The 136,302-nt window shown below is 46.5% G+C and overlaps 1 protein-coding gene across 2 annotated transcripts; it reads left to right on the top strand.

Annotated features, from left to right (window-relative positions):
• Positions 1-30,728: 30,728 nt before the first annotated feature.
• On the top strand, positions 30,729-112,584 carry STUM (stum, mechanosensory transduction mediator homolog). 2 transcript variants are annotated; one of them, XM_065589370.1, is made up of 3 exons: positions 30,737-31,341; positions 88,910-89,089; positions 97,492-112,584. In XM_065589370.1, the coding sequence occupies exons 1-3, from the start codon at positions 31,149-31,151 to the stop codon at positions 97,515-97,517; spliced, it is 399 nt and encodes a 132-aa protein (XP_065445442.1). In that variant the 5' UTR covers positions 30,737-31,148; the 3' UTR covers positions 97,518-112,584. The 2 variants fall into 2 exon arrangements, with proteins under 2 accessions (XP_065445441.1, XP_065445442.1); XM_065589369.1 differs by lacking the exon at positions 97,492-112,584 and having other exon boundaries at positions 30,729-31,341; positions 88,910-89,157.
• Positions 112,585-136,302: the final 23,718 nt, after the last annotated feature.

Genomic DNA, 136,302 nt, shown 5'->3' with positions numbered 1-136,302 from the left:
CTTTGCTCATGGAAGCAATATAGAGAACCTTTTCTATGACTATTGCCTGCACAATACTCTAACTACTAAAGCTACTGTAATGACTGAGAGCTCACTAGAATTCCTGTAAAGTGCAAGTCAGAAATCTGAGAATATAGAAACAATTTAACTCAAAATACATGCTCCATATGTTTCTTTTAATCATCTCTACTATCTCTGCTACCAACGAAAGATAAGCTATAGGAGAGTAAGGTAGATCCTATTCTCTCTCATGCATTATCAGTAGAATTGTCGCTTAAGCTCTATTTGCAGATTCTCTCTTACAAGTGATGGTGTAAGAGGCAGAACGCGGCTGGATTCTCAGAAAGTGAGTTGAGGCTATGGGCCAAATTCTCTGTTGTGTAAACTGACACAGCCCCATTGACTTCAGGTTGCAGAGGAAGCATTAAAGTGCAGTTATGCTCTGAATCGTGTCTGCAAAACAGGCATTGTGAGGCTCCATATTCCTTCGCTCGCAGCAGTTTTCAGATCAGGTTCTCAATTTATAACATTTTTTAAACTGTCAGAGCTTCAGGCTACTGTCAGAGCCAAATTCTCTGCTGATGTAATTTGGAGCTGCATCAATTTACAACGAGTTAGAAGCATGATTCTTTCCTCCTTGCTGATTTCCCACTCTCGTATCTTGTTCAGCTCAGTGTTTTGTCGTTCAGTATTTAATTAGTATCTCAATCAGTTTGTCTGTTAGTGAAGTAAGCCTTACAGGTGTGTAATTCCCAGGATCACCCCGAGAGCCTTTGAAAGGACAGGTACTACATTTGCTGTTTTTCAGCACAGGTGCTGATTTTAATGACAGGCTGCATATCTTGTTAGCAGTTCAGCCTCTTGCATGAATACTCTTTCGTCCTGGTGACTTGTCACTCTTTAATTTATCATTTTGTTTCTGTGCCTTCTTTTGACACACCAGCCTCTGATAGTTGCTCACCTTTGTTGCCTGAAAAGAATACCTATCTCCCAAACATCCTTTCTTGTGAAGACTGATGCAAAGAAATCCTTTTGCTTCTTTGTAGCGTGCTTATCATTAAGGCTACGATTTTGTCATGGAGGTCGTGGAAGTCATGGAATCTGTGACTTCCAGGAGAACTCTGTGACTTCAACCCTCAGCAGCTGGGAGCTGCAGGGTCCCCCTGCCACCCACTGGAAGCTGCAGGGTACCCCCGATGCAGCAGGGGTCCCCTGAGCTGCCTGGGTGGCGGGGGGAACCTTCAGCTCCCAGCCACCGCAGGCTGTGGGGGAAGGGAGGTACTCTGCAGCTCTTGCCCACTGCAGCCCCCCCCCCCCGAGCTCCCAGCTGCTGCGGGCAGTGCAGGCCCCCGGAGCTCCGAACTGAGGGGGGAACCTGGAGCTCTGAGCTGTGGGCAGCGGTGGCACCCTGGAGCTCCAAGCCACCATGGGTAGTGGGGACACCCAGAGCTCTCAGCCAGGCTCCTCAGCTGCCCAGCCACTACGATCTGTGTGGGGACTCTGCAGCTCCCCATTTTGTCATGGATATATTTAGTAAATATCAGGGACGGGTCACGGGCGTCCGTGAATTTTTCTTTATTGCCCGTGACCTGTCCGTAACTTTTACTAAAGTTATTGGTGACAAAATCTTAGCCTGACTTATCATCACTCCTACTATTACGCAGAGTTCCACAGGCCCTGCTATTCTCAGACAGTGCTGTATGTCACAGGATCAACTGACCAAAGGAAAATTTAAACCTGAAACCTGGTAGTGAGCTCTATTCGACTGGCACAATCAGGGGCGGCTCTAGCTTTTTTGCTGCCCCAAGCACGGCAGGCAGGCTGCCTTCAGCGGCATGTCTGCGGGAGGTCCCCGGTCCCGCGGATTCGGTGGCATGCCTGCGGGAGGTCTGCCAATCCCGCGGCTTTGGCATACCCGCTGCCGAATTGCTGCCGAATGCACGGGATCAGCAGACCTCCTGCAGGCAAGCCGCAGAAGGCTGCCTGACTGCTGCCCTCGCAGGGAGTGGCAGGGCGCCCCCCGCGGCTTGCCGCCCCAGGCACGTGCTTGGAGCATTAGTGCCTGGAGCCGCTGCTGGGCACAATCTACCCAGGGGAGCGGCAAAAGCTTAATCACCTGGAGCATTGAATTATGAACTGGCCAGTGCATTTGGGATTTTATGGCAAGGACTGATCCACCACTGCTCAGGGAGAGCCTGGATTAAAGGACTTAATACAACAGGTCTTGTCCCATCTAATTTAAGTGGACCAAATTCTACCCTCAGTTACACTGAAACAATTCCCATTAAAGTCAGTGATGGTTGCAAACACAGACGGTGAGCAATGGAGAACGTATCCCATAGACACTGATTTGGGAAAGGCTTAGGCTATGGCTACACTACAGAGCTGACACAGCAGGGCGCAGCTGCCCCGATATAGCTGCCCCACTGTAGCGCTGCTAGTGCAGATGCGCTAAGCCAATGGGACAGAGCTCTCCTGTCGACTTAATTACTCCAGCTCCAGCTAATGGTGGTAGCTATGTCGGTGGGAGATGCTCTCCCGCCAACATAGCACCGTCCACACTGGTGTGTAGGTCAGTGTAATTTATGTCGCTTGGGGGGTGGCTTATTCACCCCCCATAGGTGACATAACTTATATTGACTTAAGCTATAGTGTGTACATAGCCTTCACGTACCAAGTCATCTAGCTCATTGTTAAGGGTAAGATTTTGTCATGGTTTTTTTTAATAAAAAGTCACAGACAGGTTGCGGGCGATAAACAAAAATTCACAAAAGCCCGCAACCTGTTTGTGGGGGGGGGAGGGGAGCTGAATGCAGGGGGGAGTCTGAAACCTGAGCCCTGCCGTGGGGGTCGGGGGGGGGAGGGGGAGGACTGACAGCTCCACCCCTGCTGTCCAGGGGCTAACAGCTCCAGCTGAAGAAGTCACGGAGGTTCATTAAAGTCATGGAACCTGTGACAAAATCATATCGTTACTCATCGTCTCCACTGACCAGCGAGAGCAGAATTATTCCCTATAATATAATACTAAGTGCATTATCCAGTCATTGAAAATATGTTTTAGGGATTTTGGGGGGGGGGGGGGAAGGGGGAGGGAGACAGGGCATGGTCATATATTAACTTTGGTCCTAAAAATAAGCATCAGCATATTGAATAAGAAATCTGATGGCAAGAGAGGGAGAGCTCAGATTTAGGAGAAAGTTCAAGGCTCAAGTCTGAATCAAAGCTAAGGTTTGGGTTTGACGGTGCCAAATGATATGAGCAAGAATTGAACCCAACCCTTTGAAATTCAAAAAGGAATCGGCTTCAAGGTTCTGGTTTTGGCTCACATAACACTTTACATACCATTACTCCTAATGGGACAGCCAGTCGCTGAGTCTAGTGCTGTATTAGAAGACAATGAGAATACTTTTTTTCCCTATTCTACATGTTAATGTGGCGGTAGAAGAAAGAGAGCTTTGAAAACATGGGGAGGAATAAGACCTTTCATTATGAAGATGCTTTAATTCATTGTCAGCCTGGCTGTTGTGAAATAGACGCTCCTCAGCCGCAGTGTGCTGCTTTTGTGCCATCATCATTCATAATGTTTCATAATGGCTTAACACAATGCCTTCCCAGCGATAAAGATTCACATGGCACATATCCAGAGGCAAGAACATGCTGATTTATTCCAGTTAGAGGACAGAGGTTAAGCAGAACCTTTTAACTTACATCTCCCATCTATTTTTTTTCTCCTCAATTTACCTTTGAGATTTCTGTGCTTTGTAAACAGGTGAAGGGGAAAAACAAAATCTACTTGTTAGACAGAATGTTTAACTATGTTACAATTTCTTAGAAAACAGATAATAGAAGTTGGTAGTGGCTGAAGGTGCTCTGCAAACACGAGCCTCAGTCCATTTTCTAGCAGCCGTGTTGGCATCACAAAAAAGTCACAACTGTAGTAGGAACACTTCACACTTAGGGTGATGGCTGCTACAGAAACTGAGGCACACAGAGATGAAATTACTGCTCTGGGTCCCACAAGTAACCAGTAAAAAAGCTGTATCAGGGCTCAGTTCATTAGAACATGCTCTAGATCGGCATTATGGCACATTGGCAGGGCAGTATATGGGGGAAGCTTGCACGGCCATTGCCCATCCTGTACCTGTTCTGTGGTTAAACAGGGGTCTTTTATCACTAGGGCTATTAATCTGCCAACTTTCACCAGCACTAAATTCACTAAAAAAAGTTAATTTAACAAACCCAAAGCACACTAATCAGAGTACAGGGTGCATGATCTCAGCTGGGCCAAGCTCTGTGTTTCTGGGGCCACTTAAAGACAGCCGGTGACTGCAGTGGCTTTTATATTAATTAATTATCTCTACCTATGGCGAAAGTCTCAGTTGGAAGCAATAGGAAAGGATGGGAATCTTTCCCATAGAGAGGCAACCAGTATATTGCACACATGTATTTCCTCAAGAAAGCCCATGATTCCTTTTCTAAAATGCATCCCACAGCTACTAAAATAATTTGTCATTGTGGATTAAGAAAAACACCTTTTGTAACTGCCTTCAGACTTTTCCCCTGGGACTCTGTTCCTGAGTTAAAGGTTCATGCATATGTTAACTTTTCCCTTCCCCTTAATCTCTTTCACTCTTCCTTATCTCATAATGAGGAGTTGTACACAGTCAGTAGTTTTATATCCATCTGTCACAGTTGCTGCTAAAACAGAGAAACCCTGTCCATCATGGTTCCTTCTCCCCCTGCCTCCCGCGCCAGCCAAATTCCTGGCAGTTGTACTTCCAGATCTCACTTGGTTGAACAGATCATGCACTTCTGGCACCATCAAATCCAAATTTTAGCTCTGAATCAACCTTAAACTTTATTCAAAATCTAATTCAGATATGGATCCAAGTGCTGCCTTCTTCATTATTCATTCACACTGTTTGTTCATTGCCTCCCATTCCCCCTTCTTATTGTTGTACATTGTTTAGATTTCAGAGTAGCAGCCGTGTTAGTCTGTATCTGCAAAAAGAACAGGAGTTCTTGTGGCACCTTAGAGACTAACACATTTATTTGAGCATAAGCTTTCGTGGGCTACAGCCCACTTCATCGGATGCATAGAATGGAACACACAGAAAAGATATTTCTACATACAGAGAACATGAAAAGGTGGAAGTAGTCATACCAACTGTAAGAGGCCAATCAATTGAGATGAGCTATCATCAGCAGGAGGAAAAAAAACCTTTGAAGTGATAATTGAGATGACCCATAGAAGGTGTGAGGATACTTAACATGGGGAAATAGATTCAATTAGTGTAATGACCCAACCATTCCCAGTCTCTGTTCAAACCTAAGTTAATTGTATCTAATTTGCATATTAATTCAAGTTCAGCAGTCTCTCTTTGGAGCCTGTTTTTGAAGTTTTTTTGTTGCAAAATTGCCACCTTCAAGTCTGTCACTGAGTAGTTAGAGAAGTTGAAGTGTTCTCCCACTGGTTTTTGAACGTTATGATTCCTGATGTCAGATTTGTGTCCATTTATTCTTTTGCATAGAGACTGTCCAGTTTGGCCAATGTATATGGCAGAGGGGCATTGCTGGCACATGATGGCATATATCACATTGGTAGATGTGCAGGTGAACGAGCCCCTGATGGCATGGCTGATGTGATTAGGTCCTATGATGGTGTCACTTGAATAGATATGTGGACAGAGTTGGCATCGGGCTTTGTTGCAAGGATAGGTTCCTGGGTTAGTGTTTATGTTGTATGGTGTGCGGTTGCTGGTGAGTATTTGCTTCAGGTTGGGGGGCTGTCTGTAAGCGAGGACTGGTCTGTCCTGGTAGTAGGTGACTTCTGGGTACTCTTCTGGCTCCGTCAATCTGTTTTTTCACTTCAGCAAGTGGGTATTGTAGTTTTAAGAATGCTTGATAGAGATCTTGTAGGTATAAAATACCTTATCTAAGCTAACAGCCATACCAGGCAGAGCATTGTTTAGATTGTAAATTCTGCAGGGCAGGGCTCTTGTTTTTATTCTTGTCGCTAGAGTGCCTGGCACTGTGGCACTACACAAGTAAATAAATACATAATAATAAAACCCAGGGAGAGACAGGAAGAACCAGTAAATGGTTTTTTTTCAGCATAAGGGTGTGTCTACACTGCAATCAGAGGTGTGATTACAGCTTGTTTAGACATATCTGCGGTAGATTTAATCTAGCTAGCATGGCTACAGATTGCAGTGAAGACACAGTGGCACTGTACAAGCCCACCTAGAACTCTGAGTATGTGCTCATGTTCCTAACGCACCCTCAGGTCTGTGCCCCCACGTCTTGGTTGCTATTTTTAGCAATGCTAGCTTGATTAAAACTAGTGCTGGTATGTCTACCTGAGCTGCAATCACACCTCTGATTGCAATGTAGACAAATCTTAAATATGTTCCCTACCACACCAGGGGATGCATCCCCATGGTTAGGATCATTTAAAAGTGAACTGAACAAATTTCTGTATAGTATACTGTAGGGAACAATCCTGTCTTGGCAAAAGGATGGATAGATGTGACTGTAATGGAACGTTAAGCTGTACTATACCATTCAGCCACTAGGTGGCACTAGGTATAAAATACCTTTTCTAAGCTAACAGCCATACCAGGTAGAGCATTAAAGGATCTTATAGTGAACACATCTGGTGTGTATCTCTCTGAGAAGTATGCTCTGTAGTCAGTCCATATCTGATACAGAAGCTTGACCTGCTAGTAGCAGCCCTGCAACCTACTGTGTACAACATGATAGCGACTTATAAGGTCTTTTCCATCTTCAACTTCAGTGAGTCTGTGATGCTGAGACACAATTGGTTGGAAAAGGGATGAGATGCTGGGCATGCAGACGTAAAAGCCATTTAAAAAAAACCTACCTCTCTTCCCCCATAAAAATGGATGCCTATGAACAAATCGTAGCAAATTATCCCACAGGGATTGGGGAAGGGCTATACTGGTCCTAGATCATTTCAGACACTGAAGAAGGCTTTCCATGCAAGAAACAGAACTGTTCAGAATATTTATGATAAAAGATTTGCTGTTGTTGAAAAATAGGATTTCAGCAAAATGAAAATCAGTTTTTTGTTGAAAACCTCCAACTCCCCCCCCCCACTTATGAAAACCCAAATTGTGTGTGTGTGTGTGTGTGTGTGTGTGTGTGTGTGTGTGTGTGAATCCCTTCCTGACCAGCTCTAATGATAAGACTTGGCATGTGACGAGCACTACAATAGTGGGTATGTCACTAGGGTGACCACTTCTGAATAATTCTCCCTTTTGTGAGAAATCAGTAGAGCCAGAACAGACAAAGGATGTTGGCACAAAACTAGCAGGCCTGGCCTGGGCCAAGTATAACATTCACAAAAGTATACCTGGAAAGCAGAGCCTAGAATCTGTCTGTTAGAAGTCCCCGTGACTTGTAGAGGGGTGGAATAAGTGATCTATTACTGTACTATAGATTTTATTTCAGCCCCATCCCTTTGAATGGATCAACACTTCAGGCCTCATATCTATTCCTTCCCACTTCCCTCACCAATCCCATTACACACAGAGGAGTTTAGTCCCACCAAGACCTTGCTGAAATCTTCACCTAGGCTGGTAGGATATAACCAGCGGGTTGAAACCAGGTGGACAATAAATCTGTAGGGACAGAGAGGACTTTGGCATGATCTCAGGAAGGGCCAAGGATTACAAAAGAGAACAACACAGGGAAAAAGAAATTGCCAGGCCTGAGTATAAGTCCAAGAGAAAAGAGTGAGGCAAATAGCTTCTAGAGCAAGATCGAATGAGCCTAAATGTGCCCAGAGCATTCTGTGAAGTAACAGAAGTTGCATGAAAGCAGATCCTGATGTATTGCAAGTAAGCAGAAGTTAAATAGATTGGAACGCTGATTCTAATAGTAGCTCATCTTAATCCTCAAGAAAGAAAGTGGAGGAATGTGTCAGTGGATGTTATGAGATGCAAATTGCAAAGAAAGAATATTACTGTTTCTGCATAAAAAAAGACCCTGGATATATTTGCAATTCAAACCATGGTTGCATGTGATCTTATTTGTTTTCACAGTTTTATTTTTAAAGAAAAAGATGATTTATTTAATTCACACAATAAGAAAACAGCCTTTAAAACAGGTTTAATAATTAAAAAAACACTTTCATCTGTCAGGCTGCGGTTCATTATGCACAAAATACCACATTTTGGTCATTTGTCACACACTGCTGGCATCATGCACTAGCAAGTTTTTAGGGTCAGAGATATGCCTGAAAGTTAGAGCTGGTCTACACTGAAAACTTATATCAGCATGTCTACGTCTCTCAGGAATGTGAAAAATCCTCACCCCTGATAAACGTAGTTGTGCTAACCTAGCACCCGGTGTAGACAGTGCTCGGTTGATGGATTAACCACAGTGACAGGAGGAACCCCTCCTGTTGCTATGGTGAGTGTCTACACACTTAAAGGTACAGCAGCACAGCTGCTGCAATTAATGTTGTCAACCCACCAGGATTGTCCTGGAGTCTCCAGGAATTAAAGATTAATCTTTAATTAGGGTTTATGTGATGAAACCTCCAGGAATACGTTCAACCAAAATTGGCCACACTATGCACTGTGGCCTAAAACTCTGTGAGTAAAATACAGCACCTATGTTGATGTTGCCTTTCCATGGAGTGGATAAGGGGAACAGACCAAAATGAATTGCTCCACAGATGACAATAATACACTAGAACTGAATCATGGCTGTGCTTTAAAAATGCAGGCCATGTCAGCAATACAACTAGCCCTGCCATGAACTGGCTGAGAGGACAAGCAGCCAGAAGAAGTGGGGAGATAATGTAATGAATGCGCAGGCAACAAATGCTATAAAATAAATACCAGTCTGAGTGAACAGCCCCATCTTACCTTCACAGGGCCTGATCCTAGGAGCTGAGGGAGCTCGGTACCTCATAGGATTCGGCCCACATAGGGCCTTATATCCCAGAGCTCTTCATGGATACGTGCGGCATCACTGAAGTGAAGCCACATCTGTGGTGAAGGGCAGAATCCGAACAGCATATGTCATATGGCACAACAAGGGGGGTGTTGGTGGGGGGAGTGGAGGAAGGAGCATTTTTGGTCACAGACACAGCAGTACTCTTACAGGAGGTAGTTTTAATGTCCCCACAGAACCTCAGGTCTTGAAGTCTCAGTGGACAGACATGAAATTGTCTGAGAATCTTTCCAACCTAGGGCTTGTCTACACTGGCAATTTACAGTGCTGCAACTTTCTTGCTCAGGGGTGTGAAAAAACACACACACACACACCAATCGCAGCAAGTTTCAGCGCTGTAAAGCACCAGTGTAGACAGTGCTCCCAGTGCTGGTAGCTACGCCCCTCGTGGAGGTGGGGTTTTTTTAGAGCGCTGGGAGAGCTCTCTCCCAGTGCTCTGCTGCAACCACTCTGCGCTTTAGTGTTGCCAGTGTAGACTAGCCCCTAAATGTATTAAGGACTAAATCCACCATGCTGAAATTTGTATCACAGGAAGACTAGTTATTGCAAAACTAGAAACCACTAGCCCACCTCTCCACTTTTCATGTGGCAGCAGGTAATCTGGGCCTATGGGAAGTGTCACAGTTCAAGATAAAAAGTCCTGTGGTACCTTATAGACTAACAGACATAGTGGAGCATAAGCTTTCGTGGGTGAATACCCACTTCGTCATGCGTCTGACGAAGTGGGTATTCATCCACGAAAGCTTATGCTCCAATATGTCTGTTAGTCATGAGGTGCCACAGGACTTTTTGTTGCTTTTTACAGATCCCCAGACTAACAAGGCTACCCCTCTGATACAGTTCAAGACAACTGCATTTATTTTCTCCCTCTGTGGGGCATCCACTTTTAGGCTTCTGGCTCAAAGCCATAACCTCTCTTGGCTGACCCACATCTCTCTCCCTCCTGACCCGGGTTTCTCTAGGCTGCCCAGTACATTGTGAGTTCCCCTGTACACCAGACTGCCTAGACAACCAGCACCTACACTTTGCTTTCTCTTCAGAGTCTACAAACAGTGTAATTCCACAGTTAAGTCACCACAGAGCTTTTTCTAAGCATGTTTTCTTAAGGTGAAAGCCTTACAGAGAAAACATATTAAAATCAATAAAATCTACACATATGATAAAAAACTTACCAGAGGTCGTCTCAACTCCAGCCTCAGGCTCTGGTAGGTGTTGGGCTTTCCAACCCTTCCCTAAATATTGGGGCCACTCTGTTGACAGAAGGTTCTGTCTGTTGGCTGGATCAGAAAGAAGGCCTTGAAACTCCAGCTAATTATCCAAAAGTCCTTTTTTTTTTTTTTTTTTTTTTTTGTCAGTTGGTCTCTAGTGAATCCAGCCTGAACCAGTGTATGTGAGCCTCTCCAGATGGGAGTAGTTCTCTGGAGGTGTTACAACCTGAGTGAATTTGCCTAATCACCTCCCACTGTTCTTGGTTCCTGGAGGGCTGTGGACACCATACCCCCATGTAATTACATACTACCCCTGGCCCACAATGATACATAAACTTAACGCAGTAAGAACTCCCAAAGATATCACAGGAAATTGCCATATCTGTCATATGAGGTACTGCAGAAAACGTGAAGGGGAGGAGAGGACTGCAAGAAGGACAAAGAAACTGAAAGTGATTGAAAGGATGATGAGAGAAGCAAGGGTGGAAACTAACCAAAAGAATGTGAAAACAATCTAAATGGAGGAGAAAGGTTCCAGTTACACAGAGAACAAGAGTTCATTTAAGGAGACAGGCCCACAAGAAGGTAAATGGGTCAATTATAATATACAAAGAAGAAGCAGACTACTTAGTAAAAAATCATTTGCCCTGTGATTACAAGGAGGGATGGAGGCCATGCCAAAACAGCCATACTTTTTCTAAGGGAGACAGTAGAAATACTGTCAGTAGTTGAGCTCATGCCAGAAGTAGTGACCAAGAAATTCAGAATGCCACAAAGTTGACACGATATCAGGGCCAGGTGGGATCCATCTCAGAAAATCAAGCAATTAACTAAAAAATTACAGCAGATGGTTAAGCAAAGGAACACAGGAGACCAGAAAGACCAAAGTTCACCCATTCCTAACCCTGGCAATTGCACACCGCACCTGATCAGAGTAATGACCCTGATCAATGTTTCAGTGGAAGGTAAAACTCTTAAAGTTCCTGGCAATATATCTCAGGGAAAAACTCTTGAGTAAGTCTGGCAGTTAGCTGAAACCTGTGCATGTGAGCTAGTCACCATAAAAAAAAAAAAAAGAAGAAGAAGAAGAAAGCATCTAATCTCATGTATGCTCTGTGGGAACACTGGTGTCCGCTGTCCACAATATTGCCTATTACCTCTTGAAGCCTCGTAAGATGGTTTCTGATGTTATCTCAGTGGCAAGAGCAGTTTAAAAACTCCCAAAGGAAACAAGGGAGAAGAGAAGTTAATGGGCTGGAGAGAAGTTAGTGTTATGCGTAGATTTATGAAGGGATCTAAGAAAGAACCAGAAAGCCACAGCTCGACTTCCACAATGAGGGGGTAGATACATAGAAGAGGCAAATAAGCACTCCTCAGGAAGTTATGACTTCATTAAGGATAATGAATAGATGGAGAATTATACCTAACAAATCTGATGACAATGGATTCTCCAATTTAATTGGACTTTAGGGAAGCTTTTTCAAACTCACATAGTCTAATATAAAAGGTTATGCTATAAGATAAGCCTGGCAGGGGGTCTGAGTGTTGCTCAACGGGCTAACGAATGGGTTTGGATACGGGAGAAGAGGAATTGTGAGAATCGTAAGCAACTCCTCCGGATAAACCACCAACGCTTAGGGTGAGATTGAGGCTTTCTGTCTCTGGCGGTCAGTTTGAGCAGGGCAGCATGGCCCTTACAAGCAGGTCATTGGTGGGAGTTGCAGGAAGAATTCCAGCTGGCTTAGGCTGGATGCCTGTGGGGCATTGCAGAAGTGTAAGCTGGAGTGAGCGCTTCCATGGAACCAAGTCCAGCACAGATTCCCTGTGAGGAGTCCAGTTCCACATCCCCTCCCACAGCCCACAGGAGATGCTTTTAGCACAGGAAAAGCCCCTTTGGGCTTGGTTATTTGTTTTTAAAGGGCCAGTGTGCAGTGGTTATAGAGTTCCTGTGCCCCCACAGTTACCAGAGAGGGCCAGGATCTGTTGCAAGCTGGGAGCTTAATAAATGGGGGAACTTCCTGGTTAGGGAGTTCTCTAGTTGCTGCTGAAAGCATGGCCCTTTGTGTTTGTGTTCTCATGCTACACAAGGTCAGAAGTGAGTGACTCCCTCTTCCTAAAGAAGGAGTAAAGGAAAGAAAAGAGACCCCCAGACTACAAGACTGGTGAGTGAATGGACAAAGTGGAAAAACAGGGAGGAGACCTGTGAAAGCAGCAGCAGGAAGGAGACGCACAGCCCTGTCTTAGCGCAGCAATGGAGCCCACAGTGCAAATGGCTCTGTTAGAGAAGTTTGGTTTTGGCAGCTCAGGCAGCTGACCTTGCTGGATCCATAGATTTGAGCGATTCTAGATGGCTTTTGATTTAGCAGAGAATGCGCAAGAATAGCAGATAAATGCCCTGATATTTGCAACTGGTGATGCTGCTGCTGCTGTCATATGTGCCCTACCCCTCACTGATGAGGAAAAGAAAGAATACTCCAAAGTGAAAGAGACTGCTAAGGCCCATTTCATAGGCAGACAGAATATTATACATAAAAGGGCCAAATTGAATAGGAGATTCCAGGAACAAGAGGAAACAGCTGAGACTTTTATTACTGCACTTCATAGTCTTGCTGAACATTGCAAATATGGAATGTTAAAAGAAGAACTACTAAGAGACAGGTTAGTTGTTGGTATAAGAGAATTTATCTGTATAGCTTCAGTTAGACCAGATCTCACCCTAGCAAAAGTAAGAATGCAGGACGCCATAAAGAAACAACTGTGCGACTTGCATGCTTGCAGCATAGGGGAGACCACCTCAAACAATACTGACACAGTAGCTAAGAGAAAAAACACAGTCAGACCAAATTTACAACATAATCACACTGCACAACTAGCGAGTGGGAGACCAAAGAACCTGAATTGGAGAGAAGCTTGGAAAAGCTGTGGAAGATGTGGCAAGACACTAAGACACCAAGACCAGCAAAAGAGGCAGAATGTAGGATATGGCACAATAGGACATTTTGCAATAGCATGCCAGTCACCAAGAGCACTGGAAACACTCCAAGAGGGAGTGTTATCATCAGATGACAATGAGTGCATATTTCTAGGGACTGTATCTTCAATAGACCAGAAGCATGGATCTAAATGATAGGAACCTTAAATTAAAAATTGATACGGGGGCAACAGTGGCTGAAATACCAAAAAAAGATTCTAATGGAGTGTTAGACTTGCTCTAACAGATGTGACCATGTTGCCCTCTACTAACTGGAGGCTGAGCATACACATCTTACTACCACACCCAACTGACATGATCCTTTAGTTCAAGGGGCAAAAGGTTCCTGAGTTTTATCCAGATTGAAAACCATCAGGTCCATTGGGCCACAGCATATGTGGCTGTGAAATCATTCCACGCACTGTGCTATCAGTGACCTGTAGAAACCACCTTTCAGGCAAGAGCCTTCATCCTTCCTTAGTATCTCTACTAAATATGCCCATAGAGGTACCAGTCGAGATGGCTTTATTTGTCATGTGGAGTGCCTGTCCCTAGGAACAGAGATCCAGCAACCTATGTCACCGACATCATTAAACGGCCGTTGGGCTAGATCCCAGTCAGTAATATACAATACAGTGAAAGGCTCCATATCCCAGTATGAATCCCCTGAGACATCCAGCCCCCCCTTGCAGTGTTTAATATTTAGATTTAAGAGTATCCTTGCTGGTAGTACATAATTCTGCAGGATCTACCCTGCTGGTTGGAACACAGTAGAGCATATTTTATCATTATGGATTACAACAGCAAGGACTGAACTGAGATGTTTTAGCTCTTCTGCCTGTGGGTGAAATATGTTTGTGAGTGTTTGCCCATTTTTTTTTTAGATTAGAAAGACATACCAGCAGGTTACCCAAACACATCTATTGCTCCTTACTGATGGGGATGGGATGACTCAGAAGATTGCTAATGCACTACAGGTACTTTTATTTCTAGGTAGCCGGGTGAAATCCAGCCCAGGTTGTTTTTGTCTAAATGTTGTCACCATTTGAGGTCTGATCAGCACCTTGTATAAAACTAGCTGGTAGTCTCAGTCCAACAGGCCTTACAAACCTGTAGGCAGTCTCAGCAGAGAGACGGGATTGATTCCTGGTTACTAAACATCCCCCTCATTCCTTAGACCAGTCCCTCCAGATTAGGGGTGGAGCGGCATAAGGGAAGTGGGTGCTGCGGCAGTTCCTGCGGTAATAAATAGAGGACTTCAGTCCCCCTACCAGGCATTCAGACTGGCAGCTTCCACCAGCATTACACATTCACATCTACAGACAAATCAGCCTCTGACTGAGTTGTGGTTCAAGTTCAAAAGGAGAGCAGCACATTCTTTTTTCAATTTCCCAGCTTTCTGAGAGGTCTGCCATATAAAATATAACATTTAATCTTGTCTGGAACATGGTATATTGAGCAATAAAAAAGTAATTTGTAAGTGGCAAGAAATTTGGACTGAAACAGTTTCATTTAATGAAGGGTATAAGGTGTCTAATAACGTACCTCACAGCTAGACCTCGGTTCTGTTGCTATCAAGCCACCAGGGCTGGATTTAGGAGCAGGCGAACCAGGCGACCACCTTGGGTGCCAGGCTTGGAGGGCGCCGAGTTCAGGGTGCTGTTTTTGTTGTTAGCGGCAAAAGGAAAAATAGAATGTTTGAAGTAAAATGTTTGAGGTATTCTGTATATGGATTCATTTTTCACTAACCTCCTAGAATGTTCTGGACCTTTGTAGACCTTTCCCTGATGCTGTGCTTCAGATCATGAGGGCAAAGGTGAGAAAAGCGACCTTTTGAATTAAAAAACTAGTGTTAATGTTCTAAGGCTGTCACCTACTGTAACACTATTTAATACTGGACCACCCAATGTTGGTGCACAGTTCAATTTCTTGATGTTAGTACATTTCAGTTATTTTTAAATTTAAGAAGTTTCTATAAGCTTAGAGGAAACAATTTTTTTACTGGATTATGTATGGGATGAATCAATACCGATTTACAGATCCTAGCGTGCAAATTTATTGTCTGATATGACAGGAATAAATCATGCATGTAAATCGTGCATCAAAGTCGTGAAATGGACTACAAATGCAATAAAAAATAAGGTATTCAAAAGTTTAACAAATGGACGGGGGACACCAAAGACGCTCCTCGCCTGGGGTGCCATTTGGTCTAGGGCTGGTCCTGCAAGCCACAACCTGTAGCTTGGCTCCTTCAGATGTGATTCTGAGAGAAATGGCACATAGTGTAATTTTGAAAGGTTTCCATCTCACCTCATAGTCACATCTGCAACCAGGTAGCCAGCGGCTCCTAGTACAAAGACCTTCTTCAGTGGATCACCCTAAATCTACAAAACAGTATTAACAAAACACTTAAGAACTAGCTCTTGTGAAGAAGTGGATGGCTGAGGGAATTGGTAATGGGACATACAGCAATTTATCTATAAGACACCTGCTTGATTTCAGCCTAAGGAGGGAGCAATTAATAGTTGTGAACCTGTGATGCCATTTTGGTGTCTGATGTGAAATGAGTTTGGGATGTCAGTTTAGTTTGTAGTGGACAGGTGCTCATGTCACAACTGTCAATAGTTGGTTCTCTCACTGGCAAAGAGGCTAAGAATGTAATGGACAAAAGGACTAAATTCCCTTTTCTCCCCTCCACCGCATGGGTACAATACATTGGAAGGGCAAGACGGGGAAGCCTAAACTGCAGTTGTCTCTGTTGCACCTATTCAGTGGATAAATAGGAGTGTCCAGGGTTTCTTCAACCTCTCCCCTTTCACCAGCATTAAATTCCAACTTTAAAAAACAAAATGATTCTAGAGTCTTGCTACTGCACTGTAGCATCTATTCTGCCCTCCCTGGGCACACACAGTTCCCAGTACAGCTAACAGGGGTTATACATGTTCACTGGGTAAAATTCACCCATGTGCAGAGGACCAGAACAAGGCCTATGCACCACTTAGGTCCCACTTCAGCCTATCAAAAGGGTTTAAGTGCCGAACAGGCCTTGTACTGGCCCTCAGCCCAAGGATGAGTTTCACCCACAGAGAGTACAGAAGAGGCTCAAGACAGAGTAATAAAGCAGCTGTAAAGTGAGAGCATGATCATTTCTAAGGCCTTGTCTTGACTAGGATTTACAACACCCCTTTAATCCTTGTCAAAGCAAGACCCAAAGGGTTTGTATACAGAGATAAGCAGGTGAAGGTTTACTTCTGATACTTGCATAGATACATCCTACCACACATCTCACTTTGTTTTGTAGTGCTGACAGCCTAAAAATACTATTAAAATAAGAATTATGCAATTATTATTATCTGTAGTAGTGCAATAATGGTAGATGGCCCCAACTGAGACTGGGCCCCACTGTGCTAAGCACAATATAAATGCATACTAAGAGATAATCCCTGGCCTACCTAAAGAATTTTCAATCTATGCAGGCAGATGAAAGGTGAGGGGAGAGCAGCAGAACAGAGAAGTTAAGTGACTTGCCCATGGTGTCACAGTCGAACAGTGGCTGAGATGGAGTCCCAGCAGGCCAGCATCCTACCCACAAGATCAATCTGCCTATAGACTATTACTTATAGGCAGAGCTGATAGCACTACCTATTATTAAGGTTGTCTGACACACAGGGGCAGCTCCAGGCACCAGCGCACCAAGTGCGTGCCTGGGGTGGCAAGCCGCGGGGGTCAGCCTGCCGGTCACCGTGAGGGTGGCAGTCAGGCTGCCTTCGGCGGCATGCCTGTGGGAAGTCCGCCAGCCCCACGGTTTCAGCGGCAATTCGGTGGTGGGTACGCCGAAGTCGTGGGACCAGCGGACCTCCCGCAGGCATGCCGCCGAAGGCTGCCTGACTGCCGTGCTTGGGGCAGCAAAATACATAGAGCCGGCCCTGCTGACACATCCCATTATAAGACCTTGTTTTCAGGTGCTTATAACTTTGCCAAACTCTATCAGTTCTGGCTGAAATTTTACATGTCAAGTGTCTTCTTCACACTGAGGTTTTTGGAAAATTTCAGCCAGAACAGATCAGCCTTTCCAAGGACAAGGCTAGGGCAAATGATGTTGTGTTGCCATGTTAAAAAATTCTGGTGACCTATTCTTTAAGACGCTCTAGTGTCCCTTCCATGTTTTGCAATTTTGTGGGGGTGAGGGTGGCCTTTGTGTCAGTGTCATGCCTTTTGCCATCCTTGTGAAAATCTGCCCAAATTTGGCCAAGGTATAAACCTTTGAAAAATTGCAGTACGCACATGCTCAGTAGAGACTAGCTAGCGCTTCACAGCTTAATCCCCTGGAAATTCCATCATCAATGGGCATGCTCCAGCCTGGGTCTGAACAGGACTTTCTTTGTACTTGCAGCTCTGGGCTGCTATGAGCTGTGCCAAGTCCAGGCACCTGAAATGCGAGAAGGGAGACTGTCTCTCATGTGCCCTTAGAGCTCATCCTGCTGGGGGCCAGGCTGTGTGGAGGAGGAAGCTGCCTGAATCAAATGCAGAGGGGACAAGAGCCAGGCATGGGAGGAAATATAGATTGGGACAAGGAGCCAGGGAGGTGGGCCGGAGACTGAACTGGAGGCTGATAGGAAGGAGAGAAGAAAATTGACTGGGGGTTGAGGTTAGGGGAGACTGGGACTGGCTGGAAAGGGAGAGTAGGAACCAAGAGGTGGTGGGAAAGAGGTTGGGAAAGTAGCAAGACAGATTTGATGGGGGCAGCTCCTGTAAGAAACAAACAGTTTAGAGAAAGAGAGTCTCAGGACACTTCCAAATACAACAGCTGCTTTTCCCGAAGAAAAATCCCAACCAAACTATGGTATAAAGAGAACTAAATGATCCAGGAAACAAATAATTAAATCAGATATCCCCTAGTACCCTGTTATTTTCCAAACTTCCAGGCAAATGAATACTTGGGAGGACCTTAGAATAGGATCTGTGATCTCAGAAGGATTCATACTAGCCTTGGCAGAAAGGAAAAGATTGCTTAAAGCAAGTGGCATGAAAAGAGAATACAGGAATGTCAGCTGAGGGACAAAATGGTTTGTGAAGTGCTGTAATAGGAACACTTCCCTGAATAGTGCAGGCAATTAGAGGGGAGAGTAGGTGGTTAGGTGCAGGGAAGAGGGTTAAAGGGCCTTTTCAACACTGTCAAGGAGAATCTCTAAATCACTCCCTCTACATTCCACTGACATCCAAGCATCAGATGGCAAAAGTCCTAATGAGGGATGAAGATGTCCAAGGCTACTGGAAAATAAGCAAGTGGCAATGAGAATGACCCATACCTCAACAGAACCCAGTGATCAGCTGTGCAGACAATCTTTGTGCAAGGCAGTGGCAGCTACATGTGTCACATACAAAAATCTTTAATCCCAGTGATATTTCCCATGAGCTCTTGAAAGAAGCCAGACATTGTGTGTGATATAGTGATAGTTACACAGGAACTGAGAAGAGATCTGGGTCGGGTGAAATTGCGGCCTTTTGTAGCTGGAGTAGAAATGGACCCAAACTGCCGGTCGCTGAACCTGAGCTTGGAGTAGTTTAGAACTGGATCAAGAGCGGCACTGAATTTTTTTGACTCAGGCTCATCTCTAATAGAAAGCTGCCTGAAAAGGGAGAACAAAAGGAGTAGAGAACCAGGGTCTTAATCCTGTGGGCAGAGACCGTGCTGGTGTCAGATGGCTCACACAGACAGCATTGTCACAAACAGCTATAGTAACAATAGCAGTGAAGCCGCAGCTGCACAGATGGTGGTACAGGCTCACCCCAGCCACCCGGGACTCTGGGTACTACTTGAGCAGCTAACCCATGCTGCTGCCTGTGCTACCACAGCTTTGCTGCTATTGTTCCTCTCAAGCTAGCTTTGATTTAGCTAGATCAAAGCAGTTCTGGGTCTATCTACACATGCTGCAATCACATCTCCCAACTGCAGTGTGGACATACACTTAAAGGTGGCTGTTTGGCAAGCAGGAGCGATGAGTAGACAACATAGGTAAAGACAGATATCCAGGGCAGGTTATTCTCTCTATTCTGAGTGATTCTTCTCCCTGACACTTATGTAGGTTTCATTAGCTAACCTCTTTGTTAGTTTGTAACAATGACAGGTAAATTCTAGAGGGGATCTGTTTGAGCATTTGGAGATCAGGCTAAATGCACTAAATCAGTCATTTAGAGTAGCACAGGTTGTCAACAAGTCTCTGTGTATCTCAGTAGCCTGAACTTGTGATTCGTGGGTAAGTCAGTAAAGCTTTTGAACTAGAGACAGCCTGGGATTTAAGCACTTCTGGACTGTGGGTGAGGGAACCGGAATCTGAACCCTGATCTGCACCTGTATGTCACAAAGGGACTCTTAACCTTTGACTAAACCAAAACCCTAGGTCTGAACAGCTCCGGTCTGAAGAGTTTAAAATCTAGAACCTGATCCAAATGCTCTGGCTTGTGCTCATCTCACACCTCAAACTCTGAACCTCTTTGACCGTCAGCTATCATTTTATATGAAGGTGTTCTTCATCCCAAAGAATGCTTGACATGTGTAAAATTCTTATATGAGATGAACTGCCTAGGGCTGGTACTAGAATCTGAACAAAGTGAAGAAAGGCAGGATGGGCCCGGGAAACCATCGCTAGCTCACCTCACATGTTTATAGGATGCAATGTCGTTTGGGCAATTAGGTGGGGAAACAGGGTGGTGGTTACTGGGGTGCTTGTCACTGTGGGTTCATCTTTCAAGGCAAGTGTGGATCACCCCCAATAACTAAAGGGCGTAGCCGCAGAGGTTTGTGCTGGGAGATTGCTGAGCAGTGTGCCTACATATGAACTATTGTCTGCATAGTGCTCTACTGTGACACCTGACCTGCCAGATAGAATAGCATCTCTGATTCTCCATCTGTGGTGCCAAGGTCAGTAGAGACTGAATTACCTAGCTGTCCTCTCCCATTCCCTGCTTGGACAGTTTTGCTTTGTCTCCCTTTTTCTCTGGGCTTTCTGGTCCCCATAGGGGGGCATAAGAGGCCACAGAGGCTGACAAACAGATGAAGAGGAGATTTACCACAGCCAGACGCTGTTGTGGGTAAGAGGGAGCAATGGACACCCAGAGATGGCAGGACCTGTCACAGGTACGGAGGACAGCTAGATGCATTAATTCTGGAGGACCCCATTAAAACTAGTGCCTGGCTTGTGACAACAGCCTAGAACTTCCTTTAACTGCTTGGATATGTACAGAAAGTGAAGGTGAAGTGATGATTCAGAATAGTAGACCTGAGGATTTAACTGGCTGTAGGGTGACCAGACAGCAAGTATGAAAAATCGGGACAGGGGGTGGGGGGTAATAGAAGCCTATATAAGAAAAAGACCCAAAAATTGGGACTGTCCCTATAAAATCGGGACATCTGGTCACCCTAACTGGCTGAGAGCAGACGGGAAATCTGAAGCTTAGTGGCACTTGCACCATTCTCTCTTAGAACAGAGCTGAACACATCTGCAAATGCCACTATTAAATCACATAGGCCAGCTGGAACTGAGGCGGAAACCAGTGTTTTCTGTCATAATGATAGAGACAAACCATATGACACAAGAGTAGGTTACAAATATAGGGCCAAATCCTGGCTCCACTTGAAATCAATGGAGGTTTTGCTGATAACTTTGGGGAGACCAAGATTAGGTCCAAAGGGCCCAGTTCTGCCGGAAGTTTTTTAGGTACAACTCCCATTGATGTTTATAACATGGACTCCACAATGACCAGGATTTGCCCCTGTATTGAAGTCAGTGGGCCAACTCCTGTTCTTGGTTGCACCAATGTGAGCTCACGGACATCTATGGAAAGGCTCTAGTCTTACACTGGGGTGACTGCGTGAGATTCACATCTGTGCAGACAGCTCACATAAGGCCTAGGCGCCATTTAAGTCAAGTTAACATAGAGCTAAAGTGGTGCTTAGGCCTGAGGCTGGTTCTCTGCACAGGAGCGAATTTCACCCCCAGGAGGCAGGTTTTGGCACAAGAAGAGAGTTACACCTGTGTAAATCAGGGCAAATTGGGGGCCCTAATCTTAGTTTCTCTGTTGAACAGCCTAATTATCTAGCAATACTGTAATGTTTGCATACTATGAATATAATCCCCTCCGTTGTAGTAATTAATTGACTTTTTATATTAGACGCAAACTGGATTCCTGGTGCCAAATTCTGCCCTCAGCCACACTGATGTAAATCCAGAGAAACTATTCAAATCCATGGAGTAACTCTGGATTTTTGGCAGTGTAACTGAGGGCGGAATGGGGCTGTGGCTGTTTTCCTGGCCCCAGGGGATTGTTAGTGAGCAGTAACTCTGCTGGGTCCCTTAGTGTCCCTGTTAATAACATTCTTCTTTTGATTTGTCTTTGGGCCTATTTTTGTATCTCTCCCTTAAAATGTTTGTATAATATGTAAGACTGCTGTGGAAAGAATTCAAGCTCCGTGGTGTGGGGGTGTGTATTTTAAAGGGACAGTGCCCTGTTCACTCCAGATTTGCTAAGCAGTTACTGGTATTAGGATTTGAAACTTGCCTTGACTTAGAAGGCGAAGACAAACTGCGCTACTTTCACTATTAATAATAGTATAACATACAGAGCCTTTCATTCTCAAGGATCCCCGAATGCTTCACTGACTGCACAGGTACATCTCAACTAGAGCAATCGCTGAGGTGGAGGGCAGCACAGAACGCACTGCACATGGGTGGAAAGGAAAACATTTGGCCAAAAACAATAGGGCAAACACCTGCACTTCAGCTATTAGATCTTTAAAGTCCATCCTGGGCTGAAAGGACCATTTTTTAAATTGAGGTCTCACTGAAAAGGCCCATGCAGTACATTGTATGGGGTTTGGTTTATCTCTCTTCCTTTCTGAGTCTCAAAAGGATGCGAAAAAGGGAAAAACCCCAGTTGTCAGAGTAGTGCAAAGCCCTGTAGAAATTCTAGACTCATCATCGCTCCTTGAGAGCCAGGTAATGACTGTGACAATGAATGCCTTCTCCTGCCTTCACTTACCTAGGAGACTACAGACTGCAATAATGATCCACATGTCGAACGCCTCACGACATGATTAATGCACATTCCTTGGGTTGTTGATCAAGGTCAACCACAAGCTCCAGCTTGCCACTGAACGAATGGGACTAGCCACAAAAAGCTCATCGCAATGCTCTGTGCCCGGCGCTGCCTCCCTGTCTACCAGCAGGTCCAATTCAAATCTCAATCCTTAAAACACTTAATGGACTCGGACCAAGCTACCTTAGGGATTGTTTCTCCAATCACAGCCCTTTGAGACTGATGTGCTCATCAAGGACACAGAAGCAAAGATATGGCTACAGTTGCAGGTCTCCACATGCTTAAACCCAACATCTCCCAAAACCTGCCCTGCTGCCAACACATACCCATCCACACATAAAGTCCTCGGACATGTTCCTGTACGTCCTCAGAACATGTGCTTGCTGGCTCGTCTGAGTGCAGAGGTACAAGCTTGTGACCCACTGTAGTGCGTGTCTCCACCCGCTCACTTTGCAGTAGGCCCTACCACTACAGAAGTCTTGTCTCTGGCTCCTGTTGGTCTCATCTTGGGCACAGCACTACTACCAACCGGGCCTAGTGCCTTTAACAACTGTCTGCTCACGCAAGCAGAAGGCAAGAAGAACATGGAGAACAGGTATCTGAAGACTGATGCTTAGACTGCTAAGCCATGTCCTCTAGTATAGGTACAATTCTGGCCTTCATTTTTGATTGTTTGCCTTCTACAGCACTGCTGCCATAAAGTCTGGGGAGGGTTTAGGGAAGATGGAGTCAGAGTCAGGGACAGATTAAAAGATCTACACTGATACAGGGATGTTTGTGCTGCAATGCACAATGGGATTAATGCTGTAATCTGGGGGCCCCTTTGAAACACGGGCCTGTTTCCACCTCCAGTCTGTTTGTGATTACAGTGCAATGGTTTTGTGTGTAACTAAACCAAATCTGAATGCTGTTTCCATGCTGAGAAGATGGAGACGTTTATTTATTATTAATTTGAACAAATCTTAGTAAAATGTTTGGTGATTAAAAATCCCACCTTTTGTCTGAGTAAGAATGTTCACCCCATTATCCTGGCTAAATTCCAGCTCCAATAATTACACTCTTCTTAGATTCCTGCTGTAGTTTTTCAACTGAATACTGTGTTCTTCCTCATTTTAAACCCTTGAAGGCAGGGAGCTTTTTTCCTAAACAGCCATAAAGCACCTACACACTGGTGCTACATGAATAAATAATCTATTGTATAGTGTTATTGGGTGCTACTAAATAAATGATTTGTTCCACTTCAGAAGTGGCTGCATTTCAATGTTGGATAAAGTAATCTCTACAGATTCCTTACCCACCTCAAAGGAATATTATGAAATTTAATTAATTTCTGTTTGTAAAGAACTTCAAGACTGTCCAAGGAAATGTTCCATAGAAGCACAAACATATTATTAATATAATATTTTTTAAATTGATCTCTCCTCCTGTTGTTGTATTTTGTTTAGTCTCTTTCATGAAACACAATGGTTTACTATTTGCCTATTTTTAGTCTACATAATGTAAACTCACCCTCCCACAAATACCAGAATTGTTAGCAGTTTATCACCTGGTTGAGAATGTAGAGAATGATACTACAGTATTATTATTAATTATTATTATTATTGATTGAGTTCCAAGAATGCACTTAGCCTAGTATACAACCTAGCTAGACAATCTTCTTGGCCTCAGGATCTTACAGCGAAAATGTAATCTTATTGCCCAGACATTGGAGAGATTGATAGATCCAAAAATCATTTCCATTAGATCCTTCTAAAAACAGGTGCATACCTGAGATAGCCTTCTAATCTATAGCATTTAAAGTCCTGTGGGGTGTCAAGCTCTACTGTGATATGAATAAATTATGTCACCATAAGTATTCTAGATGCCTAAAGAATGTCAATTACTGTAGTCCAGAAAAATGTCCAGATTAGCTACTTAATCAAATAAATTAGAGAAATTTGTAGATAAGATACACTTCCCAAAGCAAGAGCTAACAAACGTGGTTACAATTTCAGAGTTTACACTGGATGTCTACATTTTGGGGGATTGTTGCCCATGTATTTGAAAAATAACACCCAGACTTGAAATATACACAGTTCCTAGAATTTACACTGTAGGGAACAAACCTGCCCTGGCAATGGGATTACTTAGATTACCTAACAGTCTTCTCCATACTCATTTCTGTGATCCTGATCCTATTGTTAAACTGTATGTTTACATTAGATGGGGTTCCGATTACACATAGAAACCACTTAAGCTTTGCTGTCATGGTTAAAATTCTTAACAGCCCTTAAGCCAAATGCAGCTTTGAACTGTATAGTGGCACACAGGTTATTTTCTATTGATCATTGCCATAGAAATATAAAATGCGTGTCACGCTTACTCTTTGTACTGTGATTAATGCCGCTGATATTTCCCATGATTTCTTCACTCAAGACTATCTGCAATGATCAGCATTGTCATCACTTTCAACAACAGATACCTTCAAGTTCTATTACCATTTCATCCATCAGATTGCACACTGCATGGTAATCACCAGTCGTACAAAAGGATGTTACACCTTATGATAATGATACAAACTAAGATATATTTTCACTCTGTTCCAAACCCAGATTAACTTCTAAGGGGCATATATTTGTTTTTTTCTTTACATTTTCAGAACCACTTTTTTTCCCTAAAGCAACATTTTGCGGGTGTATGAGTGGGTTTAACTTTCAACACCACCTGCACCCTCCAGAACAGCTTTTTTCTAATATCAAAAGCTATCCGTTTTTGTTATTTTTGTGGTTTTGTGCTGTTTTGCAATGGGTTTCCCCCTCAAAATGATTAAATCAAATATCTTTCTGCCCTGCCTTTCTCTTATCCTCATTTGCCAGATGTGCAGTGTCTGAGAGACAGTCTCTAAGCGTCTATGTACGTGCAGCATATATTTGAGATTGGGGGAGAGCATGTGTGACAATGGGCCTGCTTTTCTCACCAACAGCCATTTCACACCAGTGTGGCTCTATTGATTTCACTGGAATTACTCTTGGTTTATGCTGGTAGAAGCTCTCTCTCTCTCTCTCTGTGTGAGAGACAGTGAGATGTATAAGTGTAAGGGTATGTCTACACTACAGTCGCATGGTTAGGGTGGTACAGCTGTGGTGTTGTAGCACCATAGCACAGATGCTTCCTGCACTGAAGGGGGGTTTCCACCAATACACCTAATACACCTCTCTGAGAGGTGGTAGCTAGGTTGATGGAAGAATTCTTCTATGGACCTAGCCACATCTGGGGGGGGGGGGGGGTGGTGGTGTAGGTTAGGTTTTCACAGCCCTGAGCAATGTAGCTAGGTGGATCTAATTTTTAAGTGTAGACCAGGCCATAGAGAGCCACATGTAGGTAATGTGTGTACATGACGAGGTGTATGTCAGTATGTGGGATGTCTGTGAGTGTAGCTGGACATGCAGAAGGCTATGGGGGTGGGTTTTAGAGAATGGGTGTGCGAGAGACTGTAAGCATGTGGAGACTAGGAAAAAGGGGCATGTTTTAAAACATTAGTTAACATGCCCATTTGACTCCCATCAGTGTTGACCAGGATCAACTAACCTGTTTTAACGAATATGATTTTAAACAGGACTTTGCACCCAGCCTATAAAGGGCAAGTCATGTCTGAAAATGTGAGCTGGTCCTGCTCAACCTTGGGGTGTGAGCCTAGGCTTGTCTACACAGGCAATACCATATAACTACATCACTTTGGTTTTACCACTCTAAGACCTTGTCTACACTGGCAACTTTCTGCCCTGCAAAGCATCTTTCTGTGGTGTAACTCCTGAGGTGTACACACTGCCAAGCCACTTACTGCACAGAAACTCTGCAGTTGCAGCACTGTAAAAAACCCACCCCAATGAGAGGCGTACAGCTTTCTGCGCTGGGGCTACAGCGCTGCAGTGCCAGTGTAGACACCCTGGTTGATTACAGCGCTACAATTGGCCTTGGGGAGGTTTCCCACAATGCCTGTTCTCGCCTCGCTGGTCATTGGTTTGAACTCTACTGCCCTGCCCTCAGATGACCAACTGTGAGCCCCACCCCTTAAATTCCTTGGGAATTTTGAAAGTCCCCTTCCTGTTTGTTTGGTGACGTGTGCAGTGGTCTCAGCGCATCTTTCTAGATGACCATGCCTGCTCCACGCACCAGGCGATCCCCTGCTTGGAGTAATGCAAAGCTGCTGGACCTCAACAGCATGTGGGGAGAGGAGGCTGTCCAGTCCCAGCTGCGCTCCAGCTGTAGGAATTATTATACCTATGGACAGATTTCATGATGCATGATAGAAAGGGGCCAGGATCAGGACACACTGCAGTGTAGGGTCAAAGTGAAGGAGCCGCGGAACGCCTACCACAAGGCACAGGAGGCAAATCGCTGCTCCGGTGCTGTTCCCATGAGCTGCTGGTTCTATAAAGAGCTGGAAGCAATACTTGGTAGCGACCCCACCTCCACTGCGAAGGCCACTGTGGATACTTCAGTGGCTCGCATGCCAGTCAAGAGTGGACCGAGCCAGGAGGAGGAAATCTTGGACGAGGATGTGGAGAGGGAGGGGGACCCAGAGGCAGAGGACGACTCAGAGGTTAGAGATGCATGCAGCCAGGAGCTCTTTTCCACCCGAGAGGCCAGAGGAGGCTAGCTAGTCACAGCTATTGGAGATTGGCAAAACGCAAACAGGAGAGGAGGCCCCTAGTAAGTGGCTTTGATTTTGGGGATCACTGAAGGAAGTTGTTGGGGGCAGGAGGGTTGCAGAAAGCTGGCTTGTGTCTGTATGATGCATGTACCACCACATGCCTAGTCCGACTGGCAGAACAGGGTGTTGATTGACTCCCTCACTTCCTGGGAATGTGCCTCAGAGATCTCCAGGAAACTCTCATGGAGATATTGGGCAATCCGCTACCACAGGTTCTTCAGCAGAGCTGCTTTGTTTCTTGCCCCATTAAGGGTAACTTTCCCACACACTCTGCTGTAACTGGGGTGGGGGTGAGGGGGACCATTCCTGCACACAGGCCAGCTGCATAAGGGTCAGGGCAGAAGCTGCAGTCTTGGAGAAGACCCTCCCTTGATTCCCTGCTCACCCTCAGCAGCGAGATATCTTCCATAATGAACACAACCTGTGGAAAACATGGGGACAATAATGATTATAAGGCCCCCCCCTACAGTGCTGGGTCTCCCCAAGAGCCACGTGCCCAGTGTACAGTACGATCCTGGAACACTGATTTCCCCTGCCCCTGTGGTTACTCACCCTTTTGGGGGTCTTGTGGCTCATGTGTGCTTGCCTGGGGTCAGCCAGTTAGTGACAGGTGTGTGAATAGTGGCTGTGTTTTAAATCACTGAATCGGTGGTCTCTGTGTTGCAAACAATACTGCTTCTGTAAAATGTTGCATTTTGGCTTCACAGATATGACCTTGGGAGCCCAGCCTCCCTCTTTGTTATCGCCAGCTGAACGGCTGCGCAGAATTAGAAAGCGGCCACGAAAAACTAAAGAGGACTTTCTGCATAATGTCATGATGCACTCTGCTGCCGAGAAACAGGAATTGAAGGAGTGGCAGGACAGCGAGAAGAGGGACCGAAAGGAAAATCCGGTGCACCAGAACGAAGCCACGAGCGGCTCTTAAATGTTATGGAGTGCCAAGCGGACACACTCCAGGCACTACTAGCACTGCAAACTGAGCAGCTACATGCCTGCCCTCCCTTGCAGCCGCTGTCGCAAAACTCTTTCCCATGCGCCCCCCCCAGACACTACCAACATACTGCTATCAACCTCCCGTCTCCAGTCTGTACCCACTGCATTCCACTCCTGCCCTGTCACAGTCCAGCCCTGTGGACTCCCAGTACCCACTGCACTCAACCCCCATCCCTGTGCAGGTTAGTCCTGCTGAAGTACAGTACCCACTGCACTGTACTCCAAAGGACAAAGTTGCATATAATACTTGGACATACACAAATCTTTAACTGTCCTGGGACCCAACCTCCTCCTGTGACCCTCCTTTCCCCGATCCCCCACAGTGCTGATTTGTTTTGTTGTTGTTGTTTTTTTGTCTCTCTCCTCCGGTTGTTGGTTTCTAATAAAAGAATTGTTTTGGTTTGAAAGCAATCTTTATTCTATTAATTGAAATCAAACAGAGCCCTGTACATCAACAGGCAATTTTCTTAAACATTCACAGTGCATCATTTGCACCAATCACAATCACCTCCTAGCATTACAAGCACTGCACTCCTGAGCATTAGCAACAAATATTAGTGGCTTTCAGCTTCAAATTGCTGCCTCAAGGCATCCCTGATCCTAATGGCCCCGCGCTGCGCCCCTGTAATAGCCCTGGTCTCTGGCTGTTCAAATTCAGCCTCCAGGCACTGAGCCTCAGTGGTGCAGCCCCGAGTGAAGCTTTCACCCTTCCCTTCGCAAATATTATGGAGCGTGAAGCATGCGGCTATAAGCATAGGCATATTGTCATCAGCCAGATCCAGCTTCCCATAGAGGCAGCACCAGTGGGCCTTTAAACGGCCAAAAGCACACTCAACAGTCATTCTGCACTTGCTCAGCCTATTGTTGAACTGCTCCTTGCTGCTGTCAAGGTTCCCCGTGTATGGTTTCATAAGCCACAGCATTAAGGAGTAGGCAGGGTCTCCCAGCATCACAATGGGCATTTTGACTTCCCCTACGGTGATCTTCTGGTCCAGGAAGAAAGTCCCAGCTTGTAGCTTCCTGAACAGGCCAGTGTTACGAAAGATGCGTGTGTCATGTACCTTTCCAGACCAGCCTACGTTAATGTCCATGAAACGCCCATGGTGATCCACAAGCGCCTGGAGAACCATAGAGAAATACCCCTTCTGATTAATGTACTCAGTGGCTAGGTGGCCTGGTGCCAGAATTAGAACATGCGTGCCATCTATTGCCCCTTCGCAGTTAGGGAAGCCCATTTGTGCAAAGCCATCCACCATGTCACAGACGTTGCCCAGAGTCACAGTCTTTTGGAGCAGGATGCGATTAATGGCCCTGCACACTTCCATCAACATGAGTCCTACCGTCAACTTTCCGACTCTGAATTGGTTAGAGAGACTGATCCGTAGCAGTCTGGAGTAACCAGCTTCCACAGTGCAATCGCCACACACTTCTCCAATGACAGGGCAGTTCTCATTCTTGTGTCCTTGCACTGTAAGGCTGGGATGAGCTCATCACACAGTCATAGGGGCTGGAGCACCCATGGGGAAAAACTGGCAGCTCCCCACTCTGTCCCCTCACCCCAGCTCACCTCTGCTCCGCCTCCTCCCCTGAGCGCGCCATGTCCCCACTTCTCCCCCAGCTCCCAGTGCTTGCCGCCGTGAAACAGCTGTTTTGCGGGGGCAAGCGCTGGGAGGGAGGGGAGAGGAGGGGGAATGCGGCGTGCTCAGGGAAGAGGTGGGGCCAGGGCGCAGATTTGGGGAAGGAGTCCAATAGGGGCAGGGAGGGGTTGGAGTTGGGGCAGGGACTTTGGGGAAGGGGTTGGAATTTGGGCAAGGAAGGGGTGAGGGGGGTGGGGCAGGGACGGGGACGAGCACCCCCCAGCACCGGGAAAAGTTGATGCCTATGCACACAGTCCCATGAATATGGCTTTCCTCATTAGAAAGTTCTGCATCCATTGCTCGTCATCCCAGACATGCATGACGATGTGATCCCACCACTCAGTGCTTGTTTCCTGAGCCCGAAAGCAGCGTTCCACTGTGGTCAGAAAGTCCGTGAATGCCACAAGCAATCTTGTGTTGTAGCTACTACGCGTGGCGAGATCAATGTCGAACTCCTCTTACCTTTGTAGCTTAAGGAATAACTCCACTGCCACTCGTGATGTGTTAGAGCGAGCAGCATACTGGTCAACAGTTCGGGATCCATTCCCGCAGACCGAAGAGGCAGAGCGCGCAGTACACAAACTGCAGAAAGATGGCGTCAAATGCGGATGGAAGCACAGGGATTGCTGGGATGCGAAGCAATGCATCACGGGTCATTGGGACTGGACCCAGGATGCCCCATGACCCACTCCACCTTCCCACAACTCTTGGCAGCAGAAGAGGAAGAGATGCTCTGTGGGATAGCTGCCCAGAGTGCACTGCTCTGAATACGGCTGCAAGTGCAGCAAGTGTGAACACACTATTGTGTAGGCAGCTCACAGTGTGAATACACAACAGTGGTTGTCCTTCAGCGCTCTCTGAGTGGCACTGTAACTGCTGGCGAGATAACTCTGCCAGTGTAGACATATCCTAAATCCTTATGCAGACCTGTATTTCAGAATCAGAGTGCCCTTTTCCAGTTTAGTTAATACATTTTAAACATGACCATCTATCCTAGTCTAGAGAGAGAGAAACTGAGGAGTGAGATTAGATGTAGCTGTGTGGAGAAGTGTGTGTGTGAGAGAGAGTGTGTGTGAGAGAGAAAGAGAATGTGCATTGGGGAGAGCATGAGGGAGACTGTGTGTGTGTGTGTGTGTTGGGGGAGTGTGTGAGGGAGACTGTGAGAGTGTGTGTGTGTGTTGGGGACAGTGTGTGTGAGCGTGTGTGTGTTGGGGGACTGTATGTGAGAAACTGCGTATGTGAGAGAGAGGGAGTGTGTTGGTGGAGTGTGTGTGTGAGCGACTGTGTATGTGTGTCTGAGAGAGAAGGTGCGTGCGTGAGAGAGAGGGTGTGTGTTGGGGAGTGTGGGGGGAGACTGTGTGTGCCCGAGTGAGTGTGGCAGCGCACTGTCTCTTTAAGCCGAGCACTCAGGAGCCGGAGCGCTTGTTCAGCACAGCAGCAGCGGCAGCTCCCACTCCGGAGCCAGAGACACCAGCACAGACAGGCTCCCTGTGCCCCCAGCCCAGCTCAGCCGAGACCCGCTCCGGCGCGGCCGCCTCTAGCAGCGGGCGAGCTCCGCGCCAGCCATGGATCCGCTTCCCAAAGAAGGGGAGCCTGCCCCGGCGGCGGCCGGGGAGCCCAGCAGGGGCACTGCCTCCTCCAGCGGGGTGGTGGTGCAAGTCCGGGAGAAGAAGGGACCCCTGCGCGCTGCCATCCCCTACATGCCGTTCCCCGTGGCGGTCATCTGCTTGTTCCTCAACACCTTCGTGCCAGGGCTGGGTAAGGAGCCCCCGAGCTGCCCTCCGAGCCCGGTGCCCGGGCAGGGGGGGTCCGGCGGAGGGGGGGGGGTTACTGCAAGGGCGCTTCTGTGCTTGCAAACCAGGGGCGGCGGGGTCACTTATGCTGGGGGCGGGGAGAGACCTCTGGGCTACTGTGTGCACAGGTGGCCCCGTATAGATCTGTCCGGTAGGGAAGTGGGTCTGTACCGGGCACGGAAGGGTTACGGTGTGTAACGGGGGTTACGGTGTGCTGCATGGAGGGGTTCCCTTCCCGGCTCCAAGGGCTCCGGGGCGAGGCCAGGGGATTTGCTGTCATTGTTATTGCTACTGTAGCGAAACACCTTCCCTTCTAAGCAGACAGGAGCCAGGCTCCGTCCTTGATTCGCCCCAAGCTTCGGCTCCAGTTTGCTCCCTGCTGCTTGCAGATTTTGCAAGCGGTTAACTGCACGGTGAGGGCTGAGAGTGGCGTGGTGATGGGGCGATCCCGGCCTCGGGGGGGGGGGGGCGGCTGGAGGGCTGGACTGCACCCCCCTCATCAGCCTAGATGCTGCTTCCGCTACTTTCCTAGGACAATATGGGAGGGGGGAGGCTGCTAACAACTTTTCCTGGCCCGATCTAACAGGGGGAATGAGGAATAGTGCCCTGCCCTCTCTTCTCCTCCTGGGGCAGCCGCTGCCCTCGCTCGGTAACCCCAGGCTGATTTCGCTGAGCTCTGATCAGAGCGGCTGATGCCAGGAGGTGAGGGGCGAGGCCGCCCCTCTTTAGTCACTTCACACGGCTTCCCCTCTCCTGCTGGCCACCTTTTGGCCCGAAGCAGTGCGGGAGATCGCCCCAGGCTGGGCTGGGCGTGGGGCTGCTCCGGGCACTTAGTCTAGTGTGTGTCAATTATACTTTAGTTTTGCAAGGCGGGAAGCCCGTGGTAGGTGGTAGGAGTTGTCTAGACCTCCTGCCTCTTAGGCGGCCGCCTGCCTCTCCCTCTTTCTCGGACCCCGCGAAGATCTGCACCTTCGCTGGCCCTGGTGTGTTTTTCTGCCCAGAGCTAGATTCGGACAGTGCAGCGCTGTAACCCCCTGGGGAGAGAGGCAGGTCTGGGGCTGAACCCCCGCCCGGCCGCTTGGCCACGCAATACCCCCACGCCCCTCCGGGATGTGGCAGACAGGCCCCTGCTGAGCGCAGGGAAGGACCAGCTGGCTCCAGAGGTGCCAGGCGCCCGCCCTCGATTCCACCCATGCACCAGCGTCTGTGCCGTGGCGATGGCACAAGGTGGTGGGTGTTCGCGCTCTTATAAGGTCCTGCCTTACTGCACTCCACCCCCTGCAAAATACCTTTGCAGCGCCGGAGAATCAAGGGGGAGGGAGAAGCCTGCGCTGTGCCCTGGGCTGCTGAGCTCAGAGGGCCTAAATCCCTTCCCCTGGCTTCAAAGGGCGTTGGATCAGGCACCCTGGAGCTTTCACCAACCTGCTGTGCTTTGTAGAGGAAGTGCTTATATAGATCAGGCTCCTGAGGTCACTACTTTTCCTGGCAGAAAGTTCTTCTTAAGGGGGTAGAACTAAATATCACTATTTTGTTCTAGATTGGGGGGTGGGGTGGGGACAGCATCAGGGAACCACCTCCAGCCCCAGCTCTGGCTGAAATCTTGGCTCCACTGAAGTCAGTTGCAAGACTCCCCTTGTCTTCAATGGGGTCAGGATTTCACCTTCTGTTGCCTGTTCCTAGTTAGGTAATGTATGTATCCCCTTCTCCTTTCTCTGTACTCTTGTCTGCTTTGCATTGTTCTAAATAATGACACACACAAGCCTGTGGCTTCCCCCATCCCCTTTAAGAAGTGGCACAAAAATGAACTGTTGCTTTTTTTAATACTCAAAGGAACTGCCTTCTGAAAAATTAGTTTGTTCGAACAAGTGACATTCAACTGTGTCTCACTTCCTGCAGCTCTGAGCACAGACACAGCCTAGACACAGGAACCAGGAGAATGTCATTTTAGTCACAGCAGAATTTTCCACCTGCTAGAATGAAAGCATATTTTTCTTCATCTGTTAAAACAGGAATTAATAGCATCCACTGTATTACATCTTATATTACATTTATTTTTAAAAAGCAATGATGGAAATGCCAAAATATGAATTTTTACAGCAGCCAGGAAATGATGCCAAGACTGAGATGGCATCCTTCTGGCTCCCCCTACCCTGTGCTCACTGTGTGGGTTCACAGCTGAAGTTGTGGCTGCACAGAGACCCAGCAATCTAGTAATTATTCTTATCATAAAGTTCTCAGGAATTTCTACCCCTTTGGACCAGTTAGCGTGCCCTTTAGGCAGGGATTTTCCACAGTGTGTTTGGAAGCTGTGCAGTCTAGTGGTTAGAGCAGAGGACTAGCACTTCGGACTCCTGGGTTCTAATATCCTAGCTCTGATAGTGACTACACTAAGTGACCATGGTCAAGCCACTGAGGTCAACATTTCTGGAAACTTCCATTAATTTTGTTGGCCTCCATTTTTAGGTGCTCCTTTGAGGCGCATTGGTGCTTATTTCACTTCAATCAATGATGTCCATGGAAGCTGTGGATGCGAAGGTCTTTGACTATCAGACGTCTGGTTACTCTAGTAGTAGGACAGTCCCCAACTGAGGCCACTCTTGAAAATGTTAGCTTTAACCCTAGTTTCCTCATTTGTAAAATGGGGATACGTGCCTACTGCAATGCAGAGCCATATGGACCCCTGAGCCTTAGCAGTACAAGGATTCAAGGAATGAAAGGCCAAATTGCAGTTTAACAACAACAACAAAAAACCAAACAAACAAAAATCAGGAACAACCCATACCTCAGAACTCCCATTCTAGGCTGTAGAATCCATACTGCTGTTCCTGCTGGTCTTTCCTTCATCAAAGCCTTCCCTCTGGAGATTATTTTATATCCTAGAAAGATTTCCCACCTTGCCCTGCTCTTAAAGGGATAGCATCTTGCCACACCTATTTTGCAGGTGTGTTTGTATGGTTTAATGCATACATAATGACTGAGTTCCTGTGATAAAAGTAGTTACATAAGTGCAACACCATATACAAACTAATGTCTTTACAATGTACGCAATGTTTTTAAAAACCCAGGGATCTATTTCAAAGGAAAATATTAATTTTTTAAAAAGCTTTGTTATATAATTATGACACTGGAGTACATGCTTCCATATTACACCCTTCAGGTATGTTACGTTAGTGTTCCTTGTACTCAGCCACTTTAGAACATAGATTGATGGACCATGTACGAGTACTCCAGTTGAGTGCCTCAGTATCTTTATCACGTGACCCGTTATCATGTAGCGTTTTCTCCACCTCCCCCCCCAAATATTCTGAAAACCAGTTTTCCTTCTATCTTTCTGAACATATCTTTCTATCACAGGAGAAAATATCCCCTCCCCTCTTTGTAGAATTATAAGACTATTTGGCAATGGAGAGGCTGTCAGTACCCCTTCCCCTATTTATTTGAATACATTATTTGGGGACTACTACAAGTTACTCAGAACTCTAAAAATTGCCTCATCATTTTCCCTGGGCCACCATGGGAGGGCATAGGGGAGCTGTCTTTATGGATCTCTTTCATTCTTTGTATAGGGTTTTCTCCCTGACCAAACCCTGGAGAAAGCCCTCTGTAGTTCATCAGTGCCATTCTTTGCAGAAGGTATTCCCTCCCTTCTAAGGTCTGAGGCTTCTACCTTCACAATACTTCCAGTCTTTGCCAAGCTGGGAGCTTTAGGCTTGGATCTCTGCATCTGTGCATATTGTATTACCATCAGATCACTAGGCCAACCCAAAGTCCTTTTTTCTTAAGATCCCTAGATTATTCAGACCCCTCTTCACATTGATCTGCTGATTTCAATGGTACTTTGTGGCTGGGCTGCTTTCCACTCAGATTTTCAGCTGTAAAAGCAACAGTAAAGAAAAAATACCAGCCTTCTCTGTCTGTGCATGGGCTTCTGAGAAGGGGTTAACTCACCGCTAGTGACTTCTTCTGGCCAGGGTTGGCATAGCAGCTGTCGCCCCATCAGGTATCTTCTGTGGACAGTTGCTCCTGGCCTGTGGTGATCTGTCTCTTCCTGTGAATTGGTCCTTCACCCAGGTCGCTTCAAAGTCTCTCCCCTTCCAGGGTAATCAGTGAACAAAAACAAGGGATTGAGTTCACAGGTAAAAGGGATCGATTCCCTCTCAATGTCCATTAGCATCTGGCCCTCCCTTTTCTGAGGAGGGGACACCAGTGAACTGTCAGCTGGGGAGCACCTGCCTTCAGTCAGCCCTCTCTTCAGTAGCTGAGCATTGAATATTTGCTCTCCTCCTTGGTCTGCCATCAGCTGAGCTGAGGTTTTTCCTCTGAAGTGTCTTCCTCCAGGGCTGTCATTTCTCACAGCTGCAACAGATTGGAACCACCTGAGTCCTCATTAAGCCCAGGTTGTGCTGTGTGGGGTTTGTATAGCCCATCGCAGGTTCCTGTTGACTTTGGTCAGAATAATACATTTGCATCTGAGGCAGATTTTGGCTCTAAATTTGACTTATTTACATACAGTCTGTCCTGTGATGAAGCTGGTAATATCCTACACATTTCAATGGGAATTTACCCCCGGGGGCATAAGGTCACTAAAACAGCCAATGTAAATGTGACTTTTGACTGTCCTGGCCAAATCCTGGTAATATGTCTCAGGCTACACATGATGTGAAGCAGTACATGCCTAAATGTGCTGCAAGGGGCATCCAGTACAAGAGATCTCACCATCTCATCCCAATATAACATCCTAAGCCATCTCTACCTACTGTTGGGTATTTGTTACTGCTTCCTCTTTAAGTGTTTCCTCACTACAGTGTTGCCATTTTGTCTCTTGCCTAGGTACTCATCAGACTTAGGGCCAGCCATGCCCTTTATCCCTCAAGCCATATTTCTTGTGTGCATGGTACATTTCCAGTCATATATGCTTGCTTCACCTCTCATGCCTCATGGTGGGCTCCCATTTGGGATGCTGGCTTATTGAATATGCAATCTTAATATCTTCCCCTTGTTATCCAACAGACCTTGCACTTTGGTCCCATTGATCCACATGGGGACTGTTGTTTTGGGGGTCCTTTTGTCCATCAGGGGGTATTCTCTTCAGATGTGTCCCAGTAGCCCACATGAGGAACCCTGTAGTGCTTTGAGCCTATTGTCTCATCTGGCTGGCTTCACATCAGGCTCGAACTTCTTAGCCCCAGATTGTCCCTTCCCCCTAGTTCAGGGGGTTCCCCTGAGGCTATAAAGTTTTCTCATCAGCTGCACAGCCTCTGATAGAGACCCTGGGTGGCGTCTCAGTATCAACCAGTGGGGGAATATTTGTATGAACTGTTCAACCAGTACTGACTCAGCCACTTGGGCTGCAGTCTGCTTGTCTGGCCATAACCATCATCATCAGCATTCCTTCTGTTTTTGGGCCAACACCCCCCCCCCCTCACACTCACACACACACACACACACACACACACACACGCTGGGCTCCCATTTCCATCCAGAAGTGGCAGCAGTGCATTTCTTTTAAGATAGTGAGAAAGTTCAGGATGGCAGCCTTAACCTGTGTAATCCCACAGGGTCAAACCCTCAGTAGGCTGCCTAGACCGGGCCAATCAGGTAGGGGACCAGCACAAGGGCTCAGTGTTCTGAAGGCCATTGGGAGGCCACTGCCACTCACTCAAAAATGGTCCAGAAAGCCTCAGGGAGTCGCCAGGCCACATCTTAGTCAGCTTCATTGGTACTGATGGGAGCACAGGCCCCAGGCTCTCACCCTGGCTGCCAGACTCCAGCTGCCCTGGCAGGCTGTAGCCCTGTCAGTAGTTGTAGCAAGTTTGGTTGCAGGTTCTTCTGCTGGTTGCCATCGCACCTAGCAGCTGCTGCTGTTGGGTTGTTTGTAGCTGTTGTTGAGTGGCCCACTGTTGTAACAGTTGCTGCAGAAACTGCCATGGCTGCCTGTTGTCGCTGGCTCTCCGTCAGCCATTTGCATCCCTGCTCTGGATCAGTGCTGCTTGGATTTTCTGTCTCTCCTGTGCATGGGTTTCCCAGCTTCTGCTAATTTACTCTTGTGTCAGGGTTGGGAAGCACTCACCTGCATTCACTGTCATTTGTAGCAGGCTATACCCCTCTCTACTGCCCCCTTGGGGAGAGGGTGGGCGCTGCTCCTGTCAGAGTCAGGGCACTGCCCTCTGGCTGTGCTACTTAAAGTATTGACCCTTTTGCGGGGGTTGGGGGGACGAGGGGGAAGAAGTGGGGGAGTTAAAGTTGTCCACACCAAAAGTCAGTGTGATTCCTCAGGCCACAAAAAGCGGAGTCCTAGGCCCGTGGGAAGCCAATGAAAAGAAAAGTATCAGCTCTTCTCCTTTCTGAGAGGGCCGGGGCCGCCCAGGCTCACGAGCTGTTTTGCTGGTCAGCATCCCCTGCTTCCAGGGGCCGTGGAGCTCTGAGTTACAGTCCTGCTCCTCTCAGAGTGTCACACTATGCTGAGATCCTCTCCTTTAAGGACCTGCCCATTTCCAGGCTTGACAAGCCTGCCAGGTGCACTGGGTTGGGGCTGATTACGGGCAGACAGGACCGGCTTTAGGCCGATTCCCCCAATCCCCCCGAATCGGGCCCCGCGCCTAAAAGGGCCCCGCGCCCTAAAGAAGAGCGCCTAACTTAGGCACCTTTTTAATTTTTTTCCTCACCTGGCGGCGGTCCGGGTCTTCGGTGGCACGGTGGCGGCGGCTCCTTCACTCGCTCCGGGTCTTCGGCGGCATTTTGACGGCGGGTCCTTCAGTGCCACAGAAGACCCGGAGCGAGTGAAGGACCCGCCGCCGAAGTGCCGCCGAAGACCCGGACCGCTGCCGGATATTCAAATCAGGCCCCGCACTTCCTAAAGCCAGCCCTGTGGGCAAAGAAGCTCTTTAACCCTTTCCTGACTGGGGTAGGGATGTGCCCCACCACAACCAAACTGATCACCTTAGATTGTGAAATCTGAGAATTTTTAAACATCTAATTTACTTTTCACTGTTAATGTTAATTGCTCCATTTTGGGCCATGAAAATAGGTTAGTCACTTCCACTTGCTTTGCCATAACTTCGGGCCAAATATGACCTGCACGAGTCCCTTTAGATCATCACATTGTATGCTGGCGTGGCAGAACATGGGGTACTTACCTTCCTACACTGCTTGGATTCATCTGCGATATTTAGACATAAAAGCTTGTGGAGCTGCTGGATCCAAATTTTCAATCTGCCTTAGCTGCATCTCTCCTCGCTCTGCCTTTCTGACAATACAAGGCACAGGCAGAGGAATAATGGTGGTGTCACAAGTTCAGGTCAGAAAAGGGGAAGATACAGGCTGAGGGAGAGCCAGAGTCCAGGCACAGGACTGAGCATCAGAAGATCTGGCTTCTGTTCCTGGCTCTGCTTCTGGGTGACCTTGGGCAAGTCACTTCCCATCCCCATGCCTCAGTTTCCCCACCTGCTATGTATAGTGCTTTGAGCTCTACTGATGAAAAACATGATCTAAGAACTAGGCATTATTTCTAGGTCTGTTACAGGCACTTTGAAGTCAATGGGAGCTAGCTATCTCCTGCAGTAAGAACTTCAGGAAGAGAGGCTGTTTTTAAGCCTCAGTAGTAAATCCTTCTCTGGCCAGCCCTGAGAGTGGCAGCCAGAGGAGCCAGAGACACTCCTCAGGTGCATCTTCTGCTCCACAGATCCTGTAGGTGCTGGAACTAGGGATGCGGGGGGTGCTGCTGCACCTCTGGCTTCAAGTGGTTTCCATCATATACATGGTTTACAGTTTGGTTCAATGGCTCTCAGCACCCCCAACTATACAAGCTGTTCCAGCACCCCTGACAGATCCTGCTGGATTTCACAGTGCGAGCCACCAGCTAGCATTGCTGCAGATGGCAGCTGAGATGAGGGCTGGCCATGCCCCTTTGCTGGCAGACTATGTTCCCTTGGAGCTGCCATGTGCCAGCCAGCGTGGGAGTGGATATGGCTCCTCTAGCATTCCCTCTGAGCCAATACACGGAAGTCGTGCCCCTCTCCCTACACATTTCTCCTCCACTAAAGCACGTGATGCTGTGGGGGGCATTGGAGGAAATATGAAAAGTGAGTGGAATGATCTGAAAGTGCGAGATATTCTCCGGTATGAATACCCCTTTTCAGAAGGGGGTGGAGGTTTGGACCACGTCCTGTATTGTTCAGACTTGGTGCTTTTAAAGAGAGCATCTTTGTGCATTAATTGAAAGAAATAGCTTAAAATAATGTGAGGACAAGATGGGGGAGCCACCACCAGGTAACCCCTGAAGGTCCAAGTTGAAGGATGTGTGGTCTATGGCCTCCCACAGATATGCAGAGAGGCAGGGAATGATTCTCATCCCACTGAATGTTTTTCTTTAGTGCTGTGCAATTCTTGTTTATCCTGAATGTTTCCATTCTTGATCACAACTCTTCTCTTCTTCTCCATCTGTTTATTCAGTTTACAGTCTCCTTGTTGAAGTTTAAGGGCCGGATCCTTAGCTGGTATAAATTCGTGTAGTACCATTGACTTTAATGGAGCTACATCCATTTATTCAAATGGACGATCTGCCTAAGGGCTCTAATTACAACTCTGTGACAGAGGGCCTCGTGAGTTCTCTATGAATAAGCTGAATAAGGGCACAAAAAACATCACCTGCAACAGTCAGAAGAATGAAATCTGCATGATGATATCAATATCCTATTTATTTCTGCTGTCATATTAATTAAATGGATGTCTCAAGACAAAGTCTCCTCCCTTTGTTACAATACTAGGGTGACCAGATAGCAAGTATGAAAAATTAGGATCCGGGGCGGGGTAGGGTTACAAGGATCCTATATAAGACAAAGCCCCTAATATTGATACGTCTGGTCACCCCATTACCAACAGCAACTCAGTTTATTAAATCGAAGAATTTTAAAACATTCTCATTGTCACATCTAATATCTGGCAAATAATACAAAAAGAAAAAAGGACTTTCCAACCTCTGTGCACTAACCCAGAAACTCATTGTGGTATTTTTTCCTTTTTGTCCACAAATGTGGAAATGAGTGATTTTGTCTGGTTTGTTTGCAAGCAAGTTGTGGAAAGCAAACACTGTGCACGTTTGGGTTCATGTGAAGGTTCACAGTGGAACTCTCAGTACAGAACTCTGGCTGAATTTGCACTGTCAAAAAAGAAGAAGGCCTGTAATTCATCATGGTGCCCCAATGGTGGAAGTGTAGTATAGCTGGATCTCAGGGTTAGGTAACACAGTGACAGTAGTAAGAACACCTGAGTCTCGTATACACTACAGCTTCCACCATTGCAGGTCCCATTTTTGCCAGTGTAGAGAAGGCCTTTGATTTCTCTCCTGTTTACAAAAGTTTCAGTCAAATCAGAAAGAATACCATGTGTCTAAGGGCTTGTCTACACTTACTGGGGATCGACAAGCAGCAATCGATGCATCGGTGGTCGATTTAGCGGGTCTAGTGAAGACCTGCTAAATCGACCGCAGATCACTCTCCCGGCGACTCCTGTACTCCACTGGATCAAGAAGAGTAAGGGGAATCGACGCGAGAGCATCTTCTGTCGACATTGTGTAGTGTGGACCCCGTGGTAAGTAGATCTAAGCTACATCGACTTGAGTTATGCTATTCACGTAACTCAAATTGCATAGCTTAGATCAACTGTTCCCTGTTGTGTAGACAAGGCCTTAGGACGCTGATTGCAAATAATAACTGATCCAAGATCTGGTCAAATGGGTCTGGAATATGTTTGTAGCATGAAGAGTTTGGACGATGTGGAATAACAAGCAAACTCATAAAGTCAAAGTCTGTTCAGATAATTTGTGTACAGAAGAAAGGGCAACATTCATCCGATAAATGATTTGTTACAGAGTCTCCTGGCTCCAGCCATGTCTCAGGTCAGAAAGGGCTGAGGTTGTGGATGTGCTGTGCGCTAGATGGAATTCACTTCCCATTGATAGCCACCTCCATCCATCTTTCCCCATGTCTAAGAAACATCTCAAAGCTGTTTTCCACCCCATTGTTGTATTTCATTATGGCCACTGCAGCCCAGTACTTATTCCCTTCCTCTTCCCCACTTTTTATGTATTGGGCCCTTTAGTTGGGTTTATCTGTTTGGCTTTAAGAGATTATGAATTTATTGTTACAATACTCCAAGCACTTGAACAAGGACAGGCATGGCTGTGCTTTATAAATACAGTTCTCAGCTCCCTGGGACAGGGACATGGCTGTCTATGTATGGTTCCTAGCTGAGGAGGCCCTGATCCTGATTGGGGGCATATAATGGGGTGAGACTCACCACCCGCAGTGCCTCCTGCTGCCGTGCTGGGAATTAGCTCTTGGTTGCCAGTGCACCTTCCCCTAGTGTCTCACCACCGTCACTTCTGCTACACCTCTAGGACACACATCGCTCCCCGGCATCCTCTTCTGGGCACAGCCCTCCATCTGTGCTCCATTCTCTTCCCCTTCAGGGGAACCAGCTGTCTCTAGTTCGTCCACTTGCACTGTGGCCTACTGCAGCCTTTGGTCTAGCCCCCTCACCTCAAGGGGTAAACTACAGTTTGAATACTGACCATCCCTCTTTGTGGCAAGTGGGGGGAAAAAAAGGGGGGGGCAGGCCAGCCCGCTACTCCAGCCACTGACCCAGGGACCCTATAGCCAGCGGCCACATGCTGCCGCTCCTCCAACTCCCACCGCCTATTTCCCTAGGCCACTTCCCCATAGCCCTAGCATCTTCCAAGCCCTTTGTACAGAGCCTCAGTCTGGCAGTCCTCAAGCTGAGCTCCCTACTACTCCTCTGACCCTGCCTAACACTGCTCTATCTAAGGTACTCCTCTAAGGCAGCCAGTCCTTCTCCTTTGCACTCCAGGGAGAGACTCCCCTTGCTCTGCTGAGCAGCCCTTCTTATATGGCCCTCCCTGGCCCTGATTGCTGCTCCAACAAGCCTTCTTCTGATTGGCTTCTCTACAAGCCCTCCTCCCATTGGTTGGGTTTTGCGCAGCCTCCTCGATGGCTGCTTTAACCTTCCATCTCCCTGTGTGTGGCAGCTGCCCACCACAGGGCACTACCACAATACAAATAATAATATTTTTATTTATGTTGTTTGTGTATTTTTTCACTTCAGTCAGCTTGACCAGCAAAAGTAGTCTGGTTAGTTTTATTCTTGATTATAGTGACTCTCTAGTCAGTTCATTTTCAGGGAGTCATGCACTAGCCCAGTGCCACAGTATTTGGGATATAGCCACTCCAGGCCGGATTTACACCTGGGGCTCCCAAGTGCAGGGGCTCGGACCACCCCCCACACCATCCATGGTGGCTTGGAGCACCCCCTGTCACCTTGCAGTGGCTCGCAGCCCCACCCTCCCCCACTGCCCATGGCAGCCGGAGCTGCGAGGTGCCCCCGCTGCCCACGATGGCTCGGAGCACCCTCCCCACCCCGCCCAGCCCCACTACAACTTCCCAGTGCCTCCCACAGATCTCCCACTGCCCAGAGCCACCCACAAACCCCCCACACTGCCCAGCATCCCCCACCCCCTTACTGCCCAGAGCCACGCCACAAAGCCCTCCAGAGACCCCACTCTCCCAAGCCCTGTCCCCCGGCCACACTCACCAGCCCCACTGGGAAGTAGTGAGGAGCACTCCAGCAGGGCTGTCCACCGGATTGAGTGAGGAGCACTCCAGCAGGGCTGTGTGGGGCTGTCTCCCCCACAGCCGGCCCTGGCCCTGCCCCCTGATGGACCCAGGACTAGCAAAATTTGAATGTTTAGGCACCCCTTGAATGCCAGTGCCCCTAGGCATGTACCTACTGTGCCTAATGGTCAATCCAGCCCTGCAGCCACTGAAGGACCAGGTTAAATCCAAACAACCCCTCCTATTTTCATCAAAATGGAAAAGAAAAAAACAAGTGAATAAAAGCACATCTGTTCTCTGCTGTTGTCTATACAATGTCATAGGTGTACATTGCACTTAACAAACAACCAAGAAGACAGAGTTCGCTGAGCATCTCTTGCAATCCAATTCATTCCCTAATGTAATTTAGACAGACACTTTAGGAAGATTAAAGGTGAAGGTGGGAGCAGACAGCAGGAAGAGGAGATTGGTGATACATGACTACATGAATAAAGTGAATTTAAAGGACGCTATTCCAGTCACAAGGTCTGATATGAAGGAAAGCACAAAGTCAAGTGTGGGAGGAGAAAGGAGCATGCAGGGGAGAGGACTGGACCTGAGGGGGCTTTATACAAGGAAACGAGAGTTGATCCATTTGCCGGGGACAGAGCTGTGCAGAGCCTTGAAGGGCAGAATAAGGAGCTTGAGCTCTGTGCAGAGGGAGCAGGGAACCCAGTGAAAGCATCTGAAGAGGGACGTGACTTGGACAAGGAAGGTACTTTTAGCTGAAGCATTTTGGCTAGACTGGAAGTGGCAGTATTCCTATATCCTCCACCCACAAATCTCAGAGAGCCTGACAGACATTGATAAAGGACCCTTGCGTGAAGCAGGTTAGTATTATCATCTTCATGTTTACAAACGGTGAAACAGAGAGGTTGTGGACTTGCTTGAGAGAGTCAGTGGGTGAGCTGGGAATAGAACCCAAGTTCAGTGGAGGAGAAGCTGGATATGAGTCAGCAGTATGCCCTGTTGCCAAGAAGGCTAATGGCATATTGGGCTGTATTAGTAGGAGCATTGCTTCTCTTCTGCAGACTAAACAATCCCAGTTCCCTCAGCCTCTCCTCATAAGTCATGAGCTCCAGCTCCCTAATCATTTTGTTGCCCTCTGCTGGACTCTCTCCAATCTTTCCACATCCTTCTTGTAGTGGGGGGCCCAAAACTGGACACAATACTCCAGATGAGGCCTCACCAATGTCCAATAGAGGGGAATGATCACGTCCCTCGATCTGCTGGCAATGCCCCTACTTATACAGCCCAATATGCCATTAGCCTTCTTGGCAACAAGGGCACACTGTCGATTCATATCCAGCTTCTCATCACTGTAACCCCTAGGTCCTTTTCTGCAGAAACTGTTGCCTAGCCATTCGGTCCCTAGTCTGTAGCAGTGCATGGGATTCTTCTGTCCTAAGTGCTGTAACGACATAAACAGCTCACTCTCCCAATTCCCTACTGTGGCCCAGTGCTGCCGGCAGCGGGGGGGGGGGGGGGGGGGAGGGGGGGGGGGAGCCGAGAAACAGCCGAGTGCTGCGGGCAGTCAGAAGAGATTATGCACCCTCCTTAGCTATGCATACCTTCAGCCTCTGGTTTTCAGGAGAGGGGGGGAAAAAAACCAGCTGAGAGCAGCTAAGTGCTGCCGGCAGTCAGAGGAGAGGGGAAAAATAAAAAGCCGAGAACAGCCGAGTGCTGCCGGCGTAGAAAAAAAAAAAAAAGGCGGAGTGCAGCATCCCGACCGAAGATCGATCGGGACGCTGGACAAACACCTAAATATCGGGACGTCTGGTCACCCTACCTGTATCCTATCCATACCCTCCAGCGTATCTACCACTCCTTCCAGTTTAGTGTCATCTGCAAACTTACTGAGGGTGCAGTCCACACCATCCTCCAGATCATTAATGAACATATTGAACAAAACCAGCCCCAGGACCAACCCTTGGGGCACTCCGCTTCCAACATTTGTGTCCTGGAACAAACTATTTTTCAAGTATCCAGACTAGTGTGTACTAAAGCATTAGTTAACTAAACTTAATTGGCAATCCATTAGCTCGAGCTAAAAATTCTAGTGCAGACATATTCTAGTCTAGACATATTCGCTGGGTTTTTGCCCCTGTTGTAACCTGAGCCAGTTGTTTGACAATTGACCCAAGTTAGCTTATCTACACACAAAAGGTTGTACTGCTTTACTGAGGCCAGGTTTAAACTGCTCAGTTTTGTTAGTATAGTTATGTCAGTCAGGGTATAAATAAACCAACCCCCCTCGCTGACACAGCTAGGCTGGCAAAATACCCCATGCAGACGCAGCTGTGCCAACAGAAGAGTGCTTTGAATAGCTAATATCATTTGGGAAGGTGCTGTTACTGTGCCAACAAGGAGTTTTTCTTTTGGCATAAGCTGTGTCTACATTAGGGGCTTCTGTGGTATAGCTGTACTGGTATATCTATACCGGCAAAGGGCCTGTAGTATAGGCAAAGCCTGAGATCTGTATAGTTAAAGTGGTACAAACCCCCTATTGGACTAGATATAAGGGTGCTTTTTTACAGCTTTAGCTATTCTTGTACAGGAAGGGAATAAGCTACACCAGTATAAGGAATCTTTACACTGATATAACTGCATCCACACTAGGGGTTATAGCAGTACAACTATTTCAGTAAAAAGAAATCACACCCTTAACTAAAATAGTTATACTAGTACAAAATCTGTATGTAGACCAGGCCAAACACCTATGGAAATGCTAATTTAGACATATCATAAAGATTCATAGAGTTCAAGGCCAGAAGGGACCCTTGTGATCAGCTTGTCTGACCTCCTGTACATCACGGGCCATAGAACTTGCCCAAAAGAATTCCGAGTGCAGAGCTTTTAGAAAAACATCCCATCTTGATTTAAAAATCGCCAGTGATGGAGAGTCCATCATGACCCTTCGGAAGTTGTTCCAATGATTAATTACTCTTACTGTGAAAAATATGCACCTTATTTCCGGTCTGAATTTGTCTAGCTTCATTTTCCAGCTGTTGAATCATGTTATACCTTTCTCTGCTAGATTAAAGAGCCCATTATCAAATATTTGTTCTCCATATAGGTACTTACAGACTGTAATCAAGTCACCCCTTTCTCTTTGTTAAGCTAAATAGATTGAGCTCCTTGAGTCTATCACTATAAGGCATGTTTTCTAATCCTCTAATCAGTCTCATGACATTTCTCTGAACCCTCTCTAATTTATCAATATCCCTCTTGAACTATGGAAATCAGACCTGGACACAATATTCCAGTAGCAGTTGCACCAATGCCAATTACAGAGGTAAAATAACCTCTCTTCTGCTATTCAAGATGCTCCTGTTTATGCATCCAAGGATTGCATTAGCCCTTTTGGCCAAAGTATCACACTGGGAGTTCATATTCAGCTGATTATCCACCACAACCCTCAAATCTTTTTCAGAGTCACTGCTTCCCAGGATAGAGTCCCCCATCCATTAAAGTATGGCCTATGTTCTTTGTTTCTAGATGTGTACATTTATATTTAGCTGTATTAAAATGCATATTGTTTGCTTGCGCTCAGCTTACCAAGCAATCCAAATTGTGCTGTGTCAGTGACCTGTTCTCTTCATTATTTACCACTCCCCCGTATCTTTGTGTTATTTGCAAATTTTATCAGTGATGATTTAATGTTTTCTTCCAGGTCATTGATAAAAATGTTAAATAGCATAAGGCCAAGAACCAATTCCTAAGGGACCCCACTGGAAATACACCTGCTCGATGATGATTTCCCATTTACAATTACATTTTGAGAGCTATCAGTCAGCCAGCTTTTAACCTATTTAATGTGTGCCATGTTAATTGTATATGTTCTAGTTTTTTAATCAAAATGTGCAGTATCAAGTCAAATGCCTTACAGAAGTCTAAGTGTATTACATCAACAGTATTCCTTTATCAACTAAACTTGTAATCTCATCAAAAAAGACATCAAGTTAATTTGACAGGATTTATTTTCTATAAACCCATGTTGATTGGCATTAATTTTATTCCCCTACTTTAATTCTTTATAAATCAAATCTCATATCAACCACTCCATTATCTTGCCTAGGATTAATGTCAGATTGACAGGTCTATAATTACCTCGGCCATCCCATTTACCCTTTTTAAATATTGGCACAACATTCAATTTCTTCCACTCTTATGGAACTTCCCCAGTATTCTAAGATTTATTGAAAATCAACATTAATAGTGCAGCAAGCTCCTCAGACAGCTCTTTTAAAACTCTTGGGTACAAGTTATGTGGACCTGCTGATTTAAAATGTCTGATTTTAGTAGCTTCTGTTTACATACTCCTGAGATACTAATGGGATGGAAGGAATCTTATCATCATTGAATGATATCATCTTTTTCCCCAAATACAGAACAGAGATGTTTATTGAACGTGTCTTCCTTTTCTGCATTATTATTGATAATTCTACCATTTCCATCACGTAATGGACCAATACCATTGCTAGGATTCTTTCTGTTCCTAATATATTTTTAAAAAAGGTTTGTTCAAAGCCACAAATATTTGTTATTTACTCTAGGCTGAGCTTTCAGCAAACCACAAACATTATGCATGTCTATGCTGGAGTTCATAGTCAGGGTAATTAACACAGGTTCATCGGCAAGCAATAAACTTGAGTTACACCATGACCAAAAGTCTAGCAAAGGCAAAGCCTAAATGGCCAAATTGATTTTATTGAAAATTTATACAAGAAAACAATCTAAACAAACCAAGTATTGCTTTGCTGTAACCCTGGAGCCAGGCACATTTTCAGAACAGTGTTATAAACCCCCGAGAAACTGGGTTTTTAAATGGAGACACCAGAATTAAACACTGTTATAAATGTACTAGTTTAAAAAACAGAATAATCTTACTGAGTATGAATCATAATATTATTTGTGTGACAATATTTTACCTGGTGAGAAATTAATAAGCCCTAAAGTGTTCTGAATAATGATCACCCTGAAACTGAGCTCTGCTTTTCTAAATTAAAAAAAAAAACAAAAAACCATCCACCAATATCAGGATGCAAAATCTCCGGTTTAGATGATTTCTTTATTGTGTAGATAGCAAAACATTTTTTAAAGTCTGATTTAAAATGTATTCATAAAAGAATGGATTTTGGATTTCATAAATGGGTTTTGTTAATTTACTATTTTTAAAATACTGGTGAGACCTTTGCTGTTGCCATGACAATTTCATTTCCATAAACATGATTTTGTGTGTGAGTGCATATTCAACATTTCAGTTGGTATGCAGTATTGGGAAAAGTAGGTGGCAACTTGGCACAGGAACATAGGAATTTACCATTCCACATCACTCCAGTGGCCCATCTAGTCCAGTATCTGGTCACTGACAGTTGCCAGAACCAGATGCTTCAGAGTAACATGCAAATAACCCTGTAATGGACAATTATATAGCTTGCCCAATAAGGGAAGTTCTTTCCTATGACCAGGTAGTTAGTGGTTAGTTTGGGTGCTGGAATCATGAGGGTTTAGATCTCCATATCTAATGTAATGGTGGAAATTTACATTATCCATGTAACTGACTAGCTAGCCCTTTTCTGAATCTCAAGCAAAGGCTGAAAAATTGATTCTAAGAATCCTAGGCACAAATTCTGGCTGAAAGCAGAAATGGACCCCAAATTGTTGCTTACCTACAAAGGTTTCAGACAAAGCAGTCACAAGAACTGCACCTGTGAACTACTGAGTACCCTCAGCTCCCATTGCTTTATAATCCTCTCTGTGGCTTCTGTCCTGGCTTTGGGATAGGACGTAGAATCATAGGACTGGAAGAGACCTCAAGAGGTCATTTAGTACAGTCCCCTGCATGGTGGAGCCAGTGGTGTAATGATTATGAGACTCCATTGGTCACATATTCATGTGTCTGTGAGGGAAGCCTATAGTATTCCAAGTTTCCCCATGCCATGCCTGTGTATGTGACAACTCCCTCTGAAGCCCCATGTAGTGCAAGCCCTGATTCTGATCTCATTTACACCAGATTTCTTCTCCAGTTATTCAGTGTGAATGATGGCTCATTGGCTTTGCTGTAGGAAGACTATTCAGTGAAGTAAGAATGTTCAGGATGGGGCTTTACATTAGCTCTCACATTCCAAATAAGTCTGAAAACACCGCCAGCTCCGCCCATATAAATGGCAATGATTGTATATGTTTTTATCATGTGTATTTGGAATAAGAGGAGTGAAGGCGTTTCTGAGCTCTGAGTTTGACAAACAAACTATGATTAATGTCTGAGGAGGTAAAAGGGGATTGAGAGAGAGATATTCAGAGTAACTAATATTTTGGTCTTGGTATTGGAAAGACATCAGGTTTTTTCTCCTGCTGACAGTTCTTTAGGGTTACAGAGGCCATTGCCTGTGTGACCAAAAGGGACAAGGAGCTGCTAGGAGACATTTGTGTCATATAAAAGAGGAAACAGATAGCGGGGTCCATGGATACTGACTGGTGTGGGCACAAACCCTTTTCCTTGTTTTTATTTTAAAACATTAAGTGATAGTGGTCATGTGCTTACCAAATTTGGCTGTCAATTACACCCAGCTGTCCCACTGAAGCCAATGGGATGGCATGGATGTAACTGAGCAGAATGGGTCCCCTTGACTCTTAGGGTATGTCTATCCTACAAGCGCTACAGCGACACAGCTGTAGTTAGACACTCACCACACAGACAGAAGGAGTTTTTCTATCGCTGAAGTAAGTCCACCTGTGACGTTTTGGGATCACCCAGACCAATAAGAGGTTCTGTCACCACCTGCCCTGTGACCTTGGGTTCCTTCATGCTGTGGTTCAGAGCCCTGACACCAGTAGTTTGCCCACAAGCACAAGGTCTCACCCTGGCTTCCACCAACTCAGTTATTCCTTGCAGGGTGACCCCAACAGCCCTTCCAGTCCCAAGTCTCCCCAAATCCATCTACCCTGAGCTCTTAACTACCAGACACTCAGCCTTTTCTCCTCTGGTTCATCCCCCCAAAGATGTAAAACCAGTCACCCAGACACCACTTCCTTTGGCACATGCACGCCACAGTTTGCACAGCAGAGACCTGCTTGGGGTAAAAAAAAAAAAAAACATGTATTTAAATAGAAAAACCACAGATTCAAAGATGAAATAATGGGGCAAAGCAAACATATACAAGCTACACAGAAAATCAACAAAAAGATGCAGTCTGAAGCTTTGCACTTTCAAATTAGATACCTTCCCTTTTCTAATGCAAGTTACCTATTGCCTCGGACCAGTTTCCCAGCATGCCCCCTGCCATAGAGGGGACCTAAAGTTTCACAGACAGCACCCGCCCAGTGACTGTCCCTAAGGGCAAGTCTATACTACACATTTAAGTCGACCTAAGTTACATCTTACAGCTACCACAGTAATTGAGTCATCTTTGCATGTCCAGACTATACTCCTTGTGTCAGTGGTGTGTGTCCTCCCCACAAGTGCTCGCACCGATTAAACTGCCAGTGTGGGGCATTGTGGGACGCCTTCTGAAAGGCAGCAACAGTCAATGTAAGCAACACAGTGTCTATAATGACTCTGCGTTGACCTAACTACATCAACCAAAGTGCTATATCTCTCGTGGAGGTGGAGATATTAAGTCGGTGTAGTGGGCGAGTTACGTCGGTAAGAGCTACATTTTAGTGTAGATGCTTACAGAGTTAGGTCGACATAAGTGTAAGCTGCTTTACGTTGACTTAATTCTATAGCGTAGACCAGGCCTCAGTTTCTAGATGAAGACCTCATTTTCAAGCCTCCTTTTTAAAGGGATTTTTTTCCTCTTCTTCCCCCCCCCCCCCCTTTTCAGACTACAGTGACTCATGGCTATTCAGATTGAGGAAATTCCCAGTAGTCTCAATGTCTTTCCATTAACTTCAGTGGTCCACCATTATTCTTTCTTTGGGCTAGACAGTGGATAATTGCTTGGAGCCGGTTTTGTGTAAACATCTGGTTGGGGGGCATAACTGCTCACTGCCCAGCTGTGAGATGTAGCTGAATGTTGAAGCACAAATTATGAGCACAGTTTTATATATATACAAATACATAAATTCATGACCACAATCTGTCTACATCTCATAATGACCATCAAGTTCAGAATATTACAAGCCTTCATAAAAGACATTACTCATAATACTTTTATAGTACAATAATACTTCCTGCAATCAGTTGGCTTAACTGCTTATTCTGGGGGGAGGTTAAACCTGCTGTTCTCCCCTTGGTGAATCTGGACCCTGTTTGTCACACCACTCTCTGAGAGGCGGTAGCTAGGTCGACAGAAGAATTGTTGTCAACCTAGCTGCATCTACAGTGGGGGTTTAGGTCGGCCTAACTACATCGCACATTTTTCACCGCCCCAAGCAATGTAGCTAGGTCAACCTAAGTTTTGGGTGTAGACCAGGCCTTAGTGAAATGGACATTCAGCTGCGGTGGAACTGATGTTTTAGACAAACTTCAAGTACCCTGAGGTGGCCTCACTCATACACCTCAAGGGCTAGCTCCTCAGTTGGTGCAAATGAGCAGAGCTCCATCGAACGGTGGCATTTTACATCCCCTTTGCACTGCTGTAAGTAGCTGTTCAAGGTGCAGGGCAATGCTGAAGCAAGCCCTTCATGTGATGAGAAGGAAGGGATTCAGTGGGTGTGTCTACACGCAAACAAAACACCCACAGCTGGCCTGCTGCAGTTGGCTTGGGCTCAGGTTGTGGGGCTATGAAATTGCAGTGTAGTCGTTTGGGCTGGGCTGGAGCCTGGGCTCTAGGACCCTGTGAGGGGTGATGGAGAAGAGAATTTGCCCCTTATGGCATGTACATTTAATGGAGGTCTGCTGATTTACACCAGTGGATGACTTGCCCATAAGGTCCACTCACTCACGATACTTTAAATCCACTGAAGACGTTGTCACTGCTCTTTTAATACATTGGCATCCAGATAATCAGGCAGGTGACCAGGCCCATAGAATCCCTTACTTCTAATTGCACTAAGGGCTTAATCCAGCATCCCCTGCACTTGTGCAGTAATTTACACCAGAGTAAAGTGGGTGTAAAATGGCACCTCTCAGAACTGACAGCGTTCTACACCCGGAGAGCACGGCTGTGGCTGTACAAGGTGCAGGGCAATATTGAATCAAGCCCTTAGGATCGGATTCTGCAACTTCTGCTCCCCTTGGGTCTGATTCTCTTCTCACACTGGTGGAAATCAGGGATAGCTTCACTGATATCATTGGAGTTACACCAGTGTAAAAACAGAGAGAGAAAATCAGGCCCACAGAGTTGTACTTACATGAGCAGCCCCATTGAAATAAATGGGTTGGCTCATGTGAGTAAATACTACTCACAGTGAGAAAAGGTTGCAGAATGGGGCCCCTAAGTGGCACGCTAAACAATATAGACCCTGGTTATTTGCACTAATGACTAGGAAATCTATTGAGAATTATTGTGTTTTCCAAATGAGCAAACAACCACGATTAAAAATCCCAGCATAATGCCTCACAAAGTGTACTGTTCTTTGAGAAATGCAGTTTAGTTTTAATTATTTATGGTGCTTCACTGTGTATTAGTTAATGTTTGGTAGTATAGTTTGTAAAAATAATGAAGTCTTAATAAAAGGAGACCTCACTCCAGTGACTATTATGAAATTTTTGCTAAGAAGTGAGCAGAGACTGGCAATTACTGTGTTGGAAGCATAGAGTAGGCAGATTAGCAAGGTTTGGCTGTATTATTATTTTTATTACAGTAGAACTTAAAGGTCCCAACCAAGATCAGGGCCCCATTGTGTCAGGTGCTGTGCAAACACATACTGAAAGACAATCCCTGCATCCAAACTGCTGACAATCTAAATAGACAAGACTGACAAAAGTTGTCTTCCTTGGCATTAATCCCATCAAATGGATCACTTGATGATTACCTGTTCTGTTCATTCCCTCTGGGGCATCTGACATTGGCCATTGTCAGAAGACAGGATACTGGGCTGGATGGATCTTTGTTCTGACCCAGTATGGCCGTTATGTTCTGTGTTATGAGTGCTCTCTCTCCAAAGTGATCAATGCCATTTCCTCTATCACACCACAATCTAGCATATCTTCCTCAGGAGATCCCAACACTTCTTCTTGGGTTGGCCTCTCTTTTTTTCTTTCAGTCTTGATCTTTTTGACTCTTACCCACTTAGTTGTCAAGACTGCACTTTACATGATCTTTTTACAGGCTTTACATCTGAGCCTGCACTCCCTCATTCTTTCATTTATGGGTGTTATTTTGAGCAGGTCCCTAACATACACATTCCTCACATGTCTTGCTTATGCCACTCGTCCATCTCAACCATCGCATTTCTAAGGAACAGTCATTTGCTCATGTTTCCTCTTTGCTGGTCAACACTCAGCGCCATACATTAAAACTGGATGGACCACCACTTTATAGACTTTCCCTTTTAATCTTACTGGTATTTTCCTGTCACACACTACATCACTTCTCTCTCTCTCTCCATTTGAGCCAGGCATTTATTCTCCTAGCTCTCATTTTGTCCTGCATTTCCCCCGATTCTGGAATCTAGATACTTTACACAAAGCCTTAGTGTGTGCCCATCAGATGCTAGGCACCTACTTGGTGTGGCTAGCCCATCCCATGGCTCATGTAGCTGTGGCTACAGTCTATATTTAGCGCACTGCTGGATGAGAGCTAGCGTGGGTATGTCACTCCTTTGAGCTGGGGATGAGATTCCCAGCTCAAGGTATGTCTACACTGTAGCTGGGAGGGTGATTCCCTGCCTGGGAAGATGTACATGTGCCAGCTCTGCTTGAGTTCATGTGCTCAATATAGCAGCATGGCCACAGTAGCATGGGTGGTGGTTTGGGCTAGTTACCTAAGTACGTACCTAGGATCTCAACGGGATTGTATTCAGGGGGCTAGCGTGAGCTGCCAACCAGGCCACTGTGGCCACACTACTACATTTAGCATGCTAGCTTGAGCAGAGTTAGCACATGTATGTGTATCCAAGCTGGACATCATACCCTTCAGATGTGTCTACACCGGAGTCAGGAGGAGTGATTGCAGCAAGTGTAGACATAGCTGAGCTAGCTTTGATCTAGCTAGATCAAGCCTAGTAAAAAGAAATCTATAATAAAAACACACACAATGCAATTAAGTGAAAAGACAAATATTTTCCTGAGTTGTCTGTTTAAATGCAGAGTTTTAAAGGCACAGTTGGGACTTGTTTCTTAGCAACAGTGCTCATCTAAGCCACGCGAACCCTGTCATGTTGTGAAAAGATGGCCACTAGAAAAAAGCAGTATAAAAGGACTAGAAACAGCCAAATTTGGGCGATGTCTTCCTGAACATGTAGGAGCATTTCATCAACGTTACAAAGCCTTCAGGCAGTGGTCAAGGTCATTCTGATAAAGACTCTGATCACAGCAAATAGATGTGGGAAAGAACTTGCTTTCACCTGACTTGCTTTAAAGGGAAGAATGATGAAAGTATTTTTTAAAAAAAGTGAATAGGTTTTTCAGCTCAGATCCTTTCCTCCCTTCCACAATAAGTTCATATTTTATATCAGAGCTATAAGAGTCACTACACTGGATCAAACCCATGGTCCATCTAGTCCAGTGTCCTATCCAGTGCTAGATGCGTTAGAGGAAGGTACAAGAAACCCCATAATGAACAGTTGTACAATAACCTGCCCATGGTGTAAATTTATTTCTAACAGATAATTATTGGTTCACTTATGCACTGAAACATGAGTTCATATCGCTTATCAATTAGTTCAATGGTGAATGTTCTTATTATTCATACACATTAAGTATTGTGTAATAGGAATATTGCCTTTGATCAACGTTAAATGCATTGCCTGTTCATCTTATTGGTTGCCCTTTTGTTCTTATCATTATGAGAAAGAATAAATTGGACTGACCTTCTCTAGAGTGTTCATTAATTTATATCGATCTAACATCCCATATTATTTATCTCTTCTCTAAACGAAACCATCCTAATCTTTTTAATCATGCCTCACATAAAAGCCTTTCCGTGCCTCTGATGATCATCATTGTCCTTCTCTGGACCTTTTGTGTTTCTGCTACATCCTTTTGGAAATGGGGTGACCATACCAAACAGTATTCAAGAGGAGGGCATGCCATTGATTTCTATAACACATTATAATCTCTTCCCTATTTCTAATGCAGTCTAGATCTTGTTAGCCTTATATGGCGGAAAGGAGCCTGTTTCCCCTCCAAAGCACCTGTTAGCCAAGAGGAAACAAAAACAAGGGAGAAAGAGCCCCCAGGGACACAGCTGGTAGAGAAGGGGAGTCACCAGGGAATGGGAAGGGGCATGTGCCAGCAGGAGCAATAGGGGAGTGGGGAGGGTCAAGAAGCACTTTCAGACTTTTCCCCCTGCTGATGCGTTTTCATGACATTGTGCTTGGCTGGATTACACAAGCAGCAGCAGCTCCATATGTTTCTTCATCTGGAGCAAGGTATATGGCGGCCCTTTAATAACACACATTCCGCATTGTGCATGGTAGATTGGGGATAAGCATCCAAAGACTGCCTGTGTCTGGCTGTATTAGAACAGCTGCACACCTCCAAGATACGATGGGGGGAACTTGCATTAAAAGGAGGGTGCCACTGACAGGAGAGGGCTTTGTATGTGTAGACATTTACGTTAGTCTGTTCTTGGAAACTGGTCCCTTCTCAGGAAGGGTTGTCGGGAATGAAAGGTGGCTAATCCTTCAAATAAAGCGCTAAGACAGTGTGGGCTATTTTCATTTTCTTCCTCTGACGTCAAGCCCCAAGGTAGTGTCACCTACCTTGTAATACCATGGCTGTTCTCTTTTGAGTTCAGGATTGAGGTGACCTTTACTAGCTGTAGAGAGCGTAGTCTAGCAGAAAAATGAGGGGATTGAGAGGCAGAACTTGTATGTTCTAGTCTCACCTCTGCTCTTGACTTGTTGTGCAACCTTGGCCAAGTCACTTAACCGCTGTAAACTTTCTGTGAGTTTACCCATCTGTATGAGGATAACAATCCTATGCTACCTCAAATGGGATTATGAGGCTCAACTGTTTAACACTTACCAGGTGCTTAGAGGTCCTTGGATGAAAGTGCAAAGCATCATTGCTGTGAAGTATTAGAAGCATCTTTCTGCTTAATTCAGTAGAATAAGAGGAGCCTTCTACAACCAAAAGGGGCTTTCCCAGGAATGGCTTACACCTTGTGTGATTGACAGTTCATCGCAAACATGCCCTAGAGCTCACATGGTGGAGAATGGCAGACATCAATAGTTACCTGCTGAGGACAGGTTTCTGATTTGGTAACCGATCTTGGCATACTTGGCAGATCACGTAAGTAACACCACAAAGCAGTTTGTAAAGCTTAAGGAATTTCCCCTCTAGTGTTAAGGATAGAGCAACAAGTTACAATTAATTTAGTCCTATAAACAGAGCTGGTCAGAAATGTAGTTTCATCGGGAAATGCAAATTCATTGGCCCAAAATGCTTAGCTGAATCTATTGCAGATTTGACAAAACTTTTGCCAATCCACAGCTCTGTGGCCGGGGATATGTCAGTCCCTGGAGCCCTGGCTAGAGCCAGGTCTCTCAGGGCTGGTAGGGTCCTTACTCTAAACTCCAGAGCAGATCCTCCAGGCAGATTACCCCAGCCATGGGGACCCCAGTGCTTCTGGTGCAATGCAGCCCCTGAACCAACCCCCCTGCCCAAAACACACCAATTATTTGCTCAGCTGTACCTACAAACCCTCATCCTGATTGTTATGAAGAGTTAAAGAATTCCTGGAACTGACAAGGCAGATGAGGTAATATCTTTTATTGGACCACCCATCTTGTCTCTCTAATATCCTTGGACCACCCATCTTGTCTCTCTGATATCCTGGGACCAACATGGCTACCACACTTGAAGTAACAAGACTGATGGTTAACTTCACCTTGCTCTCACTATTTGAGTTGCATCCCATCCGTCATCTGTACAGTGTCTATTTAGTTCGCAAACTTTTTGGGCCAAGGATCTGTTTGCTTGCTTGCCTTGAGGCTTGACTGTAAAGGGTCTAGCATAATTGCTGGTGCAAAGAAGATCTAATACTAATTGTAACAGTTTAGGTCACAGTGACCTGCTGGGCAAATGTGGCTTTCAGAGTTCTACAATTTGTAGATCTTTAATAGAGAGGAGACTACTGGCGCCAGCTTGTACGCTCCATTTTCATCACAGCAGAAGGCCTTGAGGAGGAGGGTGGTTTAAGCCAGGAACTCCTGAATTTCAGTCTAGCTCTGACATTGGCTCCCAGTGGGGCCTTTGGCAAATCACTTAATCTCTCTGCCTCAGTTTCCCCAGAGGTAAAACAAAGGATAATGTAGACCTACCTGTGAAGTGTGTACGAAATACCAAAGATGAAAAGTGCCACTTTCAATCAGACTGCTTAGCTGAGTTAGGAGAGAAGCAGCAATGTGTTCAAATCAGAACAAAACAGGAGGATATGCGCAGAGTTATTTGCATATGTTTAAAAAAATGCATGAATTATAAATAGTTCTGAGCCAGACATTTGAGAAATATGAGAGCTGTGTTGGTAGTGTCTCCTTGGGAAGGAATTTGGCTTGGTTGCTAATATTCTGCAATAACTGGAAAATAAAAGACACTTTGGAAAAAGGAGTTTAGTATGGGGGGATGGAATCCGAAATTTTGTGGGTACATTTGGATCACGATTGTGATATGGGGTTGTGCCCATCTAACACTGTTTGTCCTGCAGCTAACAATGCTGATACTTAGCATCTAAATAGTACTGTACAGACATTATGGACGCTGTCACTTCTCTCCTAACTCTCCTACATATTTGTACAGCCAGAGATGTATTAGGGCACAGAGGGTGTAAGCAGCGCTGGGACTTGTTAGGGAAGGAAAGGAAGTTCAGGTAGTGATGGCTGGGGTGTTATGTCTGCATTATGCAGGAATCATGCCTACAAGGCACTAGAGAAAGCATACACAAAAATGCCAACTTTAAACGTGCTAGCAGTGCCCTTGCAATGCTCCAACTCACCCGCTGATAGTCTTTGGAGAGTGGAGTGCCATCAGCCGTCCCTGGAGGAATTGCTTACATGGAAAGTAACATTAAGAAATTATTTCTATCTTCATTGATCTGTCTTAGTGCAATATATGTTCTGGCCATTGTGAAAAGTGTTGCTCATGCTGCCTGTTGTTTCTCTCCATTTCTTCTCCCCATCCCCATTCTTCTCTCTGTCAGGAGACCAATAAAGGCAGTCAGGGCCAAGGGTCAGAGCAGGGGAAAACCTGAGGCTAGGAGTAGCCAAGCAGTTCGTAGTCATGTCCAGGCCAGGGTCAATACCTAGGGTCAGAGTCCAAGTCACACCATGAATTCAAGAGCAAGGAACAGTCATGGCAGCTACAGAAGATCCACACCATTGCCTGGACACTTCCTCGAATGCCCCTTGGGTTTATATAGGGCAGGGAGCCAGTCAAGAGCCATGGGGCTACTGTCTGTCAACCACTTGAGGCGGAACTTCCCATCGTCTGTGTTCACAGTGGGTCAAGGGAAGTGGAGCATAAGGTTATAACTGCTGCTGGGTGGCAGGATGGAGCTGTCAGCTACCTAGACACTCTACTGGCCTGGGTTCTAGACCCATGGGGCCTTATATGCTTAGCTGAATACACAGAAGAGAGTTTGTTCCATGTTACTAGTCAGCTCTGTGTGGCCTTCTAGCAAGTCATCAACAAATCAGTTGAGAAACTTCTGCTGTAGACCTTGAGGGCTTGTTACTGTCTTTGTATCAACCATGTTTCAAAAGTCTCTGCATTGTTCTGGTTCCAAAAATGCAGCCAAAAGATCAAATGGCATCTATGGAGTCCCGTACAGCACCTCATATCTGCTTGCTTGTCAAGGGGACCTTAAACAAATGGCAATTTTTGGTCATCTATCACAATGGTTCTCAACTTTTCCAGATGACTATACCCCTTTCAGGAGTATGATTTGTCTTGAGTACTCCCAGTATCACCTCACTAGAAAACTACTTGCAAGCAAAATCAGACATAAATACAAAAGTCTTACAGCACACTATTACTGAAACATTGCTCACTTTCTCATTTTTACCATATAATTATCAAATAAATCCATTGGAATATAAGTATTGTACTTACATTTCCCTGTGATACTGAGCCTGTTTTTCACTTGTGAGCCTTGTCTGAAGCCCAAGCCCTGTTGCCTGTGGCTGAAGCATGTAACTTAGCTTTGTGGGGGGCCCTTATGGCATGGGGCTCCGGGCAATTGCCCTGCTTGCCACCTCCTAATGCCAGCCCTGCATTTGCGACCTCCCTAAGCCTGTCCCATGACCATCCTTGGGGCTGCAAGCCCCAGATAGAGAAACACTGATCTAGATGAGTTGAGTACCTCCTGGAAGACCTCTGAGTACTCCCAGGGGTCCACGTACCCCTGGTTGAGAACCACTGATCTATCAAACAAGATACAAACAACAGCAGCTGTCATAGTTGTAGCAGCTGGTAGAATGCTCTAAACCTTGAGCTCGACACATCCAGACCTAGGTCCTCCACTGTGGCTGAAGAAAGCATAGTGTAATTTAGAAAGGAGGACACAAAGGTGGCTTTAAGTCACATTTCTGCTCCCCTGAACCTGAATTTAATTCGTGCTGCCGCAGTTCCAGTTGGGCTCTCCTTGCCAGCAACCCACCAGATTTCCACTCACTCTAGCTCCCCCTTCCCTTGGGAGATGTAGGCAGCATTCCCTCTCCTCTCCCCCGCCCACCTCATCCAGCTCCTGCAGCAGCTTCTCTCGTCTTAAGCTCGTAAAAATTGCCAAAGAGAGAGAGCAAGAAAAGGAGCTTCTGCCCTTTATAATCTTCTCGTCCCTCCATCAGAGTCCTACCAGGTGATTTCGTTGTTGGTGACCTTCCACTGCTAAAACTAGTTCTCCTAGTCGGCAGCGAGTCTCTTGTTAAGAGTGATTACATTTCAGTGGGAGAGCCCTTAAGTCAACTACCCTCTTTTGTTAGCCCTTTGCCACCCAACCTTGGAATTCCAGTCTAACGTGGAGGCAAATGGACAATGGAGAAGGTAAAGTGCTGCATATTGAAAATGGAGCGTGCCACTTGGTAAAGATACATACAGAGAGTTCAGAATCTCACATGGAATTCATGAATTGTACAGACCGATTCCCCAAATCATCCCAGGGCCACACTGGAGGTGGCTGGAGCACCTTAAGACTTCAAGTAGATCCAAAGTTTCTAGCCATGCCTAAGTTCTGACAGCCCCCACCCCCCAGACCCTTTTGCCAGTTACAGGCAGAGTGGTGGAATAAGAGCTGCTATGGGATCTGTGCATCCTCACAATCAGCCTGCTCTGGGGTGATCTTTCATTAACCAATTACTCTAGGTTTAGGGCTGCTTTTCACCACCACTGCTCCAAAAAGCAACCGCCTAGCCCATGATTCAAAACTTCCTAGTGTCAGTGCAGCTCTTCATTCGTCCAAGGCAGAGATACTGCATAGGTTATTGTGCAAGGGTAGTTTGGATGAGATTGGTTGCATGTGGTCATTAAAGTTCCTATGGTGCTTTTCATAAGAGCAAGTGTTTGCTCCATCGTTCTTGGCCCTAAAGTTCCCATCCCTCACTACTGAGATATGTGCCAATTTGCTGCTGTCTACCCCAGCAGAAAGCGGTGCATTTCAGGGTAGTATATGTACAGTACTGTATATGGCTATACAGTGGCTATGACATTCTCTCCTGTTGCGGGTCTTACACTGTGCTCATTACTGTGATGGTCAGTGCAAGTTATGTATGATTTTTCCAATGTGGCCATGCACGTCTCAGTGTCTGGTTGATCCTGTTCTAACTGGTCTCAGAGGAAAACCACCAGTATGTGGCATGGCCCTGGTACTCTGGTATCTCTGGATTTCACTTGGTACCAGCAAACTTTATCTGTAGAACATTATGATCATAAAAATGAAGGTAATTTTTTTATGACTGCATCTTGTTAAGCAAATGTTCTTTTGAAGACAAGCTTCTGCAATCAGACTGTTCTGGGTAGCACCGTCAGCTAAAAATACTTGCTTATTTTTTCATAGCATGCACAATAAAAAAGGGCAAAATGGCTCCATCTAATGTGGCAGAGAGAGCTGTTTTCGAATGATATTGAACTTAGAAAATTCTTTTTTTGTAAAAGCCGAATGGAAGAAAAATTCCTACCTTTAAAGAGAAAGAAAAAGGAATTGTTTTAGCTAGAAATGTGGGGCTATTTAATGCTTATATGTAGGCTATAATGACTACATAATTATGCCATCGACACCTATATGAGTTAAAATAGCAGAGTTAGGGATCCTGCATAGGAAGATAATATTGATATGCTGCAACATACCAATGGTCTGTCTAGCTCCGTAGTCTGCCTTGGAGAGCACACTTTGCCTGATACTTCAGAAGAAAGTGTAAATTCTCCACAGTTTGTGTCACTGGTTAATAGTACTGTACAACTGTGGAGGGAAATTTCTTCCTGACGTTAGTTCATGCCTGAGGCATGAGAATGTCGAGCCTTTGTCATTTTATTTCAGCTTGTTAGAACTGCAGGTGCTTTTCTTATGCATACAGATTTCTAACCCATTGCTTGGTCTTACATTTCCGTGACAGCAAGTTGCCTGTCACCACCTATCTGTTGGCTACTCAAACAATCTCTTCAGGGCTCTGCCAGATCTTTTTTGCCCTGCAGGCTAAGAGCAGATGCACCCAGCCCCCGAGCCTTTCTGGAAGCACCCCCCTGTAATATCCAGCCCCTCTCATTGACATTCACAGAAATTACCAGGATTGCTGGCTGTCCCGCAGGGAACAGCGCGCACGCAGCTTGGTAGTCCAACTCAGGATCAGGTTCTTTATAAGATCACAGCACTGAGATTTAGCTGTATTGGAAATAAGCATAAGCGTATCAAAGATAAAGGTTTAAGAGATTGCGAGTAAGGATAATAAGTGGAAACGAAACGGTTGCATGTAAAACAAAAGTGTAACACACTTCTGATAGACTAAATTTCACTTCAACGGGCTAACCATCTGTCTGGCAGCAGTCTGATCTCACCCAGAGCTTTCTTGCAGCATTTCCAACCAGGACAAGTTGGGATTCCGTTTTCACAGATGTAATCACTGATTGCTTCTTCAGGTGCAGGATAACAGGCTGCTGTCCCTGTCCCCCAGTTACAGTCCAGCCAACCTTTGAAGTGCACCCTCAAGATAAAGCTCCCCCGCCCCTTGCTATTCTTCTCTTCCTGTTAAAGCTCATCTGCATTTAGCTCAGACTAGTGATTGTGAAGGAGACACTAACTGACATTTCATGGCTAAACATCTCTGGTCTGGCAGAAGACCAGTTTTTCACCTCTGCTGTGGAGTAACACCTTGACACACACTATGAGGCCCTATTTTCACCACATATAGACACAACTCCTCAAATATCATCTGTATGAAGCCACACCCACTCACAGCGATGATCAGAATCAGTATGACATAAGCTTTTATTGGATGCCTTACATTATATTCTTGATGGATAAATAGTATGAAAGTGGTGAGTTAGGTGTAGTGAGTTTGTCAGGCCTGTTAGGAGTTACTGACCCCGAGTAGTGAACCCTTTGCCAGCTGGCACTGATGGGCTTCTGGGTCATAGCATGGGCTAAAGGAGAGGAAGGCTTAACAAAATTAATTCCCCCAATTGTGGGCCTGGGTGATGGGAAAAATGGTGGTGTTGTCACCAGTAAGGGAAAACGGGGGAAGTGGCTTGGAAGGGAAGATAAGGAGTTTGATTTTGGCCCCGTTCAGTTTTACACAAGAAGAGGACATCCAAGAGGAGGTGGCAGAGAGACAGTGTGAGATGTGGGGCTGGCAGAAGGAGACAAGCCAGGGATAAAGAAGTAGATTTGCGAGTCAACAGCACAGAGACAGCAGTTGAAACTTTGAGTGGCTAAGAGTGGCCAGCGATAGGGTGTAAAGTGAGAAGAGAATGGGGCCATAGACACATCCCTGTGGTACCCCCTCCCCCGCCACAGGGTACATCTACAATTCAAGCTGGAGGTGTAATTTCCAGTTTGAGGAGACATACCCATGCCAGTTCTGATTGAGCTAGTGCGCTAAAAATAGAAGTGTAGCCGTGAGAGGCAGGAGGGGCCAGTTGCCCTGGATACAATCCCTTCTGAGACACTGGGTATGTACTCGAGGCAGCTAGCCCCTCCTGCCACTTGCGCCGACACAGCTCGGTCAGAGTTAGCATGGGTATGTCTCCTTGACTGTCCCCAGCTCCAATATACCTGCAGTGAGAGAGGAGAGGATGACAACCCACTGAAAGAGATACTGAAAAGACTGGAAGAGAAACAGGAGAGGACAATATTCCCACAGCCCGCTTATGGAGAGAGAGAGAGGATGACTGACAGTGTCAAAAGCAGCTGAGAGGTCCAGGAGGCTGAAGATGGAGTAGAGGCCCTGAGATGTGGCCAGGAAAGGGCTTTAGAGATGTTACCAAGAGCAGTTTCAGCAGAGTACAGAGGGCAGAAGCCAGATTTGAAGAGAACTAAGGTGGAGTTGGAGGAAGTTGAAGCAATGACTGTGGTCAGCGCACTCAATGAGTTTAGAGATGAGGGGGAGGAGGTAGATTGGGAGGTGGGCTGGAGAAGCAGGTAAAGTTAGAGGACTCTGTTCAAGTCAGTAGATTTACACCAGGGAATATATATATATAGGTGTGAGTGTGTGCAAATTCTGTCCTGCGTTCCACCTGTGCAACCCCAATGGACTGTAGGTGGGTGCAGCTTCTCTGAAGCCATGTCAGAATTTGGCCCCTGGATTCCAGTGCAGCTGCAACATTTGGTAACTGTGAGCCCATTATTTTCTTAGCACTACAGCAGTGCTACAGAAGTCAGCACAAATATATGTCATCCAAATTGCCACAGCCTTTCTGCACAGATTGGTCCTGGAGGGCTGCAGAATCGCCAAGGCCCGTGGTTCCGATTGTTACAGCGTGAAAATGACACCAGCCAGTATACTGAGCTGAATCCACCCCTGATGTAATGTCTCAGAAATCAATGATGTTACGCCGAAGTTACTTTAGGCCCCTTATGAATTTGTGGTTATGAATCCTCTTTAAGAGCTAGCTAATCCTAACTAAACCTCACAGACACATACTCATGTCAGCCCTGCTCAGGCTTATGTTTGTATTTGATTTGTCAGCCACACGCTGAGAAGTAGAACTCCAATCTGACATTGTTTGTTGTGGTCTGCGAACATAGTTCCTTTGACTCATCTTCCTGGTGTTTGCACTGCTGAATTGCTGCCAAGGGCCTCCGGTGGGCCAAATTCATCCTTAGTGTAACTCCACTGCAGTCAGTGGATTTATGTCAGGGATGAATGTGGGTCCAGTATCATTTTTTTGGCAGTAGAAATAGAACAACAATAGAAAAAACGCATAAAGGACACCCCCGGAGCTGAAAACTTGCCCTTTCAGCTAGAGTGGTCCCTATACGTCAGGCCATAAAGATGTTGCAGTTGGCTAGGAGAGACTCCACCCGGCCTCACACTGTCCCCCTCACAGAGATTTTGGACTATGCCATAGCCTGCAGCAACCCCTAAGTGGTCCTTGTGAGGCACAGCAGAGACTGTCCCCACGATAGTTTAAAGGGACGCTGTCAGAGATGGTGGGCCCAAAATGTGGGTGCTGAAAAAATGACCAACTCCAATATTAATATAAGCTCTTTGGGGCAGGGACAGTCGTTTTGTTCTGTGTTGGTACAGTGCCTAACACAATGGGGTCCTGTTCCAGGACTGGGGCTCCTAGGTGCTGCTACAAAACAAACAATCACAAAATAATAATGAACTAAATCTAATCAAAACACTGGCTTTTTAGTTTGTTTTCCTTTGTAGCAGTGGTTCTCAACCAGGGGTACATGCACTGCTGGGGGTACGCAGAGGTCTTCTAGGGAGCACATCAACCCATCTAGATAGTTGCCTAGTTTTACAGCAGGCTACATAAAAAGCACTAGCAAAGTCAATACAAACTAAAATTACATACAGACAATGACTTGTTTATACTGATCTATATACTGTACACTGAAATGTACGTACGATATTTATATTTCAATTGATTTATCTTAGAATTATATGGTAAAAATGAGAAAGTAAGCAATGTTTCAGTAATAGTGCGCTGTGACACTTTTGTATTTTTATGTCCGATTTTGTAAGCGAGTCGTTTTTAAGTGAGGTGAAACTTGGGGTACACAAGACAAAGCAAACTCCTCAAAGGGTTACAGTAGACTGGAAAGGTTGAGAACCACTGCTTTGTAGTGTTGGAAACCCAAACACAACAGCACTTTCCAAGACTATAGAACCAGAAAGAGAAACTGACTAGGTACAGACTATAAACCAATCCTCTTTCCCAAGCTAAGGCAACTGCAAAAAAATAAACACAATCTATCCTTTTCTGCTTAGGTGGTTGCAATCTGCCTGTCACTGTGGTATCTGCCATCCCAGTGTCAACGCTGATTTTCAGAATCTTTTCTTTTAATAATCTAAGGTGATCTTATACTCAGGAGAGGAAATTTATACAAATGTGAGACTTTTATTGTCCCTTTAATATTAAGGCCAGTATTTCCAGTACTCTTCCAGGAGAGATTTAAACTATTTCAATCCATCCCAAAAGCCCAATTTATCCTTTTATAATTCTCAGATAAAATAAAGAATCACAGATAGTATGAAATCCTGATAACTTCTGGTTTACCTTTTGATAGCACTTTCCCCAGTACTTCACAATCCTGCGTGTATCTCTGCTTTAATCTTTAAAGCAAGGCATTCTTGAATCTTTGCAAATAGAGTTGTTATTCTTCTTGCTACACGCACAATGTACATTATGCTAGGAATACAGTTAGATATGTATATACACATATGCATATACATTTACACCTACAAAGACACACACAAATATATAAATATGTATTTAAATGCATGTGAGTGTATAATATATCTATCAATAGATGGTCAAAATATGTGACACCCAAAACAAGGGTAGATTTCCTGTAAATTGGAAACCCAAGAATTCCCAGAGGCAGTGGTGGGTGTGGGACATTCAGATGAACGATTCTGGTTTGGCCCATCTCTAGTACATGCAACAGATACATCTCACATGCACATACCCTTCACAGTTCTGCCCCGATCAGGTCTCAGTGCAAATACAGCTGTATGAAAGAGTAGAAAGGGATGAGATGATGCGTAAAGAATCTTAACAGGATTCAAACGACCCATATGCTGAATGTGGGGCAATGCAGAGCTATTTCTCTGACTCACCTTTGCAGCTATACAAGGTGGGTTCCTTCAGCCTCCAGTTGGAGATATAAAAGGCTGAGTGGCTCTCTGGGGAAGAGAATTTTGATGGAGATAAGCTTTTTTTACATGTGAAAGCACAGTCCTGCTTTAGGGCTTTGCTACTAAAGGCAAACCCCAGAAAGTGGGGAGAGTGCTTGGACAACAGTGTGTGTGTGCCGTAGTAGTGGTGAGGAATGTTGTGGGACTCTGCCTTTACACGGTTACATTTCACACGTTATTGGGCATGTGGTTCCTTGTGAAAGTATTTCCCATTCAGACATTAATTCCTAGGAGAGTAACTGGACCCATATGTTCAGGTATCAGACAGCTGAATATGGCTTGGCTCCACATCCATGAGTGTCTTGTGTTCGAGGGCGGTCCATGACACGGTGGCACGAGAATGTTGCACAGTAAAAAGAAGCTGAATTTTGATGCCGATCATGCCAGACAGAGCATATTTTACTTTGATTTTTATACACAGGGACGAGGGAATAAGGGAGGGGAAGGCAAACTCCCCATAGAGATTACACAGGCTGGTCTTTATCAGCAGTTTGTTTTTCAGTATGTAAAACACAGACGCTTCAAAAGGTTTGGGAGTCCCTATTAGGTTTCCCATTAATCAACCTCTATTTATATCAACTAAAGCCCAGAAGAGACTGGCTGGAATTCCTGAAATATCACAGGATATTTACTAACTGCCTGGTAGTGCTGGTACAGTGCATCAGCCTCCATATTCTCTGCATTTTGTTAGCCCTAATAGGAAACCTTCAGTTCAGAACACTGTGTGCGCTATCTGTAGCTGGGTTTATATTGCCTGGCTTATTCCTAAAATGGACTCTCTTATCTAGTTTGGTACAGTATCTGCTGTGCACATAGATAGTGAAATTCATCTCATCTCCACAAAGCCGGGTGATCAGTGTGTGAAATAATAACAGCCCCTGTCGTTCTACATCCCCTGCGCGCACAGAGTTCCTAGGTTGCAGAATCTGTGCAGCCTGGACCCCCCTGGTCTAGAGTCTCTAGGTATTTATAGTGTCAAGTATCAGGGGGTAGCCGTGTTAGTCTGTATCTACAAAAACAACAAGGAGTCTGGTGGCACCTTAAAGACTAACAGATTTATTTGGGCATAAGCTTTCGTGAGTAAAAACCTCACTTGCCCAAATAAATCTGTTAGTCTTTAAGGTGCCACCAGACTCCTTGTTGTTTTTGTAGGTATTTATAAAGTGCCCATTCAGTGTGGTATCAAGGCACAGGCATCATGGTCCCGCCTTCAGCCTGTCACCACACCTCCCCTGTATGCTGGACTGTTTGGGGCTACCATAAAGCACCTCTCTATTGCATGTAGGGAGGGATGTAGTTATACCTCTGCACTCGTGATCCTCCCACTATCCTTCCCTGAGAAGCTAAATTGCAGGGCATATGTTGTGTGTAGGGCCTTGCATTGAATTTCACCTATCACGATTCTAAAATGGATAGGCTGAAAAAGGATCTAGCCAATCAGACCCATCCTGATTGCAATCTGAATTCATGGGGACTCTTGTCTTCCTCACTCCATGCTATTCCTTTCTAGAAATGATCCTGGTTTGAGAGTCATCATTCAAAGGGAGTTAGTGTTTGCTCTTACTCCTGGGCAGTTATCTAGATGCCTCTGATTAAAGGTAGGACTGGTTATGCCCCAGAAACCTTTCCCTATTTTTCCCCGAACAAGACAATTGGCTTGTTTTCCTTACAGGTTTTAAGTGGCTACTATGTTGAATTCTTGTGCCCGTTCAGCCATCCGAGCCACTAAAGAGCATGATAGCCAGATTTGTGGAGTAAGTCGCCTTATCCTAAACTGAGAATCAACCTGAATATTGTACCTCATCAAAATAAGTGACTTTGCTGATAGCAGCACCAGGTCATCCACAAAAACAAGAACGTGGAGCTTGTGACAGTTCTCTTCTGTATAAAGAGAGTGATGGTCATTATTTGTACTACTGTAGCACCACTGAGATCATTCTCCATTGAGGAATTGTACAGACACATAGTTAAGAGACAGTCCCCTGCCCCAAAGTGTTTAAAAAAAACAAACAAAGGAAGTTTTATTATCCTTGTTCTATTGATGGGGAACTGAGGCACAGAGAGATTAAAATAATCACATCACGACTCTGCAGCAGAGCTGGGAACTGAAGCCAGATTTCCCAAATCACAGTCCAGTGGCTTTATCGCAAGGCCACCCTGCCTTGCCGCACACTGTAATTCTTTAAATGTTGTGCTATGGCTCCTTTTAATTCCATGTTTCAAAAATGTGGGTTTCATATACAAACTTTTATACTGATTTTGTAAAGAATTATTTCTGCCTTCCTAAGAAACTGTTCTTTGCCCACCATCAATGTAGATTACCAATACTCTTGGGAGCTGGTTGCACATGGCTCCAGAACCCAAAAGTGCATGATCAGCTTTGTGTTGTGTTCCTATTGTGCTGGGGCACTTACTCAATTACAGATACACTCAGGTTATTCTGGTCTGTATCCAGTCTAGCTGCCACATGTCCCCATCTAACTTTTTAATACAGTTGATTCTGTCTTGTGTCTCCATAGCCCTGAATTAATGTAATTTGTCTCTGTGGTAAAAGGACTCTAGGGCATCTCAGTAAACCCAGATTCAAACCACCACGCATTGAGGAGTGAATCTGGGAAGTATTTCATCTGTTCCTCCATAAATGAAGAAATGTTATTAGGTAGTTTAAAAGGGCCAGATTAGATTAACAACTCAATTGGAGATAATGGCTGAAGAGACTGAGTGAGAAGCATATAGGATCTGACAGGGTCCTAGTTATAGGCCTTAATCCTTGGCTACTGTTGGACTACACATAGAGCATAGGTGTGGGTGGCTGTAAGAGTTTGCTGACTCACCACCCTGGCACCTCCTGCTGGTTACCTCGGGAATTAGTTCTCCAGCCTCAGAGCACCTCCTACTGGCCAGTGTCTCTCCTGCCTCAGGGCCCATGTTCCTCCTGGACCCCAGTGCCCTTTACCGTGGGGTTTTGCCCACAGCAGTACCTCCAGACTCTGGGTCTCCCCTCCCAAGGGAACCCCCTCCCCCACACCCACTTTGCCTCAGTGGCTACTACCAGTCATCATCTGGGGAAAAGTGCAGTCTGTCATGGCCACTCATCATTGGCAAGGGGGTTGGACCAGCTGCCTCTGCCTATCCCCGAGCTGCACCTCTGCAGCCCCAGTACCTCCTTAAGCCTCAGCCTGGGGAGTTACAAGGTTGGAGCTCCCCAGCTCCTCTTGCCCTTCCTCTGCTCTGCTCTGCTTTGCTTTGCTTCAGGTACCCTGTACTCCCACAGAGCTAGGTCCTTCCCACTCCAACGCTGGAGCGAGACTGACCCAGCTCCCCCCTTAGCCCTTATATCAGGGCCAGCTGTGGCCTGATTGGGTGTGGCCACAGCTGTGGCCTGATTGGGTGTGGCCACAGCTGTGGCCTGATTGGGTGTGGCCACAGCTGTGGCCTGATTGGGTGTGGCCACAGCTGTGGCCTGATTGGGTGTGGCCACAGCTGTGGCCGCTTTCCCAATCAGCCTACCTTTTCCCCCCAGGAGCGGGGTAACTGCCCCACTACAGTGGCTTAAAGGTCAATTTTATACTCCCTTACTCCTGCTGCTGCTGCTGAGTGCAGGTCTGATCTCCTTGTGCTGAATTAGAGCAGCCTGAGGGCTGCTGTAACTTACACCAGCTGCTAATGGTCCCAAAGAGCTGAAACCACAGCTGGGGACCGGTGTGGAACACAGGCATCCTAACCATGCCCCTTTTCCTCTGGCCACACCCTCTTTTCCCTACCATGCTGGCAGCAGATAGAGGGAGTAGTGCAAGAACCTCCAGGCCTGCTTGACACCAGTGGATAAGCCCCTTTTCACTGAGTGGTTCTCTCAGGGCTAGATACTGATTTTAGGGCCAGAATGAGTGGCCAGGGCATTGCAAAGCACCACATTGACTTTTAGGGCTACCTTACACTAGCACATTTTGCTGGTTTAACTATACCAGTATCATTAAACTAGCAAGACCCTTATAGTGTGGATTCATGTAAAAGTGCATATTATACCTGTATAGCTTATGCTAGTTCAGGGACTGGCATAAACTATGTCAGTACAAGGCACAGATAAACCAGTATAACTGCATCCACACAAGGGCTTATACTGGTATAGCTATATTAATTTTAAAGATATCACACACTCCTGACCAACATAGCAAACCTTTTCTCGGCCAGGTCTACACTACAGCCTTCTGCTGACTGGCATTGCTGTGTCAGTCAGGGGTGTGAAGAGGTGTGATCTCTGACAGACAGCTGTGCGGGCAAAAGCCTTCAGGGTAGATGCAGCTATTCCATCAAAGCTGCGCTTTTGCCATTACAGCTCATTTCACATGGGGAAGGGCAGGGCCTGAAATAAACTATTCCAGCAAAAGTGCTGAGTTTTGCTGGTATAAACTGCACCCACACGAGGAGTGTAGTGTACCTGTCTACCTATATTGGCAATGTGCTGCTAGTGTAGACATAGATCAGCCCTAAGTCCTGCCATTTCCCAACAAATGGAACGCTTGTATGGCTGCTTGTACCAGCCAGCAATAAAACAAGAAGTGATGTGTGCTGTGCACCAGCTACTATGCCACCGTAATATTTATTACAAATTATTCATCATTATTGCATTTTAGTGTATTGTTGTACTGCACTTTGTCTATAGCTCATATTTCTAGGCCATCCCCATGGTTTCTAGGTGTCATCACTGATTAAATCATGTATAAACAAGCCTTCAGAAGAAAGCCAATTTTCCTGTCTAGTTACAAGAAGTTGTCCATGCCTATTTTACTCCAAGGGCACATTGATTGGGCTACTCTGTAACATGGCTATTAAGGGAATCTCCGACAAAAGGAAACAGTCTTCATCTGATCTGAAGATTGCAAGATTTGGACTCAGCATTGTCTTGAAATTTACAGATTGCAACACAAAACTTAATACACAGAGGGCTGGCTGTTTCAAAAACTAGCCCTGAGACTATACAGACCCTTATGCCCTTCCCATTCTATTCCAGCACCAATCACTGACCCTGGGTATCAGATTATTTATTCATTTGGAGGCTGAAGACATGGGATAAAAAAAATCAGAGAAGTAGTGAGTTTCATCACAACTTTGACCTGCTTGGGCTCCTGAATCTACGTCTTCTGCATGGTGACAGAATGCAATGCTCCGCCATGGGATTTTAATGTAAACTGTGACAGGGTTCGGTCACAGAGACCCCCCTGGGACTGTCACCTGATATGCTGAAATTACCTCTGAGCCCATTTTCCCTGTCATTTGGGACTCCAGAACCCTGTCTTGTTGAGCCAGACATGCAAGCCTGATGCAACACAGACCCAGGGTCTGAACCACGTCCCCAAAGCTGCAAGGTTTAACTGGAAACAGCAGGTACTCCTGTCTCTAGCAACCAGACACCCTGCTCCCAATGGGATCCAAACCACAAATAAATCCGTTTTACTCTGTATAAGGCTTATACAGGGTAAACACATAAATTGTCCGCCCTCTATAACACTGATAGAGAGATATGTGCAGCTGTTTGCTCCCCCAGGTATTAATCACTTACTCTGGGTTCAATAATAAACAAAAATGATTTTATAAAGACTAAAAAGTAGGATTTAAGTGGTTCCAAGTAATAACAGACAGAACAAAGTAAGTCACCGAGTAAAATAAAACAAAACACACAAGTCTAAGCCTAATACATTAAAAAACTGAATACAGGTAAATCTCACTCTCAGAGATGTTCCAATAAGCTTCTTTCACAGATTAGACTCTTTCTTAGTCTGGGCCCAATCCTTTCCCCTGATACTGTTCTTGTTAGTTCCAGCTCAGGTGGTAACTAGGGGATTTCTCATGACTGCAGCCCCCTTTGTACTGTTCCACCCCCTTATATATATTTGGCTCAAGGCGGGAATCCTTTGTCTCTCTCTGGGTTCCCACCCTTCCTCCTAAATGGAAAAGCACCAGGTTTAAGATGGATTCCAGTATCATGTGACATGTTCACATGTCCTGTGAGACTTCATTACTCACTGGCTGGCAGCCACAAGTAAACAGAGCCATTTACAACCAATTGTTCTAGTTGATGGGAGCCATCAAGATTCTAAGTCACCATTAATGGCCCACACTTTGCATAGTTACAATAGGACCTCAGAGTAATACTTCATATTTCTAGCTTCAGATACAAGAATGATACATTCATACAAATAGGATGAACACACTCAGTAGATTATAAGCTTTGTAATGATACCTTACAAGACACCGTTTGCATAAAGCATATTCCAGTTACATTATATTCACATTCCAAGCCTATTTTCATAAAGCATATGGAGTGCAACATCACTTAAACTATAGTACGAAGGAGCCAATCTTCACCTTAAGAGCATAAGAACATAATTGTCAGGAGAAGGAGCCTAAGGAGAATGAAAGGATAATGAGGAGGGGAATGGATATAAAAACCTGAATAGACTAGAACAGAACAGCAGGAGCATGAGGGGCAATGAAGGCCATGAAGCAGGAGGGGATGTGGTCACTGGGACAGTTATAGGGTACAGAGATAAAAAATAAGAAAGCACTAATTTAACTGGCATGTCAAGGCAGGCCCATAGTCAGGGCCGGCTCTAACTTTTTTGCTGCCCCAGGCAAAAAAGAAGAGCGCCGCCCCGCCGTACACGCCCCCCCCCGTGAGCGCCGCCGAAATCCCTGCCCCCCCAGCACCACGCAACCCGAAGCCCCGCCCCTCCAAGCGTCGCACCGTCCGAAGCCCCGCCCCCTCCGAGCACCACGCCGCCCGAAGCCCTGCCCACCTCCGAGCACCACGCCGCCCGAAGCCCCCGCTCCCCTCCGAGCACCACGCCGCTGAATCCAAAAATAAAAAATAAAAAATCGAGCGCTGCCCTGCCCCAAGATGCCGCCCCAAGCACGTGCTTGGTCGGCTGGTGCCTGGAGCCGGCCCTGTCCATAGTTACTGAAAGTCCTTACCACCTGATGGTTGTGTTCGGTGGTCTGTTAAAAGAGTTTGGTTGTCTCAGTCCAGTTCCTACTGGCAGGTGTCCATACCACAAAAACCAAGACCACAATCCCCACCCTTGCTGATAATCTCGGCTGGTCAGGTTTTTTACCGGTTAAAATAAAGGTCTGGGACTCCTGGGTGCTATCCCTGCATCTCCCACTGACTCACTGTGTGGCACTGGGCCAGTCACTTAACCTCTCTATCTCATCTCCTTGCTGTATACTACCATCATCGACCTCTGACCCCAAGCGCCAAACTATGAAATGCCCATAAGCTGATGTGGTGAGGTGCCCAAGGTACAAAGGGGGAAAGGGGAGAGCTACATGTGCAGCTACGTGTTTTTCCCACCACTTCATGCCCTTCCAGGTATTTTGCACAGAAAACAGACAAAGTTGCCAATTTAAGCCCTCCACAGCTATTAACTCTGCTTATTAATGCAGAGCTATTGTTTCAACCTTCCCATTAGGAAAATCACTAGCTGTCATAATTAATGAATTTGGGAATCCTCTTGGTCAGAGGACAAGGCCATATGAAAACAAGGGATGGATTTCATTAGATTTTCTGTTTTAGGAAATTCTCAGCGGTTTACGGGCCCAATCCTGCAAAATACCGAGCACTCTCAGGTCCCACAGATTGTAACTGGAGTTGAAGCCAGTCAGCATCTTGCTGCAAAAGCCCCAAATAGAAATGTTATACTTTGTCAGAAGTACTTGCAGTTTAGAGACCTGTACTGTGAGGGAGATTATGGAGCCAGGACTCCTGAGTTCTAGTCATAGCTTTGCCATTCACTAACTGTGCAACAATGGACAAGTTACTTACCCTCTCTGGTCCCTTAAGTTCCACATCTCTAATGTGTGGATAGTGACCATTCCCTGCCTCACAGAGGTATCATGCGCAGGGCTGGATTTCCAATTAGGCACAGTAGGCTCATGTCTAAGGGCACCTGCGTTCTAGGAGCACTTTATCTCTCTAAAACTGTGTGCAACATGAAGATCAGCTGTAGGCAGGGTGGGGGGGCGCTGAAGATGCTGTGCCGAGGGGCACGTAAAGTGTAAATCCAGCCCTGATTGTGAGACTTGATTCACTAATGACTGCTAAGTGATTTGAATGAAAGACTGTAGAGACTGGCACAGGGATAATTATTATTAATGGGGCATCAGCACAATCTCAGGGTATAAACGTGAATAGATAGCGATTGCTATTTGTATGCCTGGGTTGAACTGATCATCAATTTAGAGTCGGGAAAGAATTTCACCCTGTTGGGATGTACCTTGGGAGGGCGCGGTTATTATTCCTTAAAACTGAGCGAGGATCATCCCTTAGAATCAAGAGAGTTTATCCCAACTGATCAGTTTCTTGTGATTGCAGGTTCCAGGCACTGGTTGGTAGGTCCCAGTCTTTCCTGTTTCCGGCTATTCCTAAGTTTCTTTGTAATATTTTTTTTTTCCTTTCAGAGGGTTATAACTTCATCCAAGAATATCACTGTGGTCCAAAACGTTGCCTAAAAAATCTCAGTGCTAGGAACGTGTTTTTATTTAATACTATTTAGAAGAGAAAAAGTCGTCAGGCTATTGAGCAAGTGTCATGACAACTGTAAAATCAGCAGCATTAGGCCCCAGGCCTGCGATGAGATCTGTATATAAATGCAAGCGTCCGACAGGACTCCACATAGGTCTGCCCATGCAGATCCCATTGCAGGAGTGGGGCCTTAAGCTGCAATTCAGCAAAGTACTCAAATACTTGCTTAACTTTAAGTATGAAGTCAATGGAATTTAAACATGTGCTTAAAGGCTTTGCTGAACTGGGGCCTTAGGCAGAGGGGGAGGAGGGGTGTCCGATTCCTAACTCTGAAACTTATTAGGAAACATTGGCAGGAGAACATGCTGTACTGTGGTCTAACTATTTATCAGTAGTTGTTGATTTTTTGTTTTCCGGTTGTTGTTGTTTATGTACAAAATATAGCAGTGTTACAGGAGAAAAATAATGCTACTGGATCTGTGGGTAACTGAAGCTTCAATAAAACACTTTACTTTCACACAAACCTGTACAACCTGAAATTTTTGCTGTCTATATTTTCACAGGTTTGAAAGTGTCAGTGAAAATCACTTTACAGTCAAAATTTTGACCTTTTGGGGATCAAAAATAACCCCAACTTTTTGAGGCAGGAACTGCCTCTTCTTCCTGTGTGTGGGGACAGCACTTAGTACTTTGTGGGTGCTACCACAAAGCAAATTAATAATAATGCAGGCCATGCTGAATGCACGAAACAAACCAAACTATAATGTAAACAACTGTAGCTCTTTATCTGAGCTCTAATGACATATTTGGAGCTGTTCCAATCTACCTTGACTCAGTAAATTATGTGTTTTGTAAACATCTTTTAAAGACATTTTTAATTTAATGGGGCAACTAACAAGATAATTCAATATCAAAAGCTGCTTCTTAAAGGGACGTTGAAGTTGGGACAAACCCAACCGAGATGGGAGACAAAAAGTGCAAACCCGACTCTTCAGCTTTCACTCATCAAGCTGTTGTATATTTTTGTTCACAGTGAGTCAAGAACGATTGGTCAGAGAGTCAGGCTTCACACAGAATTTCCTTGCTTTGCTTCGCTTCTGCCATAACCTTTCAACGTTATTTTAAACATAGCTGTTTTCATGGCAGACGAAAAAATCACAAGAGATGCACTCAGTGGCAATGGCTGGATTCCATCACATTTGCTTCGCATTTTTTCCTCTAGTCTTTTCCATCTCCTCTTCCTATCCCCGCTACTCCCATTTGTGTCACCTGGATCCTGGGTGCATTCCCGCCTGCTGGGGTGAGCTTTGAAATCTGTGGCAGTTAGTAATTGGTCTCATTGCTGCAGGTGTCCACCAGTATCACCCGCTGATTTTTTTCTTCATTCCACCCAAACTTGATCTGAAAAGGGAAACTTGTCAGGATAGTGGGGTTAGGAGACCAGTTCTTCAAGAAGAGAGGCAGCTAATTGTGGAGATTGAGTCTCAATATATTTCCAGCATTTAGGTTAACTGAGTAATTAAGTGCTGCATGTTGCGTTTCATTGACCTATATATCTCCTTATAGGTGTAATCCTACAGCTTGCCAAGTAATGTCTTGCTTTATTTCTAGAGCAAAGAAAATAACTGGATCATTAACCGATTTGTTCTTTCATTTGAATACAGCTGTAGAGCTAGAACAGGGGTGGGCAAACTACAGCCTGCGGGCCAGATCCGGCCCACCAGCTGTTTTAATCTGGCCCTTGAGCTCCCACTGGGGAGCGGAGTCTGGGGCGTGCCCCACTCCAGCATTCCAGCCAGGGAGCAGGGTCGGGGGCTGCTCTGCGTGACTCCCATAAGCAGCAGCATGTCCCCCTTCTAACTCCTACAGGTAGGGGCAGCCAGGGGGCACCGTTTCGCACGCTGTCCCCGTCCCAAGTGCCACCTCTGCAGCTCCCATTGGTTGGTAACTGTAGCCAATGGGAGCTGCAGGGGTGTTGCCTGCAGATGGGGCAGCACGCAGCAGAGCCACCTGGCTGCACCTCCGCGTAGGAGCTGGAGGGTGGACAAGCTGCTGCTTTCGGGAGCCGCTTGAGGCAAGTGCCACCCAGAGCCTGCACCCCTGAGCCACCTCCCCTCACCCCTGTGGCCCAACCCCTTGCCCAGCCCTGATCCCCCTCCTGCCCTCCGAACCCCTCGGTCTCAACCCAGAGCATCCTCCTGCACCCCAAACCCTCATCCCCAGCCCTCCCCTCACCCCCTGCCCCAGCCCTGAGCCCCCTCCCGCACCCTGAACTCCTCATTTCTGGCCCCACCCCGGAGCCTGCACCCCCAGCCAGAGTGTTCACCTGTCCCAAACCCAACCCCAATTGTGTGAGCATTCATGGCCCGCCATACAATTTCTATGCCCAGATGTGGCCCTCGAGCCAAAAAGTTTGCCCATCCCAAGCTAGAAAATGATCACCTGCTCATTTGAGACAGGCCAATTCTGCACTATAAGCATTACCTGGTATAGCAGTATTGGCTAAGGGTGTGATTTAAAAAGAAAATTTTCTACTGGCAGAAGCTGTAGTGTAGATGCAGTTGTATCAGCATAAGAGTGCTTTTGCTGGTATACCTTATTCCATTTGGAGAATCTGTATAAGCTATACTGGCAAAAGCACTATTTTGCATAGGAGAGTTTACTGGTACCAGCAAACCTTTTCTAGTATAGATTAGGCCCTCGTTGGAGCCAGAATCATGGCAGCTGAAGATGGAAGGGACACATTCCTTCTATTCTTCTGGCCAATGAAGCTCTGATCCTAACAGTATATTCTCGAGGGCTTTAACTAGTGTCTGCCATCTCAAGCAAAGAGAAACTTGCTTTGAGAAACTATTCCAAAGTATAAGGCATCTCACGCTCAGGAGATGTTCCCAGATCATCAGCCTGAATTTTATTATTTTGCAATTTCATTCCGTGACTTGTAAGCAGTGCCCCTTGGACGGCGCTCTGTTTACTCGAAAGGTGGAAAATCCAAGGAAGGAGCGAGGAATTGTTTAGACAGTTAACAGACATCCTCCTTGTTTGGCTAAGCATTTCCGTAGTTATTTTTATCTCTCCTCATACCGCAGAGTGTGGCAATCACCATCTTGACTGACTCTGGGGATTGAATTGAAGATATCCAAAGCCAAAAACACAAGTCTCTACAGCTACACCTAAAGAGCCAAGAGACCTGTAGCAGACGCACATCCTCTGTGGATCATGCCCAGAGGCGATGCATAACACACACTGACTAGCGGGTTACAGGCACACATGTACACCCACCACACACCGGGAATAAACCCAATCCTCACACACATTTTCTCCCTCTTTTTTCCTATCACATGCTCTGATCAGGGCTTGGGTTCACTACACATCTCCACAATACAGCCACAACATACTACGTCACCACACCCACACATACCCACCAACATTGTCCAACACAACAACTGAGCATCATTTTCATGGAAATGCAGCTCTACACTCCGCAACAATTCCAGGCCAATTAATTCTGCTGCCCTGCCCTCCCACAATCTAATTCTACCTCACATCACCAACTGAGTCCCCCGCCTACCTCCTACACGGTCCCTTTTATTGCTTCTGCCACTGCGTCCCTTTGCCCTGGGCTCTTTCACCACTGCCTCCCCTTGCTCTCCCTGCCCATGAAGTGGTTCTGTTTTCTCTGCTGGGGGTGGGGAAGGGGATCCTCAGCCAGTTTCAAGCCCTGTCCCAATTCCAGGCTATGGGGCAGTATCAGGAGCATCGTCCAGTTTTGTGGGAGGGGTGCCCACCAGCAGAATTGCAGACCCAGCAGGGAGAGGCTGTTCCCCAGCTGGCTTGCAGCTCTAGTGCTTCAGATCTTGAGTCTGCCTACATAGCAACTAGACACTCCTGGCTGGCCCATGCCAGCTGGCTCGAGCTCGTGGGGCTTGGGCTGCAGTCTGTTTCATTGCTGTGTAGACTTCCGGGTTTGGGCTGGAGCCCAAGCTCTGGGACCTTCCCACCGAGCCTGGAAGTCTACACAGCAATGAAACAGTGCCTCAGCCTGAGCCGTTCGAGCCCGAGTCAGCTAGCATGGGTCAGCTGCCAGTTCTTCTTTACTGTGTAGACATAGCCCTTGTGTTTGCATGGGAGAGGGAGCATGAGCACTGGCTGCTCCACATGCCCAGAGACCGGTTGTCCATCATCACATGGAGCAGCTTTGATTGTCTGCTCTTCCCCATTCCCCTGCCTTCTAAGGCAGACAATCAGATGGGGATTTCCTTATTCACAAGGGTTTTTCCCTGCAGACTTGTAGCTAATTTTAAAAACCTGTATATGGGTTGGCTAGGGCGCCCAAAGCCCCTACAGTTACTGTGCATCCCACTCCTCACACCATCATCCTTATCCCCTGGCTGTCACTCCAGCTTTGACCAGTCTCCCCCACTCCTCTCTCAGGCTAGGAACCAGAAGGTTATGTTGGGTGGGAAGGCTGGGAGTGTGGGAAGACCAGCATACAGCTGGCAATGGAGAGAATGAGCCAGCAGTTTGAAGCCATCAGCATGTTTGGAGTGGAGTGGAGGGCTGCATCTTGGATGGTCATCGGGGAAGAGCACGAGGACTTGTTTGGTAGAGGAGAGGAGAGAGGGAGCAGGAACATGGAAGGAGGCAGGGAAGGAGAGGAGTTGGCAGACTAGCTCAGTCTACACAGCGAGCAGCAGCTTGTCCCAGAGCCCAGGTTGACATCCTCAGGCTTGCGGGGCTCAGGCTACTTCACTAAAAATAGCAGTGTGGCCGTTCTGGCTCAGACTGGAGCTCGGGCTCTCAGGCCTAGGTAGGGAAGTGGGGAAGCATCAAACCTCGAGCTCCAGCCTGGACAGGAACATCTACACAGCCATTTTTAGTGCCATAGCACGAGCTCCATGAGCCTGAGTCTGTCGATCCAGGCTCAGAGCCTCACTGCCGCAGGCTGCTGCTGGCTGTGCAGCCGTACCCCTCAGGATGAATATACCGTTCTCCCCGCCAGGTTCAAAGGGTCAAACTGCTGAAATTGAAACCGTCCCAAATTTGCTTGTATAATAAGAAATTGTCTGATTCTGTTGATAGCAAAAAGCAAACGCAGCGTCCCAAAGGCTGTTTCCCATTTCCCCTGCAGTCTCTCTTTCCTTGCTTGCCTATTACCAGTTGCAGTGCCTACATCCTACCGACACGTCTGGTGCAAAAAGAGTCATGGTAGTGTCACAGGCTTCCTGCTTCTGGCCCATCGCTGCTGCATCTGTGTCCCTCAGTTGCTGTAGAGAGTCAAAATTCTACCCCAATCCACCCTGCGGTTTCTTCCCACCACCCCAGGACTTAGTGCCTGAGAGCTCCAACCAGATCCCAAGCTGAGGCCGTAGGGGGTAAAACAAACACGCCCAATCAGCGCCTAAGAGGATCATTCGGGGGTTGTGATAGGCCTTGATGAGCTGAAGTGCCATAATCATTAGGCAGAGCTGACAAATTATTTGACACAGTCTGTCTTTATTTTTGGCAATTTGTCTACACAGAAATCAAAACATGTATTCACTATTCCATATTATTACAAAATATTTGAAGCAGATAATTCTTGGATGCTTAGTTCTTTCCTGAGAAACTTGTTGGGAATATTCACAGTCTGTGTTGTATTGCCTAGTGCAATTTTTTCTTGGTACAGTAGGGCCCTTGATTTGGCAATCCCCTTAGGCAACCAAGGGCTCAATTCTGCTCCCCTTCGGCTTGATCTACGCTACATACTTCAGTATAACTAGTCACTCAGGGTGTGAAAAATCCACACCCCTGAGCGATGTAGTTCTACCAACCTAAACCCCCGCCCCCGTGTAGACAGCGCTATGTTGGCAGGAGAGCGTCTCCCACTGACATAGCTACCGCCTCTCACGGAGGGGAGTTATTAAGCCGACGGGAGAGCTTTCTCCCGTTGGCTTAGAATATCTTCACCAGACACACTACAGCAGCGTAAATTTGTAAATTTGTAGTGTAGACTTGCCCTTAGACACATTGAGCAATACTTTAATCCTTCAGTAGTCCCATCAACTTCAGTGGAACTGCCTGTGGAGTAAAAGAACCATGAGACCAGGGTCACACAGAGATGTGGGGGGGGTCCAGGGCAAAATCTAAAATGGAGGCCCCCCCATCCTTCAAAAAAAATTACCACAGAGGGGAAGCGGGGGAAGGAAGTTGGAGAGCAAGCCTGCCCCGCACTCATCCCCCCATGGTAGCTCCTGTCCTGCAGGGCTGGGCCCAGCTCTCCACTCTGAGCATTGCAACCTGGCATGTAGGGTTGCAGAACTCCTCAAGTTTGGCCCAGCTGCCTCTCCATCATGACAGAGGAGCTGTCAGGCTAAATTTCAGTTAATGGCACTGTGACCCCTGCATGTCAGTCTCAACCCCATGTGGTTTGGGGGCCCCTCTCAAAGGGGCAGGGTGGGGCAAAATGCTCTTTTGTCCCCCCGCCTTTGGGCAGCCCTCCATGAAATACTATTGGAATAAAGGCTTGTCTACGTGAACGCTTAGTATGTGGCAAGCTGGGGTGTAAATCCCTGCACTAGCCTGCTGCACTAAGTGTGCATGTGGACCCCGCTGATGTGCACTAAAAGTTCTGTAGGGTGCGTTGATATATAGTGCTTTGAAATGAGACTAGATCAAAGTGCACCATAGGAACTGTTAGTGCATGTTAGCAGCGTCCACGTGGGCAGTTACTGTATGGCAGGCTAGTGCAGTTAGATTCATGCCATAGCTTGCCAGGAGCTATATGTCAGTGAAAATAGTACTCAGTGCAAGAAAAGGAACCAGGATCATGCTCCATGTATGTATTTGTATTTAGATTAACCTCAGTATTTGACGTTTTGAAGGTATTTCTTATATTACCTATAGGGAAGTACAAGGAAATACTGCAGATAAATATAAATAAATAAATATATTCAAAGAAGTTCATCTGTTTACATTAGGTTAAGATTGCAGGGTTTTCAGGGACACCAATGTATATTCAACTGTAATTTTAGCAGCTTACATCGTGTTGCATAGGCGCTGGAGCACCCACGGGGAAAAATTAGTGAGTACTCTGCACCCACTGGCAGCCAAGCTCCCCCCTCCTTGCCTCCTTCTCCCCCACCCGCCCCAGCGCACCGCGTCTCCGCCAGTGGCGTAGCCAGGTGGAGGGAACAGGGGGAGCTCCGGATCTTTGGCAGTGGGCCCTTCACTCGCTCCGGGTGTCTTCGGCGGCACTGAAGGACCCGTCGCCGAAATGCCGCCAAAGACCCAGAGCGCTGCCGGGTGAATAAAAGCGCCGCAGCGGGTTGTGCCTTTTTTTTTGATCACTCCCCCTGTTCCCTCTGGTGAGTAAAAATTAAAAAGGTGCCAAGAAATTGACAAGGCGCCACTTGTGCTCAGTGGGGGAGCGGCCACTGCCCCGATCCTCCCCCCTCCCTCCAGCTACGCTACTGGTCTCCGCTCCTCACCCTCCCTTCCAGCGCTTCCCGCCACCCCGCTGCCTAACAGCTGTTTGGCAGTGCTTACGACTTTCCAGAGGGGAGGAGGAGGAGCAGGGATGCAGCGCGCTCAGGGGAGGAGGTGAAGAAGAGGCGGGGCAGGGGTGGGGACTTGGGGGGAAGGGGTGGAATGGGGGTGGGGCGAGGGCGGGGCAGGGGCGGCGAGGGGTTGAGCACCCACTGGTAAGAGGGGATTTCGGCGCCTATGTCATGTTGATTAGTTACATCAGTCCTCCAATCAGGGAACAGAAAAAATATCACATGATCAACTTAACTAACCAGCACAGTGAAAGTTGCAAATTTTACAATCAAATAAACAACCTGAAATTCTCATTTGTATCCGAGTATCCGAGTTTGTGAATCACACTTTGTGGGTATTCACCCTAGGGAAGCTTACATGCTTCAGGGAAATGCAAACGCTCAGAGGTCCAAGGCATGGTCAAGTTAATTTGTTTTAGAATTAAAATAAATATTCACTGGTGATTTCCCCACCTAGCTATTCACTCAGCTCTATTAGACTTCTCACCGGGGTTTGTAGTTGCAGACTGAGTGTCACTGGGAGGTCTAGTGTTACCATATTTCAGGTTCCCAAAAAGAGGACACTACCAGAGCGGGGAGGAGTGGGAGGGGAAGCTGGGGGAAAGGGGAGGAGCAGGAAGGGGAGCTGGAGGGGGTGTGGCTCCAGCTGTCATCCAGGAGGTCAGACTAGATGATCACAATGGCCCCTTCTGGCTTTACAATCTATGAATCTATGTATCCTAGTTTATAAACAAATTCTCTCTCTAGGCTTGGGCACACCACTTTTCTGTGTGCTGCCCCATCTTGTGAATGGGAACAAACATGCTTCTCTACGGTACAGGGGTGTTTGGGAAGGTTAATTAGCTAATGCGGTACAGCATTGTGCCAGGATGAAGTGTTGAATAAAAACATCATTGGAAGGGTCTGTATAATAGAACCCCAAGTATTGAGAATTATTTTTCATTTACAGACTATTTCGTAAGCTTAAAAAATCAGGTGGGGGAGAGAGAGTGGAGGGTTATTTTAAATTTAGACTTAGGCCTGGTCCCCACTAAGCCCCCACTTCGGACTAAGGTACGCAAATTCAGCTACGTTAATAACGTAGCTGAATTCGAAGTACCTTAGTCCGAACTTACCGCGGGTCCAGACGCGGCAGGCAGGCTCCCCCGTCGATGCCGCGTACTCCTCTCGGCGAGCTGGAGTACCGGCGTCGACGGCGAGCACTTCCGGGATTGATCCCAGAACATCGATTGCCTGCCGCCGGACCCTCCGGTAAGTGAAGACGTACCCTTAGCATACTGACATCCATGGGAATAGAAACATCCATCCATCCTCTAAGCTATCCATGATCCAAGTTTGATTTCAGGGTCTCCTAATCCAGTTTTTACAAGGTTTGGGGGATATGCCAACTCCTTTTCTTGCCTTTCTAAATGGTACAGGGAAAGGTAGGGAGGGAGACATCAGGCTATTTCCTCTGGACTGATAGCAAAGCCAGTGTGTCAGAGCAGGTTGCCTCTGATAACAAGCAAGGGTGAAGCTGTTGCAATACCCAAAGGGATTAAAATAATTACTCCCTCCCCCTTTTCCCGCCCAGCCTAACCAGCCATTGGCTCAGGCATCTGTCCTGGAAAACAATCTGCCTTATCCCACCTCACTGATTACACACAGCCAGGTGGCACCAGAGTGGTTAATGTTACTTGCCCTTGCCTCCCAAAGAAAGATCCCCCTCCCCACCTTCTCCTAGTTAGAGAGACAAGGTGGGTGAGGTAATATCTTTTAATGGACCAACTTCTGTTGATGAGAGAGACAGGTTTCCGAGCTACACAGAGCTCTTCTTCAGGTTCCTAGCTGTAAACTGCATCTTTTCCCATCAGGAAAGAGAAAGGTGACTGTAGAATGACAGTTCATTCGGGGGGTGCAGGGTGGCAGCAACTCAGCTGCCTCTCAAAGGGCTTTTAAAAGGCCTTTCCACCATGGAGATTTTTTAACAAATCATAGCTAGATTCCTACCTTCTCATCTCCCCGTCCTCTGCCTCAGACTCCTCTCGCATTAACTCAGCTTTCTTGGCATACTACTGTAATTACACTCCCTGCCTGTCTGCCAGCCTCTGGCAAAAAGTCCTCAGGATGAATAAAGCAAGTCCAGATAATCAGTGGTAGTCACAGGCAATTGCATGGGCACCAACATGCATGCAAACATCTGATCTGAATGTGCAAAGCATGTGCACATTACATATAAATCTAACTGGCAAAAACAGTGTAGCTGATATGCATAGAGGCAATATACCTGATACATGCATGTACATCTGACATTTGAGTGCATGTACATTTGCACACATCTCTTTTATGCCATCATGGGTTGCCAATGAGGACTCAACCTGGGACCCCAAAAACTGGTGGCAGCGGTAGAGCAGCCTCTAGACAGGAACACACAGCACAAGTTGAACAGTGGGTATATATTCACAACTGCACGTCCCCACCTTTAAACTCTGGGAAGACCTGGAAGATTTGCCTGTCCATCTCCACTTCTCTGCTAGACTCCTCCTCAGATCCCTCTCTGCCAGGTACATGCCATACTGTCCCCCAGGAAGAGAACATATAGCTAATAGGTTTCAGATTGGTAGCCATGTTAGTCTCTATCAGCAAAAACAACGAGGAGTCCTTGTGGCACCTTAGAGACTAACAAATTTATTTGGGCATAAGCTTTCATGGGCTAGTTCTAGCCCATGAAAGCTTATGCCCAAATAAATTTGTTAGTCTCTAAGGTGCCACAAGGATTCCTCGTTGTTATGGCTAATAGAGGAAGTACTGTTTCCAAAGAACAGCATAGGTCACAGTTGCTGTTTACCAGGAAACTGAGATGAGGCTTTGGTTGTCCTGGGCTGACAACAGTTTTCCCAGCCTGTGTACCTGGCACTGAAAGTACATTTTGTCTTGGTGGCAGCAATGAAGGGGTTAACTACACAGATGGAACTTCAGGCTTCAGCAGCTCCAAATGTAAAACCCTGGATATCAGAGCCTGAGCAGTAGGAGGCTAAAACCCTGAGGGGATTTCTCACATGGGGGAAGAACTCCCATCTCCCCTCCCCACAATGTTCCAATGCGGGGCTGCCTCCCACTGCTTCAGCAGTTCCCACCTACTCCATTTCTCTGTGTTGCCTCTAAACTGCTTCTCTGCTCCCATCTTCAAGCTGCTGCAAAGGAAATGAGGTGGGAGTATGAAATAAGTTCAAGGCAGCGGCAAGAAGAGAAGTGGGGGCTTTACGAGCTCGGGAAGCATTTGAAGGCAACTGGAGTTGGAGCCTGCAGAAGTTTTTGAGATTAAAAATAGGCTGTAGCATCTCTCCTTCAGCTTTCATCAGGTTTTTAGTTGTCTGGCAGTCTGCCCTCCTTTGCCCCACAGCTCACAGAATCAAAGACATCAGAAATGGGTGAGATCATCAGTCCATCTCCCTGTCAGTGGAGCACTGGAGAACCTCATCCCAGAAGACCTGGTGCTCTCTCTAGAGGGAGACCTACTCCCTTCTCTAGAGCAGAGCACAACTGTAGAAGAGTCATTTGGTAAAATGACTCGGGCACATAGCCCAACAAAGCATTGGAGCATGTAGCCACTCTCACATGTGCAAAGTTGCTCACATGCTTCTGTGCTTTGCGGGATTGGGGCCATACTGCTTAGACAGAGCATAGAGATAACTGGACAGGTTTATACAGGACTCTTTAGGCATGTCTACACTTCAATTTAAAACCCGTGGCTGGCCTGTGCTAGCTGACTCAGGCTTGTGGAGCTAAGGGGCTATTTAATGGTGGTATAGACATTCAGACTCCTGCTGGAGCCGGGGCTCTAGGATCCCGTGAGGTGGGAGGGTCCCAGAGCTCAGGCTGCAGCCTGAGACCACAATTAAACAGCCCCTTAGCTCAAGCCTGGAGCCAGAGTCAGCTGGCACAGGCCAGCCATGGGTGTCTGATTACACCCTTTATGGCCAAACATTCATCAAAGAAATTGGTTTAGGAGGGGGTCATTTCTGTCACTCCTTGTCTATTCTTTACTCTTTGTCTTGCTGTTGTTGGTATTTTGAGGTGTGTCTTGTGTGAGATACAGTACACAACATTTGGATTCAAGAAAGCACTGTAGACAATTCCATTATGACTAGGGTGACCAGACAGCAAGTGTGAAAAATCGGGACAAGGGGTGGGGGGTAATAGGAGCCTATATAAGAAAAAGACCCCAAAATCGGGACTGTCCCTATAAAATCGGGACATCTGGTCACCCTAATCATGACCGCATGTGTTGATATACACATTATGATGAGTAATTGAGTCTTCAGGCCAGGAACTCATTAATTACGGGGTCAGGAAGGTATTTTTTCCCACCTGTCAACAATGTTGCACAATTATTCAGGCAAATTATAGGGGAGGTTAGTCTTTCTCTGAAGCAATTGGGATTGGCTACCAACAAAAGCAGGAAACTGGACTTGATCAACCAATGGTCCCATTCAATATGGAAAAGTCAATAAAAACCTTCCTAACAGTGGGATCTGTCAGATGTAGACTAGTCTCCTATAGGAAGTTGTGGAAGCTTCATTCTTGCAGACATTTAACATTAGACAAATCACTAGAAAATGTATTGTAGGGAACCCCTTTGTATTAGCAGGGAGATGGATGATATGACCTAGTGGGTCTTTTCCAGCTCTAATTTCCATAAGTTCATGAAACTCTACATCTGTATTCCATTATTAAGCAATTTTAAGAGTTTGCAAGTTTCATAAATTTGGCCCGGTTTGAACCAAGGGTTGTGATGCCAAACCAGGAAAGCACAAAGCTGCATGGTGATTTAGAACGGGCCACCCCAATACCCTAAGAAAACCTGCATCAATACAGAAATACAACCTCCTCCAACTGCACACCCCTAGTTGTCATCTGCCACCCCACACTGGAACCCATACGGGGTATCATCAAACAACTACAACCCATACTTTATGGGGATCCCATTAGAAAGAAATCTTTGCCAAATCCCTTATTCTGGCCTTCAAACAACCCACCACGCAGGGCCGGCGCAACCCATTAGGGGACCTAGGCTGTCGCCTAGGGCGCTACAATTTGGGGGGCGGCGACTGCGGCGGTATTTCGGCAGCGGGACCTTCCACTGCCTCTGTGGGGGGCGGGACCTTTTGCCAACTAAGGCAGCAGAAAAGCTGGCAGCGCTCCTGCCACCACCATCTCCAAGTTCATCATCAAAAGCAAGCTCCCCACAGACCAGGACCCACCAACTCAAAGCAGCACCAGACCCTGCCAGAACAATAGATGCAAAACCTGCAGACATATCTCCACTGCTACAATCATCAGTACCTCCCACAACACAACTTTCAAGAGCCATGGGTCCTACACATGCCTATCACATGTGGTGTACCGCATCCAATGCTCTTAATGCTCCAATAGCAACTCTGGGGGTGAAATGAGACAATCACTACGCTCTCAAATGAACTCGCACAGGAAAACGATAAAAGACAAAAACACCCTATCACCTATGGGGGAACACTTATCACACAGTGATCACTCTACATCTGACCTCTCAGTCCTCATCCTCAAAGGAAACCTGCATGACACTTTCAAAAGACAAGCCTGGGAGCTTAAATTCATAACTTTGCTAGTCTGTGTGTGAGGGGTGAGGAGATCTCAGCCCACCAAGACCTGAATAGAGAGGCAGACTTGCTTATTAAAACATGCAGCAATGTGTCCCTACAGGGCGCGATACTTCCATAAAAGGAAGGTTGGAGTTTTAAATTCAGTGGCACTTGGTTATTGCTAAGTTATTCTTAATGGATGATTATTCCATGCACTTCTGTGGCACTCATCACCATATTGTCTGGCCACTAAATGCAGCACAGTCTTGCCTAGCTGAAGCCTTGAGGTGATGCTGTATGTAGTGTTCCTGGGGCAGATACTGGGGAAGTGAGGCCAGGGCACAGTGAGAGGAGGCTGCCTGCCTTGCCAAAGGCCAACCAGATGAAGGGGGCTGTGGCAGCCAGTTTCCTGACAATCCAGTGCAGGCTGTACTCTGGATGCTCCAATCCCAGGGTATGCCCAGCAGCTGGACTGTGTCCCCTAGAGAGCTGGCTGATCTGTACAATCAAGGTGCAGCCTCAGTTTGATTGAGCCTTTGTTTCTCGGAAGGAGTCAACACCTCTTGAGATGTCTGGGCAAATACTGTGAGGCGTTTTGTGAACAGTTTCATGCTTGTAGCATTTCTATAGTGGCAGCACTAAAAAGAGGGATGCTGTGAACACCAGATCTAAAACAAGAGTTTGGTGGGGGGTCTGGAAGGAGCTTCGCTGTTTTCTGGGGAGGCGCTCACATCCCGGCTCCTGCCGTTTCTATGTCAGGCTCTCCACTGAGTGTTTACTGTTGCTGTTTCCACAGGGACATTCGTGTCTGCCTTCACTGTGCTGTGCGGAGCCCGGACTGACCTCCCTGACAGGCACATGTGCTGCGTCTTCTGGCTGAACATCGCCGCGGCGCTGATTCAGATTCTGACAGCTATCGTGATGGTTGGCTGGATCATGAGTATATTTTGGGGGATGGACATGGTCATTCTTGCTAGTAAGTACGGTGAGATCATTGTCTCCACCCCCATGTTGTTAGGGCTCAGCTAGCATCCTGGACCCCAGCCCGGGAAATGAGGAAAGTGGAAACAGTACCAGGCAGTTTGCATTAAATGGGGACATTCACACTGAAACAGAGGGAAAAGAGACATAAAGAGCGGATCTGCCCCAGCACTATCAGGAGGCTAGTGGTGACATTTGCTTGATTTCTTCCCATTATATCAAGCTCTGCTCCAGTCCCAGATGTAGCTGAATGTTTCTGTAAGATGCTTAACAAAGTTCACCTTTCAATTGGAATCATTATGCTTCAGAGTGAACAGTGTTGCACTCAACAGAAGTAGTCCCCACTTCCTTGAGCGATTGTTCCACAGCCTCTCTGCACACTCAAATGGACAGCATGGTGTTGATTCACATTTGGAAAGTTGCCCTCAGCAGTCCCGCGGCATCCTACCATTTAACCATACTTCAGCTAACTGAGGTGAACCCAAGTTTAGTTAGATTCTCTGGTGGTGTACTTTTAGACTACATCTACACTATGCACTAGGGGTCTGAGTCTCCTGCTCGTGTACACATAAAATTAGCTGTCATGAAGCTATCATGAGTATAAACAGCAGTGTAGCCGTGGTCGCATGAGTAGTGGCAGTGGAGGCACTGCTGAGCCGTGCGGAGTACGTACCTACCATGGGGTTGTACTCTGCCTGGCTCAACTGTGCTCATAGTGTAGACAAAGCCTCAGGTAGCTACCTCCACAGATGCCCTGAATCCTCCTCACTCTCTGAGTGGCTGACTCCCCACTTCCTCATAAATCCCATTTATCCAAAGGTTTCTTAGGATCTCATTCAATTTGTAGGCAAACGGGGTTATCAATGCATCTTAAAGTTTTCTCCAATGTAAAAGTCCCCCTTTGAGACCTTGAAACACCAAGAAAGACCACAGTCTCAGGGGAAGAAAGAGACAAATGCATCTCTAAAAGGCCTGGTCTACACTAGACAGTTAGGTCAATGTAAGTGCATGCGTCTACACTGAAATTTGTCTCCAGCCGATTGAAGTGTCACTTTACAGTGACGCAGTCAAACCACCTCCCTGAACAGCATGGAGCCATGGTCAAGCTACTGAGGTCAGTGCAGTGCAAGTACAGACACTATGTGGCCTGTGCCAACCTGAACAGTCTTCCAGCAGCTGTTCCATAATGCCCCGTGTCCTGCAGCACTGACCACTCTGGTCACCATTGTAACCTCCACTGCCTAGGGGCCACGGAGACTGGCAGCATCTCCCTTTAAAGTCCTCCGCATGTTTTTGAAATGCCTTTTCCACATCGCTCACCTTTGTGAGCACACCAAGTAGTTCACCCTCGTGTGCAACTCCCCAACCGACTGTGCTGGCTCCATGTGCTAAACTTGCTCTTGCCAGGAGCAGACAGGAGGTATTGGATCTCCTGGGCCTGTGGGGAGAAGAGGCTGTGCAAGCACAGCTACGGACCAGGTAGGAACATGGATATCTATGAACAGGAGATGCAGGAAAAGGGGTATGACAGGGATCAGCAGCAGTGCTTTGTGCAAGCAAAGGAACTTGGCCAGGCATACCACAAGGCCAGGAAGGTCAACAATAGATCTGGTAGTGCCTCATAGATCTACTGCTTTTACAACGAGCGGCGTGTCAGACTTGGCGGAGACCCCACCCAGCAGACCACTGAGGATACCTGGGAGGTTAAGTTCCCTCTAAGCTGCGCAGTCACATGGCCGCGCAGCAGGCTATCAAGGAACGTGCAGGTGTGCAGGGGGGAGAAGCGCCTCTCCCCCAGCCCCAGTCCCAGAGCTGCTGCGGCCGGGGAGAGGCACCTCTCCCCCAGCCCAAGCCCTGGAGCTGCCCTGGCTGGGGAGAGGCACCTCTCTCTCAGCCCCGGGCTACTGCGGCGAGAGAGGGCTGGGGGGAGTCCTCTCTCCCCACCACAGCTCCGGGGCAGCCTGCACCCCAAACCCCTCATCCCCAGCTCCACCCCAGAGCCCACACTATCAGCCGGCGCCCTCACCCCCCTAGACCCCAACCCTCTGCCCCAGCCCTAAGTGCCCTACTGCACCCCAAACCCCTCATCTCCAGCCCCATTTTTGGAGAATAAAATTATCTTTATTCATTGACAACGCATACTGCAGAATACACAGCAGCACTCAAAGGGAACGGTACTTGTAAATGTACAGCAAGTACCACGTAATTCAGAGCATCAGGAAAACACTGAGTCCTTGTTATAAATACACAGCAAATCTTAGCGGCACCCAAAGGCCCAGAGAACATGCCAGTAGAGAACACTACTGCGGCTGACTGTTAAAGTGCTCTTTCAAAGCCTCCCGCAACTGCATAGCTCCCCGCTGGGTTCTTGTAATGGCCTCTGGCTGCTCAAAGGCCGCAGGCAGCAGCTCACCCTCCACCCTGGTGGCAGCTTGTCCCTCTTTGCTTCACAGATATTACGCAAGACACAACAGGCCGCTATAACCATTGGGCTGTCGTTCTCACTGAGCTCCTGTCTAAGTGAGTAAACACTGCAGGCAACCAAAAGCACATTCAACTGTCATTGCGCACTTGCTGAGCAGGGAGTTGAATCTTTCCTTTGTGCTCTCAAGTGGCTGGTGTACAGCTTCATGAGCCGGGACAGGGTGGGTTCCCCAGAATCACTGTAGGCATTTCAATATTGTCAGTGGTAATCCACCAGTCAGGAAAGAATGACCATGGTTGGAGCTTTCTGAACAGTCCAGTTTTCTTAAAGATGTGAGCATCATGCACCTTCCCTGACCAGCCCACATTGCTTGTGGAGAAGCATCTCTGGTGATCCACCAATGCTTGCATAACCATAGAAAAGTAGCCCTTTCTGTTGATGAACTCTGTGGCCAGGTGGGCTGGTGCCAAAATAGGGGTATGTGTGCCGTCTATTGCCCCGCAACAGTTCAGGAACCCCATTGCAGCAAATCCATCCATTATGTCCTGTTCATTGCTGAGAGTCATGGTCCTGCATAGTTGGATATGATTAATGATCCTACATTAATCATGATGACAGCTGCCACTGTGGATTTTCCAGCTTCAAAATGAAAATGATTTCTCACTGACTGGTAGCAATCCAACATTGCAAGATTCTGGAGTGTGATGGCCACTTGCTTCTCCACCGTCAGTGCAGTTCTCATTATAGTGTCCCTGCATTGGAGGGCTAGGGCAAGCTCGGCCCAGATCTAGGAAAGTGGCCTTTCACGTCTGAAAGTTCTGCAGCCACTGCTCATCATCCCAAACCTGCATTACAATGTGTTCCCCCCAGTCAGTGCTCATTTCTCGGGCCCAGAAGTCCCATTGGTGAGTGGATAATGCAATGCCAATCATCTGGGCAGCAGGCAGAAAGGCTGGGTCTCAAGAGGCTCTGAGTAATTTTCCAGCCTGGTTGCTAGGAAGGAAGGTGCAGCTGGGAAGTATCTGTCACAAGTGGCTCCTGTTGCCAGTGTAGTTCCCTCTGATGAATTTGAAAGCTGGCAGATACCATCTCCAAGAGCAACACACATCTGCCAAGCAGAAGGAGGCAGGTGATTAAGTTCAGGCCAAGAGGTGCCAGAACATAACAGCAGGATTTAGCGAGTGCTGCTCTGTTTGTTCTGCGCAGGGAGGGTGAGAGACGTCAAAAGCACATTTTATTCTCCAAGGAAATACGCGTGACAACAACTAGTGACAATCTAGCAGCTGGAGCTTGGGTTAGCTTCTGACTTGGCATCATCTCACAAGAATGTCCCTCCCTCCCCACCCCTCACTGAGCTGGCATAAGGACCTATAGATGTGCCATTATATGGATCATGGTGGGTTTTTGGGGGGAGGGAGAAAAGGCATCAGAAAGTGCATCATATCTAAGGGTAATGGGGCCAGCAATGAAAAAAGGGGCCAGGGAAAGGGAGAGTCCTAGGTCCTTGTTTTGGGCCATCATTTTGCTTTTGGTTTTTGTGTGTTTTTAGTGAAGGACTAGTGCCAGTCTTACTGGCTAGATACAGGTGTGAGGCACTGTGTGCTGAAAAAGGCTTTGGCCGCCTAATGTAGCTTTGTAGTTGCGGTTGTATCCTGAACTGTGACTCTCCCCGCCGCTCTGGGCCTGAGTAGAGCTGGGCGCATTGTAGCTGTTCCACTTTGTATAAATATTCATTGAAGTGAGGACAAGGGACTTCAGTTTGGGTCTTCTTCCCACCCTATGTCGTCGGTGAGTGCTCAGGCTATAGAGTCATTCTCTCTCTGGCCCAAATTCTGCTCCTATATTTTAGACCAAGCAGGACAGCTTCAACAGGAGATTGAGGGAGGCCCATCACAGACTAGCCTATAGGCTAGGTTAGGGTACTCACCTGCCCAGGGAGAGCTGCACCAGAGAGGGGATTCCAACTTGGATCTCCCACACCCCATTTGAGTGTCCTAACCACACCACTGCGCAAAACGTTATAAGGAGGACAGTGACAGCCCTACCTCCTCCTCTGGCTATTTTGTGAATTTGCCCCTTTAAAGATGCCCAGAAACAAAACGTTTCGGATCAAACACCACGTTGTGTTCAACCCAAAATGGACTTTTTGGACTCACCCAAAACTCTTTGGAATATTTAGATTTGGTTTGACTCCAACCACACTTTTTCCCCAATGTTTCTGAATGGCCAATGAACTGAAAAATCAGTTATTCACCCAGATCTACTTCTGAGCCACCGTATAGCCAATGTACCTCAGTCCTGATCAGTGACTCTCAGATTCCAGCTCTGGACCCCACTACAGCTCTGCTAAACTCAATTACTAGAAAGTGGTCTGGTGAGTTATTGACTACAGCCGTCCCAGTCTTAGTCGAGGGACGGATGAGGCAGCTTATGCTTACAGGAGCCAGAAGAGCAGCTGCCTTTCTCATATGAGAGCTTTGTACTTAGAGAAGAGACACCAGCCTCTCATTTTAGATACCTGCAAAGATTCCTCAAGAACCCCGAGGGTGTGGGTGAAACTATAAATCCTGTTTGTAAACTCCTAGAGAGAGAAGCTTAGGTTAAGGTTACTTTGCAAAGTCTCTCGCTGCAAGAGCCTGGAAGACGCTAACATTTTGTATGGGAATTGTTGCTGGAATCTTTACTGAGTTTGCCTGTTGCCCAGATCTCTTCAGCTCACTAGGATAAAGAGTATGGGTTGAGCCGGTTCAATGAAGAGGGCTCAGAGGTTGCTCTAGTATTTCACATGTTGCCCTTTTGTCAGGGATCCACAAACAATAATTGAACTCAGTTTTATTATCACAGGTAATTACTTTTTGACTGTCCAATTTTAAGGGACATTTCCCATCTCTTTCCTAATTTAAATGAATTGCCAGCTGGCCTCATTAGCTACCAAACAGGTATCATCTCTAACCAACCATATATGGCTTTTGAAACAGCCTCCTGTTTCATTTGGAGCCTGAAAGCAAAAAGAGCTCGCTGGCAGTAGAGATGGGGGACTCGTCACCAGAGTGCCTCCTTGTGGCCAGGTGTGGCAGAGTTGCTCTCTCCCGATCTAGTGCTCCCTGCCACCAATCACTCTGGCACTGCAGTGATCTCTCTTCCTGTAATTCAGCCCTCTGGCCAGGGCACAATTTAGTTCACGCCTTCAAGGGTAACAGAATGTCCCGCAAATAAAGGATCCAAACATCCTCACCCAAAGGTCTTTGGCCCCAACTGCAGACCTTTTGGCATTACACCCTCGCAGAGATCTTCATTGGTCCTTATCCCCTTCTCAGGAGTTTCACACCACCTTCTCTGCTGGCCTGGGAACCAAGGCCCTCCCTCTGCACCAGGCATCAGCCCAGGGACCCTATAACCAGCAGCCAAAGGCTGCTCCGTCCTACTCCTTGTTGCTGTTTCCCGGGGCTTCTTTCTACCCAGCCTTTCTCAGGCCTTCTCCCTCTCAATTTCTCTAAATTCAACTTTGTTTCAGGGGTGGGACTCTCAGGTGCCCCCTTCCCTGGAATCCCCTAACGGAGTCCCAACATAAAAGTATAAACAAAAACCCACTTCCTCCCTCCTTGGGCTTGACCGTACATCCCTCTCAACTAGATGCATCCCTCTCCCTGAAAGTCCAGTTCCTGCCCTTTTGTCAGGGCTTCCCACCAGAGCCAGCTCCTCTCCAATGCCTCTTCTGTGTCACTGTGGCCATTTGCCAGCCACTTGCACTTAGGCAAGGATCCCAGTACTTGCTCTCCCCCTTGGCCTCCCTAATCTCTAATCCCAGAGAGTGACTGCTAACTCTCCCTCGGCAGCCCCCCTCTGCTCTAAAGCTTCCTGACTTTCTGATCACCACCCAGTCCCTCCCCAGCTGCTGAGCAGTGTTTAGAGACTAAAGCCTCTGTGAATCTTTGATTGCATCCATGTGGAGGCTGCAAAGATCTACAGTGAAAGGGAGCTAATTTTTAGTTATCTGGCTAATCAGACAGATGTTTTTGTGCGAGTTCCCCCTCCACTCCCACATAAATCAGTCCTTGGGGTATGTTCCCACCATCCCAAATGTTAGCCAAATGAGTGTCAGATAGTTTGAACAAAATGGCCCTTTTTAGAAGCTCACCCATTTGCTTTAGCAGTGCCTCATTGTAAAAAAAAAATTACACTAATTGTTGAAAGCAATCTACAAAATAATCAATACCATATCTAGGTAGTGAGGATAGTAGAACTAAGCGACCGCCTGGCTCAGGGGATTGGTAATGGTCTGTGGGGGGAGCCTTTCACCTCTAGATTGAACCCTACTTGAGACTGTTTACCATCTGACCGTCATTGTATGTGAAATGAGCTGGGGTTAGGTCTCAGCCCAAGTCCTAGTGGACAAGTGTCTGCAGCAGAAAGGCTCTCCACGTAAGTGGCCTCAACAGAAAATGACAGATCCTGGATAATAAGCTCCTCGAGCACTGCCAGTGATGTCTGTTCAGATCACAGACGAGGCATTTTCTGGAGAAGGTTGCCCTCCTGCTGATGGTGCTTTACCTGTCTGAGCCTTTGGCCTGCAGGGTTGTCAATCTAGTGCCTCTCAACAGCACTGAATTCACATTCAAAATAATGTCCTGCTCTCTGATGTACCAGAGACTCTGTCCATAAAAGCACTTAAATTATATCAGAGCAAAGGGGTCAATTCATACCTTTCCCCCTTTAAATAAGCCAGCCGATATAGACAAAAAGTGGGGTATGGTTTTTTAAAGAGTCCCTAGCTCAGCCTCTTGTATTCTACTTACAATGTGTGTTTCTGTGCCCACAAATAACTGCAGCCATAATTACTCTGGGTTCAAGGAACACTTGGTTTTCATGGGCTACAGCAGACTCTTACAGTCACATCTCAGAAGGTTAACAGGTGTCATGATGCTGGCTGTCAAGTCTTCATTACCAACTGGTAATAAGAAATTACCTGTAATCATGCCATCCACTTGTCACTCGTTTGCTAACTGCAGTGCTCAGAACCTGCTAGCAGCACAGAATGGTAACATGGCTACTGTACTTTTAGATTGTAGGGGACTTTAGAAAGGCATATCCAGCATTATTTTCTTCATGCTGCAGCTGCCAAGTGTTGCTAAAACACACAATAAAAGCAAAGCCAGAACCAATTATCTGCCTGAGAAAGCCTTCCTGGGATGAAAGAAATTTTGAGGAGACAGTGATTGCTTACCTCTATTTTCTTTTTTTTACCCCCTAAAGCTGCACTTCACCTCTGCCAGAAAAAAATATGTAAAAGTAGCCTTTTCTGCACTTTCAGACCCAATACTGATCTACTTTGTAATAGGATAAGAATCGCAAAACATTTTATAAACATTAATTATAACCAACCATTGCAACGCTTGATGGAAAGGTATGCATTATCCCCATTTCATAAACAGGGAAACTGAGACACAGAGTGGCTGCTGAGACTTATCCAGGGGCACAGATCAAATCAGTAGCAAAACTAGCAAAAGAACCCAGGAGTTTTGTTTTCCAGTCCCCTACTCTAACAAATAGAATACACCTTTTCCTGTGTGATCCTGTCCTGCTTCCTATATACCCCAATTTCAACTCTTCCCCTTCACCTATACACAGGAAATGGCTACATTGCTAATGTAGGTTTTGTCAGGTAATCATTTTGATCATGAAGTGTCAACGTTTGTTATTGGCCTAGGTCCAGTTACGTAAAAGCAAGTAGGGATTTCCCCGTCACAAAATGAAATTCTTGAAACTGAAGGATATTAATAAAGAAAGCCTGTTTAGCTGTGTGTGAATGTTTAATTGCAGGGGAGCTACAATTTACTATGTTTACTATGTAGCCTCAATGTACTTATTCTTTTCTAGTTCTTTATATGTTTCGGATGTTGCCTGTATTGTTATATTTTTCTCTTTTCTCTTTCTTTTATGCTTCCGTTGCCTCCGTTTGTTCATCTTCAAAGTTTCACAAGGTACGTTTTTCTTCTAATTCTTCTCTTAACTTCCAGTGGCTAAAATCCTGTTTTACCTACTCCTGCAAATTTCCACTGAAGTCAATGAATGTTTGCCCTAGTTAAAGACCTTAGGATTCAGTTCAGCACGTTTTACTCATTTTCTGCCAAAATCTGACCTTGCACGTGTGTGCAGACAGCTCCCAGTTACCTGAGTAGGAGATCTCTACAGGCACAGCCAAGGTTTACTTAAAGGTGTGGTGTTAAACTGAGTTAGTTAAATCGGTGCAATTTTGTGTGTGACTCAATTTAATCCTGAAAGTTCTCGACACTAGAAACTTGTACCACTTTAACTATACCAGTATGGTGAAGGGGTAAATCCTCCTAGTGTGGATGCAGTTATATTGGTACAAAGGTGCTTTATAATAGGATTGCTAGTTCTGTATGGGAAGTGGAATAGCTATATCAGTATAAGGCATCTTTATATAGGTATAACTGCGTCCACACTAGGCCAATGCTGAAAACTTCTATATTGGCATAGTTATGTCAAGCAGGGGTGTGAAAAAAGAGAAGGGGGCTTTTGTTAACGTAGCTCACTGCATTCAGGGAGGTGGTGTTCCTGCACTGACAGAAAAACCCCTGGCTGTGTGTACACTACTAGGCTATGGCAGCATAGCTATACCACTATGGTCTCCAGAATGTGAATCTGGGTTTTTACCGGTATAGCTACTTCTTTAAAACAAATCACACCCCTAACCAAAATAATTATACTATTAAAGCTTTTAAGGGTAGACCAGGCCTTATATTGGTTGACCTTGCAGCTGTAAATTTAGAAGTGTAAGCTAAACTGATATAATCAAGAATATCCACACAGGAGTTTGTACTAGTCTAACTAAATTGGTTTTTAAACCGCTTTAAGTTAAAACAGTGCAATTTCTGTGCATAGAGAGGCTCTTAATTTTTAGGATTTTTTTGTCATTTAATCTTGCCTTCAAACCTCATTCCCATGTTCTAGTTAAGAAATGCCGAGGAAACCTTCCTTATTTACTTTGAAAGTTTGGAAAAGCAGAATGTATTTCTGGTGTCTATTTATCTGCACAACATGTAGAACAAAACTGAAAATTGACTTAGAAATAGTAAGACTGCTAATCTCTTTTCTTTGCACCCGTTTATTACCTGTGATAGACCCAGGCTCCAAGATTTGCACCTGGATCTGAATTTTTCTCATGTGCAGGGATGTTCCTATCTTCGGTTTAGTTTTTTAAATCTCTATCTCTGACTATTACTTGTCATAAAAGTTCCCCAAAGATACAGATTGGGACACTTTCCAGTAGTTTTCATTCAGCATTTGTATTCAAAGGGTTTTACAAACAGTGATGTAAAGAAAATGAAAGAGTGGAAAGCTGTTTCAGGATTTAAATATTCCCCTGCAATGTTGGGCATTTGAAAATTGCTTGAGATTCAAGAAGTGATATTGACCAGTCTAGTTTCACTGTCCAGGCTGGGGTGGGGGTGAAAAGGAAACTGCATTTTAATTATTTCATTTTAAACATTTCCATTGTTACTGGTGACACAGATAAGGACAATTATTTTCTTAAATAGATGAGCTCCACATTGATGCCATTATAATAACCATTGGTTCTATTGGGAAAAATCAGGTGGTAATCCTGGTAAAGAGTTTGGGACCACCTGGATAAAGTTAAAAGAACTAATGTTGTCATGGACACGTGCCATCATGACAAACAGGTGGAGGGAGGTTTTCCTTCCCCTCTCTCCTGACCATAGCCAACTGGGGAGTAGTCACAGGGAATGGAGTTCTACCTGCAACTGTGCCCCAAATAGACCCCAACTCAACCACCAGGCATGGAAAAACAGATACAAAGGTCCAAGTTCATGAGCACGTGTCAATGGCATCATCCAGGAGGGCAAATTCTGTGTTCCCAGAGGCATGAGACACAGGAACCCATGGCACCATCTGGAAGGGCAGTTCTTGTGTTCCCAGGAGAAAGGTGGGAGAGAAGACGAGAAGCAGGGAAGAATAGGGGATTGGGTCCCAGCTCTCGGAGTGTCTAAAGTTGGGCACTGAAGTCCACTGGCTGGACTCCTGCATTTCTGTAGACCATAGGGAAAAGCCACTAGTGCGTTGCTTCCTTGATGATGACATAAGCAAACAGTGACTGGTTACCTTTATCAGAGTAGGGTGGGCAAGGCCTGGGATGTAATGAGAGAAGCCTTTCCTGCTCCTCTGTCTCATATCAGAATCCAGAAGCCACCTAGTGCAATTGGTTTCTTCACTACAACTCCTTGCACTTTTACAAATCCATCAGCACAGCTGTGCCCTGATTTGAATGCATGAGATTTGGATGTGCTAGTTCAGCAAGAGCACGGAAACATGGATGTCGAGGAAGGGAGCATGAAGGGGTGAGCTCGCTGGTGGGGGCCTGAGATTTGTGTTCCAATCCTGGCCTATTAGTCCATAACCTACGTCTCATCCTAACCTCTAGTGGATGTTTGTCCTCCTCACCAGACCACCCTACAATCTGGCATTGCTGGGGAGCTCTATGAGAGAGGGCCATGCCTGGAAAAAGCCAGGGGTATTTCAGCTAAGCCTGGAAGAGAGCTGTCTACGGGAGATTGCACAGCTCCTGTCTGGTTCTTGTTAGCAGACTCTAGTGAGCACTAGATTCATACAAGTTTAAATAAAAGAACATGCGAACTTTCCTTTAGCATCTCAGATGAAAGTATCACAAAAGTTATTAAGCCAGTAATGTCTGAAAACCGCAGCTGCTGAAACGCCTTGGGAGTAATATTGATGTTTTCATTCCCCTTAACTCTGTCCTTCTCCTGAAAAATAATATACATGCATTCAATAATGTAGGCAGAAAAATTCACATTTACAGGAAGGGTGTGCAGAGCACAGAGCACCACTGAATTTTGTCCCCATAGGCTCATCCATTACTACCCCTCTCCTGCCCTATACGCACTTCTGCAATCTCCCCAGGATCTCTCAAGGCAGACCTGCCTCTGCACACACTACAGTTACTAACAGCAGGTGCAGTTAGACAGAGAGCCGGCACGGGGGAGGACCAGAAAAGCCAGTCAGCCGCCAGAAGAAATGTTGCCTCCAGGAAGTTGTGTGCCCTGTGACGCCCAGTGCACATGCCTCCAGACGGAGCAGGACAGCCATACCTAGGGTGATGCTTGTCACCACAGGGGAAACCTGCCAAAAGAATTGCTAGGTTAAAACTAGTGCTGTGGAAATCCTTCATTGTGAAAGCAGGGGAAAGTCACCTGTTTTCATTTTTGATGCAGGCCCTCTGCTTCCTTTCCAGAGATTCACAGACCATTCAGCAAGCTGCTTGGAGCCAAATTTCAACCAAGACCTGGGCGGATTTATGGCTTTGGGTGGAAACCAGTCAAAACGGGGCTGTTTTGGTTAAGCTTTGCTGGGGGCTCTAGGATGGGTTTGATCACCAATTTCAAAGCAAGGCTCATGGCGACGTGAACCCACATGCACTGAACCTGGGGAAAATGTTTAGGAGCCCCCTATGAACCAGAAGGGCTGAGACTGCCATTGGGAAATCTGTGTTAGGGACACAGGGATGCTGTGGGCCAGTGTGGCTGCTGTTACAAGGACATGTTGTGGGGGGCGGGGCATGCAGCAGGCAGCCAGAACATTAACATTTGCGCTCCCTGAGTGCAATGGCACGTGGGTAAGGCCAGGGCAGCAAAGACGCTCTGTTATTACTGTGCTGTGCTAGCTCCTACAGGTCCCCATCAGGACCCCACTCTGCTAGGTGCTGTACACACAGCTAACAAAAGACGGCCCCTCCCCCCAAGAGCGTACACTCTACGTTTATGATGAGGCAAGAGGTGGATACAAGAAACAGACGGGGGAACATGAGGTAACAGTGAGCTGGTTACAGTCAGAACAATAGGCTGCAGTCCCAGCACGCCACTTGCCCAGTTTGCTGTCAAGTGTTTGTAGGCATCACATCGGAGGTGAGTTTTAAGAGGAGAATCTGAAGTATAATAAAACCCATCCCAAAGGGGAGCCTGGCTGGGCAGGATGGGGGCACTGCAAGTTCCCCTTGCCCTGTCTGCCCCCCTAGCACTCTGAGGCCAGCCTGAGGGGAGGGAGCTGCACTGCTCCCCAGTGTACTTTGCACAATGCCCGAAGAGGCACTCTGAATGGGCTGGCTCTGCATCCTGCAAACGATGCCTGTCCGCCCGCCCCAATGCACGTGTGGCTGCAAAAGCCAAAACCCAGACCCAATTTCCTGTCAGAACTGCGTATCAGAAAGGGCAATGACCAATCTGCCCCCAAATGGGCTAAGTCAGCAATGATGACCTCAAAACTAAGTTCCCCACAACTAGGTGACCAGACAGCAAATGTGAAAAATCGGGACAGGGGCTGGGAGGTAATAGGAGCCTATATAAGAAAAAGGCCCAAAAATCAGGACTGTCCTTATAAAATCGGGACATCTGGTCACCCTACCCACAACGCATGCCCTTGCATGGGGGAAATAAGTGAAAGAGAAAATTCTCTCTCCCCCCCTTCTCAGCTGACCAATGGGGTGGGTCCTGTTAAATGTGACCCATTGCTGATTGCTTGTTTGCAGCTCACCAAGGCTGCGAACCACGAAACCACATTTTAATCATGTTCCCTTCCCACCCACCCCCCACAGGCTACAAGGAACAGGGGATCCCACAGCAGCTGTAATGGCTGGGACAAGGGTGTTCCAAGGAACGTGGCGAGAGGTTGTGTTTGGCAGCTGTGGGCACAAGGACCTTTCCATTTCCATTTTCATTTTTCTTTTCTTTTGTTTTTTAAACCAATGCGTGCGTCTGTTCAGCGGAGCGGAGGTGCAGAGCAGCAGATGGAGACCTTCACTGATCCCTTTTAGAACCGGCGATGAGGCAAACATGACGTGGGTTAGGACTGGCACAGCCAGCACGTCGTGATGGGCGGCCAATCCCGAAGAGGGAGGAAAACATTGGTAGAATGAGATGCTGCTGTGGAAGATGGCACTTCGGCCAGCGGTGAGAAGAGCGGGGATGCTGCTTTCTCCAGCCGCTGGGTGTGAAGCAGCTGGAGACATTTGCCCTTCTTGTAGTTCACCATTAAAGGAGCCCAGCTGTGAACATCAAGATGAAGGAGATATTTATAGATATATGTCCAGTATGTAAAAGCCAAAGCTGAGTGGTACCTTGTTTCCTGAGAGTCCTTTCTTGACTCTTTTTGTGATAACAGGGGCTCAGCTCAGCCTCTCCTGCTGTGTGTGTTTATGATGCTCACTGAACCTCTGTCGTTGCAGATGCTCTGACGTTTTGCTTGTGGCTGCTCTAAATCATACTTTACTGGTGACCCAGGCTGTGAATATGCCCTACCTGCTTCTACCTGCTGAAAGAAGAGAAAAGACTGGACCTGCCACGAGCCAGCAACAAACTGGTTCTTACAAAGAACTGGGACGCCGTGGTGTGATGTGTGCTTGTGCGGGGGGTGGGTGGGGTGAGGTTTTGTGCTGTCTAATGCTTCCGGTTTAAACTGGTATTTACAGAGACTAAAATGCCCATGAAAGAGACTTGTGGATAAATAGCACCATAATGTGGAAGTTAATATACTTATTGTGTGTGTTTTGTTGCCCGTGTTGCATGATATAGTGGTCTCGGTCCTCTTCCCAGTGGACAAGTACCCATATTTCAAAGACCACTGCAACAGATGGCACTAACTGGACACCATGTTAGCAGTCTTGGCCACGAGGCCAAGGATGTACTGGGGCACGGAAAATTAACTATCCTTTCAAGCCTAGCGTGGTGGTCCCTCCAGGTCAGGGTTGAGCCAGACTGATCTTGTGAAGCACTGCCACTGGCTAGCCATCAAATAGATGCAGCATAAAGAAAGGGCTTAATTCTCCAGGCCCCTCCATCCAGCACACCAGAATGAAATTCATGGGAAGACTGATGGCCTGACGTTCAGAGGTGCTCTGGGTGCTCAGCACTTCTGAATATCAGACCCTTAGTGCATTGCGAACAATGGACAGAACCGTCTTTGCCAGTCACTTTCCCTCTATGAGAAGATGATGAGAGGAGCCATTCAGGAACAAAATCATACTGCCATTGCCACCCTTTGGGAACTATCCTTTCAGCAAGCTAGTTAAAAAGTCCCATAGCCTTAATTGAGATGCATCAAAACAGAAACACGTCCAAGTGCAAGACTGCTCAGTAACTCTCTCTCTCATACACATCCCTCTTTGTTTCATAGGTAAGAGAACCAGTGAGAGAGGGGCTAGGGCATGAAATCCCACCTCCATGTAGCTTTCTATCCAGATCTCCCTCTCCCTATTTGCTTTTGGATCATGCTGTCGTTTTTCAGAGCCAACGTTCACTTAGAATGACCTTTGTTCTCGTTTATAGAGAACAAAGAACAAAAGTAAAGTCTCTATGATGGAGCACCAGTGGCAGATGTGGGCCCCCTCTATAAAAGTCTGCACTGGACTGAACACAAAATGGCTGCCTGGCTCTGCGGAGAGCCAAGTCCTTTCAGATTTAAAGTGATAGTGCTCAGAAAACCAAGAAATAACAGTTACATCATTAGATACACCACAGGTCAGCCCCTCTGTCCAGACTGAGATGAGGACTGCATTTTGTAGACCTGTATGTAAATAACTACCACAGGTAGCATGAGAAGGACAGTAAACTAATTTCAACACTATTGTCACGACAAAGCAGGTAGCTCAGACCGTCTCTAATCTCAAATGTTCTTCTCCCAGCTGTAACTGGGCAGCTTGTCTTCATTGAAGGCTGTGTTCATTTTTCTTCTGAGAAGCCAGGGTTTCCTTCCTCCCCCCACATCACCCTCACATCCTCCTGCTCCTGTCACAGTTTCACCAGTGCATTTCATTCATCTTTTTCTGGATTTCAGAAATAATTAAGACAGCCCCTCAGTGCGTCCATCAGAAAGCTGTCAGAAGGGGAGACACCCGTCTACTTGCTGCACTTCTCTCTACTCAGAAAAAAGCACTTCTCCCATGGTCATGGGGCAGGCATAATTTAACGTCCTGCTCCCGTTGACTTCAACAGAAGCTGGAGCCAGATTATTATTTTTTTAGTACCAATCAAAATAATTCAGGTTTACTCATCATCTACATAAAAACCTTCCTATCCCACCGAGCTGATCTAACTCTCCTTCAGTCCACTCTCTCAGGGCAGGTCTACACTGCATTCTAAAACCCTCAGCACCCAGTCTCAGAGCCCGGGTCTACAGACTCAGGTTCACACTACAGTGCTAAAAACAGCTGTGTCGACATTTGGGCTCAGGCTGGAGCTTAAGATCTGACGCCCATCTCCCTCCCAGCCTGAGCTGCAATGTCTACACTGCTGTTCTTAGTGCCACAGCACGAGCTGAAGTCATAGACTTTAAGGCCAGAAGGAAGCATTATGATCATCTAGTCTGACCTGCACATCACAGTCCACAGAATCCCTACCCATCCAGTCCTGTAATAGGCCCATAACTTCTGGCTGAGTCACTGAAGTCCTCAAATCTTGATTTAAAGACTTCAAGTTACAGAGAATGCCCCATTTACTCTCGTTCAAACCAGCAAGTGACCCATGCTGCAGAGGAAGGTGACCCCCCCCCCCTTCCCTGATTCCTTCACAACTCCAAATATAGCAATCAGTTTGACCCACCAGCCAGTCACCTGGGAAAGAATTCTCTCTAGTAACTCAGAGCCCTCCCCACCTAGTGTCCCATTTCCGGCCACTGGAGATATTTACTGCTAGCAGTCACAGATGGGCCATATGCCATTGTAGGTAACCTCATCATACCACCCCCTCTCTAAACATATGAAGGCCAGTCTTGAAACAAGTTAGGTTTCATTGTCCCCAATGCTCCCCTTGGAAGGCTGTTTCAGCACTTCACTCCTTTGATGGTTAGTAACCTTTGCTTAATTTCAAGCCTAAACTTATTGATAGCCAGTTTATATCTATTTGTTCTTGTACCAACATTGGCCCTTAACTTAAATAACTGTTCTCTCTCCCCGATATTTATCCCTCTGGTGTATTTATAGAAAGCAATCATATCTCCCCTCAGCCTTTGTTTTGTTAGGCTAAACAAGCCAAGCTCCTTAAGTTTTCTCTCATAAGGCAGGTTCTCCATTGCTCTGATCATTCTAGGAGCCTTTCTCTGTGCCTGTTTCAGTCTGAATTCATCCTTCTTAAACATGGGAGACCAGAACTGCACACAGTATTCCAGATGAGGCCTCACCAGTGCCTTGTGCAACGGTGAGAACACTTTTCTATCTCTACTAGCAATACCTCGCCTAGATCTGGGCTCTGAGAGTTCCTGCAGTGGGCTTTAAAACACAGTGTAGGCATACTCAGAGATCAGACATGGGAAAATAGATCAGCAGTTCAGTCAACAAACTTCCCTGATGGGCAATAGGTTGAGGATCTGTCAGGCATGGAAAGGAAGGAGAGTGAGTTCAAGAGTCCAGGAACCTTCACTGAAATTTTCTAAGTCTCTTCCATTTAAACCTGGGGGCTGTTAGCGCAAGTACTTTAGCTGATCTCAACTGCCTTGATATCACACATGGAGACTGCAAGAGAGACTATCTATCAGGAGCCAAATCCTTAATATAAACAGTGGATTTTATATAGTTATATATTTATTAGGCCCAATTTTTGCTGGGCTGATATATTTTAGGCACACACAGACATTACCTGATGTGTAAGTACCAAGCTAGGAAGATCTCTAACCAGCCGACACGCTCACAGAAATGCAGGATTTACTTGTGAAAATAGAAGAACAGGAGGACTTGTGGCACCTTAGACGTTCAGCTGAAAATGTATCCCCATATGTCTACATCACATGGGGAAGGGGGACGCAGCATTTGATTAATTTGGGAGGGTGGACAAGCCTGTTTATTCTGGTTCTTCAAGCACAACCGGCACAAATTCAGAAAAAGGCGTCGTACTGGGGATAGCTCACTCAGGATAAGATCAAACAGCACTGGATTGGCAGAAGATCAATCAGATTAGCTTTTCTTGCCATAACAGAGTTGCCTGAGCTATCCCTTCATGTGGCCTGGCTGAATGCTAACAATAACACTATTTGCCTGTAGATCTCAGAGCACTTTATGAATGTAGGCATCATTATCTCCAATTTGCCAATGAGAAACTGAGGCACAGGGAAGTCAAATGACTTGACCAAGATTATACAGCAAGCCCATGGCCATGGCCTTGGCCTGATGCCCTGGCCACACTGCTAAGCTAAACACCTAGCGTTTTATACCCTTTATTAAAGATAAATAAATATCCTTTATTAAAATGTGGCTGCTGTGCATGTCTAGAATTCACCTCTCAGCTCTGCACTGTAGAGAAGAGCTCTGCAGAGTGGAGCAGAGAGGAAAGTTTTGCCCTTAAAATTTTGGAGGAAGGTAGATTTAAAAAACAAAACACCAACCCTGGAGAGGCTGGGTTTTTTTTAAAATCGCACAATACAGACAGCAGCAAAGTGGGTTTGTTTGAGTGATAGGTGCCAGTTTTTGCTTCTCCTTAACATGCTGCTAGGAGTGATTAACAAAGAAAACTGCTATCGTTGTCATTACACAACACTCAGAGGCAGAGAGACGATTACGTCACTTTGCCCCTTAGAAAGTTCCACAACAGCAGCATGTTAAAAATCAAGGCCCAGTTAATCATTGGCGAATTACACTGGCAATGTTACCAAAGTATCATGTGAATCACCTGTATTAATGCCAAGTGATAAAAGCATCAGATTACTATTACTACAGGAATTCTCCTCAGAATTTAAATCTTTCTGGTAATTTATACCAACTAGAATACATTACTGCATGGCTGCTCATTATTCACGGATCAATATTATAATAGTCCCTTGCACTTCTTAGCTTCTTCAGTCTCACAGAACTCTACATATATTAAAGAATTAAGCTTCAAAACACCCTGCAAGACAAGTGTAGCAGTGTGGATTTAGGGCTTGTCTTCACATACAGCGCTGCAGCTGCACCACTGTAACACTTCAACAAAGACATTACTATGCTGAGGTAGTTAATCCACCTCCCCGAGAGGTGGTAGCTATGTCGGCAGGAGAAGCTCTCCCATTGACATAGCGCTGTCTACACGGGGGGGAGGGGAGCAGGAGTAGAGAAGTGTAACTATTTCACTCAGGAGTGTGGATTTTTCACACCCCTGAGCGATGTAGTTATACTGATATAGGTGTGTAGAGTCGACTTGGCCTTAGTCCTCACCTACTGTGCTATAGAATATGATCCCCCTTTTACAGATGGGAAAACTGAGGCCTAGACCTCACCACGGTCAGAGAGTGAGTCTGTGGTACACCCAAGAACAACTCCATTGTCATGTGCTCTGGCCACTAGGAATTGCTCTTGGTCTGGGTACCTAACATCATTGCAACTAGTGGTTGGCCCAATTCAAAGGGTCTGTGATTCAGCTGAGGTGAGAGGTGTTACTTAGAGCCCTCTGGTTGTCAATAGTTTCACTAGCTCAGAGATGAGGCAATAGTACAAACCCTCCAGATGCTGCTCTTACCTTTGGAGTCTGAACATTTGCATGCTTTCTTTGGAAATCAGTATGGAAAACCTCAGTGTTGTAAACAGACCAGTGCTGCTACAGGACACTAAATTGTCCACAGACATGTCTCCTGTGACACCAGGTACCAGACTCTAGATCCAGCCAACAGATGCCTCTGGCACAGCTGTTGGGTCTGACATGCTGGAGTTCAGGACACCTCAGAAAGTCTCTTGGTACCAAAAGGTGATAAAGGATTTAGCAGCTTGTCTGCATTGCTGAGGTTCTGCCGGTCTCTTTTTTGTCTAACGTTCCGTGTTTTCCATCTGTGCATTCTAGCAAGGACAGGAAAATGGTATTAATCAGGGGATAGTTGCTATGGAAATGTTAAACTCGGAGGGGCTGCCTTGTATTTTCTGAGACTGCAGCATTTTAATTATGCCTGTGTCTTGGCTGCTTTTATTGCGCTAGTGATGTTGGCATAGACAGCATCATGCATTGCATAAACAGGCTACAGGATGTATAATTTACATGCAAGTTCTGGTGTTTTGTTAAAAATTCCATAGCCGTTGAGCTATTTTATCAGATTGACTGAGGCAGAAAAGCAGCCAACTTGCCATTCAAGAAGTTCTGAAATATTTAAGATGAAGCGACGCTGAGCCCTGCTTGTGACACACAAAAGGCAATTTTTTTGCCTAGCACCTTATATTTGCTTAATCCATTTTAATTAGTGATAGATCATTCCAGCTGGTAACGCTTATGGTCGATGCACCTTATTGGCTAGTGATTCTCAATGGCGACTGGAGAACAAGCACAGAATTGGATTTTCCTCAAAGTACCACCGTTCAAATAAATAATCGCCTCATTCCTAGCTAATTGCTCTGACTAAAAAGTGAGTTGGTCTTGAGACAGTACAACCTGAAGGAATGCAGCCAGGACTGGGATTTAGGACACCCTGAGTCCTGCCACTGATTAATTATGTGGTCTTGGGAAAATTGCTTCACTTCTCTGTCTCATTGTCTCCCTCAGCTGTAAAGTGGGGCTAATACCTCATCAAGCACTTGTGAAGATTGACTAGATAGGGCCAAATCCTGCTCTCAGTTATACAGCTCCAATTCCCATTGCACCATTAACCCTCCCGATCTGAACTTTCCCAAAGTTGAGATCTGAGGTTTTAGTCTGGGCCACTGTATAGGGCAGGGCCAGCCATGAAGTTTGGGTCTGGATCCAGATGTCCCAATGTTTAGAGTGGAGGGTTCTATTCATTCCTATCTCCCTCCCGCCTTCCGCCCGCCACCCCTCCCGCTTCCCACAAGAAAACACTGAGAACAATGAGCCTGACAAAGTAGCAGCACAATTCTCCCTTAAAATCTAGAAGCAGGAGACAGGATCTGAGTGATCCCCAATGGCCTTCCTGTCCTGTCCAGCTAATTGCAGCATTGTGAATTTTCTATCTGAGCTGAGGTAGGGACTAGGCTGCTTGTTCTGCCATATAAACAAAGGTCTTCGTAATCACAGCACTATCCCTTCAACTCCCATTTGAACTGGGCTTCTTTGGTTTCCGATTGATATTTGCAAGGCTTTCAGTGCCCCCTGCGAGACCAGCAGTGACAACCTTCCCTCCCAGCATAGGACTATTAGAACAAGGAGAAACGCTGCTTCCTACGAGTGTGAGCAAGGAACAGAGCCTAGCAGAATCAACCCTACTGTATGCAGTTCACTGGAAAGAGCTGAAAACCATTCCCTTTTTGGATGGCACTCAAAACCCTCCCTTAGGCCAGGAGGCCTCACTGGACCCCACAATTCCTAAGCGTTCGGCTTTCATCAAAATCCCAAAGTTACTCATAAACAGAGAGAATTTCAAATACTTACAGAAGGGAAGCTAGTGTCAACTCATAAATGAAAGCTAAATATTGGTCCTGGATTCAATTCCTGTAATGAAAAGAGTCATACAGGGAAAACTCTTATAGAAGTGCTCAGTTGGAGGGTGTTTTTTTCCCTCCCTATGAGTGGAGAGGGTTGTTTTTTTTTGGGGGGGGGGGGGGGAGGCGAGGGCTGGATTCATCACCCGGAGCTTTTATGCCTCCTTCTGAAAAAACTGCAGCAGAGGAAGGCTGCCTCCCCCAACATGCCAGCAGGCAATGTGGGTTTGATCATTCGCCTGTTGTCAGTGGGAGAAATACAAATGTTTCATTGCACTAACTCCTGCCACACCATGTTACTCAGGTTACCTGCAAAATGCCCAGCTCCTTGTGAGAAAAACTAGGAAACAGGAACCTCGGTCACATTTTTAGTGCTTCCACCAAAACTCTGCCAGTCAAATATTTCCTAATTTCATAGTCTCAGTAGAGAAAACTCCAAAAACTCCTATGACTTTGCTGTTGATCTCTGTATAATCTAGCTGTTTATCTGATCTACATTTCTAATGTGCACAGCGCCAGGGTATATAGATGTCATTTCCCCCTTTATACATATGAATGTGTTTGAGATAAAAGTTTTACAAAGGGGATAGCACTTGTCTCTTCTGCATCACCATTTGCTTGAAGGCATGAGACTGCACCAAAATGTTGCCTGTTGATATTTCTCAACATAATAACAAGGGCTTTCAAAGGGGCTTTATTGCAGTGGTTCCTTGGTATTTGTAACTCTAGTTTCTTTCTGCCTATCCCATTGGTCCTGTCTACTAGGGATCAGAGTGCCACTGCTGCCCACCTCCCATTCAGTGAGGAGTGCTTGGACCAGACATGGATCCTGGGGTGTTCCAGATTGCCATCTCAAAGTGATCTCACATCTGAATGGGAGGTGGCAGCCACTGACTAATACAAGAACTCGGTTGATCTGGACATCTGGCAAATTAATCCATTTGCCTGAAAAGGTTGAGAAGCACTGTTCGAGCACACAGGAAAATGAGATCAATGGTTATAAGTGTAGGATCCTTCTGTGCTACATTCTGGACTTTCTTTTAAAAAAATGCATGCGCCTTAAGTTTGCGAAAGGGGATGCACAACTGATTTAAAAACCCTCTAGGTGCTGATGTAAATTGTCCCTGTGCTCATCTCTCTCTGCTGCATGAAGCATGCAAGATCTTTTGGGAGAACTTCTGTTTTAAAGCACTGCAAAGATCACATGTATTTAAGCTGGAGAACCACAAACCAGTCAAAAAAAGCTAGGTTTTACCTCCACTCTATTTCCACCATATTTATTTGGGGGCATTGCAGCTGCATATAAAATACACTGTGCCAAGCCATTGTAGTTATACAGAATATCATAGCAAATGACAGTGAGGGTAGAAGTCAGGACCTTCTGTGCCACAAACACAAGTCTTTTCCCATTTGAGCCAAAAGAACACATCTGTTGGATGCACAGCAGCAATAAGAGCTTAGAAACACCTAGGATCCAGCCACTAGAAAATATAACCTTAAGACTCAAATAGGTGCAACATTCCATCCTGGAGAAAGCAGTGTTTTCTATTACTGACAATATTTCAGTAAAACTTGTAGATCCAGCTTTCCTCCACGTTCAAGCAGACACCTATATGTGTCCAGGTAATGCTGCAATTCATTGTCCAAATTAGGACCACAGTATGTGTTATCTCCCCTCATGTGCAACTGATCTGATGTGAAATCAGATTATACCCACAAGTCAGTCTTAAATTATTTCTAATGCCCTCCACTGTACACCTAGGACCCATACCTTTTCCTCTTGATCATATGTATTTATTGCTAGGGCTAAGCTAGGATTAACTAATCGGTATTCCTGTGCATCAGTGAACAAGCCAAAGGAAAACTATATTTCCTGTTTCCTTTCCAGGATGAAAGAATAAAATGTGTGTGTGTGGTGGGGGGGGGGGGGAAATCTACAGTGAAGACAAACAAATAACTATTAGGAAGGTCTCCACAGAGATTCAAATTGTGCTTTCATTTACACTGGTAAATCCAAAGTAATTCACTGAACCAAATTCTTCTCTCAGCTACAAGGATGCTATTCTCATTGAGATGCTTGGGAATAGTTTGCTTGCAACTCAGAGAAGAATTTGGTCCATTGACTTCACTGGAGTTGTTCTGGAATTACACTAATAACTAGCTGCAGAACATGGCCTATAGGGGGCCTCCTGAAAGGTTAGCAAGAGCTCCTGAAGTGAACACCTTCAGCAAGTCTTTATACAAGTGCTGCGGCTCTACATGGGAGAGGGTAAAATTCTTTGCTACCAAATAAAAGTTGGATGCTGCTCAGGGAGCATCAGGAAATATTCTTTTAATCTGCTGTATCATGTGTTACATCCCAAAAGGCAATGGCTGTGTATGTCTGGTTTCCCCTCCCTATCACCCCAAGGAAGCTAAGAGGTTTGCAATGCAATGGTTAGTCTTGATTTTAATTCATATATATATATATATATAAAGAGTATATGAGTAAAGAGTCCAAACTGATTGCATAGAGTGCCAAACTGTTTGAAAAAAAATCGTATGCCTATTTATATCACAAAGTATGTTACTGTGACTTGCTGTGTTTTGATACTGTGGATTTTTTTAGTTAAATATATTCTCTTGCTGTACAGTTTGAATGGAGTGGAAGAGATTCTCTCTATACAGCCTTGAGACACTGTATTCTTATTGGGTTGACGTGAACATGTGCCCTTCTCTTCCTACCCACCAATTGTTTACATGGTAGCTCTGAGTAAACATAAGCACACACCCATGATGTCTGAAGGGAGACCGGGGACATGGCCCAGCGTTCTCAGGCATTAATGAAATGAGGCCATTGGGCGCATGCAGACTTGAATGCTGGGTGGCCAAACTGCCACACAGGGATATTTTTGCTGTTTACCTCCCATCTAACATAACCTGAGTCCACAGCCTAGAAATCAAAGATTGAGAAAGACCCATTAGCTTACCTGGTCCATCCCCCTGATAAAGGCAGAATTGTTCCCTATTGTGCTTTCATTGTTGATTTGTCCAGCTTTGAAATAACTCCAGCAATGGGGCTCCCTTCCCTTGGGAGATCAGTCCATAGTCTTACTGAGCCATCTCATCTGTAGGAAGATTTTCCTACTAGCCAACCTAAGTTTACCATTGCTCAGCAAACATTAGAGTCGGGCAGGGGACTGTTTGATTGGTGATTGTATATAGGGAATGTTCAGCTATCAGAGTTGTCCATAACAACTCCTTATAAAAGATTCCTGTCCACAGTAACGTCCCTATTAACATACAGTGTTTATTAGGCATACTCCAGAGAGGCAGCAAGGAATTCACCTTCCATTAAAGGAAAATCTACTGGGGAGCCTAAATAGGGTGACATGGACCCTTCATGACATGGACATAATTCACCTGTTGATCTGTAAAACTGATTTTCATGGTCATGGACAAAGGGTAGTGTCTTTGGGCCTAGCTCTCAACTCGCTTGCGTCTTGTGTGTGCAAGATGAGGGCAAAGTGGATGTAAAATGCTGATTTGGTACCACTCCGTGCTCCTTTTGCACATGTATAAATGACTACACAGACTGCAAGGCGGTGGAGAATCAGGGCCTCTATAACTAAATATAGACATGGAAGATGGAAAGAGCTGAGGTCCCCCAATGCCTTACACTCGCACAGAAAAACAGTCAGGTGTGATCTCCCTGTTTATACTAACAAATTATCCTTATTCAATGCATAGAGGAAAGGGAGTAAAAACCTAGAAGATATATTGGCAGGGATCTACGACCTAGCAAATGTTTTGGCTCTTAAATACCCACACATGATGTCTCTTGGCTGCCAGTTCTCATGTGGCTGTTTGGATGGCCTTGAGCCTGCTCATAACTTTGGCTGTCTCTTGCCCTTGGGTATAGGTGCCATGTGACCGTAGGTTTAAACAAGCTGCTTGCATAACAACAAAAGGCACTGCCTTTGCAAGAAGTATCCCCACCTCCTAGCCCCATTCCTGCATGTGAACAGGAATTGCTACTGTTCAGTGTAACATCCCCTTTATACCCCCATGCCAAAACTTACGGAAAGGTCTCTCTCTCGACAGCGTTGCTGCATCACTTCCAGTTGCTTGGAGTGCTGTTGTGAATCGATGAGTCTCTTCTGGCAGTTTTGCATTTCTCCAAGGGCTTAGGTTTCTCATCACAGAAATGATTCCTGTATGTGTGATGGGAAAGAGCTTGCGACTGACACACACACTTTCATATACAATATCCCATTCAACAATACTATATTAAAAGAATGCGAGGGTGGCAAGGCACTCAAAGCTGCCCCTGCAACCTTAACTCAGCCCCCTTGTGTGTATGCATTATGATAACCTCTTTAATCACACTATCCTGTATTATTTTTCCCAAAGAAACCCTGCCTTGTTTGGTTTGCAGGATGGCTGGTGCTCAGGGCAAGACCAGCTCCAGGACTTGCCCTGAGCAGATCGCAATCGTGGGTTTTTTTTCTTCTTTTCTTTTCTTTTTTTTTTGCTGCTTGGGGCAGCAAAAACCCTGGAGCCGGCCCTGGCTCAGGGAACAAGGCAGCTAGTTGATGGCTCCTTTTGTCCTCATTGGTGAATGTGTGGTCCCATGCCTCATTTACTGCACACCAGTGCAGAGAATGAGGCAAGTGTGCTATGCACACCGAACTCATTCACACTGTACCATACAACTAGGGCGGCTTTGAAACCTCAATCAATTTGCTACATGATTTACTTCAGAGCCCTGCCTGGTTCCACAATCACCTTAGCTGATCACAGATCACAACCAGGGATGGTGAGTTATATGCCCGGTGTGCCTGGGCTTCAGCAAATTCAGGGCCCGGGGACCTGGCTCCACCAATGTTCGGGGTCAGGTCTCTCCCCCAGCCTCTCCTGCTGCCCCGTGCACCTCCCCCGGAACATCCCCGGGCCCCACCTGCCACCCCCATGAACCTCCCCCAGAACGTCCCTGCCTGCCCTGGGCAATGGGCGGCTGCCCTGCCGCTCCACGCTGTGCTCCCTTGTTGGCCGCTGCCAGCTACAAAAGAAAGCGGTGCTGGCGGCAGGCTGAGGCGGCGGCTGTGCCGCCACCTGCGGAGGGAGGAGAGGCACACGTGATGGCAGCCCTCCCTCCCCTGGCACCCACCACAAGGGAAGCGAGGGGGCTTCCTGGACCTGAGAGGGGCCCAGCCCCTAGGAGAATGTCCAGTGATGGTGCTGGGTGAGTGTGCTGGTGGGGGGAAAAGGGGGCTCCTCTCCTGGAGCTCGCTGTTGCCATGGGAGAGAAGGCTGGGCGGGGGGGACTGTGGAGTCCTCCTCTCTGGCCCCAGGGCAGCCTGCCTGCAGCCCAAACTCTTTATCCTCAGCCCCTCCCACACCCCAAACCCTTATTCCCAGCCAGAACCCTCACCCCCCACCCCAATCCTCTGCCCCAGCCCTGAGCCCCCTCCCACACTCCAAACCCCTTGGCCCCATCCCATTAATTTTGTTATGTACACCAATATGCAGGTGTGGAGGGGTGGACTCGGACCTGTTCTGGGCACCACCAAAAATTATACAAACGTGCCGCCCTGCTCACAACCATCTACTCATCAGACCTGAATGTGCCATGTTCCACTTCATTAATCCCTCATCCACATCCAATACATCTTGAGACATCCTCTAGTCAACAGAGATTTCCACACCTTTAAAGCACCTGCATTGCCAAGGGCACATTGACGGAGCTTTAGTTTTTTTATTTGGCATAATCCAGTGTGCACATGTGAAATCACTACATTTAAACCTTGATAACTACATCAAATCTAATCTAGTTTTCACTGGATCAGTGAAAGGCATTTATGCTATAGGGCACAAATTAGGCTCTGATTTATGGATGTTAGAAAGAAACTTTCCTTGCAGGCAGGCAATTCCGTAACAGTCTCCTGCAGGGTTTCTTGCACCTTCCTCTAACACAGCTGGTACTGGCCACCAGGGCCAGCCTTAGGGGAAATGGCACCTTGGGTGCTTGTATTTTGGCATCCCTGGTCCCCACAGGAACCCCTGGCTCCCCACCCCTCCATCATCCCAGACTCTGCTGCCTCCCCCAGTGCTTAATTTGTATAATAATAATAATAATAATTATTAATGGAGATATCCCATCTCCTAGAACTGGAAGGGACCTTGAAAGGTCATTGAGTTGAGTCCAGCCCCCTGCCTTCACTACCAGGACCAAGTACTGATTTTGCCCCAGATCCCCAAGTGGCCCCCTCAAGGATTGAGTTCACAACCCTGGGTTTAGCAGGCCAATGCTCAAACCACTGAGCTATCTGTCCCTCCCCCCCCTTCAATGTTAAGTATTGAAATTAAGCACTGACTGGGCAGCCAGAGAGCAGCAGCTGCAGGAAGGGCGCCCAGCGCTGAAGGCAACGCTGCTGCCAGCAGCAGCACAGAAGTAAGGCTGGCATAATATATGGTGTATTGCCACCCTTATTTCTGCGCTGCTACTGGTGGCACTGCTGCCTTCAGAGCTGGGTGCCCAGCCAGCTGCCACCGCTTTCCGACTGCCCAGCTCTGAAGGCAAAAAAACGGAAAACTGCCAAGTTACAAGAAATTTGTTCACATTGTGTCACGTCATGTGATTTGGGCGAAAAACATTTCAACCTCAAAAGGCTATACAGAACCACAGATCTTTCTGTACATCAAAGATGCCACTTCCTAGAGCTTGTCTCTTAGATCTGCTCTATCCGGCTAGTTTAATACAATGCCACGAGAAAGGATCATTTATAGATCAGCTTTCCTTCTTGCTGGTCTGTTATTGCAGAGTTAATATTTTAAAACAAACAAAGAGGATAAAGACTTATTTTACCTGTCTTGTTTTTGTATTTGTAACTTTAAAAGAAGTAGGAAGTAAGTACAGTAACTCCTCGCTTAACATTGTAGTTATGTTCCTGAAAAATGCGACTAAGTGAAACAATGTTAAGTGAATCCAATTTCCCCATAAGAATTAATGTAAATGGGGGGGAGGGGAGGTTCCAGGGAAATTTTTTTCACCAGACAAAAAACAATATATTGTATAGATATACACAGAGTATATGTTTTAAACAAACAATTTAATACTGCTCACAGCTATGATGATTGTGAAGCTTTGTTGAGGTGGTGAAGTTAGAGGGTGGAAGAGGGAGGGATATTTTACAGAGAATGGCTTACTGCTAAATGATGAACTAGCATTCGGCTGAGCCCTCAAGGGTTAACACGTTGTTAATGTAGCCTCTCACACAAAGCAGCACGAACATGAGGGAGGGGAGACAGCATAACAGAGACAGACACACACCTTGTGTGTGGGAGAGAGAGAGAGAGCGATGAACACTGCCCCTTTACGTAAGCTGACTCACTCTTAAGTGCATTGTCTTTTTAAGTGGATCAGGAAGTTGAGACAGCAGCTGCTGCCCCAAGCTCTCTCCGTCTCTCTCCGTCAGTGTCCCCTCCCTGCTCTGTATGGAGAAGGGGTAAGTGGTGTGCAGGAGCAGGGGAGAGGGGGACACCCTGACATTAGCCCCCCCCCTTCCACCCCTGCACAGCAAGCAGGAGTCTCTGGGAGCAGCTCCAAGGCAGAGGGCAGGAGCAGCACATGGCAGTTGAGCGGGGGGGGGGAGGAGGGACAGCTGAACTGCCGATTGATAGCCTGCTGGGTGCCTGCAGCACAGGGAACTTAGGGGAGCAGGGAGCTGATAGGGGGAGCTTATAGGGGGGCTGCCAATCCACCCTGGTTCCAAGCCCCCACCAGCTAGCTGCAACGGGCTGCTCTTCACGCAAGCGGTGAACAAAGCAGGCGGCTGCCAAATGACATTAGAAGGGAGCATTGCACAACTTTAAACGAGCATGTTCTCTAATTGATCAGCAACGTAACAACGTTAACTAGGACGACTTTAAGTGAGGAGTTACTGTAATCTAAAACAGAAGCACACTCTTTCACACATTCCAGTAAAATAGGATGGACGCTGCTTCATATACTACAGGAATTTCCACTATCCGTAGCTGTGGAATTGGAGTCTCAAGAAATTAAGGCTTAAAAAACATATTCACAATAACCAATCAAAGAGAATACAGAACATACAGAGCTTGCTTTGCCAGGGTTCTGCTGTTATAATTGCATAACTTAGCAACCACAGAGCAATTTCTCTGTTGGCTAAAAAATAAAAAGCAATAATAAAAATATATAAACAAGTACAAAAACCATAGCATAAGTGGTATGAATTTTGGACTTGGACGTACACTGGCTGCTGTTAAACAATCTTTACAAAAATAATTTGATTAGGCTAATCAGTATTGCAAAAATTGATTCCAGTGCTTATTCTGAAGAAATTATCTTTATTGGGAATTAATTTGTAGGGAAATTCCTCCTGTGCAAACCCATACATTCTAGCTTTAATGATATTACACATCTTCAATGTCTGTGTCAGAATCGGCAAGAAAACATGCTCCCTCTCTCACAACACATGTTATATATAGCCAACAGGAGTCTGCCATATGTGATTGTTACTTCAGGATACAAAGACTGTATGGTAGAACATAGAATCATTCTTTATTCCTCGTGACAGCAACAAAACATTACAATGTTTGCAGACAAATCAACACAAATATAGTGCTGCTCCAAAACTCTGAACTGCTAAACTACAGCAGGAGCTGGGGACAGATCCTGTAACTTTCATGAGTTTAATGGGATTAAGCGTATGTGTAAGGACTCCTGGCAGAGTAAAGGTTTCAGGATCAAATCTTTGGCTCCTGCTGATAGGTTGCTGCATGCTCCCAAGAATAAAATAAGGGAAGCAGAAAACCCAGGCAGACAGAGGGGAAGGTGGACCCATCCTGTACCAGTGCAGAGAAGCTGAGAGCTGGTAGTCACTGATAAAATTGAATGTGATTTCAGGCATCAAATCTGAGACGTATATCTGAAATTATTTGTAAAATACACAATAACAATACTCCCCTAACCCCTTCATTCCCCTCCTGTGCCCCTTTTCCCACTAAGCCCTCCTACGCCCATGTGGGGGAACACAGGAATGTTCGGAGGGGAGGGGGGCGAGCAGCAATGCCAGGAGCTCTGAGTCACCACTCCTCACACTCCCACCCCAAACGATCCTCCGTGGGGAGGAAGCAGGAAGAAATCTGGGTGCTCCTGCACACGTCGCCTCTGGGAGTGCTCCCCCCCAGACTGCTCATGTGCGGCACTCGTGTGTGTATATCTCTGTGCTGCACATGGCATTTCCCCGACCACGTCACCCACCTCTAAGGCCAGCCCTGCTGGCTACAGCCAGAGACAGGTAAGGTTGTGACTCAGACCTGTGGTCTATCTATTGTCCTAGGACCTAGGGACTAAGTGCCAGATTTTAAAAAGGTATTTAGGGCCCTAAGGATGCCGATAGCTGCTATCTGGATTTTCAAAAGCATTTAGCATCTTCAGGAGCTAATTACCTTTAAAAAGCTGGCCACAAGTGCCTGCCAAGTTTTCTGTTTATATATTATCCCAACGTGTTAGAGCTGTTAATAGAAAACACGGCCACAAAAATGTTCTTAGCAGAAATTATTTTTCACCCCTTATGTGCTTGAAAATGGTTGAACCATTTTCGGTAAAACTTTCTAAAAAAGCTCACTTCCTGACTGACAGAAAGTGTGTCAAAGTTCAGGCCAAAAAGGTGAAACTTTGAGAAAGTTATAAGCCATAAAGTGACCCTTTATAATGGAAACACATAAGCAACTTTAACAATAGGCATTGCTCAAGTGTCATTTGTTACAGAGCTACATGTGTACACACACATACCTGCATAACATGTATAGCATTTCTTTGCGGGCTCTGAGTTGGTGAGTTTTGTTTTGTTTTTTAACATGAATGTTTCAATACCTTTCGCTCTGCCTTCCCCGCATTTATATGTAACAAGCATTAACGTCGCATTTTGGCCGGGGCAGCGGTTTGCGGCAGTTTTCTGAGCCTTCTATGGGGTTTCTGATGTGGGTTATTTTTAAAAAAAAAAAATCTATTCCTTTGAAAGTGCCTCAGCTTGATCTCACCTGCAGCTTCTCTTCCGCGTACCTGTCAATGTTCTCAGGCAAAACCATCCAGATGATTAGAAATGTGCATACATTTGGAATTAGAACAGTTGCTGATTGGACTTGCCGCTCAGCCCAGCGAGAGTGGAGGGAGAGTACCGTACTCTAGTTCTGATTTGTGTGAATAAGGTGGGTCATTGTAGGGGGTCCTGGCCCCACTTCTCTAGGGCGATAGCCTCCCTATCTCCATTCATCTCCTTCCAAACTTCTGCTTCATGTTATTAAACAGGGGGTGGAGTGGAAAAAGTGGCCTGGGTAAAGCAATAAAGGGAAAATCTGGATAGGGAGGAAAGAGTGGATTTGGAGAGAGTGGCAACTGGATTTTAGAGGATTTCCTTTCTCCCTCCCTCCCCCTTCTTTGCTCCAGAGTCAAATTCTTCCTCCATCACCAAACACACTGATGACACACCACCCCCTCCGAAAAGGACCACACAGATCCTCTCCTCAATTACTGGCACCCCCTCCCCAAAAAGAGCCCCTACCACCAGTCATTACTGGTGCCCCCCAGAAACACAGATCCTCTGTCTCCATCAATACTAGTGTCCCTCCCACATACCCATATTAACTGAGAGGAGAGTGATCAATGTGTATCTCCCCCTCTGTTAATCCTGTGGTCCCTCCCACTCAGATACCCTCGCTCCATTCCCCCATTAATACTGGAGTCCCAGTCATACACAGACCACACCAGTTGTGGGAGGCCCCAACCCCGTCAAAAAAACAAAACAAAAAAAAACCACCACCACCTTCAGATTCTGCTTCAGCTCTCTGAGCTTCAGGTTCCTCTCCAGTTGCTCCTTTCCCTGTCTCCCATCTTAGTTCTGTCTGAGGCTAAGGAGGGTGGCGGCTCAAAAGAACACAAGAACGGCCATACTGGGCCAGACCAAGGGTCCATCTAGCCCAGTATCCGGTCTTCTGACAGTGGCCACTGCCAGGTATTCAGAGGGAGTGAACAGAACAGGAAATCACCAAGTGATTCATCCCCAGCTCTTCAGTCGCACCCTGAGGTCATCCCGGACTTTCTTACATGCAGCACTGAGAGTTGGAGAGCAGAGAACAAGACCGAGTACTCCCAGAGTGCTCCCCATCAGGGCCAGCTCCAGGCACCAGCCGAGCAAGCTCGTGCTTGGGGCGGCAGATTCTAAGAGGCAGCTTCCCTCCAATCCTTTGCCCCGCCCTCCTTTGCCACTCCAGCCGCCCCGCAGGTTTTTTTTCCTTTTTGGTTCGCCACTTCGGCCATACTGTAGGGGGCGGCGGCTCAGAGGAGGGGAGCGCCCTGCTGGGACTGGGCTGCGCGCTCCGTCTGCCCCAGCCGGTGCCAAGTCTGCAGCAAGCCTGGCAGGGCAGCCCATGTCCTTCCCTGCCCGCCGACGGACAGTATGGAGCGGTATGGAGCCCTCCTGGCATGTGGTGTGGCGGGAGGGGCCACGTGGTGAGCGCCCCGCTGAAGGAAGCCCTGGCCGCCCCCCTTCTCTCTCTCTCGCCCCCCCCCCGCTCCCTTCCCTCCCGGGGCACGTCTGCAGAGCAGGGAGTCCCCTGCACCCTGGCTCCAGCCGCCCCACACGGGTGTTTGTTGTTTGTTTTTTTGCTTCACCGCTCTGCAGGTTGTTGTTGTTTTTTTTGCTTGGGGCGGCAAAAAAGCCAGAGCCGGCCCTGGCTCCCATCCCAGCCCTTTACCAGGGAAAGGGAGCTCTGCCTGCTCCATGAGCTGAAGGAGCAAGATCTCTCTCAGCTCAGGCAGCAGCTCTGATTGGCAGCTTTTCCCCAGGAGTCAGGGGAGAGGAGAAGGCATCCCCACTGCCCTATGCCTAGAGGAGACTCTGGAGATCCCATAGAGTTGGTAGCCCGATGTTTGTAATGCAAGGGGTGACTCAGACTTGCCTGCAGGGCTGGCTGTTTCCCCCGTTTTAGTCCATGACTGTTTCCATGCTGAGTTCTTGGTTCCTCAGCTGCTGGGTTGTTTCCTCTCAAATTGTCATTGATTGTATTAATTTTCCACGTTCCCCCACAGCACAGGAAGCTGCTGGTCAGAGGTGGCATGTGGCTGTGGCACAGGCTGGGGGGTCAGGAACTTCCTGCCTTGAGACCCAGAGCAGGTCCCTTCTGAAGAGCGGGTTGGGTGCTGCAGGCAAGCAATTGGGGTGAGGGAGGCTGGCTCAACTGTCTGGTGGAAATGCTCTTCAAACACATTGTGGGGAGGGGCTAGGAGAGGATGGGAACATAGAGTGGGCTCATTTCACAGAAGGAGAGAGCTGACCTAGTGTGGGCCACGTGTGAGAAGGATTTGGGGGTCGTGGGGATGTAGAAGTTTGCTCACCCTAGATACCTCCCTGTAATTTAGTGAGGATATTTATATTCATCCTTAAGGTCCTACAGGATAAGGCAGGAATCCTGCAAGTGAGGCTGAAAGATCCAAGATGGCCTCGTCTCAGCAGTGAGTCAGAGGTAGAGCAGCAGCCAGCACTGTGACGTGCATCTGCTTGCTGCCCACCAGCCACCTGCTTGCACGGACTCAGCTGGGAGGAAGATCAAGCACTCACAAGGGGGAGGAAGACTGTCCCACTCTCCCAGCTGTGGTCTCTAAGAGTCCACCTAGGATGGGCTGGAAGTAAGACATTATCTGGCAGGCTCTGGATTTTTTTGATGGTGCGTACCCCATTTAATCAGCCCTTGCAAGCGGCGCTGGAATGCAGACTCTTCAAAGAATGCCGTGGATTGTTGGTCACCAAGACAAGGCTCCAGTGTGAAGACCAGCAGAGGCTCAAAGATCCCATAGAGTGGGCTGCTTAGGAAAAGGCTCCTTGGGCAGCTAGTCTGATACTCTTCTTCACTAAGAAAACTAACGGAGGAGAGGGAGGTGCAGACTTTAGGAAACTCCAAGCGTCCCTATAAGACAGAGTCAATTCCAGCAAGCAAGTCAGAAAGCCAAATTGCCCACCTGGGATCAAAGTGTTTAGTAGAGAGTATGGTGTGAGCTTGCAATGCTGTAAGTGAAAGCAAATCCCACATTAGACAGAAGCCCCAGAACACAAGCTAACCTCCGACAAAACCCAAAGTGCCCAATTCAGATCTGGTGTAAGTGAATGCACTTCCACTAGAACAGTCCTCTGACTCTCTACTGCTTTAGGAGAGTTTTCTGTTCTTTGATTCCTATAGATTGTTCACTCCACAAAGGGCTTTTGCCCAGGCCTTGCACAGGGATTCAGTAATTGACCCTTAGTATCTAAAGTGCTTTGGGATCAAATTTGATATATTAATATTATTGTACTTTGAAAACATCCCTACAGAAACACAAGAGAATTCACTGAAAAGTATAGGAATGGTTATCTTGAAAGAGATTTTTAATGTAGTACCAGTTGATTATTTCCCCCTGAAGTCATAACATGTAGATGATATGCCAACACAAACCTAAAGATGGTGGTGAAGTTGATAGAATAATATATACACACACACCCTGTCAGTTTCACCTGTGTGCCTTTGAAAAAATTGTATACAAAATTATTTGAAGAAAAAAATAACCACTTTAGCAAGAAATTAGCTTGCAAGGCCATACTTAACTTGATGGTAGTTCTCGGTCTGTAATGCACCTGCATCCCTCATTCATGGGAGGAGGTTCTCATTATCCTGCAGACTATATCACATGTAACAGGGTCAGTCACCTCCCAAACATCACCTCATGGCCTAGGGTGGCAGTGCAGCACTCTGCCTCAGTTTCCCCTTCCCTCAGGCTCCTTAATAACTCCATAAAGGAGTGTGTCCAATAACAACACCCCTTCTTGCAATCTGGTTTATTAACATAAAATAAAGTCTCTTCTCCCCCAGTCTCACACTTGACACAGCCCCTCCTCCCTGGGGTCTCTCCATCTTCAACCTGCGCACAATTTTTCAGCCCTCTCCAGGCTCTGGTCAGCCTCTCCCTTCAGCCCACCCTGAGTTCCTTCAAACACCCCCTGCTCTCTTCTGAGTACCCACTCTTAGGCCTTCCTATCTGGAGTCTTTCCCTGCTCCTTATCTCTGCAGGAACGCCTGGACCTTTCTTACCTGGAGATTCCGCCCCGCTCATAGTGTCCAAGTGGGCCTCTGAGTCTAAACCCTTCTACCAAGCCAAACATCTCATGCTCTCTGCAGCCTCTACTACAACTTCCTTGCACAGTTCCCAAAAAGAGACCAGCTGCCCACTATCTGTCCCCCTTGCAAGGCTATTAATGAGGCACAGTTGCACTAGACCAGCTGCCTCTTAAAGGATCCAATCCACCCTGTGACACTGGGGGGAATGAAATGATATAATGAGGGGGCATATAGACCCCCTGGCACTGGGTTAGCTGAAGCTAGCAGCTTCTGTAATTCTCTATAGACCAAAGAACCAGTTTATCGCAGAAATAATCACCTTCCAGCATACCAGCACCCTTCATCTTAATTTTAAAATGTTGACACCTGCAAAAAAGAAAGAAAGTGCCTCACTCCAGGTCACCCAATGAGGCATTAAGAGTGTCTGTGGATATTTTTGCAGATAAAACCTGCTGATTCACCTTGTTGGTATTTGAGACCATTTTCTTTATGTATTCACCAACACTTGGGTGTGCACATTTTTATTTGCAAGAATAGTGAGGAAAAACAAAAGCATCCTGCACACTTGCAAGAATGAATGCCTGCGAGAGTACACATGCTAGAAGCACTCATACCTAGCGCTAGGAGGTGGGGACAGAGAACGTTTTTCCCATCCTGAAAAGCTTTTTGAGATTTCGAACATTCTGCATCGGGACAACCTTTCAACCCGTGTGAAAAAACAGAGAGGAGACCTATCCCAGAATAGCTCACAGTTCAGTAGCTAGGGCACTCACCTGAAATGTGGGAAATACAGGTTCAAGTCTCTGCTATGAATCAGGTAGAGTAGGGACTGAATTTAGGTTTCGCACCTCATAGCTAATTGGTCTAGCACTGAACTATTGGCTACTCTCTTTCCCTTATGCTCTGGCTTTGATCAGAAATTCTGTCCCAGACCTGAGATCCCTTTCCCAATGAGAGTTTCATCAAAATTGGTATGTTACCACCAAAAGCTTTGCTTTCATTGAACCAGCATTTCTGAGAAAAAAAACAAAACGTTTTGTCAAAAAATTCCTGACCAGTTCTACTCACATCTCTGTTCTGCACAGTGGATTCAGACAGTTACCAATGCTCATGGATATTTTGTAAACAGAAGAAGGGATTCCCAACTATTTCTAAAAATGAAGACATCAAGTCAGGGAACAGAACTATTGCTGTGTGACTGCAGTAATCAATCATTTGGCTCAGATAACAAATAGCCAATGAACAGAGTGACCATTGCTTGAAACAATGTTCGGTTAAAACTCATTCATGCTAATAATCCACCACACAATTATGAACATTGAACAAACTTGTACAAATCACGATCTGTTTGTGGATAATTTTCTAACAAAAAATTAGCTGTAAGGATGACTGTACCAAGTTCTGCTTTGTACCTTGGCACCTGCTTCCTGTGTAATTTCATAGTTAAACTACCTGTTTACTGACAAAACCAACTGTTTACGCCTGTTAGCCCCGCCGAGCCAACGTATCTCTAGAGGAATGAGCTGGATTCTATTCTGATCTGCAAAATGGCCGTCTAAGTTCTGATTGCAGAGCTCTATTAGTTGTGGTAATGCAGAAGTAGAGAAATACATAGCTTGATTTTCAAATCCCAGGCTGTGTGTTTGCAGGACTGGAAATTAGAAAAATCATCATTTGACACAAACTGAGAAAAATTGATGCAGAAACTATTAAATATGCACGAGACGTCTTAATGGTTTTCTAAGATGGCTGCCCTTTGCAATTTGGTTTTCGTGTTCCACACTCCCCAGCTTGAAGGACACAAAAAATCCCAACCTTAGTTCAAAGAGGAAAACACAAGGGACAACCCTAGGCTGGGTGGGTCATCATCAGGATTTGAACCCAAGACCTTCAGCAGAGACGTCTACCATGTGAGTTAAAGGAGTAACTCCATTATCACAGGAAGATTGTTATCCTCTAAGACTATAGCTACAGTGGAGCGGGGAGTTGTAATTTCCTGCTTGGGTAGACATATCCACAGTAGCTCTGATCAAGCTAGCTTGCTAAAAATAGAAGCATAGTTGCAGCTGTATGAGGGGCTAGCTGCCAAAATCTGTGCCTAGGGTTTCAGACAGGATCCTACTTGTGCTGCTGTAGCTACACTTCTATTTTTAGCATGTTAGCTTGTGAGAGCTAGTGCAGGTACATCTCCTGAAGCTGGAATTTACACCTTCCAGCTGTAGTGCAGACGTATCCTATGTGAACCAGCCACTAGAGGAGGGACATCATACATGCTGTGCAAGTGTGCTACAGAAGCATAGACTTTCCCCATGGGCAACAAAACGGTGACTCATTGGTCAAACTAGCACTGTGTTGTGATGTTGCATTGCTAAATTGGGACCTTGCAGTTTTTTGTCTCACATTCTTAGTATCCTAAAGGTGGCAGCTGTTAATGTTTCTTTCCCCAAATCCAGCAAATCGACCCCTGATCAACAGGGATGTTTAAAAACAGAGGGCCCAATCCTGCAAGGTCTCCTTGCAGAGAACTTCTGTGGAAGACTATAGGAGCTCAGCACACTGAGTGCTTGGAGGATGAGGCTCACATGTGGTATGGATGAATTATGGTGTGCCTAAGTCACAGCAGTTGCCAGAATACCTGGGGCAGTGAGGGAAGAGATGTATTTAAATTCTAAATAAGGTGTTGTGAAAAACTTATGAGCCGAGTTTATAAACCTAGTGCTGGCATTACAGTCACTGCGCACAGCCTGGCCTCATAACGGGGGATTTTAGATCTAACCATTTAGTATGTGAGGCGGTTATTGTTTATTGAAATGGAATGGCTGTCAGTTCAAATTACATTTATTGAGCACTGCCTGGTTTTATTGTGTTATTAATTTCCCTCCGCTGCAGCACATACACAGAAATTCCAGGGCCTGCCTCTCTTTCACTGCCAGCCGGTCTTTATTTATTGTTTCAACTTTTTTTTTTTAAATGTATGATTTTACTTTTCACCAAGACAAAGAGTTGGGCCATTAACCACCTTTTGGGTGAGGAGACGTATGCACCAGTCTCCTACAAAAAGCACGTCTCAGAGCAAGGAGCTTTAGGGTACTTGTTTATGTGTATTACAACAGCACCTAAAGTCTCTGTCTGCGATCAGGGCCCCAGGAAGTTAGACACTGTACAAACACAGAGCAGAAGACAGCCTTTTCGCCAAAGAATCTAAATAGACAAGGCAGACAGGGCAAGTGATATTACAGTCCCATTTTACAGGAACTGAGATGCAGGGACTTGTCCAAGCTCCCGTAGGAAATGTGGGCTGTGGCAGAGCTGTGAATTGGACCCAGTGGTCCTGAATCCCAGTTTAGTGCCCTAACCCCAGACTCCCTGTGCATACATGTGCATGGTCCACTTCACCTCACCCTGGGGCATTGTGTACTGCAGAGGCTTCCGCTAGGCCTTCATTGATTTTATTTTTTAGTCCCTTTGTGACCCAGTTCCTTATTTTAACTTTTCTTTCTTCTGAGTCAGGCATCTCTACTTCCTCAGTGACCAACACCAGACCAGGATCTTTATCCTGAGAGCAGAACAGTGATCCTAACCACTTGAGGTCATTAAAGATCCCATGGCATTTTTGCAACAGTAGGAGAGTTAGCTCTTGTATCCTTATGGGTGAGAATATTCTGCCTACCTGAATTCCCTCTGCACATTCCATAGGATGGGGCATTCTTCTTCATTCTCTCACCTAAACTGCTGTAGTTCATAGTTAAATAATGCCGTGTTTCTTCCCACGGATGGCTATGTAACCTCAATGGCAGAGTGGATGTCATCTCTCTCCTCTCAGAGCTGGTCTACTAGAAAATATTGTAACAATCTATTACTGTAGCCTTCATCACTGCAGCCCAAACGCTTCTGGCAGCCTATGGGCAGAGCCGCCACATCTCCATTTTGTGAAGACTAAAATGGCTGTAAGTTAATATGGGCCTCTGCCCCCAGTCTTGGCTGCGCCTGCAGGACCCATCCATTGGCATTTTCTTTGTGCTGTATGAGGAGTTAATGCTCATTTTTCTCCTCATGTTTCCTTAGCAGTCAAAACACGACTGCCACCAGCACTGGCGGACTAAGAGAGGAATTGGCCCTCAGCAAAGAAAGCCCCTAGCTTTGGAAAGGCAGGTTTGGAATAGTCTGGACCCTCCCCCGCCCCTGGCTTTAATAGAAATAGAACCTAAGTTCTCTGGAAGACACCATGCAGCCTTCTTCTCATCCCTTGGGACTGAGGCCCAATGCGTGCCACACATTTAGTCTTAAACCATCTGTAATCACAATCATGACACTACAATAGGGGTATGTTCCTTTTATTGCGCTTATTCCTAGCATGGCCCTTTGCCAGGAAACTTGAAGAAAATGGAATTAAAAGTTCTGCATTCCTGACCAATACCAAGACCTTTTCTATTCCTTCCCCTGAATGGAAAATGTTTGCTGTATGCAAAGAACCTCCCCTCTGTCTAATTTTAGAAACAGAGTATGTTTGTCCTGGCTTCCAGCTGTCTCATACTCAGTAAGTCTCACATGGGCAGGCCCTGTGAAAGTTCCAAACTTGCTGGCTTTCTTTCCCTCTCCCCTTTTGAAACCCAGTACGAGAGGTTTATTAAAAAAACATCTCACGGGAGCTTTTTGTGAAAGGACATTTGATTATTAGCAATTTAAAACTGGTTGCATATTTATAAAGAAATTGTGTCTTGGCTCCAGCTCCACTAAACTGAAATTAAATTCTGTTTTGTTGTGTTAGTTTTTAAATAGCTGCAATGTGAGTTTCAATAATGCTAAGACCATAAACACTGCTAACTGGTATGAATTGGAGAAAATGGATGCTCCATCTACAGTGTCTGTCTAAAACAATGAGGAGACCTTGTGACACCTTAGAGACTAACACATTTATTTGGGCATAAGCTTTCGTGGGCTAGAACCCACTTCATCAGATGCATGCAGTGGAAAATACAGTAGCAGGTATAAATACACAGCACATGAAAAGATGGGAGTTGCCTTACCAAGTGGTAGATCAGTCTAACGAGACAATTCAATTAACAGTAGGGTACCAAGGGAGGAAAAATCACTTTTGTAGTGGTAATGAGAGTGGCCCATTTCAAATAGTTGACAAGAAGGTGTGAGTAACAGTAGGGGGAAATTAGTATGGCTACTTACCAATGGACTGGAGATTGAAATCTTCTAGCCATAAGTATAAACTACTACCAGTATAGCATGGCTGGCCATGCACATTTATCACAGTGGCATGTGAATGCCTACAGAGTTAAGAATTCAGGTTTGCAAAATCTAGATGTCTTGAAGTCACAGGCTCAGAAACCACAAGGACCTTGTAACCTTCGGAGGCTGATCATTAGCATCTCATGCTATTTACTAATGAGGTGCCTTTCCAGCAATACCCTGAAAGCAGAGGACCTGTCGTCTCAGATCCAGCCTTGATACCTCTTTTTGCAGGAGTAGGTTTTTACTCTGGTGGCCAGAAATTTCCCCTCCTGCTCCTGGCGTGGCTGCCTGTCTCCATTCCAGAAGAGGCTGTATTTATGGTTATGGAGCCAATTACATCTCAGTTCTAGAGGGGATCCCTCTCTGTTAGAGATAAGTCGCAATTACAGAAGAAGATTCCAGCAGATGCTTACACTGCTGCTGCATGTGCCTATTCTAGGGCTAGAGGGTGTCAGTCTCAGGGCTGCAAATAAAGCATTCTTAATTACCAGTAAAGTCACTTTGTTTTTCATCTTTCTGTAAAAAAAAAAAAAAAAGGAGAGACATTACAGCCTGTCCTAGGTTCTGCTGCTAGCAGCTGGTTACATTGGATGATGTACAGGAGTTCTTTAGCACATTCATTTTCAGCCCCTCAGGAAGCTCTCAGTAACTCACCATGAGCTCTCTTTGTTCTGTGTTTGTACAGCACCTAGCACAGCGAGGTCCAAGACTAGGGCTCCTAAATGCTGCTGCAATACAAATAATAAATAACAACTACAACAATGGTAATCTGATCCCAAAAGGAAAAATTCAGGGTGATCCTGTGTTATAAATAGGGAGATTGCTTAGTTCAGTGATTAGAGGGAGGGGCGGGAGGAAGAGCTGCGGGACTCCACAGTTCTGCCACTGACTCACTGAGTTGGTGAACACCTCTGGCCCTGTTTACACCTCTATAACATGGAGAGCAAAACTACCTTGAAAAAGTGTTTTGATGATTTGTTGAAATGATTGTTTCTAAAGCACGTTGATGTCCTTGGATGAAAGGTGTCCTATGTAAGTGCAATGTTTAGCATGACATTTCCACTGCACCTAACTGAGCCACAGACTGCAATTTTTCAGGTCAAACTTGAGCCACCGTGCCAGGCACCCCGCCGATCTTGGGTATGGCTGGTCCAGATTCAAACTTTGCAGCCCTGGCCCATCTGTGTTACTATTGTTTATTATTTGTATTACAGCAGGGCCTAGGGGCCTTAGTCATCACCAGAGCTTAAATAACTGCATCCGTTTGTTTCCTGAGTGTTTCTTTTCTCTAGCTCAAAAGGGCCCGTCTGGAGTTCATCCGAAGGTCAGCACTTCCTCAGCGGGACACATTGTGAAAATGGATTAAGCGGCTAGAAGAATGATTAAAACAGAGAGACGCCCACTTGGAATGAGTCGTCCCCAGAAGCCTAGTGATCCACATTCCTATTGAAATGATGGATATTTATCCTGTCGCTGCTGGCCTCTGCCTGCACAGGGATAGCCTCACTTGTCTGGCATGGGCTTTGAATGCTGCAATTTGGATTAATCAGTGATGGGTATATTACATTATAATAAGCAGGCTCTCCTTGGCAGTACAAATCTGCTATGTGATTCAAGAACAACTGTGTCTGTGGTAATGTGGGGAAAAGACCTTCAGGTTTAGGAATCCCTCATGGCGTCATTTTCCCTGTTCCACTCACAGTAGTCAATTGTCTGTACGTTATACCTTTGCTTCCTTACTGCCAGACTGTTCCATCTTGACATGCTGAATAGTAACCTACTGTGCAGGCAGGAAGCCCCATTGAAACTAATGAGACTGCTCATGGATTTAGGTTTTAAATGGCGGTAGGGGTGGCAGAATCTAGCCCCTTATTATTATTATAGCACCCCGAGGTCCTAAACAGGATGGGGACCCACTGTGCTAGACACAGGGCCAGCGCAACCCATTAGGCGACCTAGGCGGTCGCCTAGGGCGCTACAATTTGGGGGGGCGGCGACCGCGGCGGTATTTCAGCGGTTGGACCTTCTGCCACCTCTGTGGGGGGTGGCATTTCGGGGTGGGACTTCCGCCGCTTAGGGCAGCAGAAGAGCTGGCGGTACTCCTGGCTAGACACTGCACAAACATATAGGAAAACACAGTCTTGGACTCCAAAGAGCTTTCAGATTAAGAACATTGACAACTAAAAGCTGAAAACAGGAGTTACACTTTCTGCCTTTTCCTGTGACTAAATGCACTTTTCATTTCATAGAACGTGGAGATGGTTGGAAAAATGTCTACTCTCTATTTTATAGAAAGTATTGTTGCTTTCTCAATGTCCTGTAAGTACTGTACAGCATGTTTGCCGTGTGATCTGGCTTGCCTTTCTGCCTGAGAAAGGCCTTTCCTAATGGTATATTCTACCTGTTTTTTCTGAAAAACTGAGATGTAAACTCCAGGCCTTGATCGCTTGTGGTCCTTAAAACTCTCAGGGCGTTTTCTGTAGGACTAGGGGTGTTGGTTTCAATATTTTGGACAAATTCCAATATAGGTATAAGGGTGAATTGAAAATTTTCCATCAAACCTGCATTTCACAAGCAAAATAGGTTTTCACCAAAGAAATGTGCATTTCATTGAAAAACCTACCCCCAAACCCTCCAGGTTAGCAATAGTACCATGGTGCCTCCTAGGAGCTGCAGCTCAACAGCCTCATGCCCCCAGTCTTCTCTATGGGCCAAGTTAGGGTTACCATACGTCCGGATTTTCCCGGACATGTCCGGCTTTTTGGGCTCCAAATCCCCGTCCCAAAAAGCCGGACATGTCCGGGAAAATCGGGACATGCGGTGCCTGCGGGGCCGGGCCGGCGGTGCAGGGGCTGGGGGCCGGGCCAGCGGGGCCGGGCCGGGGGCCGAGGGCTGAGACGGGGGCCAGCGGGGCCGAGCCGGGGGCCGGCGCGACCGGGGCCGGGCCGGGGACCGGCAGTGCTGGGCGGGCCGGGGGTGCTCGGCCGGGGGCTGGCCGGGGGCTGGCCCGGGGCCGGCACCCCAGGGCCTGAGCCGACCCAGGCTGGGGATGCCGGGGGGGCCAGACTGGGCCGCGCCTCCTCCCCCCGCCCCCCCTTACCTGCTTCAGGCTTCCCGCGAATCAAATGTTCCTCCTTTTGGACACTCAAAATATGGTAACCCTAGGCCAAGTTCCCTGGCCAGATTTCAGCTTCCAGGAGTCACTATGACCAGGTACACTGCAGTGACTCTGTAAGAGAGGAGACTGCAGTGCACCATGGTAGCTGCAGCCCAGCCAGGAAGCCCAAGCCCATAGGAGAGAACAGGGCCTTGGGGCACCTTTACTATGGTTCCCATGAGACACCGTGGCAGCACTTCCAAATAATAATTTCTGGGTTTTGGCCTAAACTTTTTGATATTTTCAGCCAAAAAATTTCAGATTTGGAAGTTTGGTCACAAAAAGTCAAAATTTTCCACAGAAGAAAAACCCATTTCCTGACCACTCCTAATAGGTCACCACACTCTTCCTACCTAAAGTTCACCTGAAGAATTACATATGGAGGGGTTTCAATGGTGTTCCCAAGAGCAGAATTTGGACCATTGTATTCATCTATTTATGGGATTTTTCTGCACTTCCTTGACTCAGATGTGCACTGTTAAAAAGCAGCTTCATTTCACCCAAGTGGCTAGTAAAGCTTCTTCTTTCTTGTTATAGCTATGCAGCCCTATCACCTTATGCTTTTTGAAGGTATGGAGATATCCTATCTCCTAGACCGGGAAGGGACCTTGGTCATTAAGGCCAGCTCCCTGCCTTCACTAGCAAGACCAAGTGCTGATTTTGCCCCAGAACCTTAAGTGGCCCCCTCAAGGACTGAGCTCACAACCCTAGGTTTAGCAGGCCAATGCTCAAACCACTGAGCTATCCCTCTCCCCCATCCTGCCTCATGCTGTGAGCTGAGAAGCTTAACAATGTCAGGCTGAGTCAGCATCAGCCTTAAACTTCTACGGCTACAGCCACACAACTGAAAAAAAAAACCCCACAGCCGCGCGTCTCAGAGCTCAGGTCAACTGACTCAGGTTCACAGGGCTTAGCCTGCGGGGGCTAAAAATAGCAGTGTAGACATTCGGGCTCAGGCTGGAACCCGAGCTTCGAGACCTTCCCCATCGCCAGGTTTCAAAGGCCGGCTCCCGCTTGAGTCCGAATGCCTACATTGGTATTTTTAGCCCTGCAGCCCTGTAAGCCTGAGTCAGTTGACGTGGGCTGTGAAACTCGCGGCTGTGGCTCTTTTTCCTGTTATGTAGACGAACCCTAAGGTGCTACAGCAAATGGTGGTGGTGATTCCATAGGCAATATTCTTTCCTATGATTTAGTGCTTAACCAAGGCACCAGCACAGGGCTGTTTGAAGTGCTGTTTTTCAGATGCGCTAACCTGGTCTGTGAAGGTCTCTTTTTTTTTTGTAGGAGTTTAGCCCCTCGGTCCTAACCAAATTCCAGTTTGGGGAATAACATTTTGCCTATTTGATTCTGCAGAATCTAGCTGGAAAAGCTATTTTTCCACTTCATATCCCAAGATGCTCTCTACTCTTGTTGTGCATGATTAATTGCTATACTTCACCCCAGCTGTGGCTGCATTTCAGTGATGGATGAAGCAGTCCCTCTGCAGTTTGAAAAGTTCTGTGGCTTCCTTCTGGATGCAAAATATGATATGACTATAAGATTGTTATTGTTAAAAATAATAATCTGGCTAATTTAAATGCAACAACAGTGCAGACAAAAAATATAAACTCAAGCTGTGATGAAACATCACAGGGAGAGAATGACAAACATGCCAGCCTTTAGCCTGGCAGATTGTCTACAGGCATTCAGACAAGAAAATAGCACCGTTAGATGCAAAGGTTCAAGAAATTGAAGAAGCAGATGAGAATTAAGTAACAAACTCATCAAGTGTGCAATAAGAATCTTATTTAATATCGTGAGCTTCATCTGTTACAAGCTCTGCTCTTGTTTCTGTGATTCTGCACTAGACACCTCTCTCTTCAGTGGCTGTCACCACGGGGGCTGTTTTACGCCCCAGAAATGCCGCCACTGCTGAGATCAGGACTGTTGCAAACTAGGCCTCCTTTTAGGCATCAGCTCCCCTCAGTTGGTAGTTAATATAGGGTTACCATATTTTGTGCCTTCCAAAGGAGGACACTCCACGGGGCCCCGGCCCCGCCCCCAGCCCCGCCCCCTCCCCAAAGTCTCCACCCCCCCCATTTGAGTCGCGGGAAGCCTGAAGCAGGTAAGGGGGAGTGTGGGGGGAGGAGGCGCGGCCCAGGCTGGCCCCGGCCCTGGAGTGCCGGCCCCCGGCCGACCACCCCTGGCCCGCCCAGCACTGTGGTCCCCGGCCCGGCCCCCGGGCCCCCGGTCGAGCACCCCCGGCCCCCGGCACCGCACCGCCGGTCCCCAGCCTGGCCCCCGGCACTGCCAGCCCGTCCCCCGAGCCCCTGGCCCGGCCTGGCACCGCCGGCCCGGCCCCCGAGCCGCCGGTGCCGGCCCGGCCTCCGAGTCCGTGGCCCGGCCCCGCCCCCGAGCCCCCGGCCCCGGCCGAGCCCCCGAGCCCCGGGCCCGGCCCCGCCGGAGCCCCTGAGCCCCTGGCCCGGCCCCGCCGGCCCAGCCCTGGAGCCCCCGGCCAGGCACCGCAACGCCGGCCCGGCCCCCAAGCCCCCGGCCCGGCCCGGCCCGACCCCTGAGCCCCCGGCCCCCGAGCACCCGCACGACCGGCCCGGCATGTCCCGATTTTCCCGGACATGTCCGGCTTTTTGGGCTTTCCCCCCGGACGGGGATTTGGAGCCCAAAAAGCCGGACATGTCCGGGAAAATCCGGACGTATGGTAACCCTAGTTAATATCGTAAGGGCCCAATAGAAAGGAAAAAGAGGCATCGGTCACACTTTTTGGCATGGGCCCGGAAAGTTCCAGGCTGGACTGGTAAATTTTGCAGCAGCACTGAGTAGTAATGAAACCCAAGCCTATGAAAGTGTCAGAGCCATCAGTAGAAGGGAGGGAGGAGTGTTTGTCTTGCGTCAGTGTTTCACTTAATTCAATATATTAAGCTGCATAAAAATCATTTCCCACTCAGGCAGAGATCTCTGTCTGTGGTGCATTCTTCAGATGAGATTAACTGCTAGCGGAAGCACATTCCATTGAGATGTGACAGCTGGGGAGGTGACACATATTCTGCACAACAGGACTGAGAATTAGCCGTGTTCACTAATGTAACCGACTTCCTCCCTCGCGTGTTTAATAGTGCTACAGAGTCCACAGCTCACAAATTACCAAATCTGCTAGCACACCAGAGTCCCACGCTGATGTTAATAGGCAAATAAAAAAAAACAAACCTCCTGAATAATATAGCTCTATAGCCTACCTGCCGTGCTTGATATTATAGTTCTCCCTTGGTATCCAGATGTTCTTTGCAGCCAAAGGATTGATACAGCAGCATGTATTTTGTAGAGCCAGACTGCCAGCGTTAGCCTTGATGTACTAACTGAAGTCAAACAGTTTGTAAAGGTATGTCTACACTGCATAGTAAATCCGGAATCATGTCACCCACACTTGCAAACCTGTCCTTTCCAGGCTCCCACTTGAGCAGCCACACTGCATTGCTATGCATGCCACATACTGGTGCAGCCATACTGTGGTGCACAGACATGAGTCAGGCGCTGTGGCTTCTGGGGGTGTATCCCAGAGTTCTTATCTCCCTGGCTAGCTGTAGCCATTCTAGGACTTGATTCATGGTGTATTTGTGGGAGAACTTTTCTGTCCACCCCACGGCTCTCGACCCAAAGTGCTCTTAACCTGCACTTGCAAAGTAAAATATCTACTATAAGTGACTTGGCTGTGTGAAACCTGCTAGTGAGAGGAAAAAAAAATTCCAACCCCCGTCCCAAAATAATGGTTGTAATACTCATGGGATCTACTCTAAGATCATTGTTTAA

This window comes from Chrysemys picta, chromosome 3 (assembly GCF_011386835.1).
Source record: "Chrysemys picta bellii isolate R12L10 chromosome 3, ASM1138683v2, whole genome shotgun sequence".
Lineage (NCBI taxonomy): Eukaryota > Metazoa > Chordata > Testudines > Emydidae > Chrysemys > Chrysemys picta.
Note: the sequence above shows the minus strand (reverse complement) of the source record. Positions and strands in the feature narration are given on the sequence as shown.

Excerpts from the sequence above, each read along its gene's own strand:
- STUM (XM_065589369.1), top strand. The coding sequence starts at position 31,149 with ATGGATCCGCTTCCCAAAGAAGGGGAGCCTGCCCCGGCGGCGGCCGGG. Across the intron at positions 31,342-88,909 it reads CACCTTCGTGCCAGGGCTGG|GGACATTCGTGTCTGCCTTC; the intron begins GTAAGGAGCCCC and ends CTGTTTCCACAG.